The sequence below is a fragment of the Crocodylus porosus genome, unplaced genomic scaffold (assembly GCF_001723895.1).
Source record: "Crocodylus porosus isolate Cpor-Errol unplaced genomic scaffold, CroPor_comp1, whole genome shotgun sequence".
Taxonomy (NCBI): domain Eukaryota; kingdom Metazoa; phylum Chordata; order Crocodylia; family Crocodylidae; genus Crocodylus; species Crocodylus porosus.
Window position 1 is genome coordinate 17964741 of NW_017728915.1, and position 118368 is coordinate 18083108.

Here is a 118368-nt window from a genome sequence, read left to right on the forward strand (position 1 = left end):
TCTATGAAATCTATTCAGGAAGCTCCATTTCCCGCACTATTATTCCAATATTTATTTCAAATAGATTCAAGGAGAGAAAGAATGTTTTCTACTCTTAACTCTACTTCAAAAGTACTGATTTTTCCTAGCTTAATGCAAAGATGAAATGATAAAATTAACATTGAAGGCAGCTCCATTACATCAGCAAAGACTCATTTTTCTATCAGACAAAAAAGTCCAACACCATGTGGAGTATATATCATTATACCATGATCAGTATTTCTAAACTAGTTCTATAGTTTGCAATATAGTTCTTCTTCAGAAGTAAATCAAATAACAACCTTTTAGCAGAATTGCCACATGTATTAATTCTTTATAGCTACCTGAAACAAAAGAAAAAACAGTGAAAGAAAAAGCATGGCTAGGGTTTAGGCTAACAGAAATTAACTGACATGGGAGATGAACTGCAAAGAGCAACATTGATTAAATTACAGTGAACTGTGGCAATTTGACTTCTATACAGCTTCAATTTATGGTTAAATCAATTAAGTATTTTAAAAAAGAATAATTCTACTGGGTAGATTAACTGCCACAATCGCTAGTAAGTTTAATTAAAAAAAGAACTGACAAATAATAGAACCTATTTTACCTACAATCTCTCTAAGAATTTATGGGAACAAAAATGCAGCAAGAATTCTTTGATGAACAGTGATATAGATGGAAATCAATCTTCTTCATTGTAGCCTAAAAATCTGCTTTTTTCAGCATTTTGGAGCATGCTAGAAAAAAGTATTTAAAAAATTTCAGTCCTGCTTCACCAGAAAAGAGCTCATTTTTCTTTGCTGTGTATTCAGTGCTCAGCATGTTATGTCAAGCACTTTGTTTAAATTTGCCTACTGGGTCTAATGTGCCTTATGAAAAATATAAAGGGCTGTTGGGTTTCAGTGGTACTTTACAGCTTTAAAATGAGGAACATAGGTAGAGTTTACAATAGAGAACCTGCCCACTGTGGCCAGAGTAACTGTGCCTAAACATTCCTGGATGAAAATATTCCAAGGCTCCCCTGGCCATTGCATGCTGGCCTTAGAGACTGTGCAAATAAATGAAATGGCAGATACAGTGGACCGAGCACAAAGCAAAGCAATAAGGATGGAAATGAATAGCATGCCTGTTTCCACATTCCTATTATTTGCATAGTCTAGAAAGGCATAATGTCAATTTTCCATGAAATAAACCTAAATCCTGTTTTAAGTCAATGGAGTTACAATGGTGCAAAACAGTGCGAGGAAAATCAGAATGAGGTTCCTGGTAGAATAAATCTACATTCCTGTGGTATTTACATAACATGTTACACTAAATCTATGAGCCAAATACTGTATTCTGGGGGATAGAAGGGAGCCTATATGAAAGACTTGGAGACCTTATGAAGGATCATGTGAAGGAAGCTCCAGGGCCCTTCTACTCAGCAGCAGTTCTTCCATATAATGAGGTTGAGGATCTGATAGATATGGCAGAGGGGGGACTTTGATGGCTGGAAGAAATAGAATTTGAGAAAGGACTACCATCCTCTGTGTTCTTCACTGGGGGCATCTACACATGTCATTAATGCACAGCAGTAAACGCTGGAGCTTAATGCCCTGTAGTTTCTTGCTCCTGGGAAGCTCCCAGATGTGCCATTTACATGTAAGCCCAGACTGTAACACACTGAGCTGGGTTGGAGCAGTCCCAGACTCACAAGGGACTGGGGGAATGATGGGGTGGCAGCTTGTTAGCCGCAGAGCTCAATGTGCTACAGAGCTCTTTGTGCACTGAAGCACAAAGGTGATTCAGTGCAGGGCTAACCTGCAGGCAGCCCTTGCACTGAAACACTCTCATGCCAGCCAGCCAGGTCATCCTCTACATGTGCATTGCTGCACATGAAAAAACTTCACAGCAGGGTAATACTTGTATTTATAAGCACTACCTTGGTGCAGAGTTTATTAGTTTCCTGTGCCCTAATAGAGGTGCACGTGTAGATTTTGAGACATTTACTGCAGAACTAATTAGTCAGCTCCACAGTGAACATCTCATATAGATGCTCCCACTGTGAATTAGAGTTCAACTCTGCTTGAAATAGCTTCTCAACTCTTACTCCCCAACTGCAAAACTAATACCTTATGATGTTGTTACAGGTTACCTTTAAACCATCTGAAAGGCACTTAAAATGGGAGTGTCCATGCATCAAAGGGTGTTAAACTGTGTTATGTACCCTCTAAGCATTTTAAAGTTAGAGGGCACTTGAGGCAAGGGTTATTTTTGAGATAGTCTACCTAGCCCAAGCTAGAGAACTGTTAGTTTGCTCCACAGAGATAAAGTGAGGAATTTGCAGTTATCCAACCCTTCTACCTGTCAAACTTTCCAACCTCCCAAGCTGTATTGATCAGGGACAGTATTGGTCCCAAAAAACAACACTCCCACCCACCACCAGTGGGTATGACCTCAGTCCACATGGCCTCACACTGCTGGCTCCTAGGACCCCAGGAGACCAGTTCAGGTTCCTGCACTGGATGCCAAGCTTATGACCCTCCCCCCAGAGGGCTAAGCCTTTGCCTCCCATCTAGAGAGCCAGGAGAATTTGGGACTGGAGGGGCTTTCCTTCCCCAGCCTCCGTGCTCCTGTGGGGTGGGGGCAAAGGGCTGCCTAACACCAAGTGTGGCAAAAGCATGGAGCCTGTGAAGGCATGCTTCCCCAGCATGGGTGACTGGTGCTTCCTGAGTCTGGGGGGTGGGGCACAATTTGTGAGTGGGCCCAGGGATGGGCCAAAAGCCCCATTACAAAACGCTTCTCAGAGGTGAGCCTATGAACTTCACTTCATCAACCTCCTGGGTACAAAAAATCATGGACTAAATATAGACATTGGATTTATGACACATTCAACCTGCCTGACATCTGACTTCCCAGGTACCTCTTCACTATTTAACTGTTACATTCATCTCCTTTCTCCCCACCACCCAGCCTGTTTCTCAGCCATTGACTCTTCAGTTTACATCTTCACTGACTGCCTATCTTGTATGCAGCCCAGCTTCTTTACTATTCATTCCATCCAGGAAGAGCACACACCAGGTGCAGAGACTTCTTCAGCCTGATGAAGGGTTTTTAAACCCAAAAGCTTGCTAAAAATTTTCTCCCCAACTATTTAAGTTGGTCTAATAAAAGATATCAGATTCACCCAAAGAACCTTGTCTGCCCATATCCACTCCTATACTTCTGTGCCATGGCTTAGTGCCCCTTTCCCCGACCCACCCCTCACTGCCAGCCCACTTGGCAAAAATTCTGCCCCGTCCTGAGCAGTGCCAAGTCAGGGGCCAATCTCAGGGAGAGGCATGTGCCCCCCCTACCAGCTGCCTGTGTTCCCCAGGGTCCATGTTGTTGCTGCAGTTACTTCCTGGCAGCTCTGTGCTGCAAGAGGAACCACTGAGTGACAAGAGCATGGAGCCCAGGGAGGCATGCTTCCCCAGGCTCCATGCTCTCACTATGCTTAACCCCCAGGTCTATGCTCTTAGAGAAGGGGTAGAGTCCTGGCTCCTGGCCATGTCCCTGCTTGCCAGGCCTTGTAGTGGCAAGTCACAGTTGTGCAGGTCAAAGATGGTGTTAAGCCTTAACTGCTCTGAAATGTTTCTAATTTTAACACTGCCTAACATTCCATAGATTTAGGATTATTTAAAGGTAAATTGTAACAGCACCCTCACAGGCCAGATAGAAATATGCAGACATGGTGGAAAAGTCACCTGCAGCATGATACTTTTGTTACTCCACAACAGATCCTAAAGCGGAAAGTGAGGCCAGGGTAAAGGAACTGTAGTCAGGACTACATTACAAGAATGCTTCTTCAAGTTGGTAAGCAGTCACAGATACAACCAAACATCTTGAAGGATATTCTAACTCGGGGTGGCCAACCTGCAGCACGTGTGCCACAACTGGCATGGGCAGCCTCTGCGTGGCACATGAGAGATTGGGGAGGGGGCAGAAAGCAGAGCAGCAGATCAAGCAGGAAAATGGTGGTGGAGTGGTAATCATAGAGGACATGGGATTTAATTTGTGGCATGCCTGCCAAAAGGGTTGGCCCTTACTGTTCTAACTTATTCCAGAGACTGAGTTTGGCATACGGCTCTGGGGCTGAGGAAGCAGAAAGATGCCAATTTTGATAAAATCCTCTTAGGTCCTGTGCTATGTTCAGCTTATCCAAACCAAAGAATCTATCCATCACATTTTAACATAGTCTCTCAGAAGTATCTAATTGGACATATATACATGTTCTGATTTAAATAGGAAAACCACAGAATTAATGCAAAGTCTGCTGCTTGAATCATAAGTAGAACAGTTATAAGTGGTACAAAATTAAAGGAAAAGGAGAGGTATCAAACAGATCCTGCTATTGTCAATACTGGAGCTATGGTTTGGGTTTTTTCAATAATCTAGGAGAAATATATTGTACAGTGATTAAATATACAGATGACCTGTAGGATGGCCTGGGAACATACCATCTTATACAAAGAATTTACAGAATGATAAAGAGAGCCTAGAGAACTGCACAGAAATCACTAGGACTGAGCTACCTTAAAAAGAGATGAGTGTGAATGGAATAGCAGTTATGAAATGAGGAAATCAGAAATACAAAATGTAGACTCTTGATTGAACTACTTTGATATAGAGAAGGATGTAGGCACAAAAATCCAACATGAATTTAGGGATGTTACCAAAAAAAAGAAATTAAATTCAAGGGAGAGCGAGCAAGATGCAGTATATATGCATATCTTCACATAACTTTAATATAGTCTGACTCAGACTGATTACAGTTTCAAGACTTCACTAGAAAAAGACAGAGACCATGAAAAAAGACTAGCAAAAAGATAAAATATTAGAGGATAAAACAAATGGGGAGAGGTTAAGTTAAGTTCTACATCCTAATAAAAAATACTACCACTTACATCAGTGCATTTTTACCTACATCTGCATATCAGAATTAAGCACTATCTTATCTTAGTATAGCAATTCACAGAAAAACAAGAGATATGGGAAATAAGAGAATCCTAAATGTAATTTAGTGGTAATTAAAGATAAACTGAATGATTTTAAGTAGGTAATTACAGAAGAAGAGGGTATAACAGCATACAAAAACATTTTGAAGATATATTTAATATTTGTGCTATAAAACCAGTGTCACTGGTGCAACAACATTAGACATGTTGACTCAGATTTGATTAAACACTTAAGTCAATATAGTTTTATATGTGGGTTGCTAATGTTAAGCCCCCTATTCATAAGTAGGCACCAGAAATAAATGAGCTGATTTTGAGACTTGCTGAGCTGTAGGCATTTGTTGTGTTATGGTTGAACGTAGAGGGCAAAACACAGTTTCTCTAAACATCACAAAGCGAAAGGAGAACTCAGTCTTATGAAAGCTTTTGTGTAGTAGCGCATCTGGGGGAGGGGTGGGGGGGGAGGACCAGGGAAGCATCCTCCGGCACTGCCTTTGTGGGAGGATGCAAAAGCAGCCATTACTGCAGCAGCAGCTGATGGTGCCACTGCAATCAGCACAGCAGGAGCTGGCGCTGCCCTCTGTACAGACCTGCCCAGCTATGCATCTGCTTGTGTGTTTTTATAGGTCTCGTAACTGAGCAACCATAGTAATGGGGATGGCATGAAGATCTTTTCCATTCCAATCTTGAATTACCAGATTTTTGTCATGGTTTGTAAATGGTTATATGGTTTGTTACATGTTAACGTTTAATTAAAGTTGCAATTAAAGCTAACATATATTTTTTTCTCTTTTTACTACAAAGAAAGATCCGACAAGTGACAGGAAACCTTGTACCTCTGGATCCGTAAAATGCTTACTTCAGCACCTTATCTGCTACCCAGCCTAAACATACAAGATACTGAAAGGAACTTTCATGAAAAATATGAACTTAGTTTAAAAACAATGATTCCTGTGCGCATTGGAGCAAAGCAAGTTGCATTTGTTTGTATTTTAAAAAATAGAAATAAAATCTGCAGGATAGTTGAAATTGCATTAACTATACTATTATGAAATGCCGGCTGTCTTGCTTGCTTTATTTTGTTTGTTAACTGGGTCACTACATTGTCAAGACAATTTTAGGCATAATCTGAGTTGAGCTAATCTGACAGAATATGACATTTCAGCATTGTTGAAAGGTAACATGAGTGTCTACCCTGATGCTCTGTGCATGCCCTGTAGCATTATATGAGAAGGACTGGTTAAATACAGCAAATGCCAGTTGATTTCAAATAGTGAAGCTGTTGAGAAGCTGAGCACACAGCATGCTCTGGAAGCTAGAGACTGAATTCTCACCCTCACAGTGTGACCTTACCTTATCATTAATTAATAAGTAGTGTATTCATGCTGTCTATCACTCTGTTAATGGATGCATAATGGTTTCTGCCTCTAAGTGCAAAAAGGTCTTTATATGGCTCAGAAAACATAATTTTCTACAGTTAACATTTGTAAGGTCAGTGAGATAACTGAAAAATGGACTTGTAGAATACTGTAGTAATATCTTTATTTTTATTCCTAGATCTGCCATTAATCCAGTAGATAATGCAGGGCTGTTCTCATTTGCTACATTTTCTTGGCTTTCATCTTTAATGATCAAAGGATACAGGAATAATATAAATGTGGACACCTTACCTCCATTATCATATCACGATAGTTCAGATCCAAATGCAAAAAGGTAGCATTTCAGTTTCAGTAAAATTATTTATGTAAGATTTCTGCTTATGTGGCTGTCCTCACTGGAAACCTTGATGCTGAGCTCTTCTGAGGGTACCTGATGTAATATATAATGGAAGAACTTAGCTGGAAAATGTCTTGCATGGTTTCTACTGTTTCACATAATACAGGATCTTTAAGAAAGACAAATTTAAAAGAAAAGATGTAGGATGAGTTAAGGAAAGAAGAAAAATAATTGCCAGCCATATCCTAAAATACACAGAAGGAAAAGAAAATGGGAGAGTAAAAAAGAAAATAAAACACTCTTTCAAAGTTTTGTTTCATTCTCCTTAATCACATATAAGAGGCTGGAGATCCCCACAACAATAAAACAGGGGAGACAAAATCAATTACTGTTCCAAAATTGAGCCTTAGGGTAAAGTTACACTTTATATTTAGACCATACTGAGGGCATTTAAAATGTGAACATCCACACATTAAAGCTTGCTAACTTGTGCTAAGTGCCCTCTGAGCATCTTAAAGTTATGCCACTTCAGGAGAGGGTTAACTCTAAGACTGTGCTACCCACCTTATATTAGGATAATTTCTGTCTGCTCCATAGAGATAAAAGGAGTAATCTGCAGTCCTCAAGCATCTCAGGATGTACTACTCCCAGCCCCCTTCCCAACCTCCACCCCCTTTAACCCAGAGAAGGGATATTGCCCAGATTACCTGTTTCCTAGCAATGTCCCTGCTCACCAGCCCTCCAGTGGCAAGTCAGAACTGAGCAGGCAAGAAATAGTGACTTAACATGTGACTGTTCACAGCCTGCTCTAACTTTAATACCACTTAACGCTCCACAGATTTAGTGTGGTCTAAGTGTAACGTGTAATTTCATCCTTACAGGTTGCACACAGAGCTACTAACCATTTTTGCCTTTATCCTGAATGTTTATGCAGGTGTATTTATGATTTTAAATATATGCCTAGGTGTGTTACTGGATCAGGAACAGAACTCACAACATCTTGTAGGATCAAGCCAAAATGCACTGCATAATTCTTTGAAAGGATGGTAAATTTTGCATATTAATGGATTAGAAATAGCATATTAAAGTTCTTATGTAAGAAGAACATGGTAATATTCATTAGTTTGGCCGTAGTTATACTCACAAACCAACCAATTACTTACTGAAATTCTCATATCTTCTTAAGTTCATTCCATTTTGGTTTCTGTGTATTTTGTTAAATAGTTCGTGCAAACTTTAGATCAAAGTTTCAATGTGGTGTTTTTCCTAGAACAGTTATTTTGAATAATGAATTCCCTTCATGAACTGTAGGTCTAAAAATATTCTCTATGCAATACTTTTTAGACTTCTATTATGGTATTGAATGACAAGGTGAGGAACGGAATCTTAATTCTATTTAAAGTGCAAGTTTCCTATACATGTTTCTGATAAATTGCTGTGACTGGAAGAAAAGCTATGTTGTTTTATTTAACCCTTTGTTTTTATAGATTTCGATGCCTTTGGGAAGCAGAGCTTGCAAGAGTTGGGCCTGAGAAGGCTTCTTTGGACAGAGTAGTTCTCAAATTTCAGAAAACACGACTTCTAGTAGATGCAATAGTAAATTTTATTTGTATTGTTTTCGCTTCTTTAGGACCAGTGAGTACTATTCATACTACTGCAAAAACCCTAAAATACGTATTTTTAAATACTGTAATATTGTCTGTTACATATTTAAAATGTATTATTATTTCTTGTTGTTACTAGTTTATTCTTTACATATTCTGCTTTGACAGAGGTTATTTAAATAGCCTATAACAATGATTCTCAATCTGGGTGCTGTAAGACCCTTTCAAGGGTGCCCCTAATTGCTACATAACATTACCGCTGCTAGGTATGCAAATATCTACATGATTCACAAAATTAAACCATCTATTTCAAATAGGATTTCATAGGACACATCCTTACAAGCATGCATGTGTGTTTTGCGTCACTGCAAACCTGTCTGCAGTGCCACAAACTGTACATACTACATATGCGTGTGTTTGCCATGATGCTAATTGGTAGAACGGGGGGGGGGGGGGGCGTTGACATTGGGAGATCCTAGTGTGAAAAAAAACTGCCAGAAAAAAGCCGGGCAGTGCATGTGGCTGCAGCGTGTACTGCTTGAAACCAGAACCTGGCCAGTCAGAGCCCCATGCTCCGACTGCCGACCAGGCTCCATGCAACCAGATCGCCACCACTGCAGCCCCAAGAGGCCCCTAAAACTCCAGGTAAGGCTGTTGAGGCTAGCCCTGGTACTGGCCACAGCCTCCCCTATTCTACCTGAAGCAATCTGCTTTGCATCAAAGTGCATATGTGGGGCACAAATATGTGTTGCTGCTAGTTGTCCCCAGGGAAATGCCCTTTCCTGTTCGTGGGGTTGTGCCCATAGTGTCCAAAACATTCTGATCTGTTGTGGTCCTCCTGAATTTTTTGCAACAAATATTTTTTCTATTATTTTTCCTTTGTCAAAGAAAAGTGACAGCTAAGAGCTGGCATTATCTGAGGGGGGCCTTAAGTCTAATGACCGAAATAACACTAGCCTAGAAATTAATACTAAGCTAAAGCATATCGTTTGTCTTATGTTCCTGATAACTTTTTTTGTGTACAGTAACATACTGAGCTCTGCTATGGTGAAGGTTTAATTGTGTCACAATAATGTGACGTATTACACAGAAGAAAACTGAAACCTAAACAAGTAAAAATGGTACAATAGTTGGGTAAATGTTGCCAAAGTTTTCCAAGACTATCTGTTCACCTTTGTTTTGTTTTTATTTTCTACACATGTTCTAGCAAAGGCACTAATATAAGTGTTAGAGGAACAAATAATTATAACTGTATATTGCAAGAGTTAGGAGGCAGCATTTTTGTTTTTAGAATCTGAACAAGTAACATGATTTAATACTAAAAAAGGAAAAATCCTTTTTCTCTTCAGGGCTTTGTGTTACCCACCCACCCATCCTGTCACCTTCCTTTTGGATGTGCAGAGACTGGAATACTAATGAAGAGACATCTTCTAGTCAGATTCCATGAACACAGACACACATGAGTTGTGCTTTCCATGGAAGCTGGAGGAGAGCATCTCAGACGTTGTCTTCACAAACTGTACTAGTTTCACTAAAATAATTTTTAGTTAAACTGGTACAGATGCTTATTTGTACACACCTAAATTAGTTTGCAACTGGTTGATAATGATTTAGCTTTCTGTAACTAAGGGCAGAAGGCAGTTGCATTATATCTAGTTCCAAGACACTCTTTTTTGCTGTGTGGGTTAGACAAGAGGATCTGTGGTTGCAACAGAGTCTTTTGACCTGTCTCTCCATCTCCCTCTTCTGCTCCTATTTCCTACTTATAGCTGACACAAGAAGTGGTTACTGAGCTGTGTGCTAAACCAGGAGTATGTAACCCTTGCACAACCTCTAGAACTCTGCCCCTACTTTGCATATGACCAGTTCCACTGTCAAGAAAGCATCCAGGGCAGGATTTGCTCCACTGCTAGAATAATCATAGTATGCTCCCATTAACCACCTCTTGTGAACTGAATGGGAAACTGAAACCATTTTTTGTTACTCAGTCACTGATGGAATTTAAAGTATGAACAGGCCTTAAAGGCCATTCTCTCTATTCATTGCCTATAATACGAGGAAGCCAAAGACAGTTCAGGACAAAATGAGCTTAAATCTTCAACCTTTACATTTTTTATAAAGCCGTGTCTTACTTTGATGTATGGAGCGTATTAGTAATACCTGATGATATGGAAGGTATGGGTCAAACCTGATGTTTTATTACAGTTTTTTAAAGAGGTTTCCTGGGGACATGGGATATCAGCTTCAGCTTCCAACAGTCCAGCTACCTGTTTAAGCAAAAGGACACATCATAGTCTATATGTGATGAATCAATGGAAATCTAAAGTATTTTATTGTTAAACAGTGAATTCTTCACAGAGATCCTAATAGCAACATTCTCTTGTTCTGAATGCATCTTCCTCCCTATCACTGTATCATCTGTCTCAGGAAAACCTGAGACTGGCACTTGGGGTGCAGACTTAATACCCCTCTAAGGTACGTATGGGGCCTAATTGCTAGGTCTGGTGTGGGAGAAAAACGAATGGATGGAGGAACTTGTTTCTCTGCAGTAGTTCAGGGATCAGCAGGGAGGAAATATATATGTGGCCTTAGGCACTGAAGTCTTAAAGATTTTATTCATGAAACAGGTACAACTTTGTAATCCATTTCTTCCTCACTGCTACAGCTGGTATTCAGCTTTTACCCTGAAGCAGGAGACTTTCTAATTATTATGTATTATTTGTACTGTGGTAGTGCATGTGTTTTCCTCCCATGTCATGTAACTGTAGATATTCTCATTATCCAGATAAATGTCTGAACCTTTTTCAATCCCAATAAATTCCTAGTCGCCCTGGTATCTGTGGCAGTCAATTCCAGTGGTTAATGAAGTTTTGCATAAATAAATGTTTCATTTTATCAGCTTTAAATTTGTTGCCCTTACAGTGATCATATGCTGGGAAGTGGGCTGAGATGTGGTTTTGAATCCCCTTGGATTTTCTAGGGCTTAAAAACTGTTCTTCTGCTTCCTGGGCAAGTGCTCTCTCTAACCATTAGCTGGCAAGCAAAAGTCATACTTTTGAGTGAAAGTAACATCGGTTGCTGCACTTTGCGTTAAGTTCAATGTTGCCGGTATGCATTAGGTGTGCTTAGGTGAGAGTTAGCCACCTAGCTGTTCAGCACTCGGGGGGCGGGCGCCTCGACTACCCGTGGCCATCCCCCTCAGGCGGCCCCAAGGACTAGCGGCATTGCCGCGCGACCGACTGGGTTTTAACAATAGTGTGCATGTGCTGAAACATAAACTGAAGTACCTAGAGATTTTTGCAGCCCAAAATATAGGTGCCAAATGAATAACAGGCACTTAACAGGTGGCGGGGTTACTTAGGACTGCTTTTTGTGACTTTCAAGACTAACTTCTGTCTATCTCCTGTTTGGTACCTACCTTGCCAATGTGCATCTGGCTGTAAAATAAGAATAAACTCTTCCTTTAGAATTAGTTATTTTAGAAAGCAATTGGTTTCAAATTATTAAGGAATCCCTTCCTAAACATTACCCTGATAAAACATTTAACCACTTAAAATGGAGGTAGCTGAAATCACCCTTGTTGCTGTTTATTAACTAATGTTTTTGTTTGTAATTACCTCCATCAAAGAAAGGTGGCAACTCTTGGTCACTAGCAACCTGACCTCATTTCAGTGAGCGTTACCAGGATATAAATGGTACTGATTCAATAATTCAAGCATCTAATCTTATAATTTGTGACCACAAACCAAAACTGAAAGCTGACATATATTTGCTCTAAGACTGCAATTTAAAGACACTCTAATAGTAAAATTAAATTAAATTAAATTAAATTTAAATGAATTTTTTGAAAGGTTAGTATATTTATAGACATTTTCATAATGATATTTTTAAAAAATCTCTCTGATATTACTTTGCAGACTGTGATCATTCATAAGATCCTACAGCACAGCGAAAGCAAGTCCAAAGATATTGTTACAGGAATTGGACTTTGCATAGCACTTTTTCTTGCTGAATTTTTCAAAGTAATACTTTGGGCATTGGCATGGGCCATCAACTACCGTACAGCCATACGATTAAAAGTTGCTCTGTCTACAGTTGCATTTGAATATCTATTGGCATTTAAATCTTTGGCACATATCTCTTTTGGTGAGGTAAGTTTTCATAATGGTATTCTATAATTTCTACTAGTTATAAATGTGCAAGCTGTTTTAGTGAAGTGCTAAGAAAAACATATATTCACTGAATCTACCTGGGGTACAAACATGTTTGTTAGACTCAGTCTAGGTTTAGGTGACTTACTGTAAACCTAGACAGGGAGTAGAAAGTGCAGCTATTCACTGCTGCCAGGAGTAGTGCAGGGAGCCTAAAGTAATTTAACTCAGGGCAGGCAAGATTGGGCAAGCTGGCTGGTCTTCAGGAGGGTTTGGCAGGTCTCTGGAGGGACCAGAAGGCCTAAGGGTAGGGATGGGGGTGCTCTGTGGGTCCCTGAGAGGAGTGCAGACATTCACTAGATTGGATTAACTCCTTCCTAGGATCAGGTAAGGTGAAGTAACTTAAAGCAGGCATGCCATTTTTTGGCCAGTTAAAACCCTGTGAATACCTGCATGAATAGGCATTTAAATTGACCTAGCTAAATGTAATGCATGTATGCACCCTTGGTATCCTAATAAATAACATAGGGGCAGTGGACCCTGAAAGATCTATCTTGGGGTCATCGAAGCCTGTCACTGCGTGTGTCCCTACTCGTTTAGGGACATGCCCACTTGTTTTAAAAAACACTTTGACACCTTAAAACACTTGTTATAAATATATATAAATAATAAATATTATAAAGGGAGTATTATATATATCATTACAGTTACGCATATATCTCTTTATACTTTTGTAGGTTATCAATATATTATCTACTGATGGCCATCGTATATTTGAAGCAGCTGTTTTTTGTCCTCTGCCAATTACAGTGCCCATACTAATAACTGTTTGCACCGTATACTCTTGTCTTATTCTTGGTCCAACTGCACTGATTGGAACATTTGTTTATATTATATTTATACCTCTGCAGGTAAAGTAATTAACTTCCTAATTATTTTAAATCAATCAATGCTTATGCTAAATATTGGATTTGCAAAGGTGTAAGATGAGAATATATAGATCTTTGGTTTTGGTTTTTCACAAGATCCTGAATGGAGGGTAAGTGACCCAGATCTTACAGGGAGAATGAATACCAGAAAAAGAGTGAGAAAGCAATACAATATATATATTACTGGGTATATAAAGGGAAGCTTGAATGAGGCCCTTAATGTACAGTGCAATATTGTAGTAAGTGTTAATAGAAAATGAAAGCATAAATATTTAAAAAGGTGTTTGAAAGCACATGGAGGGAAGATTCTGAAAGGTATAAATACCAACTAGTGAGAGAAAAATATATGGCAAACAGCCCCTAGTGATACCGCCAAGCACAGGTATTTTGCTATGCTCACACACTTAGGCAGCTTTGCTTACATTCCCATTTTTATGAGATGTTTTAATAACCTTTTTATATCTTGATTTCAGATGCTCACAGCTATGCTTACAGCCATGTTCAGACGAGCTGCTGTTTCAGTAACTGATAAGCGTTTGAGAACAACAAATGAAATTTTAACTTGCATTAAAATGATTAAAATGTATGCTTGGGAAACATCTTTTGCAATGAGTATTAAAGGTAATTGAAAGTTGGTATTTTAAAGTAGTATACAAAATTGTAAGCATGATTTTCTCTTAAGTATCAGTGAGATACAGAAACTTAAATTGCTCTGTTATAATCTTCAAAACCATTTATCAGTCTTTCGGAAGGCTCTTCAGAAACCATCTGCTCTGTTTCTCTACTGAACAGAGTATAGTAAACAGTGAAACATTACTCAAAGTGCAATTTACAAAGGTTCTTAAATACCTAATGCTTTTGAAAAATCCAGTAGCTCCCCATCTGCATCTTTAGGTTCCCAGAAATCTTTTAAAAGCTGTCCCTACAACAGAAGCACCATTGAGACTTAGTTAGACTTAGGATTCCAACTCATTTAGACACTTTGGGAAATTTAACTCCTTAAATGTAGGTTATCTAATCATTTGCTACATTTGACTGTTATAAAAGCAAAATGTGATTGTGCATGTGCTGGCTTACGCATGGGACCATAACCTAGCTAGCATGGGTAACAATAGCAGTGAGGTTGTGGATAGGACATCCTAGCACCTCGTATAATTACTCAGTCCCTGATTGCTAGTGCCGCCATGCATGTCCTCCAGAAAGGCCTTACCGGGACAACAATAGACCAAGGTGCTCCTCTTAAAGGAGAGTTCCAGCCAATGGATGGAGATAAAGATTAGAACTGGTCATAAATTTTCTAACAAAACAGGTTTTCACTGGAAAATGCTAATTTATCTTTTTGTTTCAATGAATATTGTGCTGGCCTTCCTTGTAGTCAGCTTGGGTGACCAAGCTTCTAGGAGCTGTGGCTCCAGGGCAGTTGTGCCATGTGAACAGGCCCTAGATCATTTTTAAGTTTTCTGCCACAGAGCCATAATGCTACAAGTTTGGAAGTTCTGAAAAAAACCCTACTTGGATCAGGTTTCTCACAGTTTCCAGCTTCCTACCACAAAGCCAGAATCCTGGCAGCCCTGAAAGCCTTGGCTCTCAAAAGCTCCAAGTCTGTGATTCTAGAGCTGCAGTAAAGATCCTAACATCCCAGAGATCCCTGAATTATGATTTCCAGGCTTCCTGCTATGGATCTGAGGGCCTGAAAATCCTGCACTGAATAAGATAAAGTGGAATACAAATGAAACACTGGGGCAAATAAATTTAGTGAAAAGGGAACAAAAGTACCAGGCTGCTCCTGTCCCCAAGAAGGTGTTACTATGAATATCAAAGAAGCAACTCTCCATCGGTTTCAAGCACATGGGAATAGATGACCCAGCTGTTCCCCCATCATACAGGAAGCAGAGAGAGAGCAAGAACTAAAAGCATTAGGAAAGGCCAAAGGAGGCTGCAAAAGGTAAACAACAAGAGACCTGTATGGAGCGAAAGTTGTTGGGCGTGTGTAGACGAAATAGGGGCCCTAAATTGAAGCGGTGGGTTTTAAAAAACACTGCTTCAATTAAGGGCTGATTAAATCCTCAAAGGAGTTTTAGTTTGCTGGGCCCCAAGTCATTTCAGGCGCATTACGCCAACAAATTTCCTACAGCGGCTGGAATTAATGCGCAATATGCCGCTGACACATGCAAACACTGTCACAATTAAAGCAGTGCAAAAATATTTAGCTCGCTTTAAAGTGTCGTGCACACATGGGGTGTCCAGGCCAGCAAAGAGAGCACCAAAGCTACTGGTGTAAAAGGGTAACTGATGTGCTTTCGTCAGTTCCAGTACAACTTACTTCATGTTTTTTTCTCCTCTGATTTTGCTTTGGGTCATTATTTTCACACAAACCTCTATTCAAATCAAAAAGAGGTTTTGAAACCATACAAGCAAACCTATCATCCAGTTTATCACAAGCCATGGTAGCTGAAATTCTACCCTCTTCAGGTTCCCTTCTGAGCTGTAGAGTATGTAAATATAATGTTTGTATCAAAATACAAGATAAATATGGTAATGAAAGGAGAGGAGAAGAGCTGTCTAAAATTAGTATATGTTTAACTGATCATAAGTGCAATTTTTTAGAAGTCTAGTTATTTAATTATCTATCACTTATTTTTTTAACAACCAATATATGCATACACATGCAAGCACACACACCACAAACAACTGGATTTTGCTTACTCTCATTTTCGCTAAATGTTAAATTTAAAGGAAATTAGATGCAAAAACAGTGTTTAATTTTAAAATCATATTGAAACTGTAACCAGAAACTAGATAACTTAAAGATATACCTTTGATTTATGCAGGCAATTCTTACTGATATATGTGACTACCAAACACAAGATTAATGCAAGGCCTTTACTATACAGAATGGCCTTCTCTTGCAAACTGTGAAATTTGTTTATTATCACATTGTTTATACTACAATATTGTATCTTTCACAGGTATCAGAAAAATGGAAAGGAAAATACTGGAAAAAGGAGGATATGTACAGAGTGTAAACCTTGCTCTGACACCTATTGTATCTACCGTGGCTGTTGTCATGACATTTATTTTACATACCCTTTTAAAGCAGGAACTAACTGCATCAGTTGTATGACTTTCTCCTTTTACCTATTTTTCTAAACATCAGTTGTGTTTTCCCCTTGTTTCCCTGTAGCACTATAACTTTTTTGTAATAGGTTTCATTCCTATTAATTTTTTTTCTCCCTGGGATTTTTAATGAAGGGTAGCTCTCAAAAGAACATAGCTTAATTACTTTTTGGTGCAGCATGTACATAGCTAATAAACAACTGTGGCTGCCATTAAAAACTGCATGGCAAAGGTGTTGTTGATAAATTAATGTGATTACTAATTGGTGCACCTGCTAAATGAAGATACATGGTCTTTTAGAGGCTTTCTTTAACAGAAAAGACTAGACCTTTGGGATCATTCACCATCCACTACTTCCAAATGGGACCAAAATTAGATCAAAGCAAAATTCTGTTTCCTGAACAGCATGAATGTATCCATTTAGAAAGCAGCAGCTAAAGGAAAATAATGCCAGACAGAGTAAACATGCAAACAAAGAAGAAATTTTCATTCAAAACTTTCTGGACATGCAGAGAATTTAAGGGCAAAAATGCTAACTATGATATGAAAGTAAGGCTACAACAAAAACTTAAACAAAAGAAAACCAGAGGAAAAGATTCCATGTAACACTGAAAAGATAGCACATCTGGGTGAAAACCTGCTTCACTCAGTTCTTGCAGGGCCTGCAGTAATGTGACTGATTCCTTGCTTTTGCCTATAGGACTTGCATAACACCCAGATACTTTCTGAGACTGTAAAGCCATGGTAATCTTGTTTTAGAATAATTTTGTCAAAACCTATTTAATTGCTTTACAGTTTCATCCATATTAATTTCATGACCAAGCTTTTAAAAATTATTTCTGATTTTAGGGTACCCAGCATGAAATACTCTAAAGGGACCCAAACTTCAAAAGTTGCTAAAAATCCTATTTTCTGAAAAACGTTTAACAGTCCATAAATTCTATTGAAAATCTTGGCCTAAAGCTCTTTCCCATACTGACTGTTACTTGGGAAAATATTACATTAATGGTGTGCTTACAGCAGATCACATCCACTCCAGATTAGTTAGGGAAGTAAATAAGAAGCAAGCAAAAAGGTTATCATCTTTTTATTCTGCATGCAACTACATAACAGAAGAATGAAGGATAACTGAAAGAAAGTGAGGTAGGTGTGGGAGACGGCACTTTAATTAGAGCAGCTCTTGGCTCCTAAAGGACTCGCAGTGTCTTGTGTATTCACTGTCCCGCACTTCAAAATGGCGGTGGGGGTGCTTTAAAGCTCATTCAATGAGCTTTAGTTAAAGTGTTCTTGACACCATTTTGAAGCATGGGGGTGCTGAATACATAGGACACCGAGACTGTTGGAGTGTGCTAATTAGCATGCTCCAGCAGACTCAGTTAATTGAGTCTCCTCTGATGCACTGTAATTACAGTGTGTTGGAGCCGGTGTCCCACACATCTACAGGCACCCATTAAGTCTAACTTCTGTTTTAGGATAAAATACTAGGTTATTTGTTAGGCATGGAATAGTGTTTTTCTTAGATTTAACAGGAGGTTAAACACTTGCCAGCATAGGTTTGCGAAGCATAAACCTTTAATTTTTTTAAAGGAGTGACGATGAATACTAAGGAAGACAAAGCAATGTATGTGATTTAGTTGAATTTCAGTAAAGCCTCTGTACGGTATCTCACAGGCAGTTTGAGGGACAAAGAAAAAAAGTAGGCTTCAATATTAGTATAGTAAAATGGATCGAGAGCTGGTTGGCCAGAAAGGTTTGAATAGTTACAGTTACTGGACCAAATTCTCCCTGTATCTAACTTCACTGAAATCAATGACATAAAATCAAGGAGCTATTAGCCACAATTCTCACAAAGTGATATCCAAGAAATCTCAGTTATGACACCAATGCTAATTTAAAATATTCAAAGGGTACATGAAAATGGAAAGTAGTTGCATGGGGCATTAGTTGTATAGGTTTTATTTATTCAAATAGGAATCACACAAAGAACTTACTGTTATCTTTCTTTTTTCCTATTCCTTAAATTATAACACAAAATACATTGTAAATGTTTATAGAAAATAATAGTCAGTGCTAAAATCATAAAATCCCTCTCTCCCTTTTTCCTTTGCAGGCTTTTAGTGTAATTGCTATATTTAATGTAATGAAGTTTTCAATTGCAATCTTGCCATACTCAGTGAAAGCAGCAGCAGAAGCTAAAGTTTCCCTGAAAAGACTGAAAGTAAAATATTGTTTGAATATATTTAAGAAATGTTCTACTGAAAATAGATCTGAACTATAACTTTACTCCTTGTTACGAGTTTTTGGTGCCTGACCCAATAAAAAGATTTGGCTGGACAATGGATAAAGCTTTTGTAATAGCAATAACTACAGTATCTAGCTCTTAAAGGATCTAGTTAAAGAATTCCTATGTGACTTCATATCTTATTTCAAAATGTAAAAACTAAAATATATTACTTAAAAATAGTTCTATAAAATAATTATCCAATAAATTGGAAGCTGCCATGATCCTTCCCCTTTTTTATTATCATCATCATAGCACTTAAGCATGCCCAAGTATCCTGGACTAGGATAATGTTCCAAGTACTGTATACAAAAATTTAAAGAGGCAAGAGAAAATAAGAGAGACCAAAATAATCAGCTTTCCTGTTGTCATGCATTCAGAATTAGGGAGTTTTACAAGAGTTTTTAAAAATGGGAATTAATTTATAAGTAATTGTTAGTCCAACTGTTAAGTGAACCAACATAGGCTTGTCTGCCTGTCTAGCTGCTGTGTGTTCAAATATGCAAATAAATTATGCATTTAATGTATATACACACATTGGTTCACTAAGTTGATAGGAGAATTATTTTAGATTATTTTTTAAAAACATGCACAACTTCTATATTTTGCTGTCATGATTGTATATAACTTACCTTCTAACAACTCTTCTATTTTCTTGTTTTCCATGCCTTCTTATGGGACAACTGACTGAATAAGTTCTACTTTCTTTCCTCTAAGATGACTGTTAAAGAAATGCCTGGCCCTATTGATAGGCCAATTAGAACTGTTTTCTGAATTAAGATACTGAGGGTACATCTATACATGAACTTAACTGCAGAGTAGATGAATTAGCTCTACAGTAAAGTATCAGAGTTTACACGTACCGGTATTAGGGCACTGTAGGCTAATTAACTAGTCCCTGATAGTACTATCTTACAGTGGAGTACTTTACTGTGCTGAAATGCACAAGTAGACAGAGTGTAAACTGCACCCAGTCAGCCCAGCCAGCCAGGGGCCTGCTCTGTCCCAGCGCAAATTGCTGCTGTCCCATCCACATGTGTAGATGCTGCTCCTTGGAGCAGTTTACTCTGGCACAAACTGTGCCAGAGTTTATTGAGTCACATTAATCTCATGTGTAGATGCACCCTAGGGGCTTAGACAGAAGTAACAGTTTTTGCCTGATCTGGCCATAGAAAATGGTCTATAGTCATGGCCAAACAAGCGTATGTCTGCAGACCACTTAAAATGGCTGATTTGGCAAAAATCTGAACCCTTATTGAATGAGAGGTCAGAAGACCTTTCCAAACACAGCGTCTTCTGTAATTTCTGTCTGTGCTGCCTCTCAGCCTATCGCTGTTTTCAGAATGGGAGGGAGGAAAGGGAGTGAAGGAAGTTCAGTCTGGGGGTTTTTCAGCCCCTGCTGGATGGTGGAGTGGGTGTATTGGAGCCCCGCCATCACAGGGTGTGCCACTGCTACTTGTCCCAAGTGTCTGTGTTCATCTGGATGTGGCCTGTGTCCAGGTCTTTGCATAATGGTGCCCTTTGTATTAGAACTAGTCACTGAATTTTTCTGTTAAGATAAAGCAGTCACAAATGGATCTGAATTCAAATGCTCAAAGGTTTCATCAAACTACACCAACTCTCATATATTAAAAGTGAAAATCTCCTAAGAACAATCTTTTTGCAGTTTTTCTGCTGCAATATTTTTTTCCTACTGCAGGAAAAGGCCTTTCCTGAACAGATTTTGCTGCCATACTAATTTGTATGCCCAGAATCTCCCCATTTCACCAAGTCAGCTCTTGCTGAATTTATCAAAGCAGTCATATGTTTTTCATTCTTCTTCATATTTTAACTAATAAGTAGCATTCTTAAACTGTCTCTCTCATATTTTAGAAAATTCTTAAAGCTGAAATCCCTCCCATTTATGTAAAGCAACTGGAAGATTCAGAAAATGCTGTAGTAATGGATAATGCCACACTATATTGGGAACATCAGAATGGACACAGGAAAAATGAAAAGAATAAAAAGACTATGAACAGAAAGAATGCTTATAAATGCCAACCAGAAACAGAGCCTGAATTTTCTCACACGGTGACATCCCAGACAATGGAGGAAGGAAAAGTGGATAGCAAAGTTTGTGTTTTGCGTAACATAAGCTTTACAGTGAAAAAGGTATGTATGTATTAAAATAATTGTCCAAAAGATTATTTAACAATCTACCATGCAACTATTTGGATGTCCTGCTTCTTCTGCCACCTCTGCCTTATACTGCTCTATGGATTAAAACAAAAGTTTAAATTTTCCTCTCACTTTTCCTGCACCTGTAAAGCACTTGTTGGACTATTAAGAAATAATACAGGAAACCTTCAGTATTCATGGGTTCAGCATTCGCGGTTTCAAATATTCTCGAATACTGAACCCGCATTTTAAATACACTTTAAACACTTAGCGGAGCTCTTCAGGAGCTCCGCACTTGCTGCTGCTGGGCTCCCACCACCAGGCTCCTGCCGTCACTGCCGTGCTCCCACTGTCACCGCCGCGCTCCTGCTGTCACTGCTGGAGCCGTGCCTCTCTACCCAAGCCACCCAGGGGCACTGCATTCATGTAGGCAGACTGTGTTTATGAATGCAGTGCCCTATTCACGGATTTTACCATTCACAGGGATCATGGGAATGTATCCCCTGCAAATGGCGAGGGTCACCCGTAATAATTTTTACTGTTATTATGTCATAGTGCACAGGAAACCCAAGGATGGAACAAGACCCTAATGTAGGCTATGTACACAAACACAGAACATGGTTAATGGAATGCAACTCTCACTCTTAAGTAATGAGACTAATTTTAGCAAATAAACTGCACATTCAAGCTTGGCTGTTTATGCCAGTCACCAAAATAGAGATTTATTTTTTAAATTCCTTACATTAATTAAAATCCTAGGCTACAGAACCCTAAACAATAAAAACATGCTTTAAAAAAGATTCACATTACTGTATTATTACAAGTGGCAATATTTTGTACAGATTTTACCAAACTGCTTCTAACACTATCTCTACTTTCTTGGGTTTCAGATAAGTATTATGGCCATGGTATGGGAAAGCACATAAGTACAAGTTTACAATTAAGTGTTTATGTGCCTTTTCCAGAATAGGAGTGTTCTTAAGAATTAGAGCGTATAACATTATGGGCAACTGGTGCCACTTTAGTCGCAGGGGGCACATGCCCCCCTGCACAATCAGTCTCACTGCCCAGGGGGTTGGGTCCCCCGTGGCAGATCTCGATGCCGAGGGAGTGGTCCCTCTGCAGCAGATCACACTGCCCAGAGGCAGTTCCCCTGTGGCCGATCACTGTGGCCAATCACTGCAGCCACTTCCGGGAGTGGCTGTGGCCACTTTTGGGAGCAGCTGCAGTGATCACTCAGCACTTGCAGGGGGAACACCGGTGCTCCCAGCTGCCACCCTGCCCATCACCAAAGCAGCGAGTGTGGCTTATCAGGGGATGCACCAGTGCTCTTAGGGGGTGCATCTCTGTGCACCCCATGCTCATTGCCACTGTATAACAGGCTGTATAAACTACTTGTTCCATGATCACAGAATGGTAGACAATGTGACGTGGGTTCTTATTTTACAAATACAGTTCAAGTATCTTCAAAATATGTCTCTTCTGTAGGGAAAAGTTTTGGGTATTTGTGGAAATATTGGAAGTGGAAAGAGCTCAATATTATCAGCCATTCTAGGACAGGTATGTGAATCACTTTGGACTAACTTCTATAGTGACTTTTATTTTCCATTTATATTAGAAATATATACCTTGTTGAATGTTTGACAGTGCTTGTTTTGTTATGCTGTTCTGTTAGCTATCTTGAAAAATAGAAAGATGCAGGCAGGCACATTGCTTCTTCTGCAGCTTTTCACAGTTCAACTCCAACATATCTCATCAAAACAGAAGCATGCAGGGCAGTTTCACCCAGTGGCAGTCACAGGCTGAAGATAAATGCTGCTGCCACCAGAAAGATCAGGAGGTGGCTGTGGTTCTCAGAAGCATTTACTCTTACCACAGGCCTTCGCAGTCTGACCCTGCACTGTGTCTGCTGGAAACAGAAGTGTGTGGAGCAAATGGAAATGTCCTGTATATAGCACTGTGCAAAATGGCACCATTCCATTTCAACTAGCATTTTGACATTTCAATGGAACAGTGTTTTGTTTTGAATTTAATTTCGATTTGAAACCACTGTTCTGTTTCATTTCATCAAAACAGTTTCACTGTTTCAATGCTGTTTCAATGTTTCACTCATAGGCTATAATGGGGAAGCTTGAAACAGCCTATACATTTGTCATTTCTAGCTTAATTTGGATGAAATCTACAGGAATGGTAGCTCCTTCTGAGGGCATGAAGCTTGCAAGTTTCAATGAGATAGGTGCAGGGGTTTCAGGGAAACTGCACCTTAAATCTTGAAAGCAAAACTCATGTCACATGTATGTGTTAAGCCACAGCAGGGTCAAAACTGCAGGCATGCTAGTCCCTGCTGAGGCCACAAAGCCTGCCAAGTTTCAAGGAGATAGGTGCAGGGGTTTTGGGGAAACTGCACCTCAAGCTGCAAACAAGCAAAACTCGTGACATGGGTGACACTGTGTGTGAGTTAAGGTGCAGCAGGGTGAAAGCTGCAAGCATGCTAGCTCTTGCTGAAGCCATGAAGCCTGCCAGCTTTCAAGGAAATCGGTGCACAGGCTTCTGGGCTCTGGGGCCCTGCACCTCTGGCTGCTGACAGGCAAAACTCCTGACATGGGTGCTTATGCAACTGACTATGTCTGTCCTGGGGCACACAGCAGGTGAAAACTGCAGGCCTCCTAGGCCCTGCTGTGGCCATGAAGCCTACCAGCTGTCAAGGATATAGGTGCAGGGGAGTCTGGGTTCTGGGGCCCTGCACCCCTAGCTGCTGACAGGCAAAACTGGAACACACAGCTCAGTAACTGACCCCAAGGCAGAAAGCAGGGCGGTTCAAACAATGCTGCCTTGTCTTCAGTTTTTCCATCCCTCCCCCAGAGCACTGGGATTGGAAGGGACCTCAGGGAAGGGAGCCAGGTTGTGTGGCAGGGCAGCAACGAACAGCTGTTTCCCTGGAAGAACAGCTCTGAAACGCTGAAATTTTCTGAAACATTTCCGAAACATTTCCGAAATGTTTTGGATACCTCATTTCATTTCAGAGATGTTTCTGAGCCTTCCATTTTGATTCAGATTTGGTGTTTTGGGTGCAGAAATGGCCTGAAACACTTCTGAAAAGAAACGGCTGCTGAAATTTCACACAGCCCTATTGGACATCTGGGATGGTAAGTTTCTAACGGTACATATGATGGGGTGCCAAAATGGGGCAGAAAACCAAATAGGTTTCTGTTAGAGAAACTTCTGCCTAGTTTCCAGTGACATTTTTTCAAAATTGACATACTCCCATGGGACATCTTGATTTCAATACATTGACATTTTTGATGGAAAGTCAGTCTCTTGGAAAGCTTCTGAAATGTTCTATTCGTCAGCTCCAACCTACCTTCTACAGGAGAGGGATTCTACACAGAGGAGTGGGAAACAACATAGGTAGAAACTAAAGCTAGTTCCAGGAGAGTAAGTTAAAGAGGAGACAAGTGAGGCACCAGGCCCCTGTGCTGACTTAAGGAGGGGCACAAAAAATGGTTACTATAGCTGCTGACACAACACTGCCTCCACTGCCAGTGGCCTCATCACTGCCCAGTACACCACCACTGCACAGGGCGCTCAACTATATCTCTAGCTAGTTTTATAGTAATTGATGCTTAAGCTTTTTGTGCCACTTTTATAGCCTCTACTTCTCAGCCATTCCTGAAAATAGGGCAATAAATAGGGCATCCTAGAGGAATTGTTTGGGTAAATACCCAACAGAACTGCAGGTTCTTCTTAAGCCACAAACTAAATACCTACTTTATATACTGCAAGATTAAACTCAGATAACATGCTCCTAGTTTATTTAAGTTATGTTATAATATTGCTTTTTCAAAATCTGTTTCAGTTGCACTTGAATAATGGGACAGTAGGTGTTGATGGAACATTAGCTTATGTGTCACAGCAAGCATGGATATTTCACGGAAGCGTTAGACAAAATATATTATTTGGAACAGAATATAATGAACAGAGGTAAACATTAAAATATAGTGTACACGTGTGTTTTTACTGTATGTTCCTTTTTCTTTCCAGTGAGCTCCATTTCTCTTAGAAGATAGATGCACCAGTAAAAAATGGTATTTACATATACATGTGGCAAACTATAAGGGCACTGAAAGTGCTAGATTCAATCTACATTCAGTAGAACTCAGTAATCTGCTGCAGTCATCAATGCCAAACATTATTTCCCAAAACATTACCTCCACAGCCAACCAAAAGTTGCTACCAGAAAGAGTGCAACAAGATCAATCACAAAACAGAAAACAGCACCTGTGTGAGGATCCCAGCATCAACTTCCTTTAAAATTAAAGCTTCCAGGTCCCTCTCTATACATGTATGTCCAACACAGCAAATTGAGTAATCTAATTAGTTGGTTATTTTAATTATTTTTATATCTTTGAAGGCAATTGGATTATTTAAAAGTGATATTAACTTTATATCAGGCTGCAAATGGTGGCTGGTTATTTTTTTTTGTTTGTTTCTTGTTTTTGGTTTTTTTCTATGACTGACCTTATTATTAGGTACTTTCTTTCCTCAGGACCTGTACTGTACACACATTGTGATGATTATTCGATTATTATTTTAATCCTATTATTATGTAGCATGTGTTCAGATTCCAGATGCAGTAGTATGTGTTTCTAATATTAAAAGACAATGAGTGTGTTACAATTTTCATAAGGTAAATAACAGGAACATCCCCAGAAATCAAAAGCAGCAGTTACTGAGTTCTGACACTACTAATTGATATATTGCATATCTACACTGCAGTCTGCAAAGCAGTATAGATATATCCAAGCTAGGTTTGAATGATCTAGCTTGGGTACTAGTCCATCCACAGTAATGTGTAGCTGTGCACATGACAATAACCCTGCAAGAAGAGTAATACAAGTGGCTTATTCCCCTCTCCACAGTGATTTGGGGGTGTACACGCTTCTATATTTATATAGGCTGCACATGTCACACAAAAGGCCATCTTACATGGGATGAGGCTTTTGAAGTCCCAAGTTGGAAGAAATTAACTATACTAAAAGAATCCAACCCAATGAAATGTGGAAAAATATAGGAAATACTAAAATCCCTTAAATACCTATGAAGTTTTCTCTGCAGTTTTTAGACCCTCTGTAGCTATGACTTTCTCACTCTCCACTGGAAGCTGCCAAGAGCAGCACCGTATATCTACCCATATAGAATTTCATTATAAGAATTTCAGAAGCAACTTGGTCACAGGGCTGACAGCCTAATACAGCCACACCATATATGCAAAGAAACCATGAGGGAGAGAGCTGGATCTGAAAGAGTGAATGATAGCCACGGTTACTAATTCATATAGATCAAACAGTCATTCAAAATCCATGAGATTTTGTTCTGATTTTGAGGATTTAAAACCACTAACCTTTCATTCTTCAGGTACAGTTATGTAATCAATGCGTGCAGTCTGAAAGCAGATATGGAACTTCTTCCTGCTGGTGATATGACTGAAGTAAGTGTTCTTATGCAAACAAACAGCCAATCTGGTTCAATATTGCCACATACTATAGAGAAGTACCAATCTTTCTTTCCATTGTTAAAATTGCTTTCCATTATGAGTTCAGATGTCAACCCACTCGCACTTCTGTTCCACCATGAATAAATTACCACACCTCATATTTCACATTTCACATCTAATTCTAGGCTAGATTTTTTGTCCTGGGAATAAAAATTAAATAAAGAGCCATTGAAAATGTTTTTGATAAGTTTTCAATCTATTTGTTGCAAAAATGTATTGAAAATATGAACTATGGGCAGAATCCTATTTCAGTTTGCACACCTGGGACTATGCTTGCCTGAGTATGTGCATATAATGCCCCACACTTGCCTGGCCAGAGCACAGCCTATTGAGCATGTGTGGTAGTGGTATCAGCTCTTGCACATCTATACTGAATGTGGAATAAGATTGTAAATTGTGCATGAGTGCCAAAAGTGACAGTTATGTGGCTGGGTGGGGGCCATTTGGGTGCATAAAGTGAAATAGGATTTTCCCCTAAGTGTTTCTCCTCTAAAAAAGGACTCTTGTAGTTTAGGCCTTTAGAAGAGGTATTATAGCAATATATCCTAGGCAGATAGATTAATCTCTCCAGCCATGAGTCAGGTGTGTAACTTGCTTTTTAGGAAGTAACATTTTTTCCAGGGCTATCTTAGACACTTCTCTTTTTCCCAGGCTTTGCACAGACAACAGGGAACCTAAAAAGGTGCAAAGTTGAGCTGAATTCTGTCTTCCATAAAATCTTGGGGGGCATAAAATATGAACAATTATGCTACCATTTAACAAAGTGTATTGTTCACCCAGCTATATAAAGAAAATGGGTTTATGACCTCCCAGATAAAGAAATAACTGTCCTACCTGAATAACCAATGGAAGGGTTCACTCCAGGTCATTATATAAAGAAGCCATTATTTTCTGGAAGGAGATTTAAGGGAATGGTGGTATTCCCTCAGCCATGTGACTGCAGACTACATTCCCAAGGATTTCCTTAGTTACTGTATGCTAACCATTTATGAATGACTTGTGAGGGTCAAAGCCTAAACAAGGCCTTGTAAACCAAAGCCAACAGAGCTATGCCAAGTTACAGCAGCCTAGGATCTGGCCCTGATTATTTAGTCAGTTTTTCCTAATTGGTGGGGTCCACCACCTTAGGGAGTCTTGAAAATCAGTTAGCATTTGGGAGTGGGATGAAGGGTTGCAAGGCATTGAAAATGTTATTACAATCTAGAGCAAATAATCTTGCTCCTCTATTCCCTGAATGCTCCTAGTCTTTAAGGTCAAGTATTTTCTATCAATCAAATGTTTTTTGTCAACCCGTTGACGCACATCTCATGTGTCTACACGAGACATTTACTGTGGAGTTGCCTAATTAGGTCTGCATTAAATGTCTCAGCATCTATGCACGCAGCACTATTAAGCCACAGGAACTAATTAACTCTGCCACAGGTTAGTGTTTGTAGATAAAAATACTATCCTATGGTAGAGTTCTTTAGTATGCAGCAACACATGCGTAGACGTTGATGCGGCTGGCTAGGGCATGAGGGTGCTTCAGTTTTGGGGGCTGCCTGCTGGTTAGCTGTGCACTGGAGCACCCTTATGCCCCAGCTATCCTTGGGTGTGCATCTGAAAATGGGGAAATTCTGGCAGGTGCTCCCAGGGCTTCAGGGGCCCAATCCCACATGCAGAAGGATTCCCAGGGTGTTCAGGATCGGGCCCCTGAATCCCTGGGACCACCTGCTCAAAGCACCTGGACAGCACAGGCAGCTGCAGGCTACCTGCACTTTCCTGCTTTAAAACAGACATCTGCTGCATAATGGCACATATGGGCATCTGTGGCATAACAGAGGGCATGGGCATGTTTTTGCTTTCACTTTGAGTCACTAGAACAAATCTTATGGAGGCACAAAGGTGATATCTGTTTGCAGCCTAAGCTTCTTCAAATTTTGTCTGGATTAAGGGCCCACATGTGGGCAGTTACCATGCAGCAACTTGGAGTTCACAGCCTAGTTTACATTGCAGTAAGTCAAATCCCATACCAGGCTTAGCTATCTATTTTTTTCCTACAATAAAACATTTTCCTCCTTGAATTGTCTTTAATCAGTTGCTTTTCCAAATTGTTCTTTGTTCCATTAAACTAATATCTACAGCAGTGCTGATCAAAATGTTCTGAGTAATTCAACTAATGAATTTTGGCTTTTTTTTGTTGTTTATTTTCTGGGAGTAGTTTGTGCAATTCTCATATGTATTTATTATTTGAAGTTAGTCATAATTTTCCTAAGTGTCTATGTTTTTGCATGCAAGTCACAATTTACAATTCCTTATGGAGATTTAAAATGAAAACAAATTATTAAAACAGAAAATATAATTGTTTGTGTGTTAACTGATGTTGCTAACACAACTAACTCTACAACATAAATTTTACATTGCATATGTGACTAATATTGAGCATTTATACTGTGCTGAATGCTCATAAAAGTGATCCAGTAAGGAAATGGAAACAGTACCATATATTTCACCATCATCTCTACTTCTTAAGCTCTAAACATCCTGTTTCAACATTTCATTAAATTCTCTTGTAAGCTTCAGTATAAAGTTTCTTCACATATATGTTAGTGAGGCTCAGTTGTTTTTACCCAGCAGTCTTACAGCAGGCTTGAGAAAAAATGCATGTTCAAGTTCTGCAGCCAGGGGTCTGTAGTGGTGCGTACTCCCTCTGACAGACTCAAGAGCCCTTTTATGCTCACAATAGGCCCTTGTACACGTGATGAAGGGTCCTTGTACATGTGAAGAAATTGCCCTTTTTAGCAGTTTAATTGCCCTTTTGGCAATCTAATTGTGTCACAGTGTACATATTCAGTGGCTTATTGCAATTAAATTCTGTAACTTTGTACACCTGTGGCAGCCAATTTCAATTTAACTAACTTTTTTACATAGCAAAGTAAAAGGCATCTGATGTATTTCAGTTTGCTACATAACAAATTACAGCAATATATTTGGAGATAGTGGCAGGGATGGTGCACAGGCCTGGCCACTTGCTCCTTGGCTATGGGAGACACAGGCAGGCTCTGGGAGGGGGGAAAAAAAAGATCAGGCCCCTAGCCATTTTTTTCTATTTTTCCTCAGTGGAGCTTGCCCACGTAAACTGCCTCTGGGTCGCACAGCCCCTGAGCTATGGAGGGCCTGGTGGTGATGCCTCCTGGGACCGCCTGGGTGGGGTGCTAGTGGGTGGGTGCCACCTGGGGTGGGGGTGCCACTACACAGAGGGAAGGACCTGGGCCACCCGCAGCTCAGAGCCCACCAGCAGCTTGCCTCCTGGCTGTAGGAGAGGTGGGCAGGCTGTGGGGGAAAAAAAAAAGATCAGGTTCCTAACCACTTCTTTTTCTTTCAGCAGAACCTGCCAATGGTGGCAGGGTCTGGGACATGAGTTGACGGGGGCTGTCATTGTTCCATCACAGTGACAGAAGTCCCTAAATTGAAACAGTGGGTTTTTAATCAAAACAAAAATCCACCAATTAAAAATGCAGCATTTCAATTTAGAGTGAACTAAACCCCCAGCACATGTACAACTGGCCAATCAGTCCATTTATTGTACCCCCGGAGGCCTTATCTCTAGAGAACACAAATGAGACCTTTACCTTCAGATAAACAAACACACTTCTCTTCAAGTACACAGACAACAAACATGGGAACCAACCTCTGATTTCCCTTCACTTTTCAGACTCAGAGAAAAAGTACTGTCCCAGGCTGCAGGGCTCAGCTTTTCCACCTCTTTTCTCTGTCTGGCCCTTTAAATCCACAAACAATACACCTGGTATTCTCTCTACAAACCTAGAAAGAGGCAATTCTGCCATGGTGCTTTTTGATCAGCTCCCTCACGTTCTCCTCCTTCTCAGCCTCTGTCTCTGGGAGCTTCTTCGCTTCCTTTGGGCCAGCTAATTATTCCCATCAGCTTGGCCACTCTTCCCAGGCAGGTAAACAGGAAATCTCTGTCTCAGCCCTGCAGCTGGGTTGCGGTCACAGGCGTGCACCGTGCTACAGGGTCAAACCTAGTGCTAATAATCATATATGCTATTAAGGCTAGAGTACTGTCAAAGGTAGGGACTTCGAGATTACAATAAATCACATTCCTGTAATTTTCCTTTCTGTCCTTCTGTGGAAGTTTTATTATCCCATAGCACTTCTTCAAAAATAAGGGTGTTTACAGAAGGGCACCTGAATCACGCTGTCACTTTTTGCACTTTATGCTCCTGTGCATGGGGGTTCAGTGCCTCCGTGCATGGACAAAGGCAGCAGGAGGCACTGTTGCCTGCTTTAGAAGCTCCTGGCTGTCAGTACACGTGGAGGACCTCTGGGTGGTTCTTCTCCTCCAGAGCCGTGGACATTGGGGACCCTCTCCCAGGGGGGTGGGACCTGGCCAGGGCCTCCCCAGCCCACACTGCTGGCTCGATCACACCCCACCCCCACCTGCATGGAGGCAGACAGTCAGCTAGCTAAGTCTCCTTGAATTCTCTGCCACCTCCATGTGATAGACCCAGGGCCTGACACTTAACCTTTTCAGGGAACTGTATAGAAGATTCCTAAGTGCTCTAATTTAGAGCACCTTCATTTACTACCTGATTTAACAAGGGTTAATTTTTTGCACAGTCAGCCTTTTTAAAAGTGCCCTGCAGCCATGCACATGTGTTATGCCATAGCTATAGAGTGCTTTCAGACAAAATCATGCAAAAAAGTCACTTCTGTCTGTGCTCTAAGAAATAACTAAAGAGGTGGGTAACTACAAGAAAAATAAGAGATGGGTACCCAGGTGTCCCAGCCAGCTATCAGAGAAACAGATCTAAACAGCAAGAACTGAATGTTAGCTATTACAATGAGTATGGTGGTTGCTACATTTCCTAACACAATCACCACATTACAAGTACTGTACGTGACCACTATCATAAAGTACTTTCACAGTTTTATACAGTAACTTTCAGATACATGTCATTAAAAACTAAGCTTCTTTTCTCTACTCATTCTTAGCCAGTCTTCTTCCTAATTAGTTTCTAGATAATTGAAAGGTACTTTGGTAGCTTTAGACTGTTGTCACAAACCTCACTATAATTCTAGGTGCTAGAGGGGTGTCCTGCAGGTTTTGCTTACACTTGTTTTACTGATATGGTATGCATGATCTCCATGAAAATTCAACGTTGTGCTATACTTTTTTATGTTCATTGTATCACTATATGAATTATATTATTCTGTCTGTGGATACATTTACACATGCTATTAATGTGATATAGGCTGACTGTGTAGTAAAATACTGTGCAGTAAGTCTTTCCTGGGAACATGTCTACATGTGCACCCTGTTGGGAGCAAATCTGCTCCCAATGGCAGCATCCCAGTACAGAGCTGCTTCTACCCTACTCTGCTTCCCTGCAAAAGCCAGGGGAAACTCAGGGCTCCCCTGGGGTGCTAGCCTAAGGGCTTCCAGGGATAACAGGGTCCAGTCCAAAAGCAGGTGGGGCCAGGAGAGCTCTGCCAGCTGCAGCAATGGCTGGCTTCTGGCTCTGTGCACGTCAGGAGGGGTCCTGATGTGCATGGAGCTGGGAGACAACTGCCACAGCAGCTAGCAGAGCTCTCCTGGGCCCATGCACAGTGGGTCACACAGCTGCCAGTGAGCCTTTTGCCTAGTTGGGCTCCCCCACACAGCAGGGTGTTCACTGGAAGCTGTCTCACTTCTGGGGGGCAGCTGCCCCAGGAGTGGGATAGGTTCCAGCCAGCTGCCTGCTGGACAGGGAATCCCAGCCCAACCAGGGGCTCCCTGGCAGCTGCCCTAGGAGTGGGACAGCTCCTGGCAAGCCCCCTGCTGGGCAAGGAATCCCTGTCCAGCAGGGGTATGGCTGGCAGCTGCCCCAGGAGTGGGTTAGCTCCTGGCTAACTCCCTGATGGGTGGGGAATCCTTACTCAACCAGGGGCTCACTGGCATCTCCCCAGTCCCAGTGCCTGTAGGGAGCCAGGAGCCATGCAGTGCTGGGAAGGGGTAGGGAAGCGCAGGACAGAGTGCAACCCCATCTCAGCACTGATCGGTTCCTGGCTTCTGGGAGGAGCTGGGAGCTGAGCAGCTCCAGGACTGGGGACAGAGAACTCCCCTGTCCTCTCTGGTCCCCTGCTGATGTGGGAGAATCAACCCCTCAATAGCAAAGGCATCTCTGAGAGGTGGGGCATTAGCTAGAAAGGATTCTGAGATGGGGACTATGTTGTAGATAATTGAGGTCTTTTGGTTTTCCAGGCTTTGAGGCTCCAGGTCCCCAGGGTCAGGACTGACAGGATCAGCAGAAAGGCTTATCTCTGAAAATACTGGAAGGGCTCTCTGAAAGACTAAGTTGTTGTCAGATGCGAGGGTCATCTTTTTGTTCTGTCTCCAGACTTTATGATCAGTTTTCTTGTGTAATTCTTTCCTCCTTGTATTTATTTATTAAATCTTTTAATTGTTTTGTCTCCTTGCTGGTTGCCTGTGAATATCAGGGCAGGTGATATTCTAAGCTAACCCATCCTACAGGAAGGGGGACATAAAGTTGCCTTGGGTTCTTTTACCACCCAAGAGGAAGCCACTTGGAGCTGACAGAGCTGTGAAGCCCAGTAAAGGGAAGTTGAGCAGAGGTTTGCAGGGATAAGGAGTTAATCTAGGGAAAAACTTGGTCTGTTCCTTGCAACAATCAGCAGGACAGTTGGGAGAAACTCAGAGTTTTGGGAGAACCCCTCAAATGGGTTTGTGACAACTATGTCCTGAGGAATCTGCCAACTTACTGTTCCTCCCTTTCAGAACTTACATCACCAGTGGTTTCTTCTAGGAATTTTTAGTTCAGTGATTCCTGGACCAAGCAGGATGCACAAGGAGTGGATGAGATCACTGAAGTTAGCAGAGAGTAAAGATAGGCACAAGCCAGAAGTTTCAGGTCTGGATTCAATGTACATTTTTCCAAAGTTCAGAGACATCTGAACACTGGAGACTTATCTTCACTGTAATCATAAGCTTACTGAAACTGTGACTCGTCTTTCCTTTTTAAGACCACTAGTCCTCCTCTTTTTCATCTTGTGTCCCTTGTCTTCCCCCTCAAGTCCTTTTACTTGAACATGCTGGCTAGGCCACTGTAGATGAGTTCCTAAATACATTGAAGCCTCCTCTTTTTATTACCTGCTTTGCACTGTATCATACTAGATATTCCCCTAACCTGAAATAGAATCAGGTTTAAACTTTAAGAGAATTCTGTGATAATGGAATTCAACAATGCTTCCCCCATGGCCAGGCTAGCTTGTCAGTTTATGTTTTTTATTCTCAACAATCTAAGTAGAACCATAAATAATCTTTTAACTGAAGGCTCAGTTGTATCTGTAAAAGCATAGGCTTGTTTGCCAGGTGGCTTGAAGCTGTGTTATTACCAGAGGAAATTCAGGAGTCACTGTGCATTTGGTGTAATTCACCCACTGCTTTCTCTTCAGTCCATTTTTTAAATAGCACATTAATATTTTAGTGCAATGAGGTTTGATTTTCATATGGTAGTCCTGTTGTAACAATAATTAGCACTGTGCTTTAAACCATTTAGCCAATGTCAGAAGATTATTTTCCCTTATTCAGATGAAAAAAACAAGTCAGCTGATAATGATGAACCTGATCTTATCTGCCTTGAATATGCATTACTCCATTTGATGTCAATGAAATTATGGCTTACGAATGCCTAAGAGGACCAATGTCAAAGAATTTTGGGTACTCGGTTTGAGAAGTGTACCGTTTTAGCACTCTAAATTTGTATATGTTCAGAGCAGGACTCTTATTGACTTCAGCCATGATGGTGAATGCTCAGCACTTTCACAAATCAGGCTAAATGTCCCAAGCTGGATACCTAGGAAATGAGAAACACGCAATGCCACCTCTGCAAATTCTGACTTTAATAGCTTGCCCAGCATTACTTAGGAATTCTGTAGCTGAGGCAATGGTAGACTTCAGTTCTCTGGGGAAATATTCAATTGTCTGTACCATGGAACATCCTTTTCTTCCTCATTCACTATACACTTTCCAACTTTAGGAGCAAATTAAGTTGAGTACTATGCACAACCAGAAGGAGAATGAAAGAATGAGGAAGAAATCCTCTATGACTGTGATGCAGGGTTTGGGGTTGTTTCCCCCGCCCCCAAATGTGATTTCCTAAGTTTCTGTAAAGTCCTGATAACTGTCTCTCATTGTGCTGCTATATCAACCTCCTCCCCAGTTGCTTTCTTCTTGCCTATTATCTTCCCTCACTGTCACAGGCCAGCTGGGCACCATGAGTGTATCAATTTTATCACAGGCCAACTGGGTTGTTTGATTCAATTTCGGATCAAGGAGGCAAAGTTGGGAGTGAAGTGAAGGCAAATTTATTATAGCTTACACACACACAACAGTTAACAGAAAGATAAATGTGATAAGCAGATAATGCAGTATTAAAGAGCTAATAGTAAATAACAGATAACAACAACAGAAAGATCAATTCTGTTGCAGACCAACTGAGCACTGCGAGGGTATTATCCACTAGACTGTTCAAAACAACATATAGACAGACATGGGTTGGCAACTTATTGATGGTCCCTCAATGCCAGGTGCACATCAAGTGATTCAAGCAAAGTCAGGCATCCCCAATCGATGCTGTCAGAGGGATTACCAGGGAAGGTCCCTTGATCAGGATCCAATCCTCACTCACACCCAGAGTCTGGAGTCCGGGCATGGAACAGAAATGTCCATTCTGTTCCCTCCTTCATGCTGGTTACCTGATGCACGTGCTTTTTATACCTAGTCTTATGCTAATCTGTTGGTTTTAGAGCCACTTGTAATGTTGCCCTATAGCTGTTACCCTATGGGATTGAAAGGTGTTAAAATTATCATAAATGGTTACTACCCAGACTCGTGTTTATCCAATAAACAAATTATAATGTAGCACCGTTCGGTTTGAAATTGACATTGCTCCGCCTAAGCCCCAACCCCTTTTAGGTTTCATTTGAATATGCTTTCTTGGGATGTGCTTTCCTGAAATGTGTTGGGTGTGCCAGGCAGTTGGATCCAGTTTCTTATCATCAAGGCTGAACCCTGAGCAGAAACCATTAGGTCAGCTAATCTCACATCTACAGCTTTGCCTATGGGGCCCAGTCAGTTCCATGAACAGCTAATTTTATCATTTTGGTTAAACTTATGACAGACAAGTTACATTTGTGGTTTACAAACTTACAAGCTTTATATTAACTAATATTACCTGTTCAGGCAAAATACCAAATGCCTCCAAGAAGCATATATATATTACTTATTAATCCCTCTGGTTCTGGCTGTCACACTTCACTTAACAAAGTTTATAAATAAATGAATACAGAGTCTTATAAGGTAAAACACCAGTCAACTTTAACTACAGACAGACTTTCACCTACATGAAAACTACTGGGTGCTTCGACATGATGCTACATCACTGTAGCAAAAAATTATGGTGAAATAGCATCTGCAGGCAGGAACCGTGACATCACGCACTATGGCAACGTAGTGTCTAAAAATAACTGTGCACAGCACACACGGTGCAGTAAGGAATATTACTGATATAGTATGTTATGCTACCAGAAGTAAGTACTAAATGACGGCACAATAACAAAATCACCATAGCGACACATGTAGACATGCCCACTTTCAAATAGCCTATATGAAATATCATCATGCATATACGTGTGTCTGTTTGCATTTCCCTCTCTATCAAATTAAATACTAAAAATAAATTAATGTACTGATCTTTTGTCATTTAAAGTTAGGTGAAAGAGGTCTCAACCTCTCTGGAGGCCAGAAGCAAAGAATCAGCTTAGCTCGTGCTGTTTACTCTAATAGAGACATTTACTTGTTGGATGATCCCTTGTCAGCAGTTGATGCACATGTTGGAAAATATATTTTTGAGAAATGCATAAGAGAAGCCCTTAAAAAAAAAACAATAGTACTTGTAACTCACCAACTGCAGGTAAATAAAGCAAAATTAACTTATAATAATTGTAAATATAAAATATATTGTAGAATATGTATGTAGAAGTATAAATGTGAAACAATATTCAATTCTACAAACAAATACATTCTTCATAAAGGAAAAACATGCTTTCTGTTATAAAAGGAATTGATGTATGCAGCACTGACTGCAGAGCCCCGCAAAGCGAGGGGCCCAGGGTGGTCGCTCTGATTCACACCCACTAGGGACAGCCCTGGCCCCAGGGGATGGGAAGAGGTGGTAGTACAGAACAGCATGCAGTGCCAGGGAAGATAGGGTGCCAGTGATGCCTGCAGTGGGGATGCTGTTAGTGGGAGAAGCATGGTTGGGGAGCAGCCACACAGAGCAGTGCTACTGGAGTAGAGTACTCATGTGGCACCGTGTTGCACTGTAAAAGTGGGAGTTATAGGTGCTTTCAAAAGTAACATGTTAAGTAATCTCCAACCATTATTTTCTTTTTCTTTGCTATCAATAAGACAAAATTTGTTTTGCTCATAGTTGCTGCTCTTCGGTTAAACATTATTATCATCATGTATTTTCTGAAAATAATTCCTGGCCCTAAAGTAAATTATGGTGAAATATATAAGTAAAGATTCATCCTTTAAGCTAAAAGCAGACAACAACTTTAATGCAACTCTTATTAGGCCAGGATATGACTTGAATCAAAACAAATGTGGCACAGCCATTTGCACACCAGACTTAAAAGGCAATTAAGTTGAATTAGCCATGACTGTTCAGAGGTGAGGTTCTAATTCAAATAATTCACAGGTGCTTCATGTGGGACAATGGGTTTGGCAGCCTGTAAAGTCTGAGGTCTGCTATGAGAGAAAATGCTTAAAGATGAATTGAGATGGTTGTTGTTTTCAGCCTTGCATTCCATCACCGTTTCCTACATCAGGGAGTGAAGCATAGAAGTCATTACGCAAAATTTGAATCAAGAAGCAGAAAAATGTAATCAGCTGCTTCCCGTTCTTCATTTCCCTCATTAGTGCTGGATATCTTTATCAGTTTATGTTTCAGCTACCTTAAGGAAAAATTCATAATAATTAAAAATAAATATTGGTAGTTAGTTTATTAGGCACTCTAATTTCTCACTGATGCACTAGAGATTACTGAGTAATTTATTAATATATATGGAAGAAACATTTATTAAATATCATTTGACCATGCTGCATGAGTTATTAGTAGTTGCCAAGTTAGCAACGAAAACTACTCCCAATATAGTGCTGGGGAGCTTACCATTGGCACTAATGTGTACCTAAAAAACAGTATGCAGGAACTGTAAGATCAGACCTACTGATGGAGTTGTTTGTCATTAAAAATATTAAGTATGAGCCAGATACAACAATATCTACAAGTTAGACTTCAATGAACAGCACTGTCTGTGGGCCTCATCAACTTTTCCATTGATTTATTTGGGGTTTGGATGAAATCCCGTATCTATGCTCTTATCACTTATTGTCCACATTCAACAAGTGTGTTCTGAGAAAAATATTTTCTTATGGACTCTCCTGGGGAATTGGTACAATATGGGATCAGTAGAATCCACTTGTTTTTTGATGATGCTTCTGTTCCTATTTTGCGTTCAAATGTTCATTTGGTCTGACACCATCCTTTTTCCCCAACTTAATTCTGACCTCTGTGCTTATGTAATAAATATGGAGTATAAGGCTCATATTTGAGCAGACATCCCTCTCCAGCCTGGCTAAGTACTGTGCTTCAGGCCTCTCCTCCGGTAAACAGGAATATATATATATATCCCTTTCAAAATCTTAATTTTCCACAGTTTATACTTTAACCTGAATTAGAATATAAATGTCTATGTTCAGAATTAGTACTTTTATATCTAGAATGCCTCATAGCTATGTAATGGAAAAAATATCCTTCCTTTTTTCACTGGTCCAGTATGACCATTTATATTTTTTTCCTGCTAGTAATATAAAAGCAATTTGCCAGCAGGTGGCACAGAAGTAACAGCTTATACTGTCTTGAAGAACAAGCTGGAGAACAATACCCTGCAGTAATATAAGAAAGTAGCATGGCATGTAATAAATGCCAAAATCTAAATTAATGAAACTTTAAGGTCAGAGATAAAAGAAAAGTCAAGAAAAGCAAAATGTAAAATTCCTGCAACAATATTAACTGGGGACCTGCGTTCATTGTGCATATGTTATGGTTGTTATTATTTAACAGTGTAAACAGAAATGTAGAGAAATAACAAAAATAGATAAGTATAACCTAATTAACACTGCTATAGAAGCCTTTAATAAAGTTCTTACTTCTTATTTTATCTGGAAACCTCAATGTTGTACTAATGTCAGTTGCATTTAACTGCCTAACTTTTTTCTAAAATGTTCATTGTTATGGTGAAAATGCACCAGTGCATTATGTCCAGGAGTCCCTGATATGAGTAAGTGTACTTCAAGATGTGCAGACTTGTAAGAGGTAATTGTGAGATGCTTAAAAAAAACCACCTGCATCCTTGCTTCCCTGGAACCCCCTGAGGAATGTTGGGAAGGACGGGGAGGACCATCAGAAATTATATGGAATGGGTTTCACCCCAACACTGGGGACAAAGCAAAATTTAGAGGCATATTGCTATTCACCTACTTCAAATTTCTCAGTCCATTCCGGGGCAGGCAAGGGCCTACACCTGAACTGAAAGTACAATGTAAGACATGAATGTGTTTTGGAAGGATAATAAGTGGCCTGCCAAATAAGGTTATGCCAGGTTTAGGGCCATTTTTCTGTCAAACACATAGCAACAGAACCCAGAAACGTAACTGGTAATTTAGGTGCCTTAGGCAAGGTGGGGGATGTTCTGCTAAGGGCCAGACAGTGATGAGGGCGGGGTGCTCAGCAGGGGAGAGCCTTACCAGAAACTCAAAAAACCTTGACTGCTGCTCCTGCCACTGCAGCGCATTCTCCCTTTATACTGGGCCTGCCACCACCCCTTTACTATCTCCATATACTCCAGCAGTGGCTCTAACTAGGGACCCGGGGCTCAAGCCCTACACCCTGACCCCTAGTTATACTAATGGTAAAACCTGTCTCCATTACCCAGACCAAATGTCTTGGCTGGGATATGGGATGGTCCACAAGGGAAAGATGAAAAATACTCTCATCAAAGCAAGGAAATGCCAGTGGAGCCAACCTGCTCCATGAAACATACAAGGCAAGGAGAACTTGGAAGATTTGTGCAGAAACAGATCTTCCAGCTGAACTTCATGTTGGATCTCCCAAACATCTACTATGGGCTGCTGGTTATCATGACAGCCAAAGGGTATTCCTTAACTTCCTGCCCCCAGCAGGTCCTGCGCAGTAGCCATACTGGTTTTGCTTCCATTGGTCCCTTCTACACCTGCAGCAATAAAGGAAGCATTGTTTTTATTAAGCCTAGGGAGTATGGTTCAGATTTATCAGAGACAAAATAAACAGAAACGCAATTAGTAAATTAATTAGAGTGCCCCTGTGCTTTGGCACTCTGTAAATAATATGTCAGACCTTTGGGGTCATACCCAGCTAAAAGCTAGGCTGCTCTAAACTATGTTGGGCTCAGCACAGAAACAGTCCAAAGGCAATACAGCTATGAACAGTTTCTTTTCTTTGCAATTCTTCCTCAGCTGAGAAGTAAACCAATTAAGTTGGTTAAAAGGAATCCAGGCAAGCTATTTTGATAATTTTGACTGAATCCTTGTAAAAAAACTGATGGTATTGGAAAGCCATTTTAAAAACAATCCCTTTACATGTTCAATTGTGACACACAAAAAGGAACACTGACGCTTGCATGATGGTAGCAAATTAACATGAAATTGCTGAAATTTTCTCAACTGTGAAATGAAACTGGTTAATTATCATCATTCTATTAAAAATGCTAGATACATGCATTTACTTCTACTGTAATCACAACAATTTTTATAGAATCACTCTCGCATTTTTAAAAACCCTGTAGTATTTGGAATTCTGTGATGAAGTCATTTTATTAGAAGATGGAGAAATATGTGAAACTGGAACTCACAAAAAATTAATGGAAGAACAGGGACGCTATGCCCAGCTAATTGAAAACCTCCATAAGGAACAGGCAAAGGTAACACATAACCCTTAGTACTAAACATACTCCACTACTGACATGTTATTGAATACTGAAAGATGTGGTTCAGATTTCACTAGCAAATTTGCCATTTTTTACAGAAGCCAACATTGATTGAATCAGTAATAGAACCTAGGATGAAAACCCAAGACAAGAGCGATACCTCTAGAAGTTCTTATGAAGGAACTGTAAATCCTGGTAAAATAAGTTATTCTAATAAAGAATAGTAGGCTACTGTCTACAGTCTGTAAAGAAAGTCTAGTTACATCTCTGTTATTTCATACTTACAGTTTCCAACATACCTAAAGAAGGAATCATCAATAAGGAACCTGAAAGAGATGCACAAGGGAGAAGCACAACAGGTAGGTTAAACAGAATCCCTCTTCCTCTTGCTACTTTTCAGACATTGCTTCTTAGATGAATGAATTTAATTGAAAATAAGTATAAATTTCTGGTTTGAAAAGGACTGCTACTATCAAAATGTACCTTCTATCCATAATGAGCTAGTTTCTGCTTCTCAGTTCCTCTTGCATGGACTGACTGCAAGATCTTGGGGCATGTCAATCTTTTGTTTTCTATGGGCACATTTACACGTTGCCATGTGGTATGGTGATGTTGCTATGGCACAGTACTTTAGTACTTCCTTTTGGAGCTAATCTGAGGTAGGAGATACTTACAAAAGGAAACACTAAAGCACAGTGCAGTATGGGTGCTTACTACACTATGTATCTGGCTCATGGTTAGATTTCACTGTTACATTGCCATAGCAGCACACTATACCCAGGAAGCATGCCACTACAGCAGCACAACTGGCAAACATATATAGACACACTATGTCATCATAGTGCACCGTATGGCAATGTACTGTGTCATTATGTCACCATAGGGCAACTTGTAGATGTGCCTCATTTGTCCTATGATGAGTGGGACTTCCACAAATGGACTCCAGGTATGGACACTGTGACAGGGGGCTGGCTTGTGGCTAGTCACCATACCGGCCTGCCCCTCTGTCTAGGGCAGTCTGCCCTGTCTTGCCTGCCACAACTTGTTGTAATAAACTTGATGTAAAATGTGAGAGGCTGCCTATTTAATGCCCCTATGCCTAGCGTGTTACACACAGCTCTGACCTTCCCTATACCATGTCCCATGCCTCACAGATGGCATCCCAGAGTTCTTCCTCTCTGACCCACACTCAGCCTCAAAATGTCTGAGCGTTTACTGGTGTCTCCCTCTGATCCTAAACTCAGCCTCACCACATCTGTGAGCTTACTGGGGTCCAACTCCTCTGCCCCCTCACTGGGGTTACTCCACTCATTGGGGTGACAACTTACACCCCCTCACCAGGGCTAACTCCCCAAACTATTTGTGGGGTTGGTCTATACACAGACCTTTAGGTCACTCTTGCTGTCCTACTCTGTGTGCCCACAGTACAGCCCTTCAGGTTACCCTTGGGGCCCTAATCTATGTGGTCCATTCTCTCACTACGCCCCTTCACTGGAGACAACACTTTTCCCCCTTGCTGGGGCCACTCTTCCACACCCTCATTGGGGCCAACTCCACACCGCCTTACTGGGGCCTCGGGGTCTTACACCTCATGGGCTCAGGTGTCTGAAGACATGCTTGCCCCTACTGTCTGTCCCACCTCTGGGTTACACACCAGGTTGTGGGGACTAGGGCTATAAGGTGCCCCTTACTCACCTTTCACTATGGAGGCAACTGGTATGGCATTTCCAGGGGACCACCCTGCCACAGGCAGCCCCACCGCACCACCCTACCCCAGCAGGCTGTAGTTTTACATCATGCCCCAGGACCAGGAGCCTCCTGCCAGCCCCATAGCTCCTGCCCTTTCCTCCAAGGATGTTCCATGAGCAGCAGCTCAAGCAGGCAATGTTCTTCTGTGTGATGCAGATATCAAATTTATATGCCCAAGTTGGTGTAAATTGCCATATTTACTGTTCAGTATGGGCATACATGTGTAGATACCGTCCATACTACACAGTAATTTTTGGTTCCTGTGCAGTAATTTCAGTTACTGTGCAGTAAATGTGCACATGTAGATGTGCCCACTGTGCAGTAATCTGGTCTAATTGTAATTAAATTTGCTACCTGCAAATGCAAGTATCAGATTTACTTGTGATAAGTTCTATACATTAGCACTCATGTAGATGTCTGACTGGAAGCAAATCTGCTCCCAGTTGGCCTGCCAGCAGGGGGCAGGAGATTTCTCCCTGCCCTCTGAGAGCTACCTGCTGCCAGGGTGGACTCTGCCACTGGACTCTCGGCAGGGTTTATGCCTGCTTATCCGAGAAGCAGGGAGCTCCCAGGCCCCTGGTCTGAGATTGTGGTCAAAGAGCGCGGGCTGGGAGATCCTTATCTCCTAGCTCCCGCTTCACCATCATTCTTAGAATGGGCAATAATACAAAAAGTCATCAGGGCAAAACTAAATGTAGAAAAAGTGTAGAAAAAGTAAGTGCCTGGTGGTGGGGAAGATGGAAGGAATAGAAAACTGGGGTTACAGGTCACAACAGACCAAACCAAGATACTGGGTGTGGAGTGGATGTGCAGTTGACAGGTGAAACAGCTTGGAAGAAGGTGAAAGGGAAAGCTAAACAAAAAATGGAGCTGATATGAACACAAGGTGTTGATGGCAGGACAGGTAAATGTAGTTAAGGTGGTGATACTTCTAATCATACTGTATGTAGGCATGGTGTTTCCTCTGTTGTGGACCACTGCACACAGGATTCAGTTGGAACTAATGGTGTTCTTTTGGAAAGCCAAAAGGAAAAAGCTTAGGAGAACAACAGTACACAAGGAGAAATTGACTGGAGAGTGGGGCTTCCCAGATGTGTTGCTGCTTGTTTATGCACAGTATCTCAATCTATGCTCCACAGAAGGGAGAAAGGAGGCACCAAATGGGCTGAGTTTGTCCAGTTGTGTGCAGAAATGGTCTTGCATAAATACTTGTAAAAGGTCACTCTCATGGCCCTGGGTCTGGACAAAGCTCACAATGTACTAGAAGACTGTAAACTTTGTGAATCAGTACAGTGTGCAGACAATAGCTGCAACAGAGCTGGTGGACCATAAAAATGTCAAGGCCTGGGTCAGGGAGAAGGAGACTATGTTCCCAGTTGGGAAGTTCATCGGGGACAAAGCCCAGAAGGAATTTGGAAGGAGGTGCTTGACAAAAGCTTGCAGAAGCAGCATTGGGACTTTGATTCACTGTTAGCACATTGGTTTATAATGGTATGGGTGCTCCATTACAGTTGGGGTATGTGTAGAATAGGTGAATGCCCCAGACAAACATGTCACAGGGATGAAAGCATAGCAAATGTGATGTGGGAGTGTCAGTTCACTTAAATGGACTGAGGGAAGACAGAGAAACTCCAACAGTTGGGTGCTCACAGCCAATTCACACTAGAAGTGGTTCTCTGTGGAGTGGGCCAGGGGGGAAAGAGGAGCGTGGAATGCTGTAGTGAGCTTTTGCACACGTTGTGGAAGGCAAGAAACTTACTAGTCTTACAACAACTGGACCTCTCTGTAGAAGCATTTAGGCTTGAGCAAACTGGGGTAGTATTTCTGGTGGGACACAAGAGAACTAGGCAAGGAGTAGGTGATGGATTTATGAAAAAGAAAAGAATGGAGATGCCTAGTAGATCTAGGAAGCTAAGAAGATGATGAGGCCTGAGAGGTGGCAGAGCTATAGCTGCAGGCCAAGAATTGGCTAGGAAAAGGTATGATAGGGGCTAAGATATATATGAAATAAGGGGTGATAGGCATTAATAGATGAGTTTGGAAGGTGACAGGGAATAATGTGATATTAAGAAATTAAAATGTTTAATCCTCTATATTAAATGGGAATTCGGGGAAAAAGGGAATCATTAGATAATGTATACATTTTCTATTTTTTTTTGGTCTTATTTGTTGAAGTTTTGGAAGCTGATGGAAACATGTTTTAAGTCTTGACCTAAGCCTTATTGTTTTGTTTGTTAGTTGATATATTTTTTGAAAAGTACTTTCATAATAATAATAAGGTTCTTATCAGTGTGTTTGCTCAACATGGACCATGCATTTTATAGTCATGGTCAGTGTTGGCAATTTCATAGTTGGTTTCCATTATTGAGCACATGCTGCTTCTGGCAGCATGTTTAATGGTAGACAGTGTATTTAGTGAGGTTTCCTTATATGCAAATATTCCTATAGTGGTAGGGTAAAGCAGTCAAAGAGGTATTTTCAACCTAGCTGGAAGAACAGGGACAACTTTGAAACATATGAAATGTAATATGCTGCAGGAGTGGGGTTCTGGTCAGAAAAATGTAGGGAAGAGGTGGAGTAGATAGGACAAATAACGTATTTCCTGCAAGGGGGGGTACCTCTGAAAAGTGTTAGGACAGTCTCTTCAAAAAAGAAGAAGCTAACATTTCTCCGGCTAAAACATAAGCCATTACCTTCAGGTACCCAAAGGTCACATGGGTAATGTTGACCTACAGGTTTTTATTTATATATCCCAACCTGGGTGAAACCTTTATTTCAACAACTGTTGCATTTCTGCTTTTAAGGAGGATACTTTGTAAGGCAAATAAAGTTATGGGTACTTTGTAAAGCACTAATATAGCCAGCAAATAACTTTTTAGTTATAAACGTTCTCTGCATTGGGTCAAATTCTATACTGCAGCAGGATAGGAATTAAAATGCCAAAAACAGTTTTATAACTGTCTTAAGTGGTTTCTTGTTCTTTGCTTTGGTTGACTTTTGTATTTTGTTCTGTTGAGGAAGGGAACAGAGAACAGGAATATCAATAAGGTTTTGCATTCAAAACTGCACACTATTGATCATTTTTAGCAAATCCATATACTTTACATTTTAATTCGTATCACAATTTTCTAGTCATTCAATAGCAATTACAAACTGGAGGCAGCATGTACCATATGGCAGCACTGAGACAAGCAGGGATTCTCTAAAGGAAGGAATACATTCACTGAGATTCTTCTGAAGCAACAAAGAAAGAAGTACTTATGTGTATTGATTTTTCTGATTTGTTATTTTGATTTCACATACAGAGGATGGGCTGATACTAGATTAAATATATCACCTTTTTATAGCCATATATGTGCTTTTGTTTGTGTTACAGCTCCTATAAACCAACTTGTTCAAAAAGAGGAAAAACTGGAAGGTTCAGTGACATGGAAAACTTATCATGCTTATATTAAAGCATCTGGAGGTATATTCTGCAAAAATGTCTTTATGTAGAAGTTTTCACTTATTCTTTTAACAGTTCTGTTTTTAAAACAAAGATTTCTTATCAATGTTCTTTCCTAAAGCTAAACTCTGATACCATGGTACCATACTGACTCATTTTTCATGTTAAAGTTTTCTACTTTAGCCTTACTGAAATGAGACAAGTATGTACAAAAACAATTGTATTTCTGAAGAAATAAATCACTGTAAACTGCTGATATGTTTTAAAAATAGAATTTCAGGTTTCTTTTGTTTTCTTCTTTACAAAGAAATATTTTAGTACATGAGAATAATTTAATAAAAATTCAATACCTAGAGGAAAATTCTAGCTTGAGTGGAGCCTAAAGAGCAAAATTTCAGGCTCATTCAAATTTGGAATTCTTCACATTTAGGGTTTAGTCTAGCCCATGCCACTGAGAAGTGAGTAGTAAAACGTACATATAGTTCAGGTTCAAATTCTACATCCCACAAATTTCTAGGGTATCGGGTATGAGATTTTGCTTCTAGCCAATCTCTAAACCTAGAATTATACAAGAAAATTGCATGAATTATGTATCTACATGTGAATATGTTAGTCTTAAGATTTTACCCTGCTGAAATACATAATGTTTGAAGATAATCACAGACAAAGCAACTGTAACTATAAAAGTGTACCCAATTGTTTGGCCACACACCCTAATTAGGGTTGTGCAAAACACCATTGTTTTGTTTTGATGTCCGTTTCACCATTTTGAAGGGACAGTGTTTCATTTCATCATTTTGTTTCATTTCAAAGCACTGTCCCATTTTGTTTTGTCAAAACTGTTTCGCCGTTTTGATTAATTTCGACGTTTCACCCATAGGCTATAACGGGGAATCATGAAAATACCTAAAATGTTGCCATTTGTTGCCTGATTCAGATGCAAATTGCAGGGATAGTAGCGCCATCTGAGGGCATGAAGCCTGTCAAGTCTCAAGGAGATAGGCACAGGGGTTTCTCAGAAACTGCACCTCAAAGTCTCAAAAGCAAAAGTTACTGGCAGCAGCAGCCTCTTTTCATCAGGGGGCTCCTCCCAGGGGTGTGGGCCCCAGATCTGTGCTGGATGACAGACAGCTGCTGCTGCTGCCTGGGACCAGCACTGAGCGAAGCCCGCACCCAGCACCGGCGAAGATAGATGCTGCCGCTGGCCCCAGGCAGCAGCGGCAGCCTCCTGTCATCTGGGTGCAAATCCGGGGGCACGCACTCACAGAAGGGCTGCAGGGCTGGGCTGTGCAGGCCCTGGATCTGTGCCAGGCTCCGTGGAGCTCAGCCCGGCAGTGGGAGGTGGAGCACAGCCTCGGCTCTGTCCAGCTCTTGCCGCCGGGCTGCACTCCTCAGTATGTAGTTCTCCACATAGGCTCTGCCAGCCCCACAGAGCACAGCCCAGCAGTGGGAGGCAGGCAGAGCCAGCATGGTGCTCCCCGCTGGGCTCAGCTACATGGGGCTGTGGAGCCACTCGGAGCGCAGCCCCGGCTCTCCCCTGCCTCTTACCACCAGGCTGCTTTGAAACTTGAAACATTTTCCAACTTTTGAAACGTTTTGAGTGCCCTCATTTTGTTTTGAAACTGTTTCAATGCTTTTTGTTTCATTTTGATTTCACTGGTTCAAGCTCAAAATGTGTCAAAACAACTTCAAAATAAAACACTGGGAAAAATTTTGCACAGCCCTATTAACTAGATACATGAAAATAAGTATTTGTGTGCATAAATCAGACATAGCATACATAAATGGACTTGAGACCCATTTATCAGATTTTACATGTATATTACTAATTCTTATAACAGTTTGTACCCAGTCCTGGATGCAGGATAGAGAAAAGAGTGTGTGCAGTGACGGTGGAGAGCTCACTGTGTTTACCTCTGGAAGTTGAGACAAAAGCTCTTGACAGTGAAGGGGGTACAATCGCACTGCACTAACCCTCTGGATCTGGCCCTGCTTGTATGCAAAAAGCATTATCTGTTATTTCAATGCTGAGTTCATTCAGAAAGATTCTGGTGGTTTGTGTGTGCAGTTATCTACATCAAGAATGTTCTCCCTTCCACCAGATTTTGAAGTCCACATTCACACTGATTAACATTTCTGCACAATGGGACTATTCACATGAATAAATATTACTGTGAGCAAGGACTGCAGAATCTGGCTGTGAGCCAACATTCTGGTAAATGGAAAAATCTAATTAATATGAACACCCTTCTCTTTGGGCTAAAGTCTGTAGCGCTTACTCAGTTTTTACTTGGACAAAATGCTTCTTAATTTCACTGAAAAAATTTCACTGAGGCCACATACATGCATTATGTGTTTCTACAGGGAGAATCAGCACCCCCAGTAGTGACTACAAGTGTACAAGCATTCATTCAATTTCTCCCTGGGGGCGGGGGGAAACATGGCCCCTTCAGGCAAAAGGTCTTTAGGTATCTACCAGAAGACACCCCTTGTGAGAGAAACTCTCTCACAAAAATCAATGCCTGTATTCTCCCTGAGTTTATGATTAAACTCCTGGTTCACCTATCATTCCCATTCTTGTAAAGGGAAGGAGTCTTTTGCATGTAGGGAAAGAAGAATAAATAAGGGTTAAAAAATAAAGTCTCTGCTGCAAAAGTGTACAGCAGAGTAAATGAGTACAATGTGTTTAATCACTCTGACATCATCAGTTATTATTCTGGTTTTATGTTCCATTTTTAGGTTTCATACTGTCTTCCTTTGTTATACTTCTCTTTATGCTGATGATTGGCACCTCAGCTTTTGTTAACTGGTGGTTGAGTTTCTGGCTGGAACAGGGCTCAGGTGTAAGTGCATAACTATAACAATTTAATTGTAATTTTCTAGTTTTTTCTGAAGATAGCTGTATATGTATTTGATGTGTTTACCATGAACAGTTATGTTTAATTATTTTATACATTTTATAGCATGAAGGTAATTGCATTACTGCTCTTTTCAAGTCTTGCTTCAGATAACATTCTTTTTTCTCTTAATTTCTTCCAAATCCAATAATTGCTTTTTTCTCTTTTATAGTCTTTATAAACCCTCTCTCTGCATTTCAGAGGGATATGGACTTTGCTGAAGTTATTCCTGACAGTGTCCAGGGTAGCATCACTTTTCACATAGTACACATTCACCATCATAAAATATATTCATTTTTTCCTCTCTCTCAGTAAATGGACCATATCAGCCCTGCCATTTTCAGGAACTCCTGGCCCATTCCAATGCATCATTACTTTCCCGGTTGCTGTGTTCTCAATCTACATCACCCTTTTGGATGCACATGTATTTAACCCTAGTTTTTCCAACTCATTCCTTCCCTAGTTTGGAGCTCCTCTGGAAGTTATTTTTTCACTTTTTCTGGCATCTCAGAGTCTCTTTCTTAAGTCTCTCCAACCCATTGACTGACATACTTTAAATTTTCTTCATTAGGTTTCCTATTCTCTTTAGTTAACAATTAATTTCCTGTATAAAGGCCTTTGTGATAATACGTATTAAGGACCCTATGTAAAGGTAACATTGGACATGTTTACATGTACTTTTAGGCCCACCTAAACTCAATGCACATTATCCTAATGTGCATTAGGGCAATTTAGGCACACCTCTACTCTATGCCAATGAGTATTAATGTGGGTGTGTGGACTGACTTGGGACTAAAGTTAGTCCCAAGTCAATGGACACAGACTGCATTAATGCACATAAGCACGTCTACATGTTCACTAATGTGATTTAGTTATTTGTGCATAAACTTGATACCTGCTTTATGCAGGTATCAAATTTAGGCTTAAATAGTCTTGAATCACCATTTTTAAGACCCACACCCTTAATGCACCTTAAATTGGACTAATTTGCATTAAATGCACTCATGTAAACACACCCCTCAATTGCATTAAAGACATAATAGTTGGAATTTGAAGCTGCATACATCTGATTTACTGCTTCACATTTTTCCACAATGAGTTTAAATAAGCGGACATGAGTCACACTGATTTGTATTAGCCTGAGAGCTCTATTCTTGTACATATTTTAATAGCAGACAGTTAGTCCAAGATTTCCCAAGACTAATACTGATTAAGGATTAAACTGGGTCCTGACACCAGTCATATGGAGCAGTAGGGGCCCTGTGTTTCAAAGGTACAATGATCCTTTGGTATCTCCACTGCACAGGAGAGGGAAGAGAGATTTACACACCTCATTTTCTGATGCATTATACTATCCCCTATGCACCTATCGGAACTTTCCAGTGCATGGCCACTTTCCCTGCCTACCTATGAAAGGTTTTTGAGTGAAGAACTCATTCCCTCTTACTCCATCTGCAGCTATGTAGAGCACTTTTACAATCTATGTAGCCCTTCTGTGGTATAGCACATTTTCCCTAACACTAAATAACAGGTTATAATTAAAAACATTGTTAATCCCCAAAATTAGTTTTGCATCATTAAAACAAAGCAACAACATCAAAAACCTAATCTTAAAGTAAATGGGAACAGCTTTTGGGTAAGATTCCGTATGCTGTATTTGTGACCTCAAGACAGCAATAGAATTGTTCTAGTGCAGAACCATAAAGCAGAACTCTAAACAAAAGCAATCAATCCATTTTCACTCACCAAACTAATGGAAATCTAAAATGCAAACAATTAGTATCAGAGAAAAGTAAAATAGATTCCTGATAACTTAAAGTACAATTAGTAAAACAGGCTAAAAATAAAAAAGGAGATGTCTGTAACAGTTTCCCTGAAATATTTACTTTTTATTATTTAATTTTTTCCTTTTAAATTTATTTTATATATACATATGTGTGTGTGTATGGATGGATGGATATAATGCACAGAAGAAAGAAGCCAAAAGGCTTCTGAAATTTGCAATTGTTTTTAAACAGGTATTAGCTTAAGGTAATTGTTTAAAGCTGTAGTAGTGTTTCAAAATCCTGATCCTATTTTTCCTCATGTGAAATCCATTTCTCAACACCACTTTTATTTGTAAAAAGATGCAAATTTGCTGACAAAAATAAAATATGGGTTATAAAGTACCAGCTTTTTAAAACATACTATTACCTTATTTTCACCAATCCAACCTTTGTTTCAGAGACTGAAAGTAAAAACTCTGACTTCTGGGTTAGAGTGGCTGGCAGCCTGCTGAAATGTACAAGTGCAGGTTTTAAAATCAAACCATAGTTTTTAGACACCAAAATGATAACATTTGTTTATAGAGCATGATAGATATGCATGGTATTTAAGCAGTATTATTTCTAAAGTAACAAGTCTGTGGCCTATCACAGATAACACTAAGCTCCACACTATGATCATCTGAAGCTTAGAAACAGCAACATGGAACTGAGATATTTTTTTAAAAGCCCTACAGCCAAAATGGTTACCTGCAATATGAAATATATCTGACCAGTTTTGATTCCATGAAGTAAAAGGAAGGGATTCACACATAGGGAAATATAGCTGAGAGTCCAGATGAGTGCACATGTGCCTATTGTGGCATCTCAAACAAGTTTGAGATGCCACGAGAGGCACTCTGAGAACAACAAAATGTTTCCAGCACTGCATATTTACAGCACGGGCTCTAAATTTGATACCTGGATTTCCAGGTATAAAAAAAAAAAACCCACAGAAAAAAAGCAGGGCAAGGCATGGTCCAGGACCATCCCCTCAGGCAACCTGGAGGTATGCTTCTTCCAGAGATGCCCTGGTATCTGGCCAGAGTATCTCTGTGGAGCTTCTGTTGCCCCAGCATGCACCCTTAGTGTGCAAGGCAAACAGAAATGGGGCAAGGCAGCGGCATGACCTGGCTCCAAGCACTGCCCTATGTAACTGGGGATGGGGGGTTGGGGGGCATTATGGTTTCTGGGTGGTTTGAGGGTGTGTCAGTGGGTGTGTGCAAAGTGGTGGGGGGGTGGGGATACAGGATGTGTGAAGAATGGCAGAGGGTGTGTGGGGAGTGGTGGGGGGTGTGGAGAAATGTGGAGTGTGTGGGGAGTGGCAGGGCATGTGAGAATATGTGAGGTGTGGGGAAGATGTGGGGTTTGTGGTGGAGCCTGAAGAGGGGCTGCCACATGCCCGGCCCCAACCTGTGGTGCACAGGCCCCAGTGCTGGCAACAGCAGTGGGCCATGCTGTGCCCACTGTAGTGCTGCCTGACCCATGGTCTGTATAGGGAGAATGGGTCTGGCCTGATCCGACCCAAGTTGACCCGGCCCAACCCACTACTGCACCTTTGGACAGGACAGGGACATGCAACTCCAGGACCCAAGGCTGCTCCTGTCCAAAGGCATGCACTAGCTGGGTGATCTGGGCTGGGTTGGGCCCATTCTCCATAAGGGTCAGGTGGCAATGCACAGCTGCAAGACTGTGCCTACAAGTGGGCCATGGCACAGCCCCACAGCCATGTTCTGATCCTCATGGAGAATGGGCCCAGCCCAACCCGGCCTGTCCCACACAGCTAGCGTGCACCTTTGGACAGGAGCCATGGTTCCCAGAGCCACATGTCCTAGTCCTGTCCAAAGACATGTTAGCGGGTCAGGCCAGGTTAGGTCAGGTCAGCCCAGTCCCAATTCTCCCCTCACAGACTGTGGATCAGGCAGCACTGCAGTGGACAGTGTTCGGCTGGCTGCTGCCGCCAGTGCCAGGGGCTGTGCACCACAGGGGGTGGGGGGCCAGGCTTGTGATGGCCCCCCCTTATCCAACATCCCTCCACACCCACCCCCACACCCACCCATACCAACCCACACACCCCACATGCCCTCAGATCCCCAAAACCTCCCACTTTCCCCCTGCAAACCCCTCCCCCCCCCCCACACACCCCACACCATACAACTCCCACACCAGCCCCACATCTCCCCACATCCCCATCCCCCTCCTCCAAACCCCACACCCACACACACACCCCACACCTCCCACATACCCCACACTATCCCTACATTCCCCCCTTCCCACCCTCCTCCTGCAAACCTCACATCCCATCACACACCCAGCATGCCCAGCTGCCAGACAGGATGAGATCTGCTGGTAGGAGCTGTGGCTTCAGGGGAAGCTGTCCCCACATCCTGGTAAATGAAGGGGTCAGGGGGAGCTCTAATTTTTCTATGATAAGAAAACCAAAAGCAAACATAAAAGCATATAGATATTTAGAATTTATTTTATTATGATGATAGAGACACTGGTAGGCTTCCAAATTGCTTTAAAATTGTAAATATATCAATAAAACATTGCCCAACTGATCACTCTCTCTGTCTCTGTCTATATATAGTGGTCTTTTAATTGTGAAAGAATGTGGATTTGGGGGTATTTTAAAGAGTGAATTTCAGATCTTTTTGTCCAGAGAATGTGCAGCTGTTAAATAGGGAAAGAACACCAGGATTTCTGCTAGTGAGGCAAGTGGCAGGACCCAGGCAGAGAAGCCTGCTCAGAGCTGGCACCTTGGGACCAAGCTGGAGGGTAAATGAGGTGGCTGACCTCCTGGCCATTTGGGGCCCGGAGGACATGCTTTGACAGTTCAAAGCAGGTCACCACAAAGAGAACATCTTTCAGGCAATAGCTGCCCAGAGGGCAGGGCAGGGGCACGCATGTCAGCAGTGCCACACAAAGGCCAACTGTGCAGCCATGGCACACTGGCAGCTGGCTCAGAGGTGCAGATGCCTCTGCTACAGTGCCCATGGCACAGCTCAGGCAGCCGTGCAGTCCCCATCTGGGTCTGGCAGTTTGGGGCTGCATGCTGTAGCAGGTGGCAGCAGGTCATAATCAGGAAGCAGCCCCCAGTGCCAGTGTTCCCAGATACTATTTGGCCAGGTTCCAGAAGCTCCTGTCTATTTGTATCTTCCAGAGATCATGGGCCTTGAGGCCAATCTAGTTAACTAATAGCCCCAACTGTGTGGAACCAAAGGCTGAAAGACAAAACTAGTTGGTTTTTTTTGGTGGGACAATGAAGGAAGAAAAGGGTAGGAGTAACGTAGGGGTCAAAGGTTCAAAATGTGAAAAGAAGTTGTTCAGAGGGGGACACTGAGCAGAGCCCCCTGAGCCACACCCACTGGTCCTCAAAGGCATCCAAAGAGCTGGTGTACACCTCCCACTGGTGCTGTGCCCAGAAATGTACATAGACAAATGAGAGGAAAGTGGCCCCACAATCTCTGGGCACCTTCGTAGCCAGAGCCTCCTTCCTGGTCAAGTACAGGGCCCACTTGGCCAGGGCCAAGAGGAGGTTGACCAGGAGGTCCCAGGACTTGGTGGGGCCATGGATGGGGTGACCAAAAACAAAAAGGTGGGGGTGAAATTCAACCAGAACCTCAGGAGGAGGGTCATGTGCACCCGGGTTTCCCTCTGCCCACAGAAGGGGCAGGAGGCTGGGGTGTCTATGAAGCTCTCCAGAAACATGTCCGGGGTGATGGCTTCATGGAGGAGCTGCCAGCTGAGGTCCCCAGTGGCTCATGGGATGAGGGTGGAGTACAGAGTCAGCCACTGGGGTGCCCCAGCTATGCCCTTGCTCAGCAGATCTCACCACTTGGTGTCTGGGCAGGATGTAGGGCAGCATGATGGATCGTGTGGCACATGAGTGTGTAGAGGTGGAGGTGATGGACGGTGGAAAAGCGAACCAGTCTGGTGTGCTCCAGTCAGCTCAGGTGGTGGAGTGGGGAGTGCCGTAAGACTGGGCGAGGCGCCAGCCCTACGACAAATTCAGGTGGACTGGAGGACACGGTGGGACAGGGACTGCCACTGTCCCAGAAATTGCCTTGAGCTGCTTGCCAGAGCAGCTTTTTGTACTGCTGGGGCCAGTACAGGACAGGTTTTTATACTGCTGGGGCCAGTATAAAAGCTCCCCCTGGCTGCAGAGGTGGGAGGAGCTGAACAGGGTCAGTTTGGCCCTAAGTGGCACTTGGCCCTGAAGTGCATGTTCAGGCATGTGCTGAGGCAAAAATGGCCAGCACACCTTTGTGCCACTCTTATTTGAGCTGCTGCAAGTGCATGTGTCTGCATGTGTGGATGTGCCCATACATGCTAAACAGAGCAGCAGAGAAAATTCCTAAAGCATAAAATGTAATTTTCCTACAAATATGAATGAGGGACAAGGTGTTAAAAGAAATAAGGGCTGGGATGTAGGCCAAAAGGAAAATGTTAATGGCAAGAATGGAATTTGTAAAACCTCAAATAAAGAGGAAACAAGTAAAGGAATTCATGTTACATTATGCAAATGGCTATTGCAAAATCTGTAGGATTTCAAATTGAAAAATGTTTTACTTCATAAAAAGTAACAACACTGGGTCACATTCAGGGCCATTACAGTTACATAGGGCCAGTGGATCCTACTTTCTGAGGACTCCTTGTATAAAGAGGCAGTACAGCAATATCATAACATTTCTATGACACTCTGGGCATGTCTACATGTGTGCTTTAATGCTCAGTAGCCTATTTTATGGCGCATTAAAGTGTTACATTGAAAACTGTGCTAATATGCTAAAGCACAGGAAAAATAGGCTACTGTGCATTAAGAGTAACTAAAAAAGTATACACTTTTGCTACTGTGCATTAAGGCAGCCTAATGCACATTAATTTAGTACCTCACATTAGAGGGCACTTTTACATGTGCTCCAGGGGTCAGGGGGCAGTGCTTTCATTAGAGTGGCTCTGAGAGCCACCTTAATTAAAGCACTGCATTGTCTCATGTATCAGCGTCTCCACACTTCAAAATGGCAGCAGGGCAGTTGAAATAAAGCTCATTGAATGTCCCCACCACTTTGAAACATGGGGACTCTGATACACGAGATACAGAAGTCTGCTGAAGCATGGTAATTACTATGCTCCAGGAGACTTAATTAATCAAGTCTGCTCCAACACACTGTAATTACAGCACATTGGAACAGTCTCCATGCCCACGTACAGCCAACCAGGGGTACTAAATTTAATCCACAGTAGCAAAAGCACATTAATGAATGTGTAGATGCATCCTCCATCTCTTACTTGGGCACATGGCAGTTTCTAATGGGGAAAGTGCTGTGGATAAGGTACCCGTATACTTCAGCTATCCAGTCTTCCTTTATCCCTATCATGTTATCAGAAACAGCTTTCATACTTCAATTACTGTCCTGTATCTGTTTGTTTCAAAGAAAATTTGCACCATCTTGAGTAATGACACAAAATACACCTGTGATATGGAAAACATCTTGGATAACCCCAGACTACACTTTTACCAACTCATCTATGGAATCAGCCTGGTGGCCATGATTGTCCTAAGTATCATCAGAGGGCTTGTTTTTACAAAGACAACATTAAAGGCTTCTTCAACACTGCATGATAATGTATTCTATAAGGTATGGTATATGCTTTGTTCTTTATAATTATTAAATTATATTTAATTTAATAAGTTAGGAAGGTGAGCAGTGTGATTTTGTAGTTCGGGCTGCTGTGGAGGGTCAGCAGCCATTTGTTGTATTCACAGCTCAATTGTTCACTTATCATCTCACCTTGAGCAATATGGATGAACATTTTGTATCTCAGGTGTTTTGTTTATCATGTTATAATACTATGTACAGCAAAAGCTTTGTTATCTGGCATCCATAAGGAATGGGGGGTGCTGGATAACAAAATATGCTGGTTAATTAAGAGATCTGAACAGGTCTGTTCAGGCCGCCACTTCTCCCGCTGCATCTGGGGCATCGCTGCCTCTCCCACCGCATCACTGATCCTCCTTCTGGTTTCGCTTTTACCTTACAAGCCGGCATGCCAGTTAATAGAGCATGCTGGCTTGTAAGGGGCCAGCTAAGGCAGCTTTTACTGTACCTACCCCAAAAGGTTGCTATAAACTTTAATCAATTCATGTTTCCAAAGTGTTTAGAAGCTTATCAAGTTTCATAGTTTCATAGTTTCTAGGGTCAGAAGGGACCTGAGCAGATCATCAAGTCCGACCCCCTGCCATGGCAGCAAAGAGTACTGGGGTCAAATGACCTCAGCAAGGTGTACGTCTAGCCTCCTCTTAAACACCCCCAGGGTAGGAGCCAGCACCACTTCTCTTGTAAGTTGGTTCCAGATCCAAGTGAAAGGCCCCATTTAAATGCAATTTTTTTTGGTAATCTGGGACACAAGTCAGTGCTGGTGAGGGATAGAGCCTCCCACCCTTGCCATGATACAACATGGCACAATAGGATAAGATGTACCAGAGAGATTTTCTCTTTCCAGCAATTACTAGAGGGAAAATATTTGGACAAAAAGGGCTATGGGTAAAATATTCAAAAGTGCCCAAGTGATGTAGGAGGCTAAGTCTCATTCCTAGGCACCTGGGACCAGATTATAAGGCTCAAATAGGTTCAAAGGAATTAAGCACTTAAGTCAAACACGGTTAGTCACCTAACCTACTGAGGATCTTTTGGAAAGCCCATTGATTCCCAATTCTGGTATGACCTATCATTTGTTCCTATATTTTATTAGGCCTTAATTTGACAAGCTATTTCAGCAGGTTCCTATATCTAAGCATATATGTAACACTACTTAATTCAATGGAACCATCCATATGTTGTGAGCTAGGAATCTATTTATGCACTTTGATGAAAGGTGTACATCTCTTTTTATAATTATTCCCTTTTAAAAGTGTATTTTAGATCTCTATGATTCTCATTTGCACTTTATTTTAGTTGTGAAAATAAGCCCCTACGACACATTTAATTCTACTGTCAAAAGCTGCTTCACAAATACTACTGTTGCTTTAAGTGCTATAGTAAACTTTTGTTTGCTGCTTCTATTATTTAAACGTTAGCCAAGATTAAGCTAATGTCTACTTTCCTATGTAGACTCTAAATACAGTAAAAGACAAAGACTGCATCTGATTTTGCTGTTTCTCTTTATCCACAGATCTTACATAGTCCAATGAGTTTCTTTGATACAACTCCCACTGGTAGGCTAATGAACCGTTTTTCTAAGGATATGGATGAACTGGATATGAGACTTCCATTTCACGCTGAGACATTTTTGCAGCAGTTTTTTATGGTGTTCTTTATTGTAGCCGTAATAGGCCTTGTGTTCCCTTTTCTTCTAATTGCAGTCATCGTCATAGCTGCTTTTTTTGTACTACTTTTTCAGTAAGTCGATGTTCTGGTTCTTTAAGAAATATTTTAAGCAATTTTTGGCCTGCAGAAACTGTAGTACATATGTTCGTATGGTAATGCAGTTGCAGAACGCTCCAAATTCTTTCATAAACTATAACAGGAGGTTGAGAAACTACAGGAATCAAGAAGAAAATCTAAGACAGCAAATCACACTCAGAAAAAAACTGGGAAGCTGTCAGTCATCTTAGCTTCTATTAAAGGGCTAATATAGTCACTCTTTATATTGCCTTCTGCCAATATACCCCAGAACCATTGTTTTATTCAGAATGAGTCTCCTTAGACAGTAATCATTTACAACTTTCCATCTACACAAAAATAGGCAGGGATGAGTTTAACCAAGGTATTTTTGAATGCACTGGTGTAGTGCACATGCACTGAATGTACTTGGAAGCTTCTGTCAGTGCAGAAACTGTATCTCTGCCAGCAACTTAAACCACGCCAGAGAATTATAACAGGGCTGGATGGTTGGTGGGCTGCTAATGGCTAGGCTCTTCTCTTCACATTACAGCACATGATTATGCAACACATTTTGCTGGTATTTTTTTTTTATAGGCCTCTCATCTCCTCTTCATCAGGCAGGATAGGTGATGATAATTCTCAATTTGCAAAATCTGCTGTCATACTTCTGTACTCATAATGGATCAATAATGAAAAAGAAGGAAATGAAACTGAAAGGCTGGATTCTGCCTGCTCCCTTTCTGGGGGACAAACAGAAATATTTTCTAAATTGGCTGTGGTTTTGTGTGCCCAGTTTGAGTCCCCTGGAACAGACTTGATTTTCAGAAAGTGCTGGGCACCTCCCCTGAATAGCCACTTCTAAAGAGAGCTCAAATTGGGAACCTAAAACTGCTACTCATTTTTTTTTAATTTGCACCAAAGAGCTTTCCTACCCTTGCATCCCTCTGTTAGGCCTAGACATAATTGCTTTTCCTTTACTTGGCAAACTAAGTTACTCTTAAACTAAGAGGGCTGCCTTAGCCTTCTGGGAACAAAAGATGCTCTAAAGCAGTGTTGCTCAACCAACACTCTGCAGGCTACCATTATCACCACTTCCCACCACCCAGATTGCCAATTTTCTGTACCTATGGGGAGTCCAGCAGACCAAATCACATGGCCTTGTGCATCAGATCAGACCAGCATACGGGACTGGTCCACAGCCAGATCTGGCACTTGGCTCAATCCATAGGCGTAACCAGGCTAGCAGACTGGCCTGACACCACCTATCCAGTCCAGGTTGGGCACCGCTGCTCAAAAGGAGGTATGGAGAGACAGAGAAGAGAGGAGATGAGATTGTGGCCAAAGCTTCCTTTGCAGTGACCAGCAAAGGTTCTGGGGCATGGTGCAGTATTCTGCATTCCTGGGCACTCCAGGTAAGACTAAAAGGCAGGGCTGTCCAATGTCAAAGCAGCTGTGGGCCACTTGCCACAATGGTCAACGATCCTGAGCCATACACCACTGGGGCCTTGTGCTATGGGGGCTGAATGCTGTGCAGGCTACAGAGACCCCCATCATGTGCAGCTCCTCCCACTGGAACAGCATGAGTCCACCCACCCCCACCATACAAGTCCCTGCTGCTGGCACTGGGCAGGGGAGGTCCCCCCATCATTGTGGCCATGCAGGCAGTACAAGCAACCCCCTACCAGAGCAGGGCAAGCCTACCCATCCCCCATCATGTGAACCCTCTGCTGCTGCTGCCAGGTGAGATACCTCCCCCCACCACACTTTCTGTCTCCTGCTATTGGGCAGGAGTCCCCCCCGCCACCCACCTTCCCTGCTGCCTTGCAAGCAGCATGAGCCCACTCCCACAATGCCATGTAGGCAATGGCATGCCCTCATCTGAGATCCCCCTACCAGTGGTGCTAAGCAGGCAGCCCAAGCCTCCCCCTAGTGCCTGGGCTACCTCTCACCATGCCGTCCTGCTCCAGAGGCCCTATCCACTGCTGCAGAAGCAGGAAGAATGCAGGGAGTGGTAGGTGGGCAGAAGCCCACAGGCCACCAGTTAGACAGCCCTGCTTCAAGGCATAGTTTCTGACAGAACAGCCTACTGGGTGGGACTGCTCCATATTTCTTCACTACAGGACATTTGAAGTTTTAGTTAAAAGTACTGGGTTTAGCAATGAAGCAGTGATATACATCCATAGTTTGCATAATCATTGTATTATATTGCTTCTATTTTGTTGCAGAATATTCAAGAGAGCTATTCGAGAGCTAAAGAGAATAGAAAATATTAGCAGATCACCACTGTACTCTCATATTTCTTCTTCTGTGCAAGGACTCAGTGTAATTCATGCCTATGATAAAAAAGAAGACTATATCAAACAGTAAGCTGCAAACACTACAATTACACCTTCTTGGTTTTGCTTGGGACCCTGCTATGGACAAATAATATTACCTTGTTATTCTTCACTGAATTGTCAATACCAGGGGTTGATACCTGTAGTGTTATTGATGAAACCATTCTGTTATCACACTACATGACCAGCAACTATCTGAGAACGATGGAAGAATACTCCTGATTTGTGCCATAGAATCTCAGAAGAGTCACACAGATAGCATTGTGTGTCCAGACTTGCTGTTTCAGCTTTCAAGCAATGTGTTCACTTATTCTTTGAATTTGAAGAGATCTCTAGTACCTAATTTAAGAGAAAGATTCAGTGAGCTCACATGGCTTGACTCAAAATTATACAGACTTTTATATAAAGGAGCAACACCTCCAGGCTTTGCTTTATGATGCCATGTGAACTGAACCATGCTAAATCTGTTCTATGGAGCTGAGAATAGACCTGCTTCTTTACTTCAGGATTTAGATCTTATAGCCCCTTTGGGCACCTATATACATGCAGCAAGGATGCTCCGATGCACTGCAATTAAAGTGTGTCAGAGCAGACTTGATTAATTGAGTCTGTTGGAGCGTGGTAATTACCGTGCTCCAGCAGACTCCAGCATCATGTGTATCAGCATCTCCATGCTGAAAAATGGCAGTGGGGACACTTTGACTGATGTTTGTTGATGTCTGATGAGCTTTAGTTAAAGCACCGCTGCCACCATTTTTCAGTGCGGGGACACTGATACATGTGACATGCCACACACTTTAATTACAGCAGCTCTCAGAGCCGCTGTGATTAAAGCACTTCCCCCACTCCACTCCCAGACCACATATAAACACCCTTTAATTCCAAATTCCTTACGTATTCCTGAATATTCCTTACATATTCTCTCTCTTTTTTTTAAGACGGTTCCTGAAGCATCAGTAATCTAGTCTCCCAAGACACACTGACTTCTCCAGAAGTCTAACACTTCCTTCCTTGGGGTCTTTAGGAAATACTGTATGGTCTCTCTCTCTCAGCCACCAGTTGTAGGACCTGCCTCTTTAAACCCATCTATTCAGAAACATAATAACCATCCTCTATAAAGAAGAAGATAAAAAATTGCCATTCTTGATATAGGTCTAGAAGGATAAATCCAAGGACATCTCAGCTCCAACTAGTTGTATCAGTTATTACCTCCACTTTCTTCTTCTTTTCTCACAGTCTTCTCTGGAGCTTGACAGTCCCTGGTCCTTGCCTGAGTAACAATGTTGAAAGGAGGCTGCAAGAAGAGTCACAGTCTCTTGCATTTGGGGGAAAATGGGGTAATGAGAGACAGTATTCCCAGAGTGGGCAGGAAAAATGCAGGTTGAAAGACCAGCTGATGTACTTCCCCTATGTGTTTGATAGTGAAGTAAGGATGTCTTAAAGAATCTCTTTACATTGTAAAACTTTACCAGAGCACAGGTTAATTAATATAATGCTAAATACAATTCTGCCCTGAGTATAGCCAAGGCCTGTTATGTGGTTATGTTTAATACTACATGGACTCTGGCCTTACTAAGGCCAGATGATATGATGTTAAACATGAAAGCATTTTTCCATATGGTGGATCTGCTGCTCATGTACTCTAAATGGACTGTAAATAACATAAATAACATCTGCACTTACTTTAAGGCCCTTTACACTGCTGAGCTGTGTCACTAACAGCATTTATGGGTCTTATCCAGAGAAAAAAAAAGATACCACGACCACTAATATATGTATGTGTGGGGATTTATGAAAATGACATTAGGGATATAATTTGATTCCTCCTGATATAATTCTGACCTAGAATATCTACTCTTTTACTCAACTCTGTTTCCATAACATTTTAAATCAACTTAGAGTATTACATGAAGGCTATGAAAAAGGTAAATACAGCAGCTCCTCTACAGAGGGGATACAGATCTCATGTTCACATATTAAAACTATTTTATACTCACAATGTTCATCTTTATTTTAATTTCAGATTTAAAATGCTAAATGATGAAAACTCCAACCATTTTCTCCTATTTAACTGTGCACTACGATGGTTTGCACTTAGAACAGATATCCTTGCAGCTGTTATCACTTTGATTGTAGCATTATTTGTTGCTTTGAGCCCTTCTTCAATTAGTACTGCAGCAAAAGGCTTGGCTTTGTCCTATATAATCCAGGTAAAATGGAATGCTTGATATCCATATTTAACCTATGTTGTTAACTATATTAGTGCATATAGTTTTCCTTTTTTAGCCACTCTTTATACCTCCAAATGCCATTTAAATATTACAATGACTTAATTTAGAATCAGATTATATTATCAATACTTATAATGGGTGGTACTTTATTTTGCAAATACTTCACTGGATTTTGAAGCAAGGTGCTACTACCCAATGTGAGAGAGTGTAAGAATCCTACACTAGGAGAATACAGAGAAAACACATTTTGGAAAGACCTGAGATGTAAGCTCTATTGCTAATCTACATAACCATGTTACCTTGTCCTTATTTCACCCCATCTTACCTCCTATATTTTGTTAAACCTACTTTCATGCAACTCGGTGTGCACATATGCACCATGTCACAGTACATACTGTTGCCTTTTTATGCTACCACAATATGTATAACTAAATAGTAATTTCAAAGCACTCATGTTTACAATACGCTAAATATCCCTTAGCTTTATACAGAATTTACAACAAAAAATGAAGCCTCTTTTTTTTGAAAAGCACAAAAATAAATGTGATTTGCTTTGCAATCATAAATGAAAATTAATACTATTTTCTTCTTAAAAGTCACACAAGCCATCCCTGTTTCTACATAATTGGGGTAATATTGTTATTCTTTTTATAATGTTTATGTTCACAATACAGTAATAGAGGCATTTCCAGTAGGGTTGTGCAAAGCTTCAGTCGCTGATTCAGTTCAGCAGAAATTCGGCCCAATTCAGTGGCTGAATCTCTGAATCCAAATCGAACCAGGAGACCCTTTAATCTCTCCAAATCGATTTGGAGAGATTTGGAGAGATTTGATGATTAAGACATAGACACAGCTTTAAATGTTTTTTCTACATACCTCAGTGTACCAGGCAGCTCGTGAAGACTGAGATGGTGGGGGGGATGGAACGTCCCATGGGAGCACAGGGGGGTCCCCAGCATGCTCAGCAGCAGACCTGGAAGTGGACCAAAAGTACTTCTGGTCCACTTCCAGGCCCACCAGGGAGTGTATGGGGTACCCCCCCCATGCCCCAGTTTTGTGGCTGGTGCCTCCTGGGTCTGAGAAGGCACCTGGGGTCCCCCCTGGCCAGTCGCTGAGCCAGGTGAGGTACAGGGGGAGGTACCCTGTGCACTCAGCACCAGACCTGGAAGTGGACCACAAGGTCTGCCGCTGAGCATGTGGGGGAACCCCCCACACTCCTGTGGGACACTCCATCTGCCCCACCATGTCAGCGTTCATGAGCTGCCTGGTATCTTGAGGTATGTAGAAAAAACATTTAAAGCTGTGTCTATGGCCGATTCACTGATTCTCCAAATCAGCATCGAATCTTCAGATTCAGATCTGGCCGAATTGAATCGGGACAGTGATCTGAATCAATGAATTGAATCACTGTCCCCTGAATCGGGCCGAATTTGAATCCAAATTGAATACGGCCTGCTTCGCACACCCCTAATTTCCAGTTCTAATGGACCTATTAGAAGCAATGTCTGCATCTTTACTTTTACTTCTGTCCCTAGCCCACTACTTCTTTTCATGACATTTAGAACTCACATATCTGTTTAAAGTTTGTGTATAATAAATAAACATACCCAAAGAGCACTGCTACTGGGTTAATAATGTTGCCAAAATATATACTTTAAATATGTTAAAAATTCATATGAAAAAATGTAGCATTTGCTTAAAATACAATATTTGCTCTTAACTGTTATGTACTTAAAATTTCATGGTAAATATATTATTTAACACATTTCATTGACTACAGAATATCTCCTAACAGCAAGAAGAGAGGCCAGAAAAAACACAGGATTTCATGTCAAACTGTGAAAGATATTTTTCCATCTACGGCAGCTTGGCAGTCTCCACAGGCAGTTGTAATAGCTTTGAAATTGCCTGAGGGTCTATCATTGAGCTGTGTTGTTGATGGGCTTTTGCACTGCTTCATTCTCTTAAGCACCCTTTTACTTTGATTATTCACTTTTCTTTCCTCACCAGATATTTATTGTAGATAAAAATGAATAGAAAGCAGCTTCCCAATATGCATTGGGCTAAACAGGATATTCTGTGACTTGTCATGTGATTTACAAGTACTTTTTCAAACTCCCACATAAGGATTTAGACATCCAGGCCTATTACAGGGTAAAAATCATCAAATGCATTTTTTTCCTGAAGATTCTACACTTTTAAAAAAGAAAGGAAGGGTGGACATAGCTGTGGGCTCAAAGGTGTTTATAGCTTTACTTGGGAGAGGCTGTAGAATGAAGGAATCACAGCAAGAGCCTGATGGGGATTATTGGCTGAACAAATAAAATGGATGAGACACCGATGAGAAGATCAGGCTGTAAGAAATTAATTTTTACAGGAATAAAGAACAAATTAGGCACCCACATCAAAAGCTGGCTAACTCCCCTTTGTCCCTTTGAAAATCTCCCTATAAATTATCACCATCAAAGCCACGACTCACATCAGACAGAAAATTTCATATAAATCTCTTAATAACATTCAAAAGAGTTCAGTAAGGTGATGTAATAAGTATAAACAAGTTTCTATGATTTTTATCCTGCAGAAACTTACATAAATGCTTAACTTCCTGTATATGCAGGTAATTCTATTGAAATAATTCTTTATGATTATTATAGTTGAGTGGACTTCTCCAAGTATGTGTAAGATCAGGAATTGAGACAGAAACCACATTTACCTCTGTTGAACAAATAATGGAATATGTCTTGGTAAGAAATATATCTACATGTAACATTAAGGCCATACTATTTATAAATATTATGGAATATTTAACTGTTCACTACTATGGATCAACTGAATATTGTTCTACTTTTATTTCTCTGAGACATGTGTTCCTGAGGCTCCACAGTGTTCAAATATTTTGAAGTCTCCCAAAGGCTGGCCAAATCAAGGGGAAATTGTATTTAAAGATTACCAAATGAAATACAGAGAAAACAGTCCTATAGTTCTCCATGGTTTAAATATGAGAATTCATGGTCAAGAAACAATTGGTATTGTTGGCAGAACTGGCTCTGGTGAGAGACATATTTTTCCTTAGTTTTTTTTTTCTTTTATGGTAGTACATATAATAAATGTCACGAGTTTGTTATTTTTAGAGGAAATTTAATTGTAATTGTGATTTTACATTCTAAGAGCTCAGCTGTACCATTAAGATACATCCTTATATTAGGGCCAGATAGTCATAGTAGTAACAGCAGCCCAGGAAGAAACTCTGGGTAGAAGTATATTCCCCAAAGTTTTGGAAACATCAGAAGGGCTCTGTTCAGCTATTAATAGCCATAGGAATTTCAATACTGGATTGATAAGACTAGACAATATTATATCTATAAATACTAAACTATACTATAAAGTCTATTTTTTTTATCTATAAGGCAGGCTAATCCAGAACTTCCTCCTTGAAAACACAGAGATCTGGGCAGTCATTGCCATTTTAGAAAACTGAAAACCATTATGTTAACTAACCTGCATGGGGACAATTGCAACAGAATCCACCACAATAGATTCAATCAGCCTTTTTTTTGCCTATAGCTAATAAGCAAATGGAAATCTTGGGAATGTCTATAAATACTTCCAAATTTCTTACTGAAAGCATGACCCAGCACATGGCTCATGAAGTCTACTGTAAGTGAGGTTTTTCATGCTGAATTATTCTTATAACAAAAGTATTACCTGTATAGCGGTAATTTTTACACTGTTCTGTTATTTGATTAACAGTGCATATTAAAAATGAAAAGCTTCTCATGGCTTTCAGCAAAATTTTCAGTGGACGTCCTCATTACATAGCCATTACTATAATTAACATTATTGACATACTCATTAACACTCTCAATAGAAAGCCCAAGAGTGAATGAGCATGAATAATGACATAATTTGTCACCCTAGAAAACAATCACTTCCAGTGAGAGATGTGGCACAGTAGCAGAGGAAAAGACAACTAAATTTTAGAAACTTGTACTGTGGCTATGCTATGCTAAACCAGATCTCTGAATCTGAATAAAAGGAAGGAGTTCAGATCACAGGTGTGTAAACCTGGAGCCTTGCAGTTCAAGCAAAATGCACTGTAAATAATTATTTTAAAAAACCACAAGGTATATCTACACTATTTTTTAATCCCCTACAGGAAAATCATCTCTAGGAGTGGCACTGTTTCGCCTAGCAGAACCAACTGCTGGTACCATCCTAATTGACAATGTTGATATCTGTACAATTAGTCTGGAAGATCTAAGAACAAAGCTTTCTGTTATTCCCCAAGATCCTGTTCTGTTTGTAGGTACAGTAAGGTATTTGGTGACATAATTCTAAATTAAACATTTAATTCAAAGTAAAATCTCATTTATCAGTACCATTTTTGGTAAGACTGCTAATATAATATTATAGTAATGATTTATATTATTTGAGCAGTACCTAGAAGTCCTGACTAAATCCCATTCCAGCCAGCATATGACCTCAAGCTTAATGTGACTAAAATTGAGTTCATTTATCTTTTTCATTTCCTCTCCTCATACGTTTCTCATGACGGTTGATGCTTTCCCCCTAATAACTCACATAAAATGTTGCTTCCAAAAATAATCTCTGCTATTTCATTGCAACTATACCATCTTCTTTGAGTCAATCCACTGGCTTCATATTGTGCTGCCCATTGAGCTCACCTTCCTGTACTTGCCTACATAGCCCCATAAAACAGTGCTTGCCTATATATCTTTCCATCTTTATATTAAACCTTCATCTTCTCTCACAAGAACCACAATATCATTCTTCATGCTGCTTCTTATTTTTGGAATGTTTGCCCAACTTGCTCACCAACTTGTTTTATAATAGCTGTAAAAACCTCACTTCAATCTCTCCTACAGAAAATGAGGAGGGAGAAAGACAGTAATTAGAATGGGTTTAATCACTTGTGTAAAGCATGGAGAACTTAGATCAGATTTGCAATATCAATTAAAGTAGCTATTATATTTTTATAATAATATCAACCAGTTCTTTATAATAATAAAGTAACAAAGAGTATCACTATTTTGAAAAAGAACTGAGGTTTCCCCCCTAAAGCTACCTAAGAACTCAAAATATTTAACATGAAATATTAAAATAAAATGCTTCAAGGTAAGCTCAGTTCCTATTCAACCAACATTTTTCTATTCAAATTGAAATGATAATAATTTGCAAAATAAAGACTATCTTAATTTTTCCTCTTAGGTTCAACATTGATCCTTTCAGTACTTACACAGATGATCAGATATGGCAAGCTCTTGAAAAAACATTTATGAAGGACAGAGTAGGTTTTGTGGTTTTGTGTCATAATTTATTTTTGTGATAAAGATATAATAAATGAAAAGTCACTGTTTATTTATTTTTTTGCTATTGTATCATTCATTATGCACTAATAATATGAATACATACTCTAATGAGAGTTCTGAATAGTGAATACCTACTTCCTGGTTCCCTCTTTCCATTTTATAGTGGCAGAATGTTTGAAATGTACTCCTCTGGAATGGTCATTCAAAATGACATCCTGCTAAAATGTGTGACAGAGAACAAGCAGCACATACTTGCTTAGTGGCTAATGTCAGAGTGGCTTTTTTATGCACTCTAGATATTGAAACTCCCAGGAAAATTACAGACAGAAGTTGCTGAAAATGGAGAAAATTTCTCCATAGGAGAACGACAGCTGCTTTGTATGGCAAGAGCACTACTTCGAAATTCAAAAGTAAGTAGCTGGAGAGATTTGAATACTTCTAGCAATGGTCTTGAATACATGAGAGCTGTGGCAGGATGTGTCATCTAAAGAAAAGAGGGGGGGATGGGAACTGAAAAAGAAACTAACATAGATTAAAGACTGGGAGCTGTGGCACTTGAAAGTGCATCAAAAGATAGGGCCACATCACCCCAGGTATAACTCAGGCATGATTAGGTTCTGAGGAATTGTATGCCCCATCCCAGTAATCTGATGTGCAGTTTTTACAATGGGGCATACAATTCCTCAGATCCCAATTGCATGACTGCCAAGACTAAACCAGGTCCCAGAGCTGCCCCCGGCCTGGTCCCAGGGATCAGGCAGCAGTGGCTGTTTCCGCATTGCCCAGTGGCTGATTGCTGGTATTGCCCAGGACAGCCCTGAGTCTTGAACCAGGCCAGGCCTGTCCTGGCCTGGTTCAAGACTCAGGGCTGTCCTGGGCCTGATGCCAACACAATCAGCTGATTGTCGGCAATGGGACAATTGAGATGCGGTTCAAGATCTGGGACTGCCCCCAGCCTGATCTGGAGTGTAACGTAACATAATGCAATCCCTGGGGATCAAGATGGGGACAGCCCTGGGACCCAGGACTGTCCTGGTTCTGATGCTGACAACCATCTTGTTGTCCACATCAGCCTGGGACAGTTCCAGATCTGAGATACATGCCACATGTTTAATTTAAGGTGCCCTACAAACCAACTGCAAAGATGTTCCAGCTCCATGTTCTACTGAACATCTTTGTGTCTACTTTGTCATTTTATCACAACATAAATTGGTTGAAAATGTGACATTACAATTTATGGCATGATTACATGATACAAATGCAATGTATGTCAGGGACCTCAGTTAACACTCTAGACTTCAGTGAAGCTATATTCCAGCTGAGGGTTGATCCCAAGGTCTTTTTTTGGAAAAAAAAAAAACCACATATCTGAGCAGCATCTGCTGTTCAGATATACTTTTTCAAATGAAAATGAAAATTTTAAACTTGAAATGCAGACCCTGGCCTGCAGGGATTTTCCCTTTCAAGGAGCAAATTCCCACAATCAACTTTTTATATTAACCTATGCATGTCTAAACTTCCTTGAAATGAAGTCCATCAGAACTTGTTCCTGAGAGGAACTAAGCTATAATGTGATCCTAGATTTCCCTGTACTGTGCAGTTACTAAAATAAACCCATCGCCAAGCCATCACAGTACTCCTCCAGTATTGACACTCTGCAAGTCTACAATTGCAGCAGCAAACAAGTCCTTACAGATGCTTCTCAAAGCACAAAAACCTTGGTCTGGCTTTAATATCTATGTTTGAGCCTAATTTCCCTTAGAGTATATTAGGCCCAAAAGTCTGATCACTGTATGGGCATATCTACATGTCACCCTATGGTGACATTGTCACTGCACCATGCTTTAGTACTTTCTTTTGGAAGTACTAAACCACAGTGCAGCAACCACCCATACTGTGCCATGCATGCAGCACATGGTTAGTTTTAGCTGCTACTTCGCTGTAGCAGCATGCTAAAATTGAGAAGCGGGCTCCTATGGCAAAGTAGCAGCCAGTCATGTGTAGACTCACATGATCATTACGTTACTGTAGCATGTTGTACAGTGATGTAGCACATCACTGGGGTGACATAGGGTGACATGTAGATGCACCCTATAAGTATCAAGGCCTCAGCTTTTTTCATTTTAATACCAACACATGGACACTTTGTAGCTGGCCACTGATCCATGCAAATATCTGGTCCCACTTTTAATGTTACAAAACATGCATTGTTAGCTTAAATATGTTTTTAATTCTTTCACAACCACTCAAAAGAGTCAGGAAGATAAAGTTGCAATAATCCATGCCTCCCTGTACTACTATATTAAAAAAAAATTAAATGCATTTTTTCACCTTTGGCAAACAGTTTCAAATCATGCTGCTAAATCATAATGGTCTCAAATTTGCCCCTTTGTAGTGGGTCACATTTTTAAAGGGACTTTTGTCTTCTCTACAATAAGGATTCTCAAGCAGGGTGCTGTGGCACCTTGGGATGCTATGAAGTTCTTTCAAAGGTATGTGGGGTACTGTGCAATATTGGCACTGTTATAAGTACAAAAAACTACACAATTCACAAAACAAATCCAAACATTTCAAAAAAAAATCTATAGTGTCAAAGATATTCTGAACTGTTGCAGTCTTTCTGCGTTCTTTGCAACAGTCAAGAGGTGAGTGAAAGCTAAGAGCCAGCAGTTTCTGAGGGGTGACTTGAGCCTAACAAGATTAACAATCACTACTCTAAATCCACATTTGCAATTTTGAAAATAAACATGGTAGAATTCAGCTCACAGCTGGCAGGACACCCCACTGAAGTTTGTACATGAAGAATCTATACAATGCTTGTAAGTTAATAACACCAAGAAGTAAAAATAAGATTGTTAAATTCATGTCTGAGAATTTGAGGGCCAGGGAGAATTTTAAGTTCTGATCCTGTACAAACTTACACATATTTAATGTTCCTTCCATAAATAAGTGTAATATGAATAGTCACACACATTTAGCACATACCTAAGTAGTTATAGATTGGGGTGAAACCCAAAATCTCCCCATCCTACATATTTTCAAATAAAACTCAGTGATGTGAATTAAATAATCCAATTTTAATTTTTGTGGTTTGAAATAAACATTTTAAAATTAATGTGTATCTTAATAAACTCCATGTTTTAATATATGTTCCTGGTTATTTTAGTTTGAAAGCTTTATAAGACTTCAAGATATTTTATAATGATTACTACCACATGATTAAAAGCTTTTTTTCCCTAATAGATCATACTGCTTGATGAAGCCACAGCTTCAATTGATCCTGAAACAGATAGACTAATTCAGTGCACAATCAGAGATGCATTCAAGGACTGTACTGTCTTAACCATTGCACATCGCATCAACACTGTTCTGGAGTGTGACCGCATCCTGGTTATGAGCAATGGAGAGGTACAAGAATCAGACATGAAAAAGACCTAATAGACCACCTAATCCATCACTCTTCCACTGGCCACTTTTTCTTTATTGTACATTTTCTGAAGTTTTGCCCACTTTATTTTCAAATGTCTAAAACATGTGGGCTTCCATTATTTCTGAGGGGAAATTTTTCACCTACCAAATAGATCTCTCTACATGGAAGCTTTTCCTTAACTTTTCCCTTCTTAACTTCTTCCCAGTATTCCTTGTCAAACCCACACCCACCCAAGATGTCCTTCTTTTCCTTGGTGTTTACACCCTTTATTCTCAGCACCTTGGTCCCTGTACAACCAATAAATATGGCATGTGTTTAACTTTGGGGCCAAACTTCAGGGTCAATATTAGTCCTGTAAGTGCCTATTTGGGACTAACGCAGCTCAACAAGTTTACACTATTATTCCTCTTTCTTTTGTATGGTGTCAGATATCAACTTCAAAATCTATGGGCCACTGTCTGGTATTATTGTTTAATAATATGCTGTCTGGGCATTTATAAAGATTGCAGCTTTTGATTAAGCTCTGTGCTGTTTGTTGGACACCACATTCACACAGGGGGTTGTCCAAGATGTTCATCTTGTGAAAGGTTGTTTTGCAACATCTGTATCCAGATCTCACTCTATTTCGCTTGATCCATGCTTCTCTGTCAAGGTCGTGCCCAGTGGGGGACTCATTTGGTGTTGATATAAAATACTGTAGGAATAGGTCTGACCGTTCCCAGTGGTCAGCCCACTCCATTGCTACCCATTGGTTTGATTCAGCATCCCTAATCTCTTCCAGGAGTTTGTGGGCTTCATGTACAAATGATTTATGACTTTTAAGCCTGTTAAACTTCCATTTGTTTCAGTCCTCAGTTAACAGTTGACAGGAGCAGGTGATTTTCATCATATCTTGCCTCTATTGCCAGCAATGATGTTAGGGTCTGTCTTTTTATATCACTTGGTCTAATGCCCAACAGTACAGAGAGCACATCTGTGTGTAAGTTGTGCAGCCTGTTGTGTGTCTCAGTGCACTGTTAAGTACAGCGTCAAACTTTTTAGTGTAACAACTTTTGGACCATACGAGAGCACAATATTCTGCTGGCATGTATAATCATGGCAAGTGCAGTGGTTCTAAGTACTTTGAAGTTGGTACCTCATGTCATGCTGGCTAAATGTCTTAAGGCAGCTAGCTACCCGTGCAGAGACTTTACTGCTGACCTTCTGAATGTGATGTTTATAGGTAAGGGAACAGTCTAATGTGACTTCTAGTTAGGTTGGAGCAAGCTCATGGGGAAGGATGTGGTTGCCTACTCTAATATTCAGCATGTTTCTGGGTCGATGATTGTCCAGGTAGAAAACTGAAGATACTGAATTATTGATGCTAAACTTTAAGTTACCTCTTGTGGAGACAGTCAGCAATGAGTTCCATGTCAGTACTCAGTATCTTTACCAGGATTGTCACGTCTATTCCTTAGGCTACTATGGAGACATTGTCAGCATACATGTATTGTTTAGATGCTGTATGCAGGAAGTCTGAGGGATAGACATAGAAAAGCAGTCATGGGAAAAGTTTATGAAAAATGTAACTAGTTAAAAGTTAGCAGCCTTTAAAATTAACTTGAGTTAAGTTAAAAGTTAAATATGTCCACTTTCAACTAGTTAAAAGGTCAGTTAAAAAGAAAGTACAGTAAAAGCTCTGTTATCTGGCATCCCCCGGGAATGGGGCATGCCGGATAACAAAATATGTCAGTTAATTGAGTGGCCCCAGCTGCTGTTCCTCCCACTGCATCTGGGATGTCCCTCTGCCCCTCCCGCAGCATTGCCACCCTTCCTGCCATATCACTGCCCCTCCTGTGGGCCCCGCAGGACTAGGAGGCGGGCCTCGCACAGCCCCACGCAGCCTGTTGTGCCCCCGGGCTGTGGGGGATCAGCAGCACAGGCTGCTTTGCCCCAGGCCATGGGGGCTCGGAGAAACCAGAAGGGCCACGGTGTGCACTTCAGGTTTCACTTTTTCTTACAAGCTGCATGCCGGTTAACAAAGCACGCTGGCTTGTAAGGTGCCAGCTACCAGAGAGTTTACTGTAACTAGTTAAAAGTTAAGTTGATTTGTGAGAAATGCGTAAAACATGGTGAATTGCCTCTTAGCATCATTTTTCATCTTCAAATGCAATGAGCGGATTTCTTTTCCATAAGCCCACAGAAACACACTAATTTACTCAGAACTTACCCTGCTTTACCTGAAAATAATGTTATACTTGTCATACAGTTTACAGAATAACAATTTATCAATACCTATGTAACGTTAGATCCTTCTCACCCTCTTCATGTGAAATACTTTGTAAAAGTCAATGCATCATATAAGTATACCAGAATAACAGAAAGGAGATATTCATAGCTAGGTGACAAATAAAAGCTGTTTCCACAGAAAACCTCTGTTGCTACAATGTTTATTGCTCAAAAGATAACAAAAGGGTATGAAATACATCTGAATTAGAAATAATGAAAGTGTCTGAAAATCAAAATTAGACTGGAATGAGAAAATTGGAGAAAAATCAAACCTGCCCTCACAGGAACAAGAAAAAATAGGAAACACTGAAAAGAGGGATCCATCTTAAATTCCACTCTTCCTAGGGTCTTAAGCTCCTAGCTGAGCTGCAAGCAGGTGCCTCCCTCCACAAAGGATCTACAGTCCTAACCCACTGTCCTGGACATAGGTGACTAAATCTTTTATTTCAGTAAAAAGCAGGGGGAGGAAATGTGGTATTAGGAGCTCTATTTTATTCAGAGAATCAGACTCATAGGCACTGAAGGCTGGAAGGGACCTCAGGAGGTCATCTAATCTAGCTCCCTGCTCAAAGAAGGACCAGACCCAACTATATCATCCCAGCCAAGTAGCTCCGTAGTTAGCGCTCATCTGTGATGTGGTATATGGGTTTAAATTGTCTTTTCTGTCTGAAGGGATCTAAATGCATCTCCCCAGTACATAAAGCATCTGGGCTAGGGGTTGCTGCTCTAATTCCATCCTGTTAAAGCTATTTGATAGGTCAGCACGGGAAGGATACATTAGGCTGCCTGGAGTTCCATGCTATCACAGCTAGACTGCTGTCAGTACCCAAGCTAGCTGCTGTAAATCTCACTTTAGAGCCACTGCGCTATCTTGCAGTCAGTTGTGGAGTAAACACCCCAGCGGTTAAGCCTGCTGGCAATTGCCCTGTGGAGACCACTGGGGGAAAGGAAGTAGCGCTCAGACTCTCTAACGATATACTTTCACTTCTCCAGCTACGCCAGATAAAAATTGTCATGTGTAGCAAACATGTCTCTGGTCATGTAATTTTGGCTATATTTTTCTTTCTAGTAGAATTCTAGGTAATTCTAATTTATCACGACTGAGGCGTTCACATTCAAAGTATTATGCTACTTTGTATCCTCACATAAAGTAGTTTTACGTGAAGTGACGCGATGTTTATTCAATCTATTTTATGCTACTTTTCAGATAATTGAGTTTGGCAAACCAGAAGATCTTATGCAGAAACCAGATTCTACATTTGCATCACTCTTGGCTGCAGCAAGCAAAGGGGCATCATAGAAGACACATTGGGTTTTTTTGACTGTGTAATCAATGGAGATGCACAGATGATTCATATTATAAACGAAGCTATAGATTTCTTCATCTAAGTCCTTATAATAAAACCCAATTAGAAAAGAACACTGGGATTCTGGATGAAATCACAGGATCAGCCTATGAGTCACGTCAGCTAAAAAAATAAAAATATTGTATACATGCTAAATAAACACCTTTCTTTACACCAGGGCTGAAGTAAGAAATAGTTCAGTGGAAATTCCAGAAATATACATTCTTTTATATTACCAAATTCTGTCATCTAAAAGAGTTAAATTTTGTACCTCCCCATAAGAGTACAGTATAAATATATTACAATACCACCCCCAGAAAAAACACAATAAAAATATTTTAAAGGTTTTATTATGAAATTGGAAATTAAATGCCTGCAAGGTTTTGGTTTAAATTCTGATTAATCTCTTTCTCTCTCTCTCTTTAATATGCAATAGATTTATTGATCCAAATATGAAATATGGTTTGTTGCCATGTTTTGTGTAGAGATAATCATCTTGTATACTCCATGTGATATAGTACAACAGGGAAAAAATTAAATGCTTTATCCATTGGGCATTACTCTTCAACATTTTTTCCCTTGTTGTTTATCACTGAAACATTACCAAAAGCACCTCCTATTAAACACTTCTGTTTTTCAAATGCTAAATTAAAATCTGCATACCAGACAACTCTGCGTGCAGATGCACTGCCATTTGGGCCTGCATGTTTATAATGATATTTTCTTTCATTGAAAAAGTTATCTTCCAACTCTCCTCCTTTTATATACATGCTTATTATTTGATTAGAACATCCTAATAGCAGCAGTTTTTGTGTTTACTTAATACTGTTACGAATATTTCCAGAAGAATTTAGAAAATAAAGAGTGTCAATTAGCGGTGACCTTTTGAAAATATTTCAAAACCAAAACAGTTCTGGTGAAATATTGACCTTTGGATTGCTTTTATAACTAAGCCTAAATTCCTATTTGTGTTAATTGTTGATGCAAAAATGTTATTACAGTATGCTTGCTTGAGATGGCTAAAATCTTAATTTATATGCATTGTAAAATCAGCGCTGATATCAGCAAGGGTACAGCTCTCTGTTATTGTTGTATAGATTTGTTGTGTGCTGTTAAACAGTTCCTGTGTTTTACTCCAGAGACAATAGCAGTTCAGTGGTGGATGAAATGATCTTTTTGTAAAATGTAAAGTCATTTGGGATCTTTAATGATGGAAAGTGATACATACATGAAAACTATAATGCATTATTCAAATAATACCTCAAGATTTTGTTCATTCACAACACTTGCTGCATGCTGGAAACAATTATATTAAAAATCAGAATGAAAGATTGCACAATTTCTGACTTCTGTAAGGATTAAGATATATAACCATGATGGGCATCTTATTAAAACAACAAATGGCTCAGAACAGAATATATCTGATAAAATTTAATCTGGCTACAAATAAAATTAATTATGCAACTGTCAGGTGACAGGTGAGATTTAAAATAAATTGCTTAGAAGGGCTGGTGGCTATTTTATGTACCAGCACATTTACTGCCACATGTACTGCACAAGAGAACCAAGGATAGAAAATTCAGTTGAAACGTATTGTGCATTTAGGCAAGGAAATGAAGTATAAAGACATTTGCAGAACAAAGACAGCATAAATTAAACAACAAAATGAGGATCTGATGTGTGATCAAGTGGTAACAACTCTTTGTTGGTAAGGGCAACTCAAATCTCCATTGTGTATTTGTGAGCCTGCAGCACTTGGACCCTGGAGATTACACTTCTGAGGGAGAAATATTCATAACCTCCTAGAATCTCCAGATGAGACTGCTGTCTGGGTTAGATTGCAATCTTTCTAGCCCTACCTGCTAGTTCCTTTTCTTCATCAGTGGGAGAAGGACTAATCTCTTCAGGACACTTGTAAAGTTTTTGCCTCTCTCTACTTTGCTTGCACAGTTTCATTTATGTTTTATATATATAGATATATCTATATATCTATAGATATATAGATATATCTATATATATATATAGATATATATATATATATATATAAAATATATATCTTTGCGCTCACAAGACATGTATATACACTCATGTACATGTATATGCACTCACAGTACATATATACACATCATTTTACTACAAGTGCAAAGATTTTTTGCTTTCCCTGGGTATGTCCTGACAATGTGCAGGGGCATACATTTCTCATGGAACAAGTAGCAACAGCACATATTTGTGCCACTGGTATTTGTCCCTGGGCACACCCCTGCATATGTGCTCTGGCACATGGCAAAAAGACCTGTGCTGGCCCCAGCAGCCTTATCTGGAGTTCTAGGGGCTTCTTGGAGCAGCAGAGGTGCCAAGCCAGCCACTGGCAGCCAGACGTGGCTTTGGCTGATCAGGCTCTGTTTCTGGTGGCATATGCTGCTGCCATATGCACCACACCACTTTTATTAGCGGGGGGAAGGGGAGTGTGGTTGACAGCTGGATCTCCTGGTGCCAAAAAGCCTCTGTGCTGCTAATTAGCAGCATGGCAAATGGGTGCACATGCACATTTACCTGGACACACCCTCTGAGTCTCTCAGATAGGAACTGTTTCTCTTCCTTGGACTTATTTTCAAACAGTAATGTAATTGCCTGCAATCTTTCACAATATGTGGCATATCACAACGTACAGAATCCCATGCCCAGAACTCAGTCACAGACCAAGACACTTATGGGTAAGATTCGTTACAAAATAATATGGAGAAACACAGACTGTAACACTTACCATATTTCACAGTGTACAGGTAGATGTGGTGTATAACTCAGCGCCACTCACAGCAGACAGGGCCAGGCTCAGTGGTCAGGTGGCACAACCCTATCCCCTGCAAATGGCACTGGACTTGGCTGGTGTGGCCCAGGCAGTGCCATTCACGGGGGTGGGGCCATGCCAGCCGAACACTGAAACTGGCCCCATCCCCATCACCATCCCCATTCCCTGGGAGTGGTACTGGGCTCAGTGCTCAGCTGGTGTGCCCCCATCCCCGGCAAGCAGCACTGCCTGGGCCACATGACCTAAGCGCTGAGCCCAATGTCCCTTGCAGGGGACAGAGGTATGATGTATAAGTAGAGGCTGAATTTTAAAAGTTAAAAATTGGGCTTCAAAACTCAACTTATATACCTTGCAATATGGTACTTAACCTACAAATGGGCTCACTGAAGTTGACTGTGATACTCATGCAGTAAGAAGCAGTCTAATTTGGGCAAATCATTCTCTGATTAAAGGTGGGAAAAGATTTTTGAACGTATCATTTACTCCCCCAAAATTTCATTTTTGAGTCAGGAGAAACAATTTTTAATTTGATTTTAATTTCAGATAAAAACATTTAAAATGTCAAAATGTTTTTGTAGTGAGTTGGGAACTTGCTTAGCTCAGACAATCCCTGTTTTCCCTGGGGCACACATACTCCCTGCAGGGAACAACACAAACGATGGGGTTTTCTTACCCCTGTGATCTTTTCCTAGACGGAGAGTGCCCATGTTCAGGTCTGCTGCTGCTAGCCCCACACTTTTCTCTCTCAGTTTCACTCCAGCAACTTACAGTCTCTGTGTTCACAGCATCTCAGGGTTTTTTCACAGTCTCATGCAAACCCCTAAGAAAGAAAAACACTCCTGGTATGGTGCTCAGAGCTTATCCCAGGAGCCAACCCACCTGCTCTCTCCCCTGCTCAACTCAAGCCTGGGAGCTTTTGAACTCCCATAGGCCAGCCAATTATTGTTCTCAGCTGACCCAACCCTCCAGACTAGGCTGGCAACCATTTGCTTATTGCTTGTAGCCACATGGTAGCCCTGGAAGTGTGCAGCCTGTGTGCAGCTTGCAACAGTCTTGTTTGGATATTTTCAAAATGAAATGCTTCAAACTTTACTTGAAAGGATGTTTCAGCACCGCATTTGCCCATTTAATTTTAAAATTAACCCCCCTACCAAAAGAAACCTTTTTCTTTTTGGATGAAAAATGGTTTTGGCTAATTTCAGCCAACAAACATTAAAACCAAGCATTCATACTATAGCTCTAACTTTAATATACAGACATCACTTTTTCATTTCCTGAAATGTTGCCAATTCTAAAAATTAATACTTCTATCATTTCTGATTTTGTCTAACACTTGCATGCTGCAGTTAGGACCGGTCCTTGCTACTGTCAGGTTTGGAAAACTTGTTGTATACCCTAGTTTAGTTTATGTTTAACCTAAAAAGGGATAGTCTTTTTTGTTCTGTGTTGATACAGCCCCTAGCTCAATGAGGCCTAGATTATTACTAGGGCCCCCAGAAACAGTGCTAATACACTACTGTGCAATATTATTAGGCTACTGTGCAGTAGTGCCACTAAAAAGGCGTGCATCGGTGCTACTGTGCACCAGTGCCAGTCACTGTGCATTGATTTAGTACTTGGTTATACAAGTACTAAACTTAATGCACTGTAACTATAGTACATTAATGAACATGTAGACACACTCATGGAGATACAAATAATAATACACTTAGTTCTTTGGTGAATTGGGGCTTTAATATTTTATCCCAGAACTCAGAGATGACACAGTGCATGCCTTAATCACTGTCCAGATAGTGGGATACTACAAGAACACTCTATGCTTCTGCAAAGATACCGTGACACCTAAATGTCCTTTTCCCTGACATTCCTGTCATCAGTCAAGCAATAGTTTGTGACTGAAGTAGTGAGAGAGACAGGCTATGACAGAAACATAGATGGCATTCTTTTCTATAGTATCAGCCAAATCCTATTCAGCAGAACTTTTTCACACAGGTAAAAATTTAATTCAGGTAAAACCAACTTATTTTAATTTTGCTTATTTTAGGAGTCTTTTCTTTGTAGAGATTAAACCCTCTTTCAAATGTGTCCTACAGTGCCTACACAGTAGATTTAAGTACTAGACAGCATTGATACCAATGATTCAATGCTTCATGCAACGACCAAAATACTTTTGCCAGTTTTAGTTTCATTTACTTTGATACCATGGAGTATGAGGTCTGGTTGGCTGGCCAGCAGATCTTGTAGAAGTGGGAGAGATTGCTCTGTGGTGGGCATTTTGCTCTTTGGAGATGCTCTTATTCTTCCTCTCCAAGGACTCAGCTTGCAGATTCAGAAGGATTTAATTGAGGGCTCATGCCTGTTTTGCACTTGTAGCCATGCAATTTGCTGTCTGTAAACCCATGTGGGTACACATTCTAAGCTGTTCTGTTTGTTAAATCCTGCTGTTATGGTCTGCTTACATCCTCACAGTCTTAAGGGATTTAACAGGCACTGCACTGCATTAAGGCACAATTTTGACAAGACAGCTGATGTCAATATGTATACAGAGCATGGGCGACTGGTGCCTCCTGAGTCAGGGGAGGCACTTGCCCCCACAGCGGACAGTCAGTGACTGGGGGGTGGTCCCCCACAGCCAATCCTGCAGATCGGGGGGGAGGGTCACCCCATGGCCGATCCCACCAACCCACAACTGGCACTTCCGGGCATACCACTGGGTCGGCAGAACTGGCCATGGGGGAACCGCTTCTCCTGGTGCATTCCCTCGCCGGCACCAGTGCTTTTGCCTGCTCCCCTCCCCGCCCCGGCCTGGGAACACTGCTGTCAGGGCATGCACCAGCACTCTCAGGGGGTTCATGTGCACACCCATACACCCCCTACACGTTGCCACTGATATAAAGACATCTCTAAAGAATCAGCTGGGGCCATGAGTCTTCTTCCAAACAGATGTGCAGCTTAGGACTGGTTCACAATCTCAGGATCATACCAAATCCAACACTGCTTTTCAATATCCAAGTGATGTTATGGGGGGCATCCTGACATCTTATTTCAATCTAAAAAGTTATGGACTTTGTCACTGACCTTTCCTCTCTGATGTAGATTTGTAACATTAAGGCTTGATTACTGTGCATGTTCTACTGGGTGTTGCTCTAGAATCATTCCTGGAAAATTCAGACAATGCAAAGTGAAATTCAGGTTGTAATGGGCAAGTACCTTTGTATAGTCTTAACAATAGTGCTATGTGCTCATCACTGGCTGTTGGACTCTGGATACAGATTTAATTTTTAAAGCCCCAAGTGGTAAAGGTCACACACACTTGCAATGGTTAGGGAAATTCACTCTCTTGAGTCATGAGATAAAATACTGCGAAACGGCTGGCAGCTCATTCTCCATTGAAAGCATGTGCTTTTGGGAACATACTCCCTGAAGTGGTCCATCAGCTCTGACAAGCTACAGAAAAAAGTGCAAAAGTTATCTCCTAGGAAAGTCATTTCCTTAATTGATGTATAAGCTATGAGGATTTTAATTTAGTCAAGTTTTGTTTTAATTGCTGTGAAGTTCCCAAGTTCTGAGGTGACTGGCACCACTTATTGCTACTTAATAAAGCATTAGAGTTCTTCATTAAGTGAACACATTTGCTTTTTACTAGCCACATGATTCTTTTCTCCATTTGGATCTAAATAGTTCTTTCATTTCTCACTGGTACTAAGGGTGCCACTATAGCAGCTTCAAGCAATGCCCTCATTGTGAATGTAAAATGCACATAATAGATACTCAAGCAGCACATCTTCTGCCTAAAGGGAAGAGCTTGATAGCTCCAGTTACAAGGGATGCACTTGGATATGACCCCATGGTATAATATCAAGCCTCAGAGGAAGAAGCTGAAATATCTCCTAGCCATTAGGTATCCAAAGCAAGACTCACCAGCAGAGGCTACTCTAGGGGTGACACATTGAAAACTATGGTGAAACATTCCTCGGAATCATGGTTCTCCCTCAGAAACCTCAGGCCTAAAGCAGCCTTTGAGTAGAAATGTAGCGGAGCTTTGATATTCATGTGTTTTCTTGAACCTCTGAGTGAGAGGGACTGCTTAAATGGACATTTATGGACTCACCTTTTTCCTCCTGTGCTATTTCTTTTTAAATCTTAGGCTAAAATAATACAGGTTGCTTTTGAAGGTTTGCACAGCTCCATTTTTATTTCATTTAGTGTGTACCCAGAGCCATGTCATTTTCCAACACCTAGTAATGGGTGAATAGGTCCAAGCTTAGCATTGCTGATATTAGATGAGTCAACATTAGGAATCACTTTTTAAATAACACTTAGTTCCCCTTGGCTTTACAACAACTGACTTGGAAGGAACAAGCCCTTTTGCATCAAAGCAATCCCCAGGCAGCAGTTACCAGGCAGCAGTTCACTTAATGCAGGGGTGGGTGGACATTAACCCACAGGGGACTGGAACAATCCAGCTTGGCTCTGAGATAGGCAAGCACCAGCACCTGCCTGCCTCTGCTGCTTCACTGCAGCATGTTATAGGGAGAACCAAACTACTCCCCCGCCCTGGCGCTACTGGAGCCCTGAGTGCCCACCAGCAGTGCAAGGCAGGGAACAGCCCTTGCCACTGAAATCCTGGGAGCTTGACTGAAGCACAGCATAGGGAGAGACTCCCACTGCTGAAGCCCCAGGTGCCTGACTGCAGTGCAGCGCAGCACGGGAAGAGCCCCCATAGGCAAATCCCACCAAAGTGATGGCTGTGTAGGTTGCTGCAGGCTGCTGACTGTTGACTTAATGCATTTACTGACACAGGTGTGTCAAAGAAGCCATCACAATGACTGACTTTATAGTCTCTGAAATACCAGCAAGGCAATGTGAAACGAACAGGAGGCCTTTTGTTCTCACAGGACAAAAAGACCCATTCTGGGTGTTGCTAGGAAGGAGTAGACAAAGAATCCAATTGTAACACTGTTTAAAACAATGGTACATTTAAAGAACAAAATACTGGGCATACATTTATTTTGGAGATTTATTAGGCTCTGTGGGATACTTGTTAAATCATATTTCATTCTGCTTGAACAGTTCAAAAGAAAGTAAGAGTCTGGGTTCTTCCCAATTAGTTTATAAGCTCTCAACCTGACTCAGAACAAAAATTACTTTTTTTAAGCATGGGAATTGCTTTGGCCACAGTCACATTACTCTTAAAGTGAATAAAAATACAGCAATTTAGGGTAGCCAAAAGTCATATAAATATCACCCTCTCACCCAGTCAGAAATACCACCTTTGTATATGGTTAAAGACAGCATACTTGAAGTGCTGGTGTTGCCTTGAGAGGAGGCAATTTTGTTTTATAAGTGACTCTAAAGGAGGGAGGGGGAGTTGCCTTTGAAGTAAGCATTAGAGTCACAGGGCCACAGTGCTGGAACACTGAAATTATTAAATGAATTGCTCAAAAGCTCCCATGGGTCTGATTCTAATGTTTTGATGCCTTGCAGTCTGGATTCAGACACAATATAGAAATATCCCAACTTGCAGTGGTGGGGTGTCCTTTGGTGATAGACAAGGGTATAACACTTATTTTATCTCAAGACTTGTTTATTCATCGTAAGGGCACCCATCTGTACCACTGGGTCTGCACCATTCATACTGCAAATGGAGCCAGTAAAAGGAAAGAACTGTGATGCACAGATTCAACTGCCTCCACTCAATCCCTTCTGAAAGGTTACATCCCACAACAGATATCTAAAATGTCTCACACCATATGCAGTTACAACATACATTCATGCAACAGGAAAATGGTGCAAGTTGGGTAACTTCAAGGACTTGTTTAAGGATCCAATACCTTTTTCAGTGTTCATGATGAGTACTTTCTGAAAACAGCGTCTGATGGATCCTCGCTAATCATTGCACAACTTTATGACTGTCACTTTGTCACATGCTTCTGTATTGCCTATGTCAGTTCAATGTTTCTGTGCAGTTTGTGGAGATTCCACCAACATTGCAAGTGGACAGTAATCAGTTCCAGGTTTTCTCTTCTGTTTGCTCACTGTTAACTCTGTCCTAAATGTCACACAGACATTTTTGCTTGGATTAGAAGAACCAGCACTGGCATAAATGGGAAGAGGGAAAAGGGGCAGCTAGGGCAGCAGTCTGGGGTACCACCTTTTGGTAGGGTGCACAAAAACAGCTGCTACCACAGAGAGTAGTCAGTCATACAACTACAGCTGCCACCACTGCCCTGTGCAAAGCTGTTGCCCTGGGAGGTATTATGGAAGTAATACTTGAAAGATTGAAAGAACCTTACAGAGAATTTGCAGTGGGTTTAATCACACACTGTTCACAGTAGACTAGGTCAGGAATTAGGAGTCACTCTGGGTTATTCCCTCCCCATACATGCATATAGTGCATTAGTGTTCCTAAATACCTGCTAATGATCAGGGCATTTTTATCCTTTTATAGTTAAACAGTAGCACTATGAGTGACTATAACTAGTTCATCACAGCATTTTAAGGAAGAGTCAGATTCACGGTGTAAATGGTAAAAATCTTAGAAACTTACTTTAATTGACTGACTAGTCTTCTCATTTTATGAAAAATATTAACTAGAACAGTGTGCTATGTTAGGACTGGGAAGTTGCTGACACACCAGAACAGCTTTCGTAAATCCACTCTAACCTTCCATCTTTTGTTTTCAGTACCCTCTCCCTCAGCCCTCAGGGGAAAAGACAACCAACAAATGATATTTCTGCTATTTCAGTGATATTGTTGAGTGTCTGCAGTCTCTCAAAATCCCATGAATCCCTGGGGTTTAATGTGGCACCTCTCAAAAATGACATTGGTTCACAAGTAGTGGTGGCAGAAGAAAATATTATGTGTGGGGGTGGCACAGGGCAGGGTTTGGGGGTGGTATACAGTGGTGCGGGGCCACCCCTCCCTCCTGCAGAGCCATTGTGGGGCTGGCACACAGCAGGGGCATTGGGTGCAGTGTTGCGGTGGCAGGACATGGCAGTGGCACTGGAGCAGTGGACCTGTGTTTGGGGGTCCTAAACCCCATGAGCCCCAGTCTTCCACTGCCTATGTTCACAAACCACAAACACAACATCCTCCAAGCAAAGCTCCATTTAAAATGCTCACATAGATGCAAAGTCATTAATACAAAACATTCCAATTTCTTGGCTCCTTTAAGAGGGCAAAAATGTTGTACTTTTTCTTCTTTGTTTCTAGTAGGGGTGCACCGATAAAGAATTTTTGGGCTGATACAGATGGCCAATTATTAATGAGTCATATTGGCTGTTACTGATCCAGTTGCTGATATGCAGCCTGGCAGCTTGGAGAGCAGCGTCTGGCTGGTAAGTCTGTTGGTGGGGGAAGAGGTGGAGGGCAGGGAAAGGGCATGGGGGGGATAAGGATTGAGGTCCTCACAGTGAGGGAGGGAGTAGACTGGGGCAGGTGCATGCACAGCACAGCTGGGGGGGGGGGTGGCATGGGCCTGAGCCACAAGAGGTTCATCTGGGGGTCACAGGGAGTGGGGGCTCTTCCTGGTGGAGGGTTGGGCCAGGGCTATGCTTAGGGCAAGCAGCAGCAGTGCTGGGGTGGGGAGGGGTTACAGGGCGGCTACAGACACCCCAAAATTCACCCATAGCCCCCCTCCCAGCACCACCGCTGTCCGCCCCAAGCACAACCATGGCCTAACCCTCTACTGTGAGAAGCCCGGTGCTGCTCCTGGCCCTAGCCCACAGCAGCAGCCCACCCTCACCCTGCACAAAGATCAAGGGCACACAACCCTCATGGCTCCCCTGGGGGTAGGGGCCCATGGTGGCAGGATCCGCCCCTCAGGTGAGCTTCTCATGGCTCAGTCCTACACCCCACTTTACCCCAACTTGGCAGCGCCTGCCCCAGCCCTACTCCCTCACTGCAGGGGTCTTGATTTATCCCCCCACACTCCCCTTCCTTCCCCCTGCCCCTTTCTCCACAACAGACTTACCATCTGGACGCTGCTCTGCAAGCTGCCAAGCTGGACATGTGCATGCTGAGGCTGCATGCATGCACATGGCATTTATTGGTTACATTATCAGCCACATCAGCCAAACAAAGCTGATTGCTAATAATATCAATTTTCTTTTTATCAATGCCCATATGATATAGACCAATATATCAGTGCACCTCTAGTTTCTAGTTTATCATAATCTGTTTCTATCTGTACAGTCCTTGAAATTCATCCAGAATATCACATTCACTTAATACACAACTTCTCTTTTGTTTAGGAGTATGAGCATGGATAACACTTTTTGCCTCCTCTAAAACCTTTCATATTAGACATAACTAAACAATACTTTCCATTTAAGATGATGGTACATCAGCCCTGAATTATCCAGGTCTTAAGATGTTTTAACACCTGTTCTTTCCTTTGTTTTTCTACAAGGCTAATGATGTTGGCTGGATGTGTCTTTGAGACAAATGGATTCAATCAGGACAAGGATGGAGCTTTGTCAGTTTATGGATATCAGAAAAGCTTGTTGTAATGCCTTATACTTATGCCTATATGTCTTTTGAATACAGATATATGCCGATATCCTTTAAGAGCAATATAGACATATAGGAATCCTAGGTAAACAGAAAAGGGGAATATTGTATTAAAGCAAGCAGTGGAGACAGCCTGTACACGAATGTTTCTGGATTGCTAGTCTTACCCAGGAACCATGATTTGGAGTCCATAACACTTGCCTCCCTGTCACAACCCATGCCCTTCATCTCTGGCAAAAGTTAGAAGCTCTCTGAGGTGAACTCTCCAGGATCCTTTGTCTCAGAAGGACAAATGCAGCTTAAGGAGAAGAGAAGAAAAGAAAAGAAAGAGAAAGGAAAGAAAAAATAATCTTGCAATTTCAACCCAGTAATAGAAACAGAAAAGGGAGCACTATTACTTAAGGCCATAGTAGATAGAAAAGAATGCCACTTGAAAGTTATGTATTTGATACCTTGTGTGACACTGATAAAAGGGAAATTGTACTGTTAGAAGACATTGAAATATAGGAACACAGTAGTAATACCAAGAGTCTGGGGAGATAAATGGAAAAGCACAACAGAAGAGGAAAATATGAAAGTGAAAGAAGAGTGGAGCAACATCCAAACAAGAATTGGATGTTGCTCTAAAGACAAAGCTGGGCCCTGGGTAGTGTGTTCCTCAAAACAGGTACCTAATGGCTCAAGCCTCCAAATCTTTGATCAGAAAAAGGGACAGTTTATGCAGAAGCACCTGTACAACATCAGTTTTAGTGCAACTGAAAAGAGCTGTGTAACAGTAACAGTAATTGCATTGTAGACTGAGCAAATTCACAGCAAGTCTCAGTGAGGGTTTAACATTTTCAACAATACTGAATTTAGTGTTCATGCTTGTTGAGATTCACCAGCTCATGAGTGACAGCTTTGAATTCTCTGAAAGGGGTTGCTCCAGTGCCTTCATAAATAGGCCTTTAAAAAGAAAAATGGACTCAGCCATACTATACTTTAGTGTGTTGTGTGAAAATCCTGACTGCAGCTTTATGGAAGGTATTTATTTACTGCAGCTGGGAGAATTCTGTGCTACAACTGGAAAGGGCTTAATTCTGCAAGTAATCTCACCAAGAGGACATCATTGACTACCTTCTTGTGGTGCAGTTTGTGAGTAGCTGTAAAGCAAAACTAAAAGTCACTACCAAGGTAATCGTCATAGGAAAGAGAGACTTCTACAAACAGCATTAAGAAACAGCCCTATGGGTGAATCATTCTGTAACTGTCTACTACAAGGTTTCTTGCACCATTCTCTTAAGAATTTGGCATCAGTCACTGTCAAAAGGCAGGATTCTGGATTAGACTGACCATTGATTCAATCTAGTGTGACAGTTATTATGTTTAATGTGAATCAAAGTCTTCAAGAATAAAACAGTGATTAAATCTGTTCAACAACTTGGATCACTAAGCAACAGAAATCTTAGAAATGCCTTTATTGTATTTTTTTTCATTGCAGCAGACATTTCCAAGTCCTACAGCCCTGCCAGAGATTTTGCCTTAGTCCCTTTTCACTGATTACACAGGGTATAATTTAATTAAATTACATTGATCTAAGTAGGGCTAGGTTGATCTAACTACTGATCTGTATGGATGTTCAGGAAGGCTACACTGGGCAAAAAATGGCCAGTCTGATTTAATTTAAAAGATTTCATAGACATTAGGGCTGGCAAGGACCTCAGAAGATTGAGTCCAAACCCCTGCCTCAGGGGCAGGAAGTCAGCTGGGGTCAAGGGATCCCAGCAAGATAAACGTCCAAATGTCTCTTAAAGGAGTGCAGAGTAGGGGCTTGCACCACCTCCGCTGGCAGTCTGTTCCAGTTCTTGGGGGCTCGGACAGTAAAGAAGTTCTTCCTTATGTCCAGCCTGAAATGACTTGGAGGAGTTTGTGACCGTTTGTTTTGTCATCCCTTGGGGTGCTCTGGTGAACATGCATTCCCTCAGATCCTGATGTACACCCCATATATACTTATAGGCAGCCACTAAGTCACCCCTGAGCCCGCGCTTTTCCCAGCTGACGAGTCCCAAGGCTCTCAGTCCCTTATCATAAGGCCTGTTCTCCTGCCCTCTGATCATGTGCATGGCTCTCCTCTGCACCCTCTCAAGCTTCTCCACATCCTTTTTAAACAGTGGAACCCAAAATTGGATGCAGTACTCCAGCTGCAGCCTCACCAAGGTCAAGTACATCAGGAGGATGATATCCTGGCATTTGTTTGAGAAGCATCTATGGATGCAAGCCAGAGTTTTGCTCATGTTCATCTTGTGTTCAGTCATAACCTCCAAGTCCCTATTGGCTGTGGTGCTAGCAACCATAGCATTGCTGAGCCTATAAGCACACTGTGGGGTTTTTTTCCCCAAGGTGGAGTACCTTGCATTTTTCGGTGTTGGATGCCATCAGGTTTTCATCCACCCATTTTCTGAGCCTGTCTATGTCAGCCTGGATCACCATCCTGTCCTCTGGTGTGGACACTTTACCCCAAAGTTTGGTGTCATCAGCAAATTTAGCCAGTCCGCTTCTGATACCAATGTCCACATCATTAATAAAGATGTTACAGGGTATAGGCCCAAGGACAGAGCCTTGGGGGACCCCACAGGTCACAGAGCACCACGATGATTTACTTCCATTGACTACAACTCCCTGGGTCCAACCTCGGAGCCAATTCCCCAGCCATCAGACTGTGATGTAGCTGAGGCAGCAGTTGGCTAATTTTTCCATGAGATGATTATGGGACACCAGATGGAAGGCTTTTTTAAAATCAAGATATATGATGTCAATCTCTTCTCCCTTGTCCAGGAGATAGGTCACCTGGTCATAGAAGGAGATGAGATTGGTCAAGCAAGACCTACCTGCAACAAACCCGTGCTGGCTGTCCCTCAGGATGTTGCCATTAGCCAGTTTGTCAAGAATGGTCTCTCTGATAATTTTTTCCAAGCTCTTCCCTGAGACAGAGGTCAGGCTGATAGGCCTGTAGTTCCCTGGATTTACTTTCCTCCCTTTCTTGAAGACAGGCACCACATTGGCCTTCTTCCAATCTTCAGGCACTTCACGTGAGTGCCACAAGTTCTTGAAGATCCGTGCCAGTGGCTGAACTATGATGCCTGACAGCTCCTTGAGTATCCTGGGGTATAAATTGTCTGGGCCAGCTGACTTGAAGGTGTCCAGCCTGTCAAGGTGTTCCTTCACATGGTCTGCATTGATGAAGGGTAACAATTCTCCCTCACCTTGGCTGTCCTGTATCGTATTGAGTAGGGCCGTCCCTTGGGACTGGTGAAAAACTGATGGAAAATACCCATTAAGCAGGTTGGCTTTTTCTTGGACGTCAGTTGTCAGTTGTCCCATTTGGTTTAGCAGGGGTCCAATGTTACACTTGCTTTCCTCTGGCTCCCCACATATCTAAAAAATAACCTTTTATTGTCTTTGATGGATGTAGCCAGTTGGAGTTCAGTCACAGGCTTGGCTTTCCTGGCTCGCTCCCTACAGGTCCGGACTAGTGCAGAATATTCCTCCTTTGAGGTGGATCCAGTCTTCCGTCCTTTATAGGTCTTTCTTTTTAGACACAGGAGGTCCACAAGTTCCCTGCAGACCCAAGTGGGCTACTGTGAATTGAGTTCACCTGAGTCAGATTGGAAATGGGTTAGCCCAATCTACCAAAAATCTGTACATGTTTGGAAGCACAGCCCTGGGACTACACTTTCCCTACCCTCTCCACCCTGACCAGGCTACTTTCAGCCCCACAATTCTCTCACCTCCCGGTGGACAATCTCCCTAAAGACCCACCAAGCCTCCCCTCTGCAGACCTGCCATCCCCCCTTATGGGCCACCAGCCCCCTTGATCCCACTCACCCTGTCCCTCAACCCAGCTTACTTAAATCAGATTCCAAGCATGGCTCCTGGTAGCAGTGAACATGTGTACATGCCGCACCCATTCTACGATCATACGGCTTAAAGAAACTGCACGATCATAGATCATATATGGTGAATGTGTGCGTATATACACATATGACATCTGACCCTAGCACTCTTTCCTGCCCAGGCAGGGGGTCAGACTCAATGATCTGTTGAGGTCCCTTCTGACCCTAGCATCTATGAATCTATGACACCAATAACAAGATTTTGACCCTGAATTTCAGGACAACTTCAAATGTGACCTGTTTCACACCTGCATTTTTCTGTCTGCAAATAACTGCAAGTGCACTTTACAGCACTTTGCTGCCCAACTAACAGACTTGCCAATCTTGTCACATAGTTAGGGATTTATGTATTATAAATTAAGCCCAGAAATAATGCAGCCTACAAACTGTAATTATTTGTTACAGTGAAAGCCTATAAAAAAGGTGAGATGTTTTCTAACAAGCAAGTTTTAGTAAACACATGGTCACCCCAAAGGAAAAGAGCAACATAAAAATAAACAATTTTTTAAAAGCTGCATATTCATCAAATAAATGCTTTACATTAGCATACTGATAAAAAAACTAGTCAGGTATCTGTAATGGTACAGGACTGTTCTGTGTAGTCCTGATCAATGACGCACTGGGTGCATCTACACAAGACACTTTATTGCACAGCAGCATAGTTTACTGCACTGTAAGTGTGTGTGTCTACATGTGCACACACTTACTGTGTAGTAAACTTTGCTAATCACAAGTAAATTTGTTACCTGCAAATGGAAGTAGCAAATTCATTCATGATTAGTTATAGTGCTCATGTCAGTCACATCAGGAGCTCAAATGTACTCCTGGTCAGCTGGTATTCAGGGGCCAAGAGATTGCTCCCTGCCCTGGAAGCTGCCTGGTGTCAGGGCAGGCTTTGCCACTGGAACCCAGGCCAGGACTATATCTCCCTGTCCTGGCAGCAGGAAGCTCCAGGCCCCTCACTTTACGATCAGTTGGGCCCCTCACTCTGAGATCACAATCAGGATCTCCTTATCAGGCTCTCTCAGCCCCTGACACACAACCATGGAGCTGGTGCTTGGAGCTCCCAGCTGGGGAGCCTCTTCCCCAACCAGCTTCATGATCCTAGAGCTGAGCAGGAAACAGGCTCTCCAGCTCCTACTTCACAATCATGGAGTGGGGGCTGGGAACTGTCCCAGTCAGGGGCAGGTCCCAGCCCTGTGCCCCAATCCCTACCCAGCCAGGGGCTTGCTGCTAACTGCCCCACCAGTGGATCAGGGCAGGGGGCTGGGACCTGCCCCTCCCCTGCAGCTCTTTCCAAATCTCCTGCCCTGAGTGGGGAGCCACGGCTAGGAGCTCCCTACTGCCAGGGCAGGAGGACATTATCCCTGCCCCAGCAGCAGGCAGCCTCCAGGGGGCAGGGAGCAATGCCCCAGCCGCAGCCAAGAAACAGCTGTCTCCTGGCTCACTGCTCCCCTGCCAGACCCTGGGCTAGCACCCGGGGGGAGCTTAGAGTTTCCCCTGGTTGTGGCAGGGGCCTATTGCAGGGCCCCAGGAAGCAGGAGCATTTTGCTGCCATTAATGGCAAATCTGCTCCCACTTCCTTGCAAGTGTAGACGTCTGCCCAGGAACATTTACTTACGAACAGTTTACTTTCAGGTAAACTGCTCCTGGGTCTACTGCATGTGTAGACACACCCACTGCATCATAATCTTTGAGGATTGCCTATTTCCATTTCTCAGTTACTGAGTGAAGAAAGTATGCTATTTTTCAATGACTGGAAACCATATTTGCCCTCATTTACAAAAAGGAGAAAAATGAATGAACTGTTTCTAAGTCCCCACAGACATAGCCCTTATTAATCTTGCAAGGGTGCATGGAACATGTTAAAAGAAAGGGATAACAAGATGAAAATTCTAGAGAACTTGCCAGTAAAAGTTATTAGTGAATCTAGTTCACTGATAAACTTCTTGTAGTATTCCTGTGTTTGTTCTAAATTTTAAACATATAGTAAGTATCTTGTCAGACAAGCCCACTACACAATTTTATCTTATTCTGTTGTCTTCCCTAGCTTTATGTTTTAAAAATGACTTTTTGCCCTCAATTCCAGATAAAAACATGAGTCCTAACTTAAGTGAAGTGGCAGTCTTTAAATAAAACAAGAGGGAAATTACATTTTGTAACCTTAAAAAAAAAGACTACTTTGTTGCTGTCAATTGGCTGATTATAACAGAAATAGTTTCTACAGTCTCCCATAAGGCTAATGATTATTATCCTAGGGGTAATTTGGGTTTATTCTGTTCTATTCAGGTGTTTAAGCTTCCCTTCACCATGGCAGATGACCAATTTATTTTGAGAAGAACGACTAGCCACACATTAAGTGTGATTCAGCAATTTCTCTAATATTAAAAAAGTCAAACTAGAAGGGATCCCCTGGTTGAACAAAGAAAAGTGAAGCACAGTCTGAGCCATAACATGGGAGCCAAAACCGTAGAGCTTGTGTTTTTAGTGATGCTTGAGGCATTCTTGAACCAAAAGGGAGAGCTTTTTCTCTAAAATGAAACTTTTACTAATCTTCATAAGTTTGTGCGGTATATAGTGATATATGTCAAAGACATTTAATGCTCCTACAGATATGGAAATGGACAAGAGTTTTCAATATCTGGTAACACAAAAGAAAAAAATTAACAAGAATTGTATAGCACTGCAGCAGCAAGTAGCTGTTCTACTCAACAGAGAATCTTACTCTACACAACTCACAGTGTACCAACACCCAAGTACCAACAAACTCAGGTATTTGTGTCAGACCTTCCATTAAATCTAAAAGAGTTCCATAAGAATTTGGGGGTTGCAGTATTCAGTGGCATGAAAACTTAGTATATGTACTGTGTATTTCACATTTGTATAACCTTTGTACCAGCTGTCATCTGAATCCAAAAAGCCTGGATTCAAATAGCTTGCTCTTAAAACTATGAAATAGAATCAAACATTCACCCAGAATTTCTAGAGTTACTAAATATCATTTAGATGAATAATAAGGAAAACATTCCCCTCCCCAGTATTTTTTTCTGCAGTCACTTAAGCCATTGCTGTGGACATCCAATCGACAGGAAACCCAGTTCTATATAATTTGTTAACTCTTTCTGTTAAATTTCAGGTGAGGTTTAGTGTTATTGGCCATGTCTACACATGCGCTTTACTGCAGAGTAGACTAGTTAGCTGCAAAGTAAAGCACCACCGTTTATACACACAATGGTATTAGGCCACAGTAAATTAATTTACACCTGTGTAAAATAGCACTGGCAGGACAGTACTAGCTTATACTGGGATAATTTACTGTTATTAAAAACATAAATTGTGCCAACCCAGTCAGCATAGTCAGCTGAGGGCCAGACTCCTGCCTGATGCTTAGCCACACAGCTCCACACTTTCAGCACCCTCATGCCCCAGCCAGCCCCTCCATCATGCGATGCTGCCACCCAGAGCCTGGAGCTGACCCCCTGTGCCTCTTGCCAAGCTGGGCTGGCTCCCCTCCAGCTCAAATTGCTTCAGTCCTAGGAATACATGTAGACATGGTGCCTAGGAGTAGTTTACCCTGGCTCAAACTACTCCTGAGTTTATTGCTTTGTATTAATAGTACATGTAGATACACCATTGGATGGATCTACATGAGACATTTACTGTGGACTTGACTAATTAGCTCCTTAGTAAATGTCTTGGCATCTACACATGAGGCCGTATTGGACCACAGGAAAGTAATAAACTATGCAGCAGGGTAGTACTTGTAAATACTAGTGCTAGTACTATAGTAAAAATAAGTATTATCCTGCTGCAGAGTTTTTTTACTCTGCAGCACCCACTAAATAGCATAGTCCCAGATCCTGATGTGTAATTAGCACAGTTTCTCTCCAGTCCCTGAGGAAGTGCTGCCTGGTCCTGCCCTAAAGCTCTTCCACAAAAATCAGTCATAATTATTTTTTTTAATTAGAAGCCAAGTAGGTAGGAGCATTATCAGGGTCCCTCAGCTTTGCTATTGTCTTCCAGGGCTTCTGTGATGCAGAAACAACTCCTTGTCTCTGGGTGAGGATAAGTCCCATTCAGAGAATAGGAATTCATAGCATCCTTGAGAGATGGATTTCTTATCAGGAGGACCCTCTTCCTCTCACCCATGCTCCCCAGCTTGGAGTTCCACTACTTGCATACAAACCAAGACTTGATTGTTTATGGTAATCTGGCATTGAAGCAATTCTGTCTAGGCAGAAAGTTTATGTAATGAAGCCTTCTCTAACCATGTTCCTCTTTCTTGATTAGCTCCTTCTCCTTAATCATTGGTCCACAGAATTTATATCTGTACTTCTATTTACAGATAGGGCCTTTACGCTGCTAGATTTGTGCTTGCATACAGTAAACTTCAGAGAGACCTCCATTAGTAGCATGAATATCCCTTCCATGATAGTCTGGATAGCCACTTCCTGTCCCAAACACAAACACTTTTGATTTTCTATCCCATTACACATCATGCTCTATAACAGTTATATGATTTTACTAGGCCTGTCCGAGTTGGCAGCGATATGATCCAGCTCCAGATCTGGCTGCTTCAGATGGCAGTGATCCGATCCAGAGCTCCGGACCGGGTTTCCAGCTCGATCCAGCCAAAATGGCTCCAAAGCTTCAGAGCCGCCTCGGAAATCTGGCAATAGGATATAATGGGGGAATCAATGAAATATCTATAACTTTGTTGTTTTTTGTCTGATTTGGATGAAATTTGCAGAGGTAGTAGCCACTGCTGAGAGAATGAAACCTGCTAAGGTTCAAGAAGATCAGTGCAGGGGTTTGGGGGAAACTGTACCCCAAATTCTTGAAAGCCAAACTCATGTCACGGCTGTGTGTTACACTACAGGTGGGTAAAAACGGCAGGGGTAGTGTCCCCTGGTGATGCCACAAAGCTTGCCAAGTTTCAAAAAGATTGGTGCAAGGGCTTGGGGGGAACTGTACCCCAAATTACTGAAAGCCAAACTCCTGTCACGTCTATGTGTTACACCACAAGGGGCTCAAAACTGCAGGGGTGGCAGCCCCTGGTGAGGCCACAAAGCCTGACAAGTTTCAAGAAGATCAGTCCAGGGGTTTGGGGGAACTGAACCTCAAGCTGCAGATAAGCAAAACTTGTGCCATGGGTGACCCTGTGTGCTAAGGTGCAGTGGGGTGATAGCTTCAGGGATGGTGGCCCCTGCTGAGGCCACCTGGATGCCTGCCAGCTGTTGAGGAGATCAGTGCAGGGGGGTTCTGAGGCCCTGCACCCCTAGCTTCTGACAGATAAAACTTGTGCCATGGGTGCTTGCAGGACTGACTGTCTCTGTCTTGGGGTAGTTGATTGTCTGTATTGATTCTTTCCTCTCCTTAGCCTGGTTTTGTAGGTGCTAATTGATGGCGATTAATTGGCTACATTAGATAGGTCCTCTGTACTGAGTCGGGCCCTGAGTGAATCATGTTTGGTTGGTAACTGGTAACACACCTTAACACACACAGTGTCACCCGGGGAACATTTGAAAGTAAGCCCCCTCCCAATCCTTTGAAACTCTCATGTTTGCAGGGGCCAAAGGACAAAGGGACCAAGCTCAGCTATAAAGTCTATTCAGTGTGGTGCTTTTCTCTCACTGGGTTTTGGGGCTGGAAAATTAAGTAGACCAGTACTGTGCTAATGGTCAAATTCTTAGTGCCTGATGCAGAGAAATAATAAGTACTGTTACCAGGTCACTTGTACCTCCCTGGAGTAGAGTCCTACTATACACTGCCCCTGGCATATCCAAAGGGGAAAGCCATCCTAGATCAGGCTGCTCAAGGGCTGAAATATTAAATGCCAATACAGGTGAGTGGAGAGGACCTTTCTGAACTGAAGTTAGCCAATACAACAGCAGCTAGCTGGGCTCACAACCTTATTAGTGACAGTTCAGGAGGGTGAGTAGGCTTCAAACAAGAGATGTAGTTATTATTCTGTTAATAGGGAACTTATAGCCTGTATTTCCATGAAAAGGCTGGAATTAGTGGCCTTACTGGTCTGCATGTGTTTCTTTGGTTGAACAAAAGTCCTGTAAATACATCAGAAATCCCAGAGAGTTTTACTAAATATGGTCCTGCTCTGAACTCCCTTCCTGGCAGCTCAGATCATGATCATTACTGCTTGACAGGGAGCTGACTGGAGATTTACGTGAGCTGACTGGAGATTTACGTGTCTGTTATTGTAGAAAAAGCCAAACAAATGTTGGTATACAAAAGTATTTCATAGATTTGGGAAAATCAGTGGTACATTTTAGTTTGATGTAACTATTGATGTGTGTAGCAGGCTTGTGGTCACACGGGTGGCTGTGATTACCCCTGGCAGCCACATGTCTGCTGCTTGGTTCTCACTCTACAATCACCCTCTCTCAATTACTCATCTGCCACCCCTTGTTCTTATTGAAAGTTGAGTGATGGAGGCTGCCCATGGGCCTTAGAGTGAGCCTCAATCTTGATATATCCCACACCAAGTCTCTCCTGGACCCTACTGGTCTCAATCCAGCCCTCAAGTCTGATAGGCCTTTCTCAGCCTGCCTATGCCCCTGCAGGGCACCTGTAGCCTCAAAAGCAAATTATGTGACTCCTTTCTTCCCCTATACCATGCCCCACACCTTGTGGGTGCCACTGCATCTTCACTGTCCTGTTGGGGTTTCAGCCTTCTTGGACTCTGTCCCTTTTCTCTGGCTAGGCCTTCTATCACAGGCCTACCATACTGGGCCAGCTTCAGTCTTGCTGTTTTGGGTGCTGGGCCCCTGGCCCAAGCTTTATCCTACTCCAGGTGCTGAGCCCCCTGGCTCCAGACTCTGTCCTGCTCTGCTTGCTTATTCTGCCTCAAGCCTGCCCACAGCAGGGCTCAAGATGATTGTGTTGCTGGCACAAGGTGCCCGAGGGAGGCAACAATTGGGTTCATTGCCCGGTGTGCGTCGCGCCAAATAAACATGCTGGGGGGAGAAGTAGACAGAGTTTATTAGAGCTCAAGTAAAAGGCGCAGGGAGACTCAAATCCCAGGGCCCCTAGCCCTGCAACAGTGTATATTTATACCCTGGTCATTTTCTGCAGTAGTTTTCCACTAGCTGGCCCCCCTCCTCCTTCCCTTTCCCTCCTCCCTTCTCTCTCTGAGCAGTGCCCTTGCATTCCACAGATAACAGTTTCAGCTTGCTACTCATCCTGTTTTCCAGTATTACAGGAGATTACAAGAGTCAGAGAAAGGGTTACAAAGGTTGGGGAAAGGGGGGCCCTGGCTCGCCTGGGCCTAGAGCAGAGGGGCTTCATCGACACTTGTGGTCTTCCATCCCTCTGAGTTACCTAGGGTTATGCCCAGTGACACCAACAATTGTGTGCCCCTAGGTTACTAATGGGACCTCTTAAAAACTGCCCCTCGCTGCCCCAACCTAAACCACTGTTCTGAACTACAACTGAAAGATAAGCCCCCTGGCTATAACACAAACTCTCCCTTTTAGACCCTGCATCATCAACAAAAGAGAAAACAGGACACTCTGTAAAGTGTATCTACATACCTCCATAAACCCCAATTCTGGATTACATTCCTGTAGTCTCCCAGAGTCTCACTGGTAACCCCAGGGCAGCTCAGCCGTTCCTCAGGTTCTTCTCTGCAACTCCCAAGACCTGACTCCTACTCTGGTTCTGGCTGTAGCTTATGTGTCTCAAGCCCTGCCCCCTTCTGATCATGTGTACTCTCAGCTGACTAGCCAGTGGTGGGAGAAAATATTATTTGGGGGGGCTGGAGATATTGGGGGCAGTGCAGGGAAGGGGGCAGTACAGGGTGGTGTGGGGCTACCCCTCCCTCCCACAGGATCGTTGTAGGGCCGGCACATGGCAGTGGCACTGGGTAAGGTGCTGGGTGCTGTGCCGCAGCAGTGGAGCATGGCGGTGGCACTGAAGCAGTGGAACTGCATTAGTGGGGGCTAAACCCCGTTAGCCCCAGCCTTCCACTGCCTATGCCTGCCATCAGGCTGCTTATTAACCCCAGGTAGCCAGCTGTCTTTGTTCAGTTAACAAATCCCTACCCTTAAAGGGGCCCTTCTACCTTTCCATAACAGGGTAAGGGTTCTCTGTTCTGATACAATGTGTAATTCTGATCTCATGCTTGTCATGCCATATAAAGAGAAATGCAGTGCATGCATCTAAGATCAGCACCGTGGAACTTCAGAAATTCACAAGCAGCTCCCAATGTGAATGAAATACAGAATTTCTTATATAAACAATAATTTGGCATCTGCACTGACATATCTGACATTTGGGATGACCATGGTAAAATCTAGGGCTGTGCGAGGCTTCGGAAAGAGCTTCGGCTCTGGAGAAGAGGTGTCTGAAGCAACATATCCAGATCGAAGCGCTGGCTTTGTTAGGCTTCCCAAAGTGCTTCAGAGCCACCTCAGAGCCGCCTTGGAGATCTGGCCATAGGGTATAATGGGGAAACAATAAAATATCTATAACTTTGTTGTTTTTTGTCTGATTTGGATGAAATTTTCAGGGGTGGTAGACTCTGCAGAGAGCATGAAGTCTGCCAAGTTTCAAGAATATTAGTGCAGGGTTTGGGCTTAAATTCTTGAAAGCAAAACTCATGTCACGTGTTTGTAGTAAGCCACAGGGGGGTCAAAACTGCAGGGGTGGTAGCTCTAGCTGAGGCCACAAAGCCTGCCAAGTTTCAAGGAGATTGATGCAGGGGTTTGAGGGGGACCTGCCCCTCAAGCTGCAGACAAGCAAAACTCCAAATGCTCCCCTTCCCCTGAACCTCCAGCTGGTACAAGAGACAATGAAAACTGTGGAAGCAATTGCAACCAGCAAATGTCCTCTGTTAGAATGAGGCATCTGCCTAGAGATTGGCTTTTTAAGGAGGAGAAATAAAGGAATAAGAATGGAGAACATCTCAAGAAATCACACTGAATATGCCCTCCCCTTACCCCTTCCAAGAGAAGGGGGACCAAGAAATGTGTCTTGATCACCAGCATAGTACCTACTTGGTACTCTAGGCTAGCCACTACATCAGATTTTCCCTCTCCTGGCTCCTTGTAAGTTCAACAGGAGCTTTCATGGATCAATTAACACCTTTGTCCAGTTCTATAGCCAAATTTCAAGGAACAATGAGCTTTCCTAACTGGGTTACGCCATTCAGCACAAGAGTCTTTAGCACAGTCTCTCCTGTCCTTTTTAAGGTTTATTTGTGGCAGGCTTGTTCTCTAGAAATCAAAGCTACCTCCAGTTTCCTATAGGTTTATATCCCCAGACCTTCTGCCTGTAAACTAGAGAAAGTACCTCTGGTTTGAGCATCTCATACAGCCCTCCTGTTCTTCTTCCCTGCTCTCGACCAAGTATCAATTCCAAGAGCTTCCACCCTGAACGCTGCCCACTTTTATTCCTCTTGCTTTATGACCTAGAACATCCTGCCTCCCACTGCTCTCTCAAATGTCCATCCTTCCTGGTTGAGTGCAATGATTGTATGGGGTTGCCCCAGACCCTTAAAGGGCAAGGGCAAACCACCCATCCATTCATGGTAAAATATTTGCTTGTTGTCTTATTCATGTTTTTCCAAGGTTTTCCACGTGTAGAACTTTACTGCTGTTTAGCATCTCCTCAGTTTTGTAAAAAGTACACGGGGAATTACACTGTATTTTGCACAATGATTTAAGGGGCCGCAACATGTGGGTCTTTTTTAACAAGACCAAATTCTTTCATCGGTTAAATACAGTCTTTCATTAGCTAACCTCACTTGAGTAGGCTAATTGGCATCAAAATTATACATCTTGGTGTTTAGCTCTATTTGAATAAACTTGAATACTTTCAATGTCAATTAAGTGCAGATCAAGAGTTACTGTTCCACTACTCAACATGTAAATTTCCCTCAAAAAGAATTCTAAATAACAGGTTACTGCTTTACACTGTGCAGAAAGATAATTGGGTAAGCCTTTGAAATCAAAGAGCCCATGTCACAGAGCCCTTAACAAATCAAAATTAGTCTGAAGAAAGAAATTCACATGGGCACTCAATTTTCCCTTATTAATAGTCAGTCTATTAGGCTACATTTGATTAGCAAATTCATTTTAAATATGAACCCAATGCATTGTGCAAGAGCTCAAAAGAAGCAACAGCAGAAGCCTGTCTGATTCTAATTATTCACATAAGGCCAGATTTTCAAAACAGCTCAGGCACACATTTCCAAGTGCTCAGCATGCACAATCAGAAGCAGATTTTTAGAAGAGCTAAGAGGCACCTTAGTAAGGCCAGATTTTCCAAAAGGTTCAGCACCTACAAGTTCCCATTGTGACACTCACTTCTGGGTTTGTAACAGGCTCAGAATCTGAAGCGACAAGCTCTTTTGATATTCTGCCCCTAGATCCTTACCTTGATGAAATTCTCGGACATTCAAAGGTAAAAGCAAATGGAAAATGCTGCACACAGTGATTCTGATCCCATAGGGCTATTCTTATGAATCTTTACTCATCAATTGCCTGGCTGAGGTCATTGGGTCTTCTGCAAAGAAAGGCCAGGATTTACAGAATCAGGCCCATGAAATGAAGGAACAGGTGTGTTAGGAATAACATTGTGGGGTTCTGATTTTGACCCCATGATTCACATCCTGACACACTACCAGAGATTATTGGGAGAGATGTCCAGAATGAATCCAGCAGAATCATTTGCAGAAGGCTATTCCTTAATGTGAACAAACAGAAATGCTATTTTAAATGGAAAAGGAGAATTTAATGTCAATCCCTAAATGAACTGGAAGAGGACTGAATCTCAGAGTTAGATGAATGTTTTTTGCCCAGAGTACGCAACTGGCATTGTAATTTCACCCACCCTCAAGGACAATGTAGCGCTCAAATAAAATTTAACACAGAAACATCCCTCTTTAGCCTAACCTTTCTATGCTGACTGGGACTGATGAACTGACTGATGGATGCTGGGCATATGCCAACTCTGCTGAAGTTAATAGGAGCAGGAAGTGCTCAGCAGGTGCTCAGCTTTTCTTCAGGCTTGGAGTAGAGAGTTATAAACAATTGGTCTGGGTGTCTGCAATCAGGAACACTTAAAATACTTCAAGAGAAAATACACATGTACACTTGTATGGTACTCATCTCAACCAGAGCTTATACTTTCCATTAAAGAACCCTTCTATTCATGATCAGAAAGTACTGTGACAAACCAAAGAGCACTGACTGCTTTCAGGGAATTGTTCATTTTTTTAGCCACTGGGTGCTGCTGTGGTTAGAGGAAAACTGGAAATTCAGCACCATTAAAACAAAAATAATTTCATGGCACAGATAATTGCATAGTTCTAGTGTTCTTTCCTTCTCCTCCATCTATCTTCTGTTTCACTGGATGGTCTCTCTTTCCAATGTGTCCTGCTTTGGAATGGCAGGTGATTTCCTCAGGTATGATCTGACAGATGCTGCTGGACAGGCTGAGAGTGATGTCACTGAAGCTGATTCTGCTGGTAACCTCTGAAATTTTCTTTTTATTTAGATTTCATCAGGCTGTAAAATGCACTGAGGATTTTTATGTTTAAACACTTTTTCAGTTTAAAAGGGAATAGAAATAAATATCCATTTAAGCATAATTTCAGTGAAACACTGCCTGAGCAACAGCATTTCAGAGATGCCATCATTTCCTTCTCACTAAGACAATTTTAAGTGTCCTATAGTTATCTTTTATTTCCTTCCAATTCCAATTTTTTTTGTAAGTTGAATGGCAGTTCTGTAATAAGATCCAGCCATTTAATTTTACCATCACATATTTCTGAATCTGCTGTCTCAGAATTTGGTATTTATCTGTTGACAACTATCATATCATGCCCGGCTGCACACAAGATTTTCTGACATCCAGGTGTATAGGGCTCTGGATCCTGGGGCTGCGACCAACAATCAGCTGATTACCAGAATCATTCAGGCCAGGCTGCAGGAACCTGGCTTTCAACTTACTGGTGCAGGAGCCCAGGATCATGATCCCAGGTTCCCCCTGAACTGGTAAGCAGTAAGCTTTTCTTGGGATCTGATCCCTGATCCCAAGATTGCATATCCTACTATATGTGGCATGGCAAGAGATGCAATTGTCAGGTCAGCAGCAGAGCCAGAGGCAAGAACCCTGCTCTTCTGAGTACCAGTTCAGTTCCTTTTTCACTGGACAGAGCTCCAGCAATTCCGTAAGTTAAAATGCAGGTTGTCTATATCTTCTTGGGGCGCTCTCCTGCTGGGGCTACAGATACATAAAATTGTAAATACAGTGATCTTTTGCACAAGGCATTCTGACTTAACATTAAATTGTTTCCGTCTCTTGGCTACAAAAGTGCTTGTGCATGCCACTAGTTTATTTTAGGACTGTGTGGTGGGGTAGTAGGTGCAGCAGCAGAAGATGTCAAAAAGATTCCAACCAGCCAAGCAGCAGGGAAACATGGAAAGAGCAGCAGCAGCAACAGTATTAAATAAGGACACAGCTTAATGCTGTGCTAGAGGAACTGCTTCCAGCACCATCCATGCTAATTTGCAGAAGGGAGAGGAGCAAGTGCAAACCGGTCTCAAAGAGGACTTCATGCATACACTTGAGAAGGGTGAAGAACAGGCCTCACCCTGGAACAATGCTGTGCATACGGCTAAGAAGAATGTACAATAAACGTCATTCCACAATAGTGTATGGCCAAATAATGCTGTAGGACCTTAGGATAATAAATGGTACTTTTCAGAACACTTGACTAGACCCTCAAAGTAAAAGCAAGATACACATTTGGTTATCCCTACAGCAGTCTATAATGTAGACGTGACCTACCTTGTGCAAGGTTTGTGAAGTGATACAACCTATGACTGACATAACTGTGCCAGAAAAAGCCCCTACTACAGACAGTTATACCAGAAAAAAATGAGCTTTTATTGATAAGCTTTGTTACATTTGTGGGTTTACTATATTGGTATGTATCACAGTTTTGCATGTATAGCTGCACCCACGGTAGAACCACTCGGCAATGCAGAATACCAGTACACACATGCTAGTAAACCACTCTTAGTGTAGACATTGCTAGATACAAATAGTCATAACAGGGCACGTCTACACAAGATGCTAACCACACTGTAGCTTAATAACACTGTGCAGCAGTGCATCACAACATGGACAGTGCTAATATGCTAATGTGCAGTATTATTAGGCTACTGCACAAAAGCATCACCAAAAAGGCATTCACTGGCACTACTGCACAATAACTCTGGTTACTGAATATTTATTTAGTACTTGATTATACAAGTACTAAATTAAATGCGTAGTATCTACTGCACATTAATGGTCGATGTGCCCATAGTCTTTGAAATAAGGTGTCTTGTACCAAGCAGGGGTGGATTTAAATCTATGGAATTTTATGACCTGTAGGTTTTCAACTTTTAAAGTGTTTGTTATTTTAAAAGATATGTGAACAACACTCCTGTGAAATACATGGAGTAATTTGTCAAGTATATATCTAAGTGAGCACAGAAAAGTTTGAGGAATATAAACGTTCATAAGTGTTTGGACTTGCAAAACACTTCTGAATTCTTTTCTGAACAGAGCTGCAGCCCATATGATCCCAGTTGGGTAGCTGATCTGTGTAAATGCACTCTCTGACACACATACCTGCAATCAAAAGCATGCAGAGAAGCTTGAAGAAACCTGGTTTCAAGCAGCCTGTGTTCTCCTTCCTCTTATGATCCTGCATTCCCAAGCATGTCTCATGGGCAAGCTAAAACAATCTGAAATCTATTCTAAACTACCTTGGCTGCTTATGAGGCCCCTAAAGAACTGCCCTGCAGCTCAGGACCACCAGCATGCAGGGACCCAGGCCACAAATCAGCATCTGGGACAAGCAGCAACGTAAGTCCCCCATAGTGGCTCTGTACCTCCCCATACTGGGGGAATCACTTGTTGGCCCATTAACCCCCTTCTATTGCAACTCTGTTTCACTAGACAAACATGAGACAGCCCTGAAATAGGGCAGGTGTAGACCACAAGCTTCACACTTTGTTTGCCATTTAATTTGTTGTTTTTTTAATAACAGGCTTTACTGCCGAAGAAGTCACATGGGAATTCATAAGCAAGTGAATTAGCAGTAGCACATAATCTATTGCACCTGTATTTGATTTAGGACTTGCTACAACTGAAAGGCAAATGACTTTCCAAATGCATTCCTACCATGCTGTTCTCTTGCCTTGAGCATCTACAACAACCCTGTAAGTGGTAACACCTGAACAGCAGTGTGATGGGCAGCTGAGGTGTAACACAGCCTTGTAACTCAGGTTTGATTGATGTTACCGAGCCTGTGGGAGCAGGAGCCATATGGCTGTGGATGTGGACAGCTCTATTACTTTACTTCTCCCTATTTATTATGTTGAAGTGGCAGGTTCCTCATCTGTCCTCCAGATCATTTGGGAAGAAATGCTCCGTTTTGGAGCTCCCCACATATTTCCTTCCTTATTCTTTGCATTTCACCATGCAGGAGTGCTCAGAAATGTTCTCATTGCTTTTCCATCTTAGGTGTATTTGACAGTAAATTTAAAGTAAAAATAAAACAAAAACAAACCTGTAAAAATTCAGCCGAGAAGCAGCCTCATTCTCCTGGACACCTGACTGAAAAACAAGAGAGCTTGCTTTTTCAAATTTAGCAATTATTGCCTCTTTGTGCCCCCTTTATGCCAGAATACAAACTTTTTAAAAGATGGGCTTATTAGCTTATGGCAAAAAATATGAAAAATGAGTCTCTGAGTAATTTCGGAGGAGCCTGCAGCGACCTAGCTGACAAATAAAGAAAACAGCTCTAGGATCTCAGTTGCAAATTAACCACTGCTACAACCCCTCCCTGCCTATTTTTTTCCAGTTTTTTGCCATCTCCTATGTGAATTCACAATGATTGCATAAAACAGTGGAAGTAAGGGACTTGGAAACACAAGACACTTGATTTTTTTTTTCACTACTTTGCCCCTGTTTTGACCTTAGGCAAGTCACTTAACCGCCACACATGATTCATTTGTCAAATGGAGGTGATACTTTTCACACAACTTCATACACTTTTTTCAGATTAAAAGTACTACAATAATGCAATGTTTTATTACTTAATAACTTAAAAAAAAATCACAGTTTGAATTTTGGAATTTCAAAATTCCAGTTATAGTCATCACCTCCCCCCATCTCTCTTGACCTGATACATTTATATCTAAGCCAGTTGTTTAAAGCAGAAATTATTTTGAGTGGGGTATTCATTTGCATCCATTAAATTCAATAATTTTCTTCCCTTACACTGTAACAATAATGATATAGTTCCTGGAAGTATGAGAAAACACGGTTTCTATATATATTGCTTACAGGAAAAACGTGGTTGAAGATTAGACAAGAAGATGCTTTCAGTAGGGTAATGTTATATACGTTTATCTTGCAAAGTATATAAGCAGCATATAAAAACAACATGAACTCGCTCCTACAGGGCCCTTAGGTGAAAGAATATTTTTATAAACGCAGATTGTCAACCACAGTTGCAGTTTGGTTAAGGAGATATGATCTCCACAAGTACTTAATCCATGTTGTGGGGGTGAATCAGGAAGCTGTAAGCCCTCCACATTAATACCAGATGAATTTATTATGATCACTGTTATCACAGTGAGGCAAAGTGAACTTCAAATGAATTAATGATGTGATGGGACAATTCAAATAAAATGCTCCTGCCTGCCTTTGATGCTGTTCATTGCTGATATGAAGGGCCAGTTTGTATGTGGTGAGTATTTCTGATTTTGGTTTAAGTTAAATCACATACTGTGAGACAGCTCTCTTGTTTAAATTGTTTGTTCCATTCTGAATTATTATGAACTCCATAAAAATCAGTGCACATCTCAGGGAGCTGCCTAGCTGGAGGCAGTAGCAGGAGGATCCTTTGGAGGAAGTAAAAACTGTATAAAATTTAGAGAAAGCTGTTCCTCCTAATCTCTCTTTGTCCATTGAAAAGATGCAAGCAGTAAGAGCCTGAGGATCTTTTGAATGATGTGTCCCATGTCGCTTTTGCCAAAGGTATTGCTTGGTTACTGCCTTTAATCACACTGAGCAAAGTCAGATCCCTTGAGATTTTCCTCATCAGTCAGCCCTAATCATAGAAAATTCATACATCTAATGTGTGCTCACTTCATTTTTTATGTGAAATTTAACAATCCGTCACCAGAAATCCATATTGAAAACATCAAAATATCATTAGAAGATTTTATCTAGCATCAACATTTTATATTTCATACAGACAAGTTAAAGACTGTTGACCTCTTCATTTCAAATCTGACTGCCACCATTATTCAGTTGAAAAATACCTTATTACATGAGTGCTTCGATTGCTGTCAGTGAGATTACTTACATACTAAGGTACTACTCACCATGAAAGTGGGTGACACAATCTAGCTGCTAGTTATAATTAACATTATGTAGTTATTCATCCTCAGAGTACTTCATCCATTAACCCTACCCAAACCACTTGGAATTAAATGAATATTACAACAGATTTTACAGAGGCACAGAGCTGTTAAGTGATTTATTCAAGACCACAGATGGAACCTCTAAATGCTCAGCAACTCCTGGCTTCAACTCTGGGTCTTAGTTCTAGGACTTATTATTTCAGATTAGAGCTTTAAAGATGAAAAACTGATGAAGCATAGAAATATAGGCAGCTATTCCAGATGGAACAATATTTTACTGTAAAATGGGAGTAAGTGCTAGATTAGGGAATGGACCTTATGGAAGGTATAGAAAAGAGAGAGGCAGGGTTAGGGGCTATGTGCTATGCTGGAATGAGTCAATGAAGTTCCAAACACAGGAAGAGTAGTTTTAAATTACACCCCAAAATGAATGTTGAAATGTGGGGATGTTATGGATGGGCACTGGGCAGCCCCCCTGCAACACATTGCACAGTATGAAGAACTGAAACCTGAGGAAGCCACAAGTGACAGCATTATAATAGTTAAAGCTAGATAAAAGAAATGTAGGGATGTTATTTAACCTAGTTCTGTTTCCAGGACATTGGTTAAATGGGCAATATATGACAGCAGTGATAAGGATACTTATAGGGAATATGAGGTGGCAGTTCAGACACAGTAATGACAGTGGGTTGCAGACAAAAGAGGCAGGCTAAGTGGAGGAGGAGAATCTCAAAATACATTCAAATGAGACACTTTCCAAACACCGTATGGAAAAAAATATTTATGCAGTTTGATCCTCTATAATTTGGGAAAGGGATCTGGCAATAGGATTTTGTAACTGAAAGGAACTTTCAGGAAGAATGCAATGTGAAGTTAATGGCAGGGACCCTTTGCACCAAACACTCTTACAATTATCTCTGCATGCTTTCAAATGAATCTTTAAAATAACCTAAGGTAGCTAAACAACAGCAAATGCAAAGATTAAGATGAAACATGATTAAATGACTGGTCTAAAAGTAAATCCCCATGTCCTTTAATATAGGTTTTAAGAATAGGTTAAGTATACATCTATCTATCAGAGATTGTGTGAATTTATTTACTCTGCCTCTAAGCAGGACGATGGACTAAATGACCTCTTCAGGTTCCTTCCAGTCCTATATTTCTATAGTGAGTCACTAACAAATGAGAGTTGCATTCCAAAAATTGGAGGCATTTTCACCCCCCCGCTAATATAGGTTAATGAAACAAAGAATTTCTCTGACGAGATTTCAGATTCAAAATCCATTCTGTGTCTGCACAAATGTTGCCTACATGCCTTTATGTGTCTATGTAGTTTCCGTGTCTATGGTGCAGAATTGAAAACCAAATTCCCACTTGTAAACCTGCCTAGGATATTTATGGGAGAAAAAGGATATGTATGCAAAAGCAGTACAACAAATCACGATAGATCAGTTAAGGTTTAACATGTGGAAAGAATGAAGAAACAGCCTCCTCTAAAGCCAGAAATGACTGGCTTTTGAAATGTTGTAAGCTTTGGTTAGAAAATACACTGTCAAACTCATTTTCCCACTCTCTGTAAAATTCTGTCAAGAGCCCTAAAGCTTTCTGCCTATAAAATGCATTTTTCAGAACAGAATCCTCCCACACTGATTATTTTTCTCAAACACATTAACCTTTTGGCCACCAAATATGGACATGCACTGGAGATTACATACACATTGCTGAATGGGATATTTCTGTTTCTCTTTGAGGCACAAATAAATCCCTCTTTTGTCAGAGCTTCAGGGAGAGGAATATTTATATTTCCATGGTTTTTTTTAAATATTTTATAGCCAACATTGTTTTCATGAGTTTCTGAAGAATATGTATCTTTGCAAGACATAAAGTAAGATATCTTCAAAATATTATGATGCATGACAGTTATATGGTATTGATTCAGTTTCTTTCTGAATTTACAATCAGTAGAGACAATGATGTTTCTGATATTAGGAAGAACAATTATATATCCCATAGTAGTTTAGACAGTCACAGAAAGATGTCCTGACCAGGCCAAAGTGTATGGTGCTGATGCAAAGCCACCCTAGCAGCTCTGACACACTCCTGATGCAGCCAGCTGCATCATTCATGTGCCCTAGGTATATCTAGCTTAGGCAACAACTGGAGTAGAGTTGCCAGCTCTCCCGGATTTGCTGGAAGTCTACTGGAATTGGCATCGATCTGCCACAGTGGCAGCCCACCCTTGACCTACACACAGATCCGGGCACACGCCCCCCCCATGCCCTCCCAGGGTGTGTGCAGCAATGGGAACTGCCCCCCCACCCATGCCCCCTAGACAAGCCGCTTGTGGCTCTGTCCCGTGCCCTGCCCCAGCTGTGCAGTGCCTGCCCCTGCCCTTGCCCCTGCCCCTGCCCCTGCCCCAGCCCTGCTCCCTCACCTCAGGGGCCTCGATCTGCCCCCCATGCCTTTTCCTCCCCCTTCACTCTTTTCCCCACAAAAGACTTACCAGCTGGACACTGCTCTCCAAACTGCCCAGCTGCATATCAGCAATCAGATTGGTATTGGCCAATATGGCTCGTTAAAAATCAGCCATCTATATTGGCCCAAAAAATCTCTATTGGTGCACCTCTATTAATGACATTACATCATGTTGGGGAAAAAAATCTGGAATAGCTTCCGTCAGAGTTGGCAACCCTAAACTGGAGTCATTGACAATACTGGAGTCCACACAAGTTGAAACATATTTCAGTGCCTGGCTAGTTGCAAAGCTGCCTGAAGATCAAGGATCGGTAAATCTACATTCATCTCACTTCTAGTTTGCACCAAACACTCCTTAACCAGAGCTGAGAATCTAGCCTTCATTTACTGAAAGAGTGTATCTGACTAGCAGGGTGTTCCTGGCCCACTGAGACCAGCTCCTTGCATTTGCAGGCAATCATTCATCCAAACAGTCCTCAAGCCATCACAAACAACTACAAGGCACCGGGGTTGGCTCTGGGAGTGGGGAGGTTCAGTGGTGCAGTTGCATCCCACAGCCACCCCCGAACCTTTAAATCCTGGTCCACCCAAAGTTTAAAACCAATTCTCTGGCAGTAGCAGCAGTATTTCTGTTCAGGTAACAGGGAGGAAGTCACTTGATTTAATCTACCTGATTCTCTCTGAACACTTTATTCCAGATGTGTTAATGGACCTCTATCCTTTTTTAATGGCCATGATGTTTTTCCTAATCAAACTAGCCTTTCTTCAGCAATTCTGTTGCCCATTAGCTGCACCTGATAAAGTAGCTCCTATCTGACAGCCCTGAAGACTGTTTTAAACTCTGCCTAAAAATCTTAACTCCCGTGAACGTCAGCTCAGATGTGGAAATAACTTTCGGTGAAGCATTGTACTTTCAAGATGCTCAAGAAGGATAGATTTTGTTTTATGAATCTGAAAGAGATGTAGATTTAATTCCAATTACAACAGGACTAAAAAAACAACATCTTTTGATTAGCTTCTGCATAGTTTATTGTGGGCTTTTTTATACATAATCTATGATACAGACAATTAATGCATATTCCAATAAAGTTATATTTGTTTTTGCTTTGGTCTTAAACTGAATAATATAGCCCTGGGGCCCTAGCATTTTAACAAAGCTTCTGGTTTCTTTTTACCTAGAGAAAAATGTGTTGTGATATATGTGATAATGCAGCCAACCATTTGCACACCCCAGTTCAGAATCCTAGATCTGTCCATGCAAGGCACAATACCCCAAACACCAGGAACACTGTTGATGAGACAAGCCCAGAAAAGGAACAACAAAATCACTCTCAGCATTGCTGTTGTCACTGGTGAGGTTAGTGAAACACAAAATAAATGACACACACACAAAAAGTGGATCTAGGCTGTTAACTTACCGTGTCAGGTGGCACCATGCTGAAACAGTCCATACTGCTCTGCATGCATTACCCCCTGAACTCGAATTAATGTGGCTACCTTAGAGCAGGGCAGCCAGAAAGTTAATTAGTCTCAGTCTAGTACCATGAAAACATGTTTAAAATGCATTAGGTATCATTCGCGTGCAAGGAAAGAATATGACCTGCACTAAACTGTTAGTTAATTTTGTTGTTTTTATTCTGTTGAACTCCTCCCACTCAGTCCCCAGTTTCTTTTAGCTCATACTTGTCAAATGCAAACAGTCTAGCATCAGTGACTATTGCCATCTATTCATCCATTCAGTTTAACCTTTGTTAGGGTGTTTCTCTGTAATATTAAAGCAAATATTTAATTTTTAAAGGGCAAAGCTGTTCTTCTGCTCATTAAAACCTGCTAAAGTAGAAGATAATCCATTCTATGCTGAAATCCAGTACTGTTCCTTGCTAATTTATTTTGCTACAGTAAAACAATAGCTATTGCAGGAAATTCAGAAATTACTGTTAAATATCTATGGCTCACTTCATGCCACTGAGTCAAGACCCTGAATAAGGCAGCACCAGACAACTCCCATGGGAGTACAGACACTGTACGAATGTTGAGGAGTCCACAGTAAAACTAGAGTAGAGAGAAAGTGATTTTGAGCATAACTGAGTCCTTGTGTTGTGGGTTCCTTATACTCTTTCACATGTGCCCACTGGCAAGGCCTAGCTACAATATGCCATAAATCTGATGTAGCAAAATGGAAACACAAGGCACAGAAAGGACATTGCCCATGTTCTGGAGACTTCAGAGTCTCATGCAGTCATGAAAAAACAGATCATCTAGGAATTAGAACGTGCAGAAAAATAAAGGGTAAGGAAAACAATATGACGTAGCAAGGATTCAACATACTATTGTAGTTTCAGAAGGAAATGCATTTTCTTTAAATAAATCAAACTCCATATCCATACACCTTTACATAAATGGGTAATTGCTCGGTATATGGCACTGCACATTTTCTGGCAGAGTGCTGTCATTTTCACTAGCATGCCAAAAAAACTTTAGCAGCAGAATCCTGTGGAATATAACTAGATCATATTGGTATTGATTTATTGTTTCAATAATAAATTAGATCTGTCTGAGGAATGTACAACATTACAGTATTATTGTCAGATCTGCAGCTAAAATATTGTCTTAACTAATTCAGTAATTTAACTATAGATTTTACTAGCACAGTGCTATCAGCAGGTACAGATTTCTGCAAATATTAACTAGAAATAAAATAAATATGGTTTTCAGTTCAAGGAGCATCTAAAATAACTAATGCAGCTGTGCTTCTATCAAATGAAATTAGTTGCCTTCCTTAAATTAAGAAAAATGTCTTCAATCAATCGACGCTGCTGCTGAACCAAATAGTTTTAGAAAATACAGGACATAAGCATTACTGATTGTGGCTGTGAAAGTAGTCATTCTGCAAAACTGACATTTCTAATTTCCTCCCAGGAATCAAGCTAGCAAGGCCAGAATTTGGAAACATGTTACTGCAGAAATGTTCTACTCTCCAGTTTACACTTGATTTAAAATGTGAAACTATGTTTACTGAATTTTTTTCATAGACCTTCTCATCCTTTATATTTATTTTACTGAAATGCTTGATATTCGATCTTCTATTGAATGATGCTTTAAAATGTTAAACTTCTCCACACCATGTATTTCTACTTTTGCTCCAATTTTTTTCTACTATTTTTTCCTCTCTTGGATCTCTTCATATTTCTCTCATCTCCTTTCCTCTTCTGCCTGCCTAGCATTCACTCTCTTTCCCCTACATCTTCTCAAATTTCTCTACCCTCTCAGGCTTTTTCAGTTTGTCTCATATTCCTAATCTCCTTTATTCCTTTCCCCATCTTTTTTCTCCCCTCATTCCTCTCAAACATACTCTTCCTCATCTGAAACCCTGTATTTGCTCCCACAGCCTGTTCTGTTTGCCCTTCTCCTCACCATCTACAGTCTTGCCCCTACTTTCTGCCACAATTTTTCACCTTCCACAAGTCTTTCCCCTCTCTCAACATAAGGTACAACTACATTGCATCACTCTTGCAGTCACGTGCCTCATACAAACATAGCTAAGCAGAAGGCAGAGCAAGCTGGCACCTTAGAAACTAATTCAGAAGCTTTCACAGGCAACAGCTGTCTGAACAAGTTACTCTCCAAGGTGCCACCTTGCACTGCCTTCTGCCTAACTCCAGACTAAAACTAATTACCTCTCTCTAGATACAGCTAAATTAGATTTAAACAAGGTAGCTCAGGTATGGGAAGTAATAGAGTTACAGCAAGCATGCAACTCAGTGCAGACAGCAGAACCTGCTCAAGAAGCTGAGTAAATGCTTGGCCCATTAGCCCATATTGGGTGGTTATAAGGCTCTCAGGATCTGAGCCAGAAAGTTGAAAACTAGTTTGGCATTCTTTACAGAAGCTGCAGTCACTGCCGTGACTGTCTGTATGCAGACATACCCAGAGGTAGTGCTCGCTGGTTCAGTTCAGTGCAGTCTGTAATCAAGGGCTAGGTACAGAAGTTACACTTAACTTGCAGCAAGTGTGCAGAAAGTGCTTTAAAGCCATAACAGAACAGACATTCATGGCACCTAAAGCTTTAAAAATAGTGAATCCTGCTCTAAGTTAACCCTCAATGCATACGGTATTAGACTATTAGGCCCTACGTTAGAGTGCTTTTTTGAACACCTGTACCAAATCCATTGCGCTTCAATGTAGGTCACATTTGGCTGCCATCCCAGGGGCCTCTCACTGAGACAGCGTGATAGACTCAGCTGGTGGTTGCTTGCTTTGGGTGAGCACCAGCCAACCCTGCCCTGAGCTGTGACAGACAGAAGACAAAAAAGGCTGTTTCCCTCCCATGCAATAGAGTGGGGGAGGGGAGTGGGGAAATGGAGCCTCTCTGCCCTGCAAATCCCACCCAAGCTTGTGGTCTCAAGTCTTGGTCAGGGCTGGGTCAGGTCCATGATCCATCCCCACCCCAGCATGGTAAAAAGCTGGGTCTGTGCTGCAGCTTCTGGCTACCATTGTCAGGAGGCTTCAGGTGAGGGGGGAGGAGGGAGACCCCAGCTGTGAGTGCTCCCCAACAGCTTGCTGGCTGGGGTCTTGGGGGAGCTGGACCAGGTCTGTGCAGCAGGGGGGCTCCCTTCCCACCCCCCCGGCCCCAGCTTCTTGACAGCTGCAACCAGGAGCTGCAGCACAGGACTGTATGGCCCAGTTTATTGTCACATGGAAAACTAGGGCCAGGGGGAAAGGGACCCCCCTGCTGCAAGACACGCCCCCCCAGCTTTCTGGATGAGTTCACAGTGGGGGGGCTAGGCCAGATCTGTGCCTCGGGGGAACGAGCCTCGGGGGAGGTTCCCTCCCCCCAGTCCCAGTTCTCGGAGTGGTAAAAAGCTGAGCCAAGCAGCCCCGCACTGTACCTCTTGGCTGCATTTGTCAAGAGGTTGAGGTGGGTGGGAAGGGAGCCCCCTGCAGCATGGACCTGCCCCCCCAAGACCCCAGCCAGCAAGCAGTGGGGGTGGGGAGGAGGGGGGCTTCCTAGCAGGCGGGGCTCTGTTCCCCCCTTTCTCTCCCAGCTGCTGCTGACTGTTGTGAGCTAGCAGGCAAGTGGGGCTGGGGAGAGGGGCCATTCTGGCAGCCTCCTGGGAGGCATGAGGGAGTGCCCTCCACCTTCTGGCCTTGGCCAGTGCAGGCAGGCACTGAGCCCCTCCCTCCCCACACTGAACAGTGAACGTCTGTTTGGTTCATTCCCAGTCTACCTTATAGCACTTTAAGTAAAGTGGGATAGAGCACTTCTGCCAGGGGCTTTTTAAACCTCTGTGCTTAGTCAAAGCTACTCTCTCCCAGTGCTGTGGGGAAGGTAATCAACCCCAGCCTCCAGCCCCTCCTATTTCTCATTGGAACAAAGGGAGGAAACAAACATGACTTTCTGATTATGTCTGCTATGATTGCCTCTCTCTCTCCTTCCAAACCCAAGATGGAAACTGAGCCACAAGGACCCCAGGATTACAGAAGTTCTGATGGAGATACAAAACTTATTTTTCAGAAAGCTTGTTTTTTGTATTTCCTTTTGAAACAATGTCAGAATGATTTTTAAACAGCTAATGCACTTGAAACTTTTGTAAATCTAAAGCAGTATATCCTTGCCCATTCTACTTCCTCATGCTCTATTTCATATGCACCTAATCGACACATATCAGAATAAGACCTGTGCAAAACTGTGAGTCAATGTTTTTTGTTGGATTTGCTTCCTGTTGATTTCAGGTTCAAATAATGCAAAAAACTCAAATTAAATTTTACACCTGATTGCCAAGGTATGCCTGACACTGGGTTCATGTTAAACCAATTAGTACTGTGTGAAGTTCCCCTCCATAGAGTCTAAAACTGAGGCTAAATTAAACTTAAGTTAATTTAAGATTCCTCAATAGGTTACCAACATCATCTGGAAAACAAAGTCCATATTCCAGATTCATAATTAAACCAAAGTCCATGGAAACAAAGTTACCAAGTCCCTATAGCTGGTTTAGAATACTTTCTAAATGTCAGATTCTTTTTTAAAACCTTAAACCAGTTCCCTCAGCCAATACTAATCAAACAATGCAAACAAACTTCCCAGCACCATGGAAATATTTTTCCATATTGATGTACTAATTTTCCCTTTAAATAGGTTTTCCTTCATCAGTTGCCTTATGCTGTTCAGGTCTTAATATAGCCACTGTTTTCTTGAACTAACACTTATCTAGGAGCTAAACAAAAGAGAATCCAAATCCCTATTTCTATTCGACTTCCACTGCTTGATAAAACAGAAAACCAATGGTATCTAAAAGCTGCTTCTTCACCTCTATCTGATTAGCAGAATTCACTTTAGAAAACTCCATCACCATACAGCAATATGCTAAGGTGAGTGAACTTCAGAACCAATAAATTAATCTTTTGGGAAACAGAATGGATTTTCTTTACTTGTGACATGTGAAAATCCATCATATGTGCCCCTTGATCCATTGCACAGAAGTGTCCAAAAGCATCAACAGTTGATGATGTGCAGGCAGAGATTGTTATGCCACTAGAATTTCAACAGTTTCAGTATAATGCAAAACTGCCTGGCCCCTGTGCACTACTCAGTAAAGAAGACTACAAGAAATTTCCCCCTCTTATAGTAATTTAAATTTGAAGTAACCAAGAGCAATACATTGCCCTTCATCTTTTTTAAAGTGATGACAGCATTAAACTATTGATATAAAACAAGAATCCAAAGCCAGTGTTCAAAATCTGTGACTAAGTACTGAGTCTAATAATTCTGCTTTTATTTACTAGTCCAAATCAATTAGTTACAGCTAAACCCTGATCAAATGTTGGTTTTTTTTAAATTCTGTACATTTTTTACAGTTAACCTGAATTCAGCTTTCTGTGCGATATCCAAGTTAGAAGGAGAAAATGGTGCTGGAGTTTTTAATGCGATGTTACTTATTTGCAAAGAATATACAAAGTCCAGCCTCCTTGAATGAAGCAGGCTGCAGACTGCTTCAACCAGATTAGGATGCAGTGGAAGTGGGGCAAGTGTCAGCAGTGCACACAGCCATTGGTGTCCCCCTTTACCCCTCCCACCACTGACTCACAACCCCAAATGAAGCTCTATATTAAGGAATTTGGTGGCAGGTCCCAGTCCTGGATACCCAACCCTGATTTAGACAATGCCATGTATAGGGATCCAGCTCCCATCACCATTAATGAAAATGATGCACTATGCAACTCTGTGGGAAAAAACCTTGGTGGAATAAAAATTACTATTTTACTACTTTTGACATAAATACTTGTCATCACCTCATCTCAATCAATTTTACTAATAGTGTTTATAATACAAAACATCTATCATTTCATTGCTTCAAACGGATCCTGAAAAAGAACCTTAAAAAAATTCCTAGCTTTACCTGAATGTTTGGTGATGGGATACACAGAAAATAAGGCACTGGAGGGTGAAAACCTTTTATAGCTCTTGAAGTTTGAGCTGGACAGAGCATTACCGTATAACCAGTGAATGCATGAAATGGAGAAGATTCAAAAGCTGCATTTTCACAAAAAACTAGCTGAGATAAAATAAAAGTCTGAAAAGCATATAAATTCTTTTGCCATAAAACATACTGTTCCACAAGTAAAAACTGTACACTTAGAAAGCCTCAAAAAACCCTCCAGTGAGCACTTTATCAGCCACCTCCCATTTTGTGAATGTAGCCAATAATGAAAATTTATGCAACACCAAATGTCTTTGCATGTTATCTTATTCACTAGAGAATACTGTCCTTCAGACCGGATTACTGGTAAATTTCAGGGGTAACATGTTGCACAGTAAATTAGGAAGACTGAAAACAGACTAAAGCCACCTTTTTAAAGAGAAATGTGGTGCTAAAACACAAATTTCTACCAATGTATCAATGGTCATTATCATTTTTAAACACAGTGAACAAAGAAATCAATCAGTTTGAGTTTTCTAAGGTTACAGCCAGAAATTTAAAAAGCCTGAACTGGTTCAATCTTTGCAATCTAGTTTAACCTGCATAGACTGAACCAATTTGCAAGTGAATAGACATCACTTTTGACTCTGGAGATGCAGGCACATGCTTGCAGTGGCTCAGGCCAGAAGCCAGAGGGAGCTAGAGCGAGCCCTTGTCTGAAGGAAAACCAATGGGGGGGTGTGGACAGGCCTGAGTATGACTGGGGAGGGGATTAAACTGGGGCATGACTGGAGCAGAAGCAGGGGCAGGGCCAGACACCAATAGCCACAGGGGGAGCAGGGGTTTAATCTCCACATTGTGGGGGGTGAGGGGCAACACAGGCACTAATAGGCTCCACTCATGGACCTGAGGCCATGCACCCAGGGCCATGGGGGCCAGATACCAGTAGCCTGAGGTGGGGTTTAATCCCTCCATTGCAAGCAGTGGGGGAGGGGGGGGTAGGGCATCGGCACAGCACCCTGGGCTGAGTCCCTCTGAGGAGCTGACAGCCGGCCACAGGAAGGGGTGGGGAGGAGGGATCTGACCTGGCTGTGGGGAGGGGGGCAGCCAAGGCTAGGTACAGAGCCCCACTCACTGATGGCCCTGCTGCAGCAGTGCAGCCTGGCTGGGGTGGACCCAGGGAGCAGGGGTCAGAGCCCGCTGCCTCCCACCTCCAGCCCCAAGCAGGTGAACTGCTTACAGGTGGGCTGAGGCTGCAGCATGGCTCCCTGCCTCCTCCCTCTGCTAGGTTACCTTGTCATATTTTATGCTTTAAAGTTGCACCTGTTTAAAGGGTGGTGAATTATAGCATTGTTTAAAGTTTTCTTTATATTCAGCCTAAAGTTTCAGTTTCACAGTTTCTAGGGTCGGAAGGGACCTGAGCAGATCATCTAGTCCGACCCCCTGCCATGGCAGGAAAGAGTACTGCAGTCAAACGACCCCAGCAAGATGTTCATCTAACTTCCTCTTAAAGACCCTCAGGGTAGGGGCCACCACCACTTCTCTTGGAAGTTGCTTCCAGACCCTAGCCACCCTGACCGGGAAGTAGCGCCTCCTGATATCTAACCTAAACCTACCCTCTACCAGCTTGTGACCATTATTCCTGGTCACTCCTGGCAGTGCTCGGGGGAACAGGAACTTCCCCAGTGAAGTTCTGTACAGCCTCATTGTTATCTGAACTTTTCATTTTGCTGGTGTTTGCAATATCAGCTGGCCTTGTTTCTTGCAAGCAGCTTATAGCCTTGAGTTTGCTTGCATGATGTTTCTTTCCTTTTTCTATCACTGTGAGAGGTTTTTCTAATGCAACATAGTAATAGTTTTGTTACTAGGTCAAATTAACTGAACTTGGCACTAACCAGCTGAATCAGAGGGATAAAATGATTGGGATATGTTAATGAAAGGTGATAAAGGAGA

General features: G+C 41.6%; 1 protein-coding gene across 1 annotated transcript; it reads left to right on the forward strand.

The window, feature by feature from the left end:
- Positions 1 to 5744: 5744 nt before the first annotated feature.
- ABCC12 (ATP binding cassette subfamily C member 12) lies at positions 5745 to 75125 on the forward strand. The gene is made up of 29 exons (XM_019535421.1): positions 5745 to 5967; positions 6555 to 6710; positions 8201 to 8348; positions 12235 to 12468; positions 13206 to 13379; positions 13871 to 14018; positions 16367 to 16515; positions 18625 to 18732; positions 20668 to 20946; positions 22441 to 22512; positions 24809 to 24933; positions 26368 to 26440; positions 36277 to 36480; positions 40454 to 40588; positions 40693 to 40789; positions 40882 to 40953; positions 45720 to 45809; positions 48528 to 48631; positions 55926 to 56129; positions 57664 to 57890; positions 60101 to 60238; positions 62235 to 62421; positions 65097 to 65186; positions 65303 to 65492; positions 66599 to 66758; positions 67672 to 67750; positions 68069 to 68182; positions 71016 to 71180; positions 74678 to 75125. Exons 1-29 carry the CDS (start codon positions 5849 to 5851, stop codon positions 74768 to 74770), a joined length of 4134 nt encoding a protein of 1377 aa, XP_019390966.1. The 5' UTR covers positions 5745 to 5848; the 3' UTR covers positions 74771 to 75125.
- Positions 75126 to 118368: the final 43243 nt, after the last annotated feature.

Coding starts and splice junctions, on each gene's coding strand:
- ABCC12 (XM_019535421.1), top strand. CDS start 5,849: ATGCTTACTTCAGCACCTTATCTGCTACCCAGCCTAAACATACAAGAT. Junction 8,349..12,234: donor TTTTCGCTTCTTTAGGACCA/GTGAGTACTATT, acceptor ATTACTTTGCAG/ACTGTGATCATTCATAAGAT. Junction 13,380..13,870: donor TTATATTTATACCTCTGCAG/GTAAAGTAATTA, acceptor TCTTGATTTCAG/ATGCTCACAGCTATGCTTAC.